Source organism: Passer domesticus, chromosome 36 (assembly GCF_036417665.1).
Source record: "Passer domesticus isolate bPasDom1 chromosome 36, bPasDom1.hap1, whole genome shotgun sequence".
Lineage (NCBI taxonomy): Eukaryota > Metazoa > Chordata > Aves > Passeriformes > Passeridae > Passer > Passer domesticus.
The window spans coordinates 376,949-516,425 of NC_087509.1; the positions used below are offsets into that span (position 1 = coordinate 376,949).

Consider the following 139,477-nt stretch of genomic DNA (forward strand, 5'->3'; position numbering starts at 1 on the left):
GCAGAAATAGGATCCGGAATCCTCGTCCTTGAGGTTGTTCATGGTCAGCGTCACCGAGCTCTGCCCGTTGTCCCTGGAGATCCTGACCCGGCCCTTGAACGATGGCGCGTACTGGGTGGTGCCACCACTGCTGGTGACAAGAGCGATCCACTCCAGCCCCTGCCCGGGTCTCTGTCGCACCCACTGCATGTCAAAACTGCCGAAATCGAACCCAGACCCTCGGCAGAGGAGGCGCAGGGACCCCCCGGGGGGCTGGAGGTCCCCCCCGGACTCCAGCAGGGTCACGGCCGCCCGGAGCCCTGCGGGAAAAGGGGAGATGGGGATGAGGGGATGGAAAGCTCAGGTGGAGGCGTCAAATTTATTAATGAGTGGAGTGAGGCTAATTGGAGGGTCTGGGGCACCTTAAGACACCAGAAACCTCTGGTGATGATTTGGGACCATATCAGGGCAATTTGGGGCAAAACCAGAGAAGGTTTGGAGATAGGGGAGCGGCCGTGACCCTGCTGGAGTCCGGGGGGGACCTCCAGCCCCCCGGGGGGTCCCTGCGCCTCCTCTGCCGAGGGTCTGGGTTCGATTTCGGGAACTTTGGGATGGGCTGGATGCGCCAGAGACCCGGGCAGGCGCTGGAATACGTCGCAAGTATCAACAGCAATGGTGGTTACACCGGCTACGCGCCCTCGGTCAAGGGCTGGTTCACGATCTCCAGGGACAACGGGCAGAGCTCGGTGACGCTGACCATGAACAACCTCAAGGACGAGGATTCCGGATCCTATTTCTGCGCCAAGGGTGCTGGTGCTGGTGCTGGTGGTGCTTATGCTAATTATGTTGACACAGCCGGTGGCGGCCCCACCCTAAATTCCATGCCTTCAAACATGTCAATATTCTAAAATTCTACCACCAAATCTTTACATGTGACACCAAATCTTGACGAGTTTTGTCTGTCAGCTGTTGCAGGGAAGGATCTGGGGAAAGGGGACAGGTGGGGACATGGGGACAGGGCTGAGGCCAATGGATTCCAGAGCACCATCAGCAATGTAAGCAGCAGACTCTTTGGCACAGAAATAGGATCCGGAATCCTCGTCCTTGAGGTTGTTCATGTCCAGCTCAGCCAATCAGGGCCCGGGGAGATGAGGGAGATTTGGGCTAAATGCTGAAAATAATGGTAAAGTCAAGAGTTGGGGCAACGGTGATGGAGTTTGGGTAAAAATGGCCAAGATTTGAGGGCAATGGATGGGATTTTGGGGAAGGATCAGAAAATTGTGGGAGATTTGAGAGCAAAGCGGTGGCAGCTCAGGAGCAAAACCAGCAGCAGCAGCAGCATTACCAAGAAAACAACCAGAATCAACACATCTGGCACAGAAATAGGATCCGGAATCCTCGTCCTTGAGGTTGTTCATGGTCAGCGTCACCGAGCTCTGCCCGTTGTCCCTGGAGATCGTGAACCGGCCCTTGACCGAATCAGCGTACCCGGTGCCACCATCAGTCCAGATCCCCGCGAGCCACTCCAGCGTCTGCCCGGGTCTCTGGCGCACCCAGAACATGGAGTGACTGCCAAAATCAAAGCCAGACCCTCGGCAGAGGAGGCGCAGGGACCCCCCGGGGGGCTGGAGGTCCCCCCCGGACTCCAGCAGGGTCACGGCCGCCCGGAGCCCTGTGGGAAAAAGGGGAGATGGGGATGGGAACAGCTCAAACATTGACCCAAATCCTGACTCCTGGCCCCAAATTGTGACCCTTGTATTTCTTCATCCTCTTCCTCCTGCTCCTGCTGGTTCTGCCAGGCGGGTCCCGACTCTCTCTGGATCTGACCACGCCCAGCACCAGCCACACCCTGATATGGTTCATCGTCTCATCTCCCCTTTTTCCCGCGGGGCTCCGGGCGGCCGTGACCCTGCTGGAGTCCAGGGGGGACCTCCAGCCCCCCGGGGGGTCCCTGCGCCTCCTCTGCCGAGGGTCCGGGTTCGATTTTGGGAAATTTTGGATGTTCTGGATCCGTCAGAGACCCGGGCAGGGGCTGGAATTTGTTGCCGGCATCAGCAAAAGTGGTGTCAACACCGACTATGCGGATTCAGTCAAGGGCCGGTTCAGGATCTCCAGGGACAACGGGCAGAGCTCGGTGACGCTGACCATGAACAACCTCAAGGACGAGGATTCCGGATCCTATTTCTGCGCCAAGGGTGCTGGTGCTGGTGGTTGGGCTGCTGCTTTTCGCATTGTTCATTCATCAGGTTTTGGGTTTTGTCCCCGATCCAATCCCTGCGTCTCCACTTCTCTGCATGCCCCAGGCACTTCCCTCCAAACTTTGACCCCGTTGTTGTCTCTTTGTCCCAACCTGGCGCTGTTTTGACCCGAAATCTCCTCTCCTGGCCCCAAATCTCATCTCCTGGCCCCAAATCTCATCTCCTGGCCCCAAATCTCATCTCCTGGCCCCAAATCTCCTCTCCTGGCCCCAAATCTCATCTCCTGGCCCCAAATCTCATCTCCTGGCCCCAAATCTAATTTTTGGCCCCAAATCTCATCTCCTCACCCCAAATCTCATCTCCTGGCCCCAAATCTCATCTCCTGGCCCCAAATCTCATCTCCTGGCCCCAGATCTCCTCTCCTGGCCCCAAATCCCATCTCCTGGCACTGGGGGCCAGGGCTGGGGTGTTGGGGTTGGGTTGGACTCGCTGATGAGCTTGGAGGTCTCATCCAACCCTGTGAATTCTGGGAATTTTGTGAATTCAGTGAATCCTGTGAGTTTTGTGGATTCTGCGATTTCTGTGAATTTTGTGGATTCTGTGAATTCAGCAAATTCTGCAAATTCTGTGCATTCCGTGAATTTAGAGACGTGGAATTGGAGACTGAGACAAAACCTGGAGGATTGGCTCAAGGGCGGAGCTTTGAAGGGAGGACCTGGGGAGGGGGGGACATGAGGGGTCCCAGCCATGGGGGCGGGGAACAAATATCATAAGCATTGGGATAACCAGCACCAGAACACTTCCCGCAGAAATAGGATCCGGAATCCTCATCCTTGAGGTTGTTCATGGTCAGCGTCACCGAGCTCTGCCCGTTGTCCCTGGCGATCGTGAACCGGCCCTTGACGGATGAGGCGTACACGGTGAAACCACCGGTGCTGTCGATGGCTGCGAGGTATTCCAGCCCCTGCCCGGGTCTCTGGGGCACCCAGCCCATCCCAAAGTTCCCGAAATCGAAGCCAGACCCTCGGCAGTGGAGGCGCAGGGACTCCCCGGGGGGCTGGAGGTCCCCCCCGGACTCCAGCAGGGTCACGGCCGCCCGGAGCCCTGCGGGGAAAAGGGGAGATGGGGATGAGGGGATGGAAAGCTCAGGAGGACTTCTCCAACTAATTAATGGGTGGAGCAAGATTAATTGAACGGTTTGAGGCACCTCTAAGATATGGAGATTTGGGGCCAGGAGAGGGGATCTGGGGCTAAAACAGTGCAAGGCTGGGACAAAGCGACAACAACGGGGTCAAAGTTTGTGGGGAAGTGTCTGGGGCATGCAGAGAAGTGGAGACGCAGGGATTGGATCAGGGAAAAACCCAAATCTGATGAATGAACAGTATCATAAGCAGCAGCCCAAGTACCAGCACCAGCATCCTTGGCACAGAAATAGGATCCGGAATCCTCGTCCTTGAGGTTGTTCATGGTCAGCGTCACCGAGCTCTGCCCGTTGTCCCTGCAGATCCTGACCCGGCCCTTGAACGATGGCGCGTAGCCGGTGTAACCACCATTGTTGTTGATACTTGCAACGAATTCCAGCCCCTGCCCGGGTCTCTGTCGAACCCAGTACATCCCATAATTCCCAAAATCGAACCCAGACCCTCGGCAGAGGAGGCGCAGGGACCCCCCGGGGGGCTGGAGGTCCCCCCCGGACTCCAGCAGGGTCACGGCCGCCTGGAGCCCTGCGGGGAAAAAGGGGAGATGGGGATGAGGGGATGGAAAGCTCAGGCTGAGGTGTCCAATTAATAAATGAGTGGATTGGGCCTAATTGCAGGGTTTAGAACGTTTTGTGACACTGGAAGGCTCCAGTAGAAATTGGGGTCCAGACAAAGAGAGTTTGGTACAAAACCAGAGAAGGCTTGGGGTGAGGGATTGGCCGTGACCCTGCTGGAGTCCGGGGGGGACCTCCAGCCCCCCGGGGGGTCCCTGCGCCTCCTCTGCCGAGGATCTGGGTTCAATTTCAGGAGCTACTCCATGAGCTGGATGCGCCAGAGACCTGGGCAGGGGCTGGAATATGTCGCGGGGATCTGGAGCAATGGTGCCAGCACCGCCTACACGCCATCAGTCAAGGGCCGGTTCACGATCTCCAGGGACAACGGGCAGAGCTCGGTGACGCTGACCATGAACAACCTCAAGGACGAGGATTCCGGATCCTATTTCTGTGCCAAAATACCTGATGGTTGTTGTACTGCTGGTGCTTATGCTGATGACGCCAGCAGCGGTGGAACCACCCCCATCTCAGTGTCCCCACCTGTCCCCAAAGCCCAGACCCTTCCTCCAAACCCCAGCCCTTGACCCTTTCCCCCAAGTCTCCCCCATTTCCATTAATGGTGATCCAAGACCCCAAACCCCTGCCTGGTTCTGCACAAAACCCAACTGCTTTGGCACCAAAACTCACCTGATTCTGCCCGAAATCGCCAGTTTGGCCTCCCAGTCGCAGCCGCTGACACAGATCCCCAATTCTGACCCAAATTGGGAAGTTAATCTAAAATCCCGACCTTCAGAGCAAGGTTTTAGGGAAGAAAGTGGAGATTTGGGGTCAGGAGTTGTGGTTTGGGGTCAGCGGGTGAGAACTGGGGCCAAGGCAGTGCCAGGCTGGGATCAATGGTCAAGAGCTGGGTCTGGGGCTGGGGTCTGGGGGAAGGGTCTGGGCTCTGGGGACGGGGGGACTCGGAGATGTGGTGAGGACACCATCCCCGTTGTCAACAAGACCAGCACCAGCAGTCCAACCAGCACCAGTGGATTTGGCACAGAAATAGGATCCGGAATCCTCGTCCTTGAGGTTGTTCATGGTCAGCGTCACCGAGCTCTGCCCGTTGTCCCTGGAGATCGTCACCCTGCCCTTGAACGATGACGGGTACCGGGTGTATCCATCGCTGTCAATCCCTGCAACGTATTCCAGCCCCTTCCCCTGCCCCTGGCGACTCCACATCAAACTGAATCGTCCGAAATCGAACCCGGACCCTCGGCAGAGGAGGCGCAGGGACCCCCCGGGGGGCTGGAGGTCCCCCCCGGACTCCAGCAGGGTCACGGCCGCCCGGAGCCCTGCGGGGAAAAGGGGAGATGGGGATGGGAACAGCTCAAACATTGACCCAAATCCCGACTCTTGGCCCCAAACTGTGACCCTTGGATTTCTTCATCCGCTTCCTCCTGCTCCTGCTGGTTCTGCCAGGTGGGTCCCGACACTCCCTGGATCTGACCACACCCAGCACCAGCCACACCCTGATATGGTTCATCGTCTCATCTCCCCTTTGTGCCGCAGGGCTCGGGGCGGCCGTGACCCTGCTGGAGTGCGGGGGGGACCTCCAGCCCCCCGGGGGGTCCCTGCGCCTCCTCTGCCGAGGCTCCGGGTTCGATTTCGGGAATTATGGCATGCAGTGGATCCGTCAGAGACCCGGGCAGGCGCTGGAGTGGCTCGCAGGGATCTACAGCAGTGGTGCTTACACCTACTACGCGCCCTCGGTGCAGGGCCAGTTCACGATCTCCAGGGACAACGGGCAGAGCTCGGTGACGCTGACCATGAACAACCTCAAGGACGAGGATTCCGGATCCTATTTCTGCGCCAAGGGTTTTCGTGCTGGTGCTGGTGCTAATGATGCCTATGGTATTGTCCCCTCTCCCATCGCTGTGTCCCCACCTGTCCCCAAACCCCAGCCCTGACCCCACTCCTGACCCTTTGTCCCAGCCCTGCACTGGCTCTGCCCCAAATGTCACCTCTGGGCCACACCCACTGCCCTCATTCCCCAAATTACATTGAATTGGTCAAGAATTGGGTCAGGGGTTGAGGTGAGTGATCAAGAATTCAAATTTTGGGCCAAAAGTCCCGATGTGAGGCCACTGGGCCGGGTTTGGGTGGGTAGCTGTGACTCGGTGCCAGCAGGGCAGATTTGGGGCAGAAGTGGCCAAGTCTGGGGACAGTGGTTGGGATTTGAGGGCCAAGGCTGAGCTGAGGGTGAAAGCGGCCCTGATTTGGGGCCAGGAGCTGAGATTTGGGGCCAGAGCAGATCCAGGGTGGGACAGAGGGTCAGGAATGGGGTCAGGGGCTGGGGGGAAGGGTCTGGGGCACGGGGACAGGGGGGACACGGTGACAAGGATGGGGTCAATCAGCACCACCCCAACCAGCACCAGCAGTTTTTGTGCAGAAATAGGATCCAGAATCCTCGTCCTTGAGGTTGTTCATGGTCAGCGTCACCGAGCTCTGCTCCTTGACCCTGGAGATCACGAACCGCCCATTGACCGACGGCGCGTAGCCGGTGCTGGAGGCGTCACTGTTGATCCCTGCCACCCACTCCAGCCCCTGCCCGGGTCTCTGGCGGATCCACACCATCCCAAAACTGCCAAAATTGAAGCCAGAGGTTTGGCAGAGGAGGCGCAGGGACCCCCCGGGGGGCTGGAGGTCCCCCCCGCACTCCAGCAGGGTCACGGCCGCCCGGAGCCATGCGGGAAAAATAAGAAGACATGAGAAAGGCAAAAGCCCAAACAGTGACAAAAATCCTGACTCTTAGCCCCAGACTGTGACCTTCGGACCTCCCAATTCTTCTGGTGCTGCTGGCACTCAATACCTGGGATCCACCCGCCTCCACAGCACCACGCCCACTCCAGCCCACGCCCTGATCCATCCCCTCATCCCCATCTCCCCTTTTCCCCGCAGGTCTCCGGGCGGCCGTGACCCTACTGGAGTCCGGGGGGGACCTCCAGCCCCCCGGGGGGTCCCTGCGCCTCCTCTGCCGAGGCTCCGGGTTCAGTTTTGGGAAGTTTGGCATCTTATGGATCCGCCAGAGACCCGGTCAGGCGCTGGAATACATCGCAGAAATCACTGATGATGGCAGCCCTAAATACGCCACATCGGTGCAGGGTCGGTTCAGGATCTCCAGGGACAACGGGCAGAGCTCGGTGACGCTGACCATGAACAACCTCAAGGACGAGGATTCCGGATCCTATTTCTGCGCCAGAAGTTTTTTTTGTGCTGGTTGCTGGGCTCTTGCTAGTCATGGTGACGACGCCCGTGATGGCGTCAGGCTCCTGGTTTCAGCTCTGCTCATTCATTGAGTCCCCAAAGCGCTGATTTTAAACCCAAACCTCACCCCTTGTCCCAGTTCCTGACCCTTTGTCCCAAGTCTCCCTCATCTGCACCAATGGTCAGCACTGACCCCAAACCCTCTCTGGTTTCTGCCCCAAAACTGAACCATTGGCCCCAAACCTTCACCCGTGGCCTCCAGTTCTGACCTCCACCCAATCAGGGCCCCGGGAGCTGGGGGAGCTTTGGGTGAAATGGGGAAAATGGGGGGAAAGTTGAGAATTGGGGCAAAGATGGTGGAGACTGGGGGAGATGTTCAAGGGGATCAAGGGCTGGGTTTGGGGAAATGATTTGGGGATCTGGGGACATTTGGGGACCCAGGGGTGGGGATTTTGAGCCACTACCAGCATCGTCACTATCACCAAGCGTAATGCCACTGTAACCACCACGGAAACTTCTGGCGCAGAAATAGGATCCGGAATCCTCGTCCTGGAGGTTGTTCATGGTCAGCGTCACCGAGCTCTGCCCGTTGTCCCTGCAGATCCTGACCCGGCCCCGCACCGAGGGCGCGCACGCGGAGCTCCAGCCTTCCTTCCGGACACTCCCGACCCACTCCAGCCCCTGCCCGGGTCTCTGGCGGATCCAGAACATGTCGTGATTGGCCAAAGTGAACCCGGAGGCGCGGCACAGCAAGGTCAGGGACCCCCCGGGGGGCTGGAGGTCCCCCCCGGACGCCAGCAGGGTCACGGCCGCCCGGAGCCCTGCGGGAAAAAGGGGAGATGGGGATGAGGGGATGGAAACATCAGGTGGAGGCGTCAAATTCATTAATGAGTGGGGTGAGGCTAATTGGAGGGTCTGGGGCACCTTAAGACACCAGTAACCTCTGGTGATGATTTGGGACCATATCAGGGCAATTTGGGGCAAAACCAGAGAAGGTTTGGAGATGGGGGAGCGGCCGTGACCCTGCTGGAGTCCGGGGGGGACCTCCAGCCCCCCGGGGGGTCCCTGCGCCTCCTCTGCCGAGGGTCTGGGTTCAATTTCGGCAGTTTTGGGATGGGCTGGATGCGCCAGAGACCCGGGCAGGGGCTGGAATGGGTCGCAGCGATCTGGAGCAATGGTGCCACCCAGTACGCGGATTCAGTCAAGGGCCGGTTCACGATCTCCAGGGACAACGGGCAGAGCTCGGTGACGCTGACCATGAACAACCTCAAGGACGAGGATTCCGGATCCTATTTCTGTGCCAAAGAGGCTGTTACTGGTGGTGATGGTGCTAATGCTAATTATGATGACACAGCCAGTGGCGGCCGCACCCTGGATGCTGTGATGCACCAATGGCGCGTAGTCGGTGCTGCCACCGCTGCTGATCCCTCCGAGGTGTTCCAGCCCCTGCCCGGGTCTCTGGCGCATCCAGCCCAGCCCAAAATTCCCAAAATCGAAGCTGGGGGTGTAGCAGAGGATGGGCAGGGACCCCTGGGACCATCCCTCTCCTCAAACTGCTCCTGCTGGCCCTCTCATGTTGGTCCCTCCCATCTCTGAATCTGGAGAAACCGAAACCTGGCCACTGCCGGAACGGGTGCCTGGTCCCCATCTCCCCTTTTTCCCGCAGGGCTCCGGGCGGCCGTGACCTTGAGGAGTCCAGGGGGGACCTCCAGCCCCCCGGGGGGTCCCTGCGCCTCCTCTGCCGAGGGTCTGGGTTTGATTTCGGGAGATTTGGCATGCACTGGGTGCGCCAGAGGCCCGGGCAGGGGCTGGAGTGGATCGCTCTTGTCACCAGCAGTGGTGGCACCACCCAGTACATGCCACCGTTCAAGGGCCGGGTCACGATCTCCAGGGACAACGGGCAGAGCTCGGTGACGCTGACCATGAACAACCTCAAGGACGAGGATTCTGGATCCTATTTCTGTGCCAAAAGTGCTTATAATAATTGGGCTACTGGTGCTGGTGTTGATGGTTTTGGTCCCATTCCTGTCACCGTGTCCCCCCTGTCCCCGTGCCCCAGACCCTTCCCTGCAGCCCTGACCCCACTCCTGACCCTCTGTCCCACCCTGGCTCTGCTCTGGCCCCAAATCTCAGCTCCTGGCCCCAAATCAGGGCCGCTTTCACCCTCAGCTCAGCCTTGGCCCTCAAATCCCGACCACTGCCCCCAGACTTGGCCACTTCTGCCCCAAATCTGCCCGGCTGGCACCGAGTCACAGCCACCGACCCAAACCTGGCCCAGTGGCCTCACATCGGCACTTTTGGCACAAAATTTGAATTTTTGACTCCTCACCTCAACCTTTTGCCCAAATCTTGACCAATTCAATGTAATTTGGGGAAGGAGGGCAGTGGGTGAGGCCCAGAGGTGACATTTGGGGCAGAGCCAGTGCAGGGCTGGGACAAAGGGTCACGAGTGGGGTCAGGGGCTGGGGTTTGGGGACAGGTGGGGACACAGCGATGGGGCCAATACCCGTCACAACCAACGTCACCACCATACCCAGCACTAGCACCACCATATCTGTCGTAATGTTTTCCGCAGAAATAGGATCCGGAATCCTCGTCCTTGAGGTTGTTCATGGTCAGCGTCACCGAGCTCTGCCCGTTGTCCCTGGAGATCGTGAACCGGCCCTGCACCGACGGCGCGTAGCCGATGTCGCCACCATTTCTGTTGATCGCTGCGAGGTATTCCAGCGCCTGCCCGGGTCTCTGGCGACACCAGCCCATCCCAAAACTCCCGAAATCAAATCCAGACCCTCGGCAGAGGAGGCGCAGGGACCCCCCGGGGGGCTGGAGGTCCCCCCCGGACTCCAGCAGGGTCACGGCCACTCTCCCATTCCCAAACCTTCTCTGGTTTTCCCCAAACTCCCCCGATTTTGTCCCAGATCTCCACCAGAGTTTTCCAGTATCACAAAATGTTTTAAACCCTGCAATTAGGCCACATCCACTCATTTATTATTTGGACACTTCTGCCTGAGTTTTCCATCCCCTCATCCCCATCTCCCCTTTTTCCCGCAGGGCTCCGGGCGGCCGTGACCCTGCTGGAGTCCGGGGGGGACCTCCAGCCCCCCGGGGGGTCCCTGCGCCTCCTCTGCCGAGGGTCTGGGTTCGATTTTGGGAGCTACGACATGTACTGGGTTCGTCAGAGACCCAGGCAGGGGATGGAACTCATCGCGTGGATCTACTACAATGGTCGCGGCACCTACTACGCGCCATCGGTGCAGGGCCGGTTCACGATGTCCAGGGACAACGGGCAGAGCTCGGTGACGCTGACCATGAACAACCTCAAGGACGAGGATTCCGGATCCTATTTCTGTGCCAAATGTTTTGATAGTGGTTATGCTTCTGCTGATGCTGCTGCTTTTGGCGACACTTCTGGCCCCATCCCCATGGTGGTCAACAAATGTCTCCAATCCCAGCCATTCTTTCCCCAATTCCCAGCTATTTTCTTCCAGTCTTGGTCGTTTTCCAAAAAACTCTCTCCTTCCTGGCCCAGCTCTTGACTTTTTCTTTCAGTTTTGACCATTTCTCCCCAGTCTCAGCCTTCCCCTCACCCTTGGGCCCTTTGCCCAGAACCGTCCCCCAAATCCCAGCCTTTCACCCCAGATTTCCGCTCCCTTCCCTTGTGGCCATCGGCCTGAAAATCCCTCTGGGGCAGCCCCAGATCTGCACCCCGGCACCAAACCCTGGCTGCTGCGGGCACCCAAACCTGAGGGTTTGCCCCAAAAATTGGCACCAGCGGTGAAGAGGTGGGGCTGAGAGCTGAGAATCTGGGGGAAAATGGGGGAGATTTGGGGCAGAACCAGTTCAGAGCTGGGACAGGGGACAGGAATGGGGTCAAGGGCTGGGGTTTGGGGGAAGCGTCTGGGGCACGGGGACAGGTGGGGACATGGAAGGGATCAAAATGTTCAACCACAGCAGCACCACCATAACCATCAGCATAAGCACGTTTGGCAGAGAAATAGGATCCGGAATCCTCATCCTTGAGGTTGTTCATGATCAGCGTCACCGAGCTCTGCCCGTTGTCACTCGTCATCGTGAACCGGCCCTGCACCGACGGCGCGTAGTACGTTTTTCCACTGTATCTGCTGATTGCTGCGACAAATTCCAGCCCCTGCCCGGGTCTCTGGCGGATCCAAAACATGGAGAAACTCCCAAAATCAAACCCGGAGCCTCGGCAGAGGAGGCGCAGGGACCCCCCGGGGGGCTGGAGGTCCCCCCCGGACTCCAGCAGGGTCACGGCCGCCCGGAGCCCTGCGGGGAAAAGGGGAGATGGGGATGAGGGGATGGAAAGCTCAGGCAGAGGTGTCCAATTCATTAATGAGTGGAGCGTGGCTAATTAAAGGGTCTGGGGCACCTTAGGATACCAGAAACCTCTGGTGATGATTTGGGACCATATCAGGGCAATTTGGGGCAAAACCAGAGAAGGTTTGGAGATGGGGGAGCGGCCGTGACCCTGCTGGAGTCCGGGGGGGACCTCCAGCCCCCCGGGGGGTCCCTGCGCCTCCTCTGCCGAGGGTCCGGGTTTGATTTCGGCAAAGTGAACATGTACTGGGTCCGCCAGAGACCCGGGCAGGGGCTGGACTTCGTGGCAGAGATCAGCTATGATGGTTCCAGAACCTTCTACCCACCATTGTTCAAGGGCCGGGTCAGGATCTCCAGGGACAACGGGCAGAGCTCGGTGACGCTGACCATGAACAACCTCAAGGACGAGGATTCCGGATCCTATTTCTGTGCCAGATGTGCCGGTGGTTTTGTTGACTGGGCTGGTGCTGCTGGTGGTTATGGTGGCCACCGTTGGTTTGGCCCCGCCCCCTCTCTCTTGGTCCCCAAGTGTCCCAAAACCCCAGACCTTTCCCCAAAATCTCACCCCTTGACCTCAATCTTGACCTCTGACCCTGCGTCTCCAGCCCTGGGCCAACGTTGAGATTTAGGGCAAAGGTTTTACAAACAAATTGGATATCAAGAGGCAAATGTTGAGCTTTGGGGTAAAACTGTTCAAAGATTTGGATAAATGATGAAGAGTTGGGTCTGGGGTTGGGGTTTGGGGGAGCGGAGTGGGGGCGTCAGGGCACTCGGGGTGGGGACGGAACCAGTGGCAGCACCAGCAGGAGCATAACCATTGTCACGTCTGGCACAGAAATAGGATCCGGAATCCTCGAGCTTGAGGTTGTTCATGGTCAGCGTCACCGAGCTCTGCCCGTTGTCCCTGGAGATCCTGACCCGGCCCTTGACTGAGGGCGCGTAGTAGATGCTGCCACCATTGTCGTTGATGCTTGCAACAAATTCCAGCGCCTGCCCGGGTCTCTGGCGCATCCAGCCCATCCCAAATCTGCCGAAACTGAACCCGGAGCCTCGGCAGAGGAGGCGCAGGGATCCCCCGGGGGGCTGGAGGTCCCCCCCGGACTCCAGCAGGGTCACGGCCGCCCGGAGCCCTGCGGCACAAAGGGGAGATGAGACGATGAACCATATCAGGGTGTGGCTGGTGCTGGGTGTGGTCAGATCCAGGGAGAGTCGGGACCCACCTGGCAGAACCAGCAGGAGCAGGAGGAAGAGGATGAAGAAATCCAAGGGTCTCAATTTGGGGCCAAGAGTCAGGATTTGGGTCAATGTTTGAGCTGTTCCCATCCCCATCTCCCCTTTTCCCCGCAGGGCTCCGGGCGGCCGTGACCCTGCTGGAGTCCGGGGGGCACCTCCAGCCCCACGGGGGGTCCCTGCGCCTCCTCTGCCGAGGCTCCGGCTTCGATTTTGGACGAACCAGTCTGATGTGGATTCGCCAAGGGCCTGGGAAGGGACTGGAATACGTGGCAGGGATGGACTACGATGATGGCACCACCAGATACGCGCCCTCAATCAGGGGCCGGTTCAGGATCTCCAGGGACAACGGGCAGAGCTCGGTGACGCTGACCATGAACAACCTCAAGGACGAGGATTCCGGATCCTATTTCTGCGCCAAATCTGCTGGTGCTAATAGTGGGTATGCTGCTGCTGATGGTGAAGATGCTCCTGGGAGAATCACCCACATCTCAGTGTCCCCACCTGTCCCCACATCCTGGATCGTTCCCCCAAACCTCAGCCCTTGACCCTTTGTCTCAGGTCTCCCCCATTTCCAACAATGGTGACCAAAGACCCCAAAACCCCTGCATGGTTCCACCCAAAACCGAACTGGTTTGGCCCCAAAACTCACCCTATTCAGCCCCAGTTCTCCACTTTGGGCTCCCAGGCACAGCCGCTGACACAAATCCCCCACCCTGACCCAAATCTGGGCCTGGGCCTGAAATCCCGACCATCAGAGCAAGGTTTTGGGGAAGAAAGTGGAGATTTGGGGTCAGGAGTTGTGGTTTGGGGTCAGCGGGTGAGAACTGGGGCCAAGGCAGTGCCAGGCTGGGATCAATGGTCAAGAGCTGGGTCTGGGGCTGGGGTCTGGGGGAAGGGTCTGGGCTCTGGGAACTGGGGGGGGACTCGGAGATGGCGGTGGGGACACCATGAGTCACGTCAACAAATCCAGCACTTTCAGCCCAAGCACTACTAGCACCCCCGGCACAGAAATAGGATCCGGAATCCTCGTCCTTGAGGTTGTTCATGGTCAGCGTCACCGAGCTCTGCCCGTTGTCCCTGGACATCGTGAACCGGCCCTGCACCGACGGCGCGTAGTACGTGCTGCCACCACCGCTGCTGATCCCTGCGATGTATTCCAGCGCCTGTCCGGGCCTCTGGCGGATCCAGTACATGTCAAAATTCCCAAAAGTGAACCCAGACCCTCGGCAGAGGAGGCGCAGGGACCCCCCGGGGGGCTGGAGGTCCCCCCCGGACTCCAGCAGGGTCACGGCCGCCCGGAGCCCTGCGGGAAAAAGGGGAGATGGGGAGGAGGGGATGGAAATCTCAAGCAGAAGTGTCTAATTAATAAATGAGTGGATTTGGGCTAATTGCAGGGTTTAAGGCCTTTTTTGATTCTGGAAAGTTGTGTTGGGGATTTGGGGCCAGGCGAAGGGAGTTTGGTACAAACCAGAGAAGGTTTGGGGATGGGGGAGCGGCCGTGGCCGTGCTGGGCAATTCAGGGCAGTGACACAAAGCTTTTTCTGCAGCTGACATTCTGCTGAGCCACTCAGGACCTGGACACGCCTCTGTGAACGCAGATGTTAAAGATGACACAAACCCAGAACTTTTTATTTTCCTGCCCCGGCCTGCCCGGGCCCCTGCAGCTGCCAGGAAGGAAGTGGGGGGAGGCTGCAGAGCCCCAAAATCTCGGCGTCTTCTCCTCCCTCCCCTCTGGGGCTTCACTGCCTTCTCCCCGGGCGCCGTGCCTTGGTGCTGCTCCTCGGTTTTGGGGTGAAATCCTCTTGGGAGCTCTGCAGAAATCACCCATTTTTCCCAAAACACGTGAACAGCCTCAAGGACGAGGATTCCGGATCCTATTTCTGTGCCAAATGTTCCAGCACTGGTTGTGGATCGACTTTCATCACTCTTTATGCTGCCAATGTGGGTGCACTTTGCCCCCAGAGACTCTGTCCACAAACATCCCAAAATTCCCACATTCTACACTCAAATCATTAGTCTTGGCATCAAATCTTGACCGTTTTCCTGCAAACTCCTCCATCATTGTCTCCACTCTCACATTTCTCTGGAGTTTTGATCATTTGACCCAAATCTCAAAGGTTCATCCCCAAAACTCTGCCTTTGGTGCCCCAGATCTCAGCGGGGTTCACTTGTGACCATTGGCACCAAACTCAGCTGGTTCTGCCACAAACCTCAGCTGTTGGCTCCAAACCTCAGCTGCTGGCTCCACGTCTCAACCAAGGTCCCCAAACCTTGGTGCAAATGGTCGAGATTTGGGGACAATGAGACAGATTTGGCTCCATGGGGGTCAACAATGGTGTCAGACCCTGGAAGGAAGGGTCCTGGCCATGGGGAGGGATGGGGACACGGTAACGGGGATGGGGTGAAACAACATTGCCCCAACCAGCACCAGCAGTTTTGGCGCAGAAATAGGATCCGGAATCCTCGTCCTGGAGGTTGTTCATGGTCAGCGTCACCGAGCTCTGCCCGTTGTCCCTGGAGATCGTGAACCGGCCCTTGACTGAGGGCGCGTAGAAGGTGCTGGCAGCGTTGTTCCTGATCCATGCGATCCACTCCAGCCCCTGCCCGGGTCTCTGGCGCACCCATTCCATGGCAAAACCCCCAAAATCAAACCCGGACCCTCAGCAGAGGAGGCGCAGGGAACCCCCGGGGGGCTGGAGGTCCCCCCCGGACTCCAGCAGGGTCACGGCCGCCCGGAGCCCTGCGGGAATAAAGGGGAGATGGGGTCGGCAAAAGCTCCACCACTGACCAAAATCTTGACTCTTGGCCCCAAATTGTGACATTTTCTTGTTATCCTGCTCGCCCTGCCAACCTCCCACGTGGGTCCACCCAATTTCTCTGGATCTGGCCACACTCACTCCGAGGCCTCGACCGACCCCGTTCCCATCCCCATCTCCCCTTTTTCCCGCAGGGCTCCGGGCGGCCGTGACCCTGCTGGAGTCCGGGGGGGACCTCCAGACCCCCGGGGGGTCCCTGCGCCTCCTCTGCCGAGGCTCCGGCTTTGATTTTGGACAATTTGTGATGGGCTGGCACAGGCAAAGACCCGGGCAGGGGCTGGAATTCGTCGCAAGTATCAATAATGGTGGCAGCACCGCCTACGCGCCCTCGGTGCAGGGCCGGTTCACGATCTCCAGGGACAACGGGCAGAGCTCGGTGACGCTGACCATGAACAACCTCAAGGACGAGGATTCCGGATCCTATTTCTGTGTGAAATCTCCTCATACTGGTAGCGCTGCTGCTGATGCTCAGATTGACCTTGCCGGGGTTGGCACCAGCCCTGCCTGAGCCACCCCTGCCCCACACCCCAGACCCTTCCCTCAAACCTCAAATCTTGAGCCCATTCTTGACCAATGGAACCAGATCTGCCCCATTTCCACCAACACCAACCACGGAGCCAACATCCCCAACAGGTTCTGCCCAAAACCCAAATGGTTTGGTAACAGAACTTGCCCCGTGTTTCCCCAAATCTTTATTTTGCCTTCCCAGCATCAGCCGCTGACACAAATCCCGCTCCCTGACCCAAATCTGGATTTGGCCTCAAATCCCGACCTTCAGAGCAAGGTTTTGGGGAAGAAAGTGGAGATTTGGGGTCAGGAGTTGTGGTTTGGGGTCAGCGGGTGAGAACTGGGGCCAAGGCAGTGCCAGGCTGGGATCAATGGTCAAGAGCTGGGTCTGGGGCTGGGGTCTGGGGGAAGGGTCTGGGCTCTGGGGAGGGGGGGGACTCGGAGATGGGAGTAGGGACACCACCACTGTCGTCAACAAGACCAGCACCAGCAGCACCCCAACTAGCATAAGCAGATTTGGCACAGAAATAGGATCCGGAATCCTCGTCCTTGAGATTGTTCATGGTCAGCGTCACCGAGCTCTGCCCGTTGTCCCTGGAGATCCTGACCCGACCCTCGACCGACGGCGCGTATCTGGTGTCGCCACCGCTGCTCTCGATGGCGGCCATGAATTCCAGAGCCTGCCCGGGTCTCTGGCGGATCCAGAACATGGTGTGGCTGCCGAAATCGAAGCCGGAGGCGCGGCACAGCAAGGTCAGGGACCCCCCGGGGGGCTGGAGGTCCCCCCCGCACTCCAGCAGGGTCACGGCCGCCCGGAGCCCTGCGGCACAAAGGGGAGATGGGGATGAGGGGATGGATTGGCTGTAGGGCCCTAAGTGGGTGTGGCCAGTTGGAAATATGTGCTGAACCCCCCCCGGGCTGGTCACCAGGATCAGTAGGATAACGAGAATCTGGCACAGTCTGGGGCCAAGAGTCAGGATTGGCGTCAATGTTTGAGCTGTTCCCATCCCCATCTCCCCTTTTTCAGGATCTCCAGGATCAGGATCAGGGGTCACGATCTCCAGGGACAACGGGCAGAGCTCGGTGACGCTGACCATGAACAACCTCAAGGACGAGGATTCTGCCGTCTATTTCTGTGCCAAAGCTCCTGGTGGTGGTGCTGCTCCTGGTGGTTATATTGTCGACCCCAGTGGTGTCCCCACCCCCATCCCCCAAGTTCCCCCAGTCCCCAGAGCCCAGACCCAGCTCTTGACCATTGATCCCAGCCTGGCACTGCCTTGGCCCCAGTTCTCACCCGCTGACCCCAACCACAACTCCTTACCCCAAATCTCCACTTTCTTCCCCAAAACTCTCCTCTGAATGTCGGGATGTGAGGCCATGGGTCTAGATTTGGGGTAAAACGTTGAGGATTTGTGTCAGCAGCTCTGGCTGGGAGCCCAAAGTGGAGATTTGGGGCAGAATCGGGTGAATTATGGTGCCAAAGCAGTTGGGTTTGGGGTCAGCGCTCAGCATTGGTGGAAATGGGGGAGATGTGAGACAAAGGGTCAAGGGCTGAGGTTTGGGGGAAGGGTCTGGGGTTTGGGGACAGGTGGGGACACTGAGATGGGGCCAGGGATGCACCACTGGCACCTTCAACATAAGCAGCAGCACCCCAAGTACCAGCATAAGCAGCTTTGGCACAGAAATAGGATCCGGAATCCTCGTCCTTGAGGTTGTTCATGGTCAGCGTCACCGAGCTCTGCCCGTTGTCCCCGGAGATCGTGAACCGGCCCTTGACCGACGGCGCGTAGTATGTGTAAGCACCAGTGTTCCTGATCCCTGCGAGCCATTCCAGCGCCTGCCCGGGTCTCTGGCGCACCCATTCCATGGCAAAACTCCCAAAATTGAACCCAGACGCTCGGCAGAGGAGGCGCAGGGACCCCCCGGGGGGCTGGAGGTCCCCCCCGGACTCCAGCAGGGTCACGGCCGCCCGGAGCCCTGCGGGAAAAGGGGAGATGGGGATGAGGGGATGGAAAGCTCAGGAGGACTTGTCCAGTTCATTAATGGGTGGAGCAAGATTAATTGAACAGTTTGAGGCACCCCAAAGATACAGGAAAGCTCTGGTGGAGATTTGGGGCCAGGAGATGAGATTTGGGGCCAGGAGATGAGATTTGGGGCCAGGAGATGAGATTTGGGGCCAGGAGATGAGATTTGGGGCCAGGAGAGGAGATTTGGGGCCAAAACAGTTCAAGGCTGGGACAAGAAGAAAACAACGGGGTCGAAGTTTGTGGGGAAGTGTCTGGGGCATGCAGAGAAGTGGAGACGCAGAGATTGGATTGGAGCAAAAACCCAAACCTGATGAATGAACAATGTGAAAAGCAGCAGCCCAACCACCAGCACCAGCACCAGCATCCTTGGCACAGAAATAGGATCCGGAATCCTCGTCCTTGAGGTTGTTCATGGTCAGCGTCACCGAGCTCTGCCCGTTGTCCCTGGAGATCGTGAACCGGCCCTTGAACGATGGCGCGTAGTCGGTGCCTCCACCACTGCTGATCCCTGCGATGTATTCCAGCGCCTGCCCGGCTCTCTGGCGGATCCATAACATGTCAAAACTCCCAAAATTGAACCCGGACCCTCGGCAGAGGAGGCGCAGGGAACCCCCGGGGGGCTGGAGGTCCCCCCCGGACTCCAGCAGGGTCACGGCCGCCCGGAGCCCTGCGGGAAAAAGGGGAGATGGGGATGAGGAGATGGAATCTCAAGTGGAAGTGTCCAATTCATTAATGCATGGAGTGAGGCTAATTGAAGAGATTGGGGCACCTTAGTATACAGGAAAGCTCTGGTTGAGATTTGGGACAAAATCAGGGGAGTTTGGGGAAAACCAGAGAAGGTTTGGGGATGGGAGAGCCGCTGTGACCCTGCTGGAGTCCGGGGGGGACCTCCAGCCCCCCGGGGGGTCCCTGCGCCTCCTCTGCCGAGGGTCCGGGTTTGATTTTGGCCAATTTGGGATGGGTTGGCATCATCAGACACCCGGGCAGGGGCTGGAATCTGTGGCGAGTATCAGCAAAGGTGGCAGCACCGACTACGTGCCGTCGGTGCAGGGCCGGGTCACGATCTGCAGGGACAACGGGCAGAGCTCGGTGACGCTGACCATGAACAACCTCAAGGACGAGGATTCCGGATCCTATTTCTGTGCCAGAGAGGCTGCCTCAAGTGCTGGTGCTGGTTTTGATGGTTTTGACCCTGCCCCTGTTCCTTGGTCCCCACCAGTCCCCCTTCCCCAGATCCTTCCCTCCAACCCCTCACCCCATTGTTGAACCCCACAGACCCAAATCCGGCCCATTGTCCCGGAATCTCGACCATTTGCACCAAGGTTTGGGCACCTTGGTTCAGACTTGGAGCCACCAGTGGAGATTTGGGGTGGAACCAGTTCGGGACTGGGACACAGGGACAGGAACGGGGTCAAGGGCTGGGGTTTGGGGAAGAGTCTGGGGACATGGGGACAGGTGGGGACACAGTAACGGGAACGGGGTCAAAACCATAGGCAACAGCCTCCCAACCAGTGCCAGCATCAGCAGTTTTGGCGCAGAAATAGGATCCGGAATCCTCGTCCTTGAGGTTGTTCATGGTCAGCGTCACCGAGCTCTGCCCGTTGTCCCTGGAGATCCTGACCCGGCCCTGCACCGACGGAGCATAGGCGGTGCTGCCACCCGTTTTCCTGATCCCCGCGATCCATTCCAGCGCCTGCCCGGGTCTCTGGCGCACCCAGAGCATGGCGTAATTCCCAAAATTGAAGCCGGAGCCTCGGCAGAGGAGGCGCAGGGACCCCCCGGGGGGCTGGAGGTCCCCCCCGGACTCCAGCAGGGTCACGGCCGCCCGGAGCCCTGCGGGGAAAAGGGGAGATGGGGATGAGGGGATGGAAACATCAGGCTGAGGTGTCTAATTAATAAAGGAGTGGATTGAGCCTAATTACAGGGTTTAGAACGTTTTGTGACACTGGAAGGCTCCAGTAGAAATTGGGGTCCAGACAAAGAGAGTTTGGTACAAAACCAGAGAAGGCTTGGGGGTGAGGGAGCGGCCGTGACCCTGCTGGAGTGCGGGGGGGACCTCCAGCCCCCCGGGGGGGCCCTGCGCCTCCTCTGCCGAGGGTCCGGGTTTGATTTTGGGAGCTACGACATGTTCTGGATCCGCCAGAGACCCGGGCAGGCGCTGGAATACGTCGCGTGGATCAGGAACGACGGTGCCAGCACCTACTACGCACCCTCAGTCAAGGGCCGGGTCAGGATCTCCAGGGACAACAGGCAGAGCTCGGTGACGCTGACCATGAACAACCTCAAGGACGAGGATTCCGGATCCTATTTCTGTGCCAAGTGTTACACCAGTGGTTGTGGTAACCCTGCTTATGCTTATGGTGGTGATACTGGCCGTGGTCCCAGGCCCTCTCCACCATGTTCCCAAATCTCCCAGAATTCTCTGATCCTACCCCAAAATCCCAGCCCTTCTCCTCATACCTTGACTGTTTTCCCACAAACTCCTCCCTTGCTGCCCCAATTCTCAATTTTTCCCCCCAGTTTTGACCATTTCTCCCCAATCTCAGCCTTCCCCTCGCCCTTGGGCCCTTTGCCCAGAACCGTCCCCCAAATCCCAGCCTTTCACCCCAGATTTCCGCTCCCTTCCCTGTTGACCATCGGCCTGAAAATCCCTCTGGGGCAGCCCCAGATCTGCACCCCTGGCACCAAACCCTGGCTGCTGCGGGCACCCAGGCCTGAGGGTTGGCCACAAAAATTGGCACCAGCGGTGAAGAGGTGGGGCTGAGAGCTGAGAATTTGGGGGAAAATGGGGGAGATTTGGGGCAGAACCAGTTCAGAGCTGGGACAGGAGACAGGAATGGGGTGAAGGGCTGGGGTTTGGGGGAAGCGTCTGGGGCACGGGGACAGGTGGGGACATGGAAGGGATCAAAATGTTCAACCACAGCAGCACCACCATAACCACCAGCACCAGCATATTTGGCGCAGAAATAGGATCCGGAATCCTCGTCCTTGAGGTTGTTCATGGTCAGCGTCACCGAGCTCTGCCCGTTGTCCCTGGAGATCGTGAACCGGCCCTGCACCGAGGGCGCGTAGTAGGTGCTGACACCAGTGTTGATCCCTGCGATCCACTCCAGCCCCTGCCCGGGTCTCTGACGGATCCAGAACATTCCAAAATTCCCAAAATTGAAGCCAGAGCCTCGGCAGAGGAGGCGCAGGGACCCCCCGGGGGGCTGGAGGTCCCCCCCGCACTCCAGCAGGGTCACGGCCGCCTGGAGCCCTGCGGAAAAAAGGGGAGATGGGGATGAGAAGATGGATCAGGGAGTGTCCAGCAATGGGTGTGGCCAGATCCAGAGATGGGCATGACCCACCTGGCAGGGCCAGCAAGAGCAGGAGGAGGAGAAGGATTTTCCCAGAATGTCCCTGCGCCTCCTTTACCGTGCCCTCAGTTTCAATTTTGGGAATTTTGGGCTGCGCTGGATGCGCCAGAGACCCGGGCAGGGGCTGGAACACGTTGGAGGGATCAACAGTGGTGGCAGCACCGACTACGCGCCATCATTCAGGGGCCATGTCAGGATCTCCAGGGACAACGGGCAGAGCTCGGTGACGCTGACCATGAACAACCTCAAGGACGAGGATTCCGGATCCTATTTCTGTGCCAAATGCATTGATGGTGGTTGTGCCAATCGTGCTGGCACTCTTGGTGTTGCATTTATTGCTGATTCTGGTCTTGGTCCCAAACCCCCGCCTCTTTGTACCCAAATGTCTCAGAATTCCCTCATCCTTCCCCCAAATCCCAGCCCTTCACCGCAAATCTCACCCATTTTTCCCCCAAACTCCACCCATGCTGCCCCAACTCTGGAGTTTCCCCCCAATTTTGACCATTTCATCTCAATCTTGGCCTTCCCCTCTGTCCTGGTTTGGAATGGGGGGTAATTCAGGGCAGTGACACAAAGCTTTTTCTGCAGCTGGCATTCTGCTGAGCCACTCAGGACCTGGACACGGCTCCGTGAAACGCAGATGTTAAAGATGACACAAACCCAGAACTTTTTATTTTCCCGCCCCGGCCTGCCCGGGCCCCTGCAGCTGCCAGGAAGGAAGTGGGGGGAGGCTGCAGAGCCCCAAAATCTCGGCGTCTTCTCCTCCCTCCCCTCTGGCACCTCACTGCTCCCTCCCCGGCCGCCGTGCCTTGGTGCTGCTCCTCGGTTTTGGGGTGAAATCGTCTCGTGAGCTCTGCAGAAATCACCCATTTTTCCCCAAACAGGTGAAACCGTGGGGAGATGGAAATGCCCAAACTGACCTCGAGCCGAGGCCGCCAGGCTGAGAGGAGCAGATGTTGGCACGGCCGTGATCCCGTGAGGAGTTTGGGCAGAGCAGGGCAGGCCTGGGCTTCCAGGAGAATTAGAAATAATAAAATATTTCTGTTCGCAGGGGTGAGGACGATTTTAGAGACAGGTAATGAGAATTCTGCCTTTGAACAGCTCGTCTTTAAATCAAGGCCCCAAAAGCCGCCCCGTGACAAGCTGTGGGAAGGCTGGTGACAGCGGGAAGGATTTCACCATGGCAGGGCTCCCGATGAAATCAAAAACCACCAAAAACGGGTTTTTCCTCTCATAAAGAAGCCTCCATCACCTTAACAAGAGGGAATTCTCTCCCAGGGAGCTGAGGAAAGACTGGTTTAGAGGTGGCAAACTGAGTGGAAATTTTGGGTTTTGTTTCATTGTCAGCGGGAAAGGAGAGTTTGAGGGAGGAGGAGAAGCGTTCGGAGGGGTTTGTTTGGATTCTTGGCTTTTTCTCTTCGTTACTTTTAATAAATGTCCTTTTGAAGGTTTTCAGCCTGCTTTGGCTTTCTCCCAATCCGGTCCCAGAGCAGGAAATGAGGGCACGGGTGATTGGCCAGCGCCGAGCCCAGCACACGCAGCAGCACGTTGGGTGGGAAATGTGAAAATTGGGGAAATGTGAAACCCGGGGAAATGTGAATTTGGGGAAATGTGAAAATTGGGGAAATGTGAAAATTGGGGAAATGTGAAAATTGGGGAAATCTGAAAATTAGGGAAATCTGAATTCGGGGAAATCTGAAAATTGGGGAAATGTGAAAATTGGGGAAATCTGAAAATTAGGGAAATCTGAATTCGGGGAAATCTGAAAATTGGGGAAATGTGAAAATTGGGGAAATCTGAAAATTGGGGAAATCTGAATTTGGGGATATCTGAAAATTGGGGAAATGTGAAAATTGGGGAAATCTGAAAATTGGGGAAATGTGAAAATTGGGGAAATGTGAAACCTGGGGAAATGTGAATTTGGGGAAATCTGAAAATTGGGGAAATCTGAAAACTGGGGACACCTGAAAACTGGGGAAATGTGAATTTGGGGAAATCTGAAAATTGGGGAAATGTGAATTTGGGGAAATGTGAAAATTTTCTGAAACAAAACCACAACATCTGGCGCCGGGCATCCCTGGAGAGATTGAGCAGCCCCGATGGGGCCAGAGGGGCCAGGGCTGGGCCAGGGGAGGGGTCTGGGGACAGCCGGGGACAGCCGGGGACACGGCCATGGGGCGGGGCCAAAACTGTCAGCAGTGTCAGCATTCCGGGAATAAACGTGTTTGGCACAGAAATAGGATCCGGAATCCTCGTCCTTGAGGTTGTTCATGGTCAGCGTCACCGAGCTCTGCCCGTTGTCCCTGGAGATCGTGACCCGGCCCTTGAACGACGGCGCGTAGTAGGTGTTGACACCATCATTGTTGATGCCTCCAATCCATTCCAGGGCCTGCCCGGGTCTCTGGCGGATCCAGTGCATGCCATAAGTCCCAAAACTGAACCCGGAGCCTCGGCAGAGGAGGCGCAGGGACCCCCCGGGGGGCTGGAGGTCCCCCCCGGACTCCAGCAGGGTCACGGCCGCCCGGAGCCCTGCGGGGAAAAGGGGAGATGGGGATGGGAACAGCTCAAACATTGACCCAAATACTGACTCTTGGCCCCAAATTGTGCCAGTTTATTGTCATCCTGCTGATCCTGGTGACCAGCCCCGGTGGGTTCAGCACATTTTTTCAACTGGCCACACCCACTTAGGGCCCTACAGCCAATCCATCCCCTCATCCCCATCTCCCCTTTTTCCCGCAGGGCTCCGGACGGCCGTGACCCTGCTGGAGTCCGGGGGGGACCTCCAGCCCCCCGGGGGGTCCCTGACCTTGCTGTGCCGCGCCTCCAGCTTCGATTTCTGCAGCCACACCATATTCTGGATCCGCCAGAGACCCGGGCTGGCTCTGGAATTCATGGCCGCCATCGAGAGCAGCGGTGGCGACACCAGATACGCGCCCTCGGTGCAGGGCCGGGTCAGGATCTGCAGGGACAACGGGCAGAGCTCGGTGACGCTGACCATGAACAACCTCAAGGACGAGGATTCCGGATCCTATTTCTGCGCCAAAGATTCTTTTGCTGCTTGGAATGCCGCCCATGATATTGGTTTAACTCCGTGTGGTTGGGTTGGCGTTTGGGGTTTCAACCCCATCCGTGTTCCCGGCTGTCCCCAGACCCTTCTCCCAACCCTCACTGCCCCAACCCTGACCCTTTGTCCCAAACCTCCCCCGTTTGCACCAACTTTGCCCACTGGCCCCAAACCCTCCCCTGGTTCTGGCCCCAAACTCCACTCTTGGCCCCAAATCTCAACCTCGTCCCCCAAAATTGCCCAAAGAGTCGAGATTTGGGAAAAAAGGGTGAGGTTTGGGTCAGCGGCTGTGCCTGGGAGACCAAAACGGAGGATTGGGGCAGAATCGGGTGAGTTTTGGGGCCAGTTGGGATTGATGCCAAAACCACCAAGTGAGGACTGGGGTTCAGTGGTCAGCATTGGTGCAAGTGCAGGAGACTTGAGATGAGGGACGAAGATCTGGGTGAAGGGATGAGGGTTTGGACAAAAATGTGTGCTTTTGGGCCAGGTGGGCTCCTGGTGACAAGCACGTGGCCAAAACCCGAAACACTAACTCATCGACCATAACCAGCAGCACCATCACCATAAGCACCGGCAGCTTTGGCGCAGAAATAGGATCCGGAATCCTCGTCCTTGAGGTTGTTCATGGTCAGCGTCACCGAGCTCTGCCCGTTGTCCCTGGAGATCCTGACCCGGCCCTTGACCGAGGGCGCGTAGTAGGTGCTGCCACTGGTGCTGAACCCTGCGAGCCACTCCAGCGCCTGCCTGGGTCTCTGGCGAACCCAGTACATGGTGGAACCCCCAAAATCGAACCCAGAGCCTCGGCAGAGGAGGCGCAGGGACCCCCCGGGGGGCTGGAGGTCCCCCCTGGACTCCAGCAGGGTCACGGCCGCCCGCAGCCCTGCAGGGAAAAGGGGAGATGGGGATGGGAACAGTTCAAACAGTGACACTAAATCCCAACTCTTGGCCCCAAATTGTGTCAGTTTGTTGTCATTTTTTTACTCCTGCTGGCCCTCTCAGATGGGATCAGTCCCTTTTTCCATCTGGACACACTCACTTCGGGCCCACAGCCAATCTGGTGCCTCATCCCCATCTCCCCTTTTCCCCGCAGGGCTCCGGGCGGCCGTGACCCTGCTGGAGTCCGGGGGGGACCTCCAGCCCCCCGGGGGGTCCCTGCGCCTCCTCTGCCGAGGGTCTGGCTTCAATTTTGGACAATTTGCGATGGGCTGGTATCGGCAGAGACCCGGGCAGGCGCTGGAGTATATCACAGACATCAGTAGCAGTGGCAGCGCCTACTACGCGCCATCGTTCAAGTGCCGGTTCACGATCTCCAGGGACAACGGGCAGAGCTCGGTGACGCTGACCATGAACAACCTCAAGGACGAGGATTCCGGATCCTATTTCTGCGCTAAATCTCCTTATACTGGTGGTGCTGGTGCTGGTTATGGTGATGACCCTGGTGGTTTCTCCACATCCACCCCCTGTCCCCAGAGCCCAGACCCTTCCCCCAGACCCCAAGCCCAGACCCAGCTCTTGACCATTGATCCCAGCCTGGCACTGCCTTGGCCCCAGTTCTCACCCGCTGACCCCAAACCACAACTCCTGACCCCAAAGCTCCACTTTCTTCCCCAAAACCTTACAATGAAGGTCGGGATTTGAGGTTAACGTCTCAATTTGGGTCAGAATAGCGCATGTGTGTCAGCGGCTGCGACTGGGAACCCAAACTGGAGATTCGGGACAGAATTGGGCGAGTTTTGGGACCAAAGCAGTTGGGTTTGGGACAGAACCAGTTGTGGGTTTTGGGTCTTTGGTCATCACTGGTAGAAATGGGGGAGACTTGAGACAAAGGGTCAAGGGCTGAGGTTTGGGGGAACGATCCAGGCTCTGGAGACAGGTGGGGACACTGAGATGTGGGTGGATCCACCGCCGCCGGCGCCTTCACGATAAGCAGCAGCAGCAGCACAACAATTATCAGCAGTTTTGGCGCAGAAATAGACGGCGGAATCCTCGTCCTTGAGGTTGTTCATGGTCAGCGTCACCGAGCTCTGCCCGTTGTCCCTGGAGATCCTGACCCGGCCCTTGACCGACGGCGCATAGTAGGTTCTGCCACCAGTGTTGCTGATGCTCCCGACCCACTCCAGCCCCTGCCCGGGTCTCTGGCGCACCCATTCCATCCCAAAACTGCCGAAATCAAACCCGGACCCTCGGCAGAGGAGGCGCAGGGACCCCCCGGGGGGGCTGGAGGTCCCCCCCGGACTCCAGCAGGGTCACGGCCGCTCCCCCACCCCCAAGCCTTCTCTGGTTTTGTACCAAACTCTCTCTGGACCCCAATTTCTACCGGAGCCTTCCAGTATCACAAAACGTTTTAAACCCTGCAATTAGGTTCAATCCAGTCATTTATTAATTGGACAGCTCAGCCTGACCTTTCCATCCCCTCATCCCCATCTCCCCTTTTTCCCGCAGGGCTCCGGGCGGCCGTGACCCTGCTGGAGTCCGGGGGGGACCTCCAGCCCCCCGGGGGGTCCCTGCGCCTCCTTTGCCGAGGGTCCGGCTTCGATTTCGGACGATTCAGTTTGATGTGGAGTCGCCAGGGGCAGGGGAAGGGGCTGGAATACGTTGCAGGGATTGACAGCGATGGATACACCCGGTACCCGTCATCGTTCAAGGGCAGGGTGACGATTTCCAGGGACAACGGGCAGAGCTCGGTGACGCTGACCATGAACAACCTCAAGGACGAGGATTCCGGATCCTATTTCTGTGCCAAATCCACTGGTGCTGGTTGGACTGCTGGTGCTGGTCTTGTTGACAACAGGGATGGTGTCCTCACCACATCTCCGAGTCCCCCCTGTCCCCAGAGCCCAGACCCTTCCCCCAGACCCCAGCCCCAGACCCAGCTCTTGACCATTGATCCCAGCCTGGCACTGCCTTGGCCCCAGTTCTCACCCGCTGACCCCAAACCACAACTCCTGACCCCAAAGCTCCACTTTCTTCCCCAAACCTTGCTCTGAATTTTCGCATTTGACGTTAAGGTCCCGATTTGGGTCAGAATTGGGGATCTGTGTCAGCGGCTGCGACTGGGAGGCCAAACTGGCGATTTCGGGCAGAATCAGGTGAGTTTTGGGGCCAAAGCAGTTGGGTTTTGTGCAGAACCAGGCAGGGGTTTGGGGTCTTGGATCACCATTAATGGAAATGGGGGAGACTTGGGGGAAAGGGTCAAGGGCTGGGGTTTGGGGGAAGGGTCTGGGCTTTGGGGACAGGTGGGGACACTGAGATGGGGGTGGTTCCACCGCTGCTGGCGTCTTCAGCATAAGCACCAGCAGTACAACAACCATCAGGTATTTTGGCACAGAAATAGGATCCGGAATCCTCGTCCTTGAGGTTGTTCATGGTCAGTGTCACCGAGCTCTGCCCGTTGTCCCTGGAGATCGTGAACCGGCCCTTGACTGATGGCGTGTAGGCGGTGCTGGCACCATTGCTCCAGATCCCCGCGACATATTCCAGCCCCTGCCCAGGTCTCTGGCGCATCCAGCTCATGGAGTAGCTCCTGAAATTGAACCCAGATCCTCGGCAGAGGAGGCGCAGGGACCCCCCGGGGGGCTGGAGGTCCCCCCCGCACTCCAGCAGGGTCACGGCCAATCCCTCACCCCAAGCCTTCTCTGGTTTTGTACCAAACTCTCTTTGTCTGGACCCCAATTTCTACTGGAGCCTTCCAGTGTCACAAAACGTTCTAAACCCTGCAATTAGGCCCAATCCACTCATTTATTAATTGGACACCTCAGCCTGAGCTTTCCATCCCCTCATCCCCATCTCCCCTTTTTCCCCGCAGGGCTCCAGGCGGCCGTGACCCTGCTGGAGTCCGGGGGGGACCTCCAGCCCCCCGGGGGGTCCCTGCGCCTCCTCTGCCGAGGGTCCGGGTTTGATTTTGGCAGTTTCTCCATGTTTTGGATCCGCCAGAGACCCGGGCAGGGGCTGGAATTCGTCGCAGCAATCAGCAGATACAGTGGAAAAACGTACTACGCGCCGTCGGTGCAGGGCCGGTTCACGATGACGAGTGACAACGGGCAGAGCTCGGTGACGCTGACCATGAACAACCTCAAGGACGAGGATTCCGGATCCTATTTCTGTGCCAAACAAGCTGGTAATGGTTGTTGTGGTGCTGGTGCTAATCTTGACTGATGTGATCCATTCACCCTGTCCCCCCTGTCCCCGTGCCCCAGACCCTTCCCCCAAACCCCAACCCCTGACCCCATTCCTGTCCCCCGTCCCAGCTCTGAACTGGTTCAGCCCCAAATCTCCCCCAGTTTCCCCCAAATTCTCAGCTCTCAGCCCCACCTCTTCACCGCTGGTGCCAATTTTTGTGGCAAACCCTCAGGACTGGGTGCCCGCAGCAGCCAGGGTTTGGTGCCAGGGGTGCAGATCTGGGGCTGCCCCAGAGGGATTTATCCCCGGCCGGGCTCTCTGTCCCCATCCCCGGCGGGACGGGGCTGCTGGGAACGCCTCTGGAGCTGTTTGGTTTTCCAGCACGGCTCTGGTCCCGCGGGTGTGGCACTGGGAAGGCGCCAGCAGCTCACGTGCCCGGCCGCAGACACAGAACTCGCTGTGACAACTGACCGCGAGAGATTTGGGACAAACCACGCAAAGAAAAATCAGATTTTCCTGCTGGCCTGAGATCTGGCTCATAGTCAGCAATTTTGGGGAACTTGGCTGAGACTTGGAGCCAGCAGGGGAGATTTGGGGCAGGACCAGTTCAGGGCTGGGACACGGGGACAGGAACGGGGTCAAGGGTTTGGGGGAAGGGTCTGGGGCATAGGGGACAGTGAGGACACGGTGAAGGGTACAGGGTCAAAACGATAAGCAGCAGCACCATAAGCGTAGTAACCAGCAGCAGCCTTGGCACAGAAATAGGATCCGGAATCCTCGTCCTTGAGGTTGTTCATGGTCAGCGTCACCGAGCTCTGCCCGTTGTCCCTGGAGATCCTGACCCGGCCCTGCACCGATGGTGCAGGGTAATAATTGTAACCAGTCTTGTTGACTTGTACAACGAATTCCAGCGCCTGCCCGGGCCTCTGGCGATACCAGCCAATCCAGAAATCACCAAAACTGAACCCAGACCCTCGACAGAGGAGGCGCAGGGACCCCCCGGGGGGCTGGAGGTCCCCCCCGGACTCCAGCAGGGTCACGGCCGCCCGGAGCCCTGCGGGGAAAAGGGGAGATGGGGATGAGGGGATGGAAAGCTCAAGTGGAAGTGTCCAATTCATTAATGCATGGAGTGAGGCTAATTGAAGAGTTTGGGGCACCTTAGGATACAGGAAAGCTCTGGTGGAGATTTGGGGCCAAACCAGGGGAGTTTGGGGCAAAACCAGTGAAGATTTGGGGATGTGGCAGTGGCCGTGACCCTGCTGGAGTCCGGGGGGACCTCCAGCCCCCCGGGGGGTCCCTGCGCCTCCTCTGCCGAGGGTCTGGGTTCAATTTTGGGAGCTATGACATGTTCTGGATCCGCCAGAGACCCGGGCAGGGGCTGGAATACGTCGCGTGGATCAGGAACGACGGTGCCAGCACCTACTACGCGCCCTCAGTCAAGGGCCGGTTCACGATCTCCAGGGACAACGGGCAGAGCTCGGTGACGCTGACCATGAACAACCTCAAGGACGAGGATTCCGGATCCTATTTCTGTGCCAAAGAGTCTGGTGCTTACATCGCTGACGGTGCTCTGGAATCTGTTGGCCTCAATCCTGTCCCCGTGTCCCCACCTGTCCTCATTCCCCAGAACCTTCCCTGCAACTCTAGACCCCACTGCTGGCCCTGACACACCCAAACCTGGCCAATTGTCCCCAGATCTCGACCATTTGCACCAAGGTTTGGGGACCTTGGTCGAGACTTGGAGCCAACAGCTGAGGTTTGGCGCCAACAGCTGAGATTTGGGGCAGAACCAGCTGAGTTTGGTGCCAATGGTCACAAGTGAACCCCGCTGAGGTCTGGGGCACCAAAGGCAGAGTTTGGGGGATGAACCTTTGAGATTTGGGTCAAATGATCAAAACTGCAGAGAAATGTGAGAGTGGAGAAAATGATGGCGGAGTTTGGGGGAAAACGGTCAAGATTTGATGCCAAGGGTAATGATTTGGGGGTAGAATGTGGGAATTTTGGGATGTTTGTGGACAGAGTGTCTCAGGGCCAAGTGCACCCATATCGGCAGCATAAAGAGTGAGAAACGCAGAACCACAACCAGTGCTGGAACATTTGGCACAGAAATAGGATCCGGAATCCTCGTCCTTGAGGCTGTTCACGTGTTTTAGGAAAAATGGGTGATTTCTGCAGAGCTCCCAAGAGGATTTCACCCCAAAACCGAGGAGCAGCACCAAGCACGGCGGCCGGGGAGGGAGCAGTGAAGCCCCAGAGGGGAGGGAGGAGAAGACGCCGAGATTTTGGGGCTCTGCAGCCTCCCCCCACTTCCTTCCTGGCAGCTGCAGGGGCCCGGGCAGGCCGGGGCAGGAAAACAAAAAGTTCTGGGTTTGTGTCATCTTTAACATCTGCGTTTCACAGAGGCGTGTCCAGGTCCTGAGTGGCTCAGCAGAATGCCAGCTGCAGAAAAAGGGGAGATGGGCTTTTCTGCAGATGGGAGATGGGAGATGAGGAGCCAGATTGGCTGTGGGGCTGAACTGGGAGGGCCAGATGGAAAAAGGGGCAGGACCCACCTGGGAGGACCAGGACAAGCAGCAATATGACAAGAAAGTGTCAAAATTTGGGGCCAAGAGTCAGGATTTGGGTCAATGTTTGAGCCGTTCCCATCCCCATATCCCCTTTTCCCTGCAGGGCTCCGGGCGGCCGTGACCCTGCTGGAGTCCGGGGGGGACCTCCAGCCCCCCGGGGGGTCCCTGCGCCTCCTCTGCCGAGGCTCCGGGTTCAATTTTGGGAGTTTTGACATGCACTGGATCCGCCAGAGACCCGGGCAGGGGCTGGAATACGTCGCGAGGATCTACTACAACGGTGCCAGCACCAACTACGCGCCGTCGTTCAAGGGCCGGTTCACGATCTCCAGGGACAACGGGCAGAGCTCGGTGACGCTGACCATGAACAACCTCAAGGACGAGGATTCCGCCATCTATTTCTGCGCCAAATGTTCCACCAGTGGTTGTGGTAATGCTGCTGATGCTTATGGTGGTGGTTCTGGCCTCTCTTGTGACCATCGGCCTGAAAATCCCTCTGGGGCAGCCCCAGATCTGCACCCCTGGCACCAAACCCTGGCTGCTGCGGGCACCCAGGCCTGAGGGCTTGCCACAAAAATTGGCACCAGCGGTGAAGAGGTGGGGCTGAGAGTTGAGAATTTGGGGGAAAATGGGGGAGATTTGGGGCAGAACCAGTTCAGAGCTGGGACAGGGGGACAGGAATGGGGTCAGGATTTGGGGTTTGGGGGAAGGGTCTGGGGCACAAGAACACGTACGGACATGGCGATGGGGATGAAGTTAAACCCAGCACAACCACCAGAAAGACCAATATCACTGGGGGCATCACAATTGGCACAAAAAGATTTGGCACAGAAATAGGATCCGGAATCCTCGTCCTTGAGGTTGTTCATGGTCAGCGTCACCGAGCTCTGCCCGTTGTCCCTGGAGATCCTGACCCGGCCCTTGACCGACGGCACGTACCAGGTGTTACCACCATCATTCCTGATCCAAGCGATGAGTTCCAGGTCCTGCCCGGGTCTCTGACGAACCCAGTCCATGTCGTAGCTCCCGAAATTGAACCCAGACCCTCGGCAGAGGAGGCGCAGGGACCCCCCGGGGGGCTGGAGGTCCCCCCCGGACTCCAGCAGGGTCACGGCCAATCCCTCACCCTCAAACCTTCACTGGTTTTGGCTCAAACTCCCCTTATTTGGTCCAAAATCTATACCAGAGCTTTCCTGTATCGTAAAGTGATATAACCCTGCAATTAACCCCCATCCAGGTGTTAATAAATTGGACATGTCTGCTTGAGCTTTCCATCCCCTCATCCCCATCTCCCCTTTTCCCTGCAGGGCTCCGGGAGGCCGTGACCCTGCTGGAGTCCGGGGGGGACCTCCAGCCCCCCGGGGGGTCCCTGCGCCTCCTCTGCCGAGGGTCTGGGTTCAATTTTGGACGAACCACTTTGGTGTGGATCCGTCAGGGGCCTAGGAAGGGACTGGAATACGTGGCAGGGATGGACTACGATGATGGCACCACCAGATACGCACCCTCGGTCAAGGGCCGGTTCACGATCTCCAGGGACAACGGGCAGAGCTCGGTGACGCTGACCATGAACAACCTCAAGGACGAGGATTCCGGATCCTATTTCTGTGCCAGATGTGTTGATTCTGGTTGTTTTCTTGGTAATGCTGCTGCTGCTGCTGGTTTTGCTCCTGAGCCGCCACCGCTTTGCTCTCAAATCTCCCACAATTTTCTGATCCTTCCCCAAAATCCCATCCATTGTCCTCAAATCTTGGCCATTTTTGCCCAAACTCCATCACCGTTGCCCCAACTCTTGACTTTATCATTATTTTCAGCATTTAGCCCAAATCTCCGTCATCTCCCCAGGCCCTGATTGGCTGAGCTGGACATTAAGAACCTCCAGGAAGTGGATTTGGGATCCTAATTCTGCGGGAAGTCTCCTGACGCTGGTGGCGCTCCTGGTGCTGATTGTATCGATGGTGCCATCCCCGGCCAGCATCAGGAGCAGCACCATAACCATCGCCATCCTTGGCACAGAAATAGGATCCGGAATCCTCGTCCTTGAGGTTGTTCATGGTCAGCGTCACCGAGCTCTGCCCGTTGTCCCTGGAGATCGTGAACCGGCCCTTGACCGAATCCGCATAGTGGGTGGCACCATTGCTCCAGATCGCTGCGACCCATTCCAGCCCCTGCCCGGGTCTCTGGCGCATCCAGCCCATCCCAAAACTGCCGAAATTGAACCCAGACCCTCGGCAGAGGAGGCGCAGGGACCCCCCGGGGGGCTGGAGGTCCCCCCCGGACTCCAGCAGGGTCACAGTGCACCCCCATCTCCAAACCTTCTCTGGTTTTGCCCCAAATTGCCCTGATATGGTCCCAAATCATCACCAGAGGTTTCTGGTGTCTTAAGGTGCCCCAGACCCTCCAATTAGCCTCACCCCACTCATTAATGAATTTGACGCCTCCACCTGAGCTTTCCATCCCCTCATCCCCATCTCCCCTTTTCCCCGCAGGGCTCCGGGCGGCCGTGACCCTGCTGGAGTCCGGGGGGGACCTCCAGCCCCCCGGGGGGTCCCTGACCTTGCTGTGCCGCGCCTCCGGGTTCACTTTGGCCGATCACGACATGTTCTGGATCCGCCAGAGACCCGGGCAGGGGCTGGAGTGGGTCGGGAGTGTCCGGAAGGAAGGCTGGAGCTCCGCGTGCGCGCCCTCGGTGCAGGGCCGGGTCAGGATCACCAGGGACAACGGGCAGAGCTCGGTGACGCTGACCATGAACAACCTCAAGGACGAGGATTCCGGATCCTATTTCTGCGCCAAATCTGCTTTTGGTGGTAACAGTGGTGTTGCTGTTGGTGATAGTGACGATACCAGTAATGCCCACCCCTGGGTCCCCAACTGTCCCCAAATCCCCAAATCCTTTCCCCAAACCCAGCCCTTGATCCCCTTGAACATCTCCCCCAGTCTCCACCATCTTTGCCCCAATTCTCAACTTTCCCCCAATTTTCCCCATTTCACCCAAATCTCCCCCAGCTCCCGGGGCCCTGATTGGGTGGAGGTCAGAACTGGGGGCCATGGATGAAGGTTTGGGGCCAATGGTTGAGTTTTGGGACTGAATCCGAAGGATTTTGGGTCAGTCCTCACGATTGGTACAAATGGGTGAGACTTGCAACAAAGAGCTGAGAGCTGAGGGCTGGGAGACGGGTCTGCCTTTGGGGACAGGGGGGACACTGAGACGGGGGTGGATCCACCACCGGCACCGTCACCATAGCCAGCCCAACAACAACCAGCACCAGAATGTTTGGCACAGAAATAGGATCCGGAATCCTCGTCCTTGAGGTTGTTCATGGTCAGCGTCACCGAGCTCTGCCCGTTGTCCCTGGAGATCGTGAACCGGCCCTTGACCGATGGCACGTACCAGTTGCTCCCATTAATGTTGATTCCTCCGATGAATTCCAGTCCCTGCCCGGGTCTTTGTCGAACCCAGTTCATTCCAAAACTGCCAAAATCAAACCCAGACCCTCGGCAGAGGAGGCGCAGGGACCCCCCGGGGGGCTGGAGGTCCCCCCCGGACTCCAGCAGGGTCACGGCCGCCCGGAGCCCTGCGGGACAAAGGGGAGATGGGGATGAGACCATGGAAACGTCAGGCTGAGGTGTCCAATTAATAAATGAGTGGATTTGGCCTAATTCCAGGGTTTAAAATGTTTTGTGACACTGGAAGGCTCCGGTAGAAATTGGGGTCCAGACAAAGGGAGTTTGGTACAAAACCAGAGAAGGCTTGGGGGTGAGGGATTTGCCGTGACCCTGCTGGAGTGCGGGGGGGACCTCCAGCCCCCCGGGGGGTCCCTGCGCCTCCTCTGCCGAGGGTCTGGCTTTGATTTTGGCAAAGTGAACATGTACTGGGTCCGCCAGAGACCTGGGCAGGGGCTGGACTTCGTGGCAGAGATCAGCTATGATGGTTCCAGAACCTTCTACCCACCATTGTTCAAGGGTCGGTTCACGATCTCCAGGGACAACGGGCAGAGCTCGGTGACGCTGACCATGAACAACCTCAAGGACGAGGATTCCGGATCCTATTTCTGTGCCAGATGTGCCGGTGGTTTTGATGACTGGGCTGGTGCTGCTGGTGGTTATGGTGACCATCGTTGGTTTGGCCCCGCCCCCTCTCTCTTGGTCCCCAAGTGTCCCAAAACCCCAGACCTTTCCACAAAATCTCACCCCTTGACCTCGATCTTGACCTCTGACCCTGCGTCTCCAGCCCTGGCCCAACGTTGAGATTTAGGGCAAAGGTTTTAGAAACAAAGTGGAGATCAAGAGGCAAATGTTGAGGTTTGGGGTAAAACTGGTCAAAGATTTGGATAAATGATGAAGAGTTGGGTCTGGGGTTGGGGTTTGGGGGAGCGGAGTGGGGGCATCAGGGCACTCGGGGTGGGGATGGAACCAGCGGCAGCACCAGCAGGAGCATAACCATTGTCACGTCTGGCACAGAAATAGGATCCGGAATCCTCGAGCTTGAGGTTGTTCATGGTCAGCGTCACCGAGCTCTGCCCGTTGTCCCTGGAGATCGTGAACCGGCCCTGCACTGAGGGCGTGTAGTAGATGCTGCCACCATTGTCGTTGATGCTTGCAACAAATTCCAGCCCCTGCCCGGGTCTCTGGCGCATCCAGCCCATGTTGAAATCCCCAAAATTGAACCCGGAGCCTCGGCAGAGGAGGCGCAGGGACCCCCCGGGGGGCTGGAGGACCCCCCCGCACTCCAGCAGGGTCACGGCCCGCCCGGAGCCCTGCGGGGAAAAGGGGAGATGGGGATGGGAACAGCTCAAACATTGACCCAAATACTGACTCTTGGCCCCAAATTGTGCCAGTTTCTTGTCATCCTGCTGATCCTGGTGACCAGTCCCGGTGGGTTCAGCACATATTTTCAACTGGTCACACCCACTTAGGGCCCTACAGCCAATCCATCTCCTCATCCCCATCTCCCCTTTTCCCCGCAGGGCTCCGGGCGGCCGTGACCCTGCTGGAGTCCGGGGGGGACCTCCATCCCCCCGGGGGTCCCTGCGCCTCCACTGCCGAGGGTCTGGGTTCAATTTCGGAAGCTATGACATGGACTGGGTTCGCCAGAGACCCGGGCAGGGGCTGGAACTCATCGCTTGGATCAGGAATGATGGTGGCAACACCTGGTACGCGCCGTCGGTGCAGGGCCGGTTCACGATCTCCAGGGACAACGGGCAGAGCTCGGTGACGCTGACCATGAACAACCTCAAGGATGAGGATTCTGGATCCTATTTCTGTGTGAAATCTTTTTGTACCAATTGTGATGCCCCCAGTGATATTGGTCTTTCTGGTGGTTGTGCTGGGTTTAACTTCATCCCCATTGCCATGTCCCCACCTGTCCCCGTGCCCCAGACCCTTCCCCCAAACCCCAGCACTTGACCCCATTCCTGTCCCCGTATTCCAGCTCTGAATTTATTCAGCCCCGAATCTCCACCATTTTACCCCAGATACTCAGTTCTTATCTCCACCACTGGTGCCAATTTTTGTGGCAAACCCTCAGGCCTGGGTGCCCGCAGCAGCCAGGGTTTGGTGCCAGGGGTGCAGATCTGGGGCTGCCCCAGAGGGATTTATCCCCGGCCGGGCTCTCTGTCCCCATCCCCGGCGGGACGGGGCTGCTGGGAACGCCTCTGGAGCTGTTTGGTTTTCCAGCACGGCTCTGGTCCCGCGGGTGTGGCACTGGGAAGGCGCCAGCAGCTCACGTGCCCGGCCGCAGACACAGAACTCACTGTGACAACTGACCGCGAGAGATTTGGGACAAACCACGCAAAGAAAAATCAGATTTTCCTGCTGGCCTGAGATCTGGCCCATCGTCAGCAATTTTGGGGAACTTGGCTGAGACTTGGAGCCATCAGTGGAGATTTGGGGCAGGACCAGTTCAGGGCTGGGACACGGGGACAGGAACGGGGTCAAGGGTTTGGGGGAACTGTGTGGGAAACAGGGACACGGTAACGGGGGCGGGGTCAAAACGATAAGCAGCAGCACGAGCGTAGTAACCAGCAGCAGCTCTGGCACAGAAATAGGATCCGGAATCCTCGTCCTTGAGGTTGTTCATGGTCAGCGTCACCGAGCTCTGCCCGTTGTCCCTGGAGATCCTGACCCGGCCCTTGAACGATGACGGGTATCTGGTTTCTCCATTGTAGTCAATCCCCGTGACGTATTCCAGCCCCTTCCCCTGCCCCTGGCGACTCCACATCAGACTGATTCGTCCGAAATCCAAGCCGGAGCCTTGGCAGAGGAGGCGCAGGGACCCCCCGGGGGGCTGGAGGTCCCCCCCCGGACTCCAGCAGGGTCACGGCCGCCCGGAGCCCTGCGGGGAAAAGGGGAGATGGGGATGAGGCCATGGATCCGGGTGTTCCCCATGCTGGGAGTGGTCATCAGACCCAGGACCTGGAGGATGGGAAGGTCCAAGAGTCAGAAATTGGAGCCAAGAGTCAGGATTTGGGTCAATGTTTGAGCTGTTCCCATCCCCATCTCCCCTTTTTCCCGCAGGGCTCCGGGCGGCCGTGACCCTGCTGGAGTCCGGGGGGGACCTCCAGCCCCCCGGGGGGTCCCTGCGCCTCCTCTGCCGAGGGTCCGGCTTCGATTTTGGGAATTTTGAAATGGATTGGGTTCGCCAGAGACCCGGGCAGGCGCTGGAGTGGGTCGGGAGCATCAACACTGGTGGCAGCACCTGGTACGCGCCCTCGGTGCAGGGCCGGTTCACGATCTCCAGGGACAACGGGCAGAGCTCGGTGACGCTGACCATGAACAACCTCAAGGACGAGGATTCCGCCATCTATTTCTGCGCCAAAACCACTGCTACTGGAAATGTTCATGCTGCTCATGGTTTTGGCCCCGTCCCTCTCCCCAGGTTCCCACCTCTCTCCATTTTCCCCAGACCCTTCCCCCAAAGCCCAGCCCTGACCCCACTCCTGACCCTTTGTCCCAGCCCTGCACTGGCTCTGCCCCAAATGTCACCTCTGGGCCTCACCCACTGCCCTCCTTCCCCAAATTACATTGAATTGGTCAAGATTTGGGTCAATGTTTGAGGAGAGGAGTCAAGAATTCAAATTTTAGGCCAAAAGTGCCGATGTGAGGCCACTGGGCCAGGTTTGGGTGGGTGGCTGTGACTCGGTGCCAGCCGGGCAGATTTGGGGCAGAAGTGGCCAAGTCTGGGGGCAGTGGTTGGGATTTGAGGGCCAAGGCTGAGCTGAGGGTGAAAGCGGCCCTGATTTGGGGCCAGGGGCTGAGATTTGGGGCCAGAGCAGAGCCAGGGTGGGACAGAGGGTCAGGAGTGGGGTCAGGGGCTGGGGGGAAGGGTCTGGGGCACGGGGACAGGGGGGACACGGTGACAGGGATGGGACCAAAACCATCAACACCAGCACCAGTAGCCCAGTTATTATAAGCACTTTTGGCGCAGAAATAGGATCCGGAATCCTCGTCCCTGAGGTTGTTCATGGTCAGCGTCACCGAGCTCTGCCCGTTGTCCCTGGAGATCGTGACCCGGCCCTTGAACGGTGGCGTGTACTGGGTGGTGCCACCATTGCTGGTGACAAGAGCGATCCACTCCAGCCCCTGCCCGGGCCTCTGGCGCACCCAGTGCATGCCAAATCTCCCGAAATCAAACCCAGACCCTCGGCAGAGGAGGCGCAGGGACCCCCCGGGGGGCTGGAGGTCCCCCCCGGACTCCAGCAGGGTCACGGCCGCCCGGAGCCCTGCGGCACAAAGGGGAGATGGGGATGGGGAACGGGGTTGGTCGAGGCCTCGGAGTGAGTGTGGCCAGATCCAGAGAAATGGGGTGGAGCCACGTGGGAGGTCGGCAGGGCGAGCAGGATGACAAGAAAATGCCACATTTTGGGGCCAAGAGTCAGGATGTGGCGCCAAGGGTTGAGCTGTTCCCAGCCAGAGCTGCTGACACAAATCCTCAACGTTTTTCCCCAGACCCACGGCCTCAAATCCCAACCTTCAGAGCAAGGTTTTGGGGAAGAAAGTGGAGCTTTGGGGTCAGGAGTTGTGGTTTGGGGTCAGCGGGTGAGAACTGGGGCCAAGGCAGTGCCAGGCTGGGATCAATGGTCAAGAGCTGGGTCTGGGGCTGGGGTTTGGGGGAAGGGTCTGGGCTCTGGGGACGGGGGGGGACTTGGGGGATGGGAGTAGGGACACCACCTGTGCCGACAATATAACCAGCAGCATAACCACCCGAAGCAGCACCACCCTCTTTGGCGCAGAAATAGGATCCGGAATCCTCGTCCTTGAGGTTGTTCATGGTCAGCGTCACCGAGCTCTGCTCGTTGTCCCTGGAGATCCTGACCCGGCCCTGCACCGATGGCAAGTAACCGATGTTGCCACCAGTGTTGCTCATCCCAGCCACAAACTCCAGCCCCTGCCCGGGTCTCTGGCGCATCCAGCCCATTCCAAAACTGCCGAAATTGAACCCGGACCCTCGGCAGAGGAGGCGCAGGGACCCCCCGGGGGGCTGGAGGTCCCCCCCGGACTCCAGCAGGGTCACGGCCGCTCCCCCCATCTCCAAACCTTCTCTGGTTTTGCCCCAAATTGCCCTGATATGGTCCCAAATCATCACCAGAGGTTTCTGGTGTCTTAAGGTGCCCCAGACCCTCCAATTAGCCTCACCCCACTCATTAATGAATTTGACGCCTCCACCTGAGCTTTCCATCCCCTCATCCCCATCTCCCCTTTTTCCCGCAGGGCTCCGGGCGGCCGTGACCCTGCTGGAGTCCGGGGGGGACCTCCAGCCCCCCGGGGGGTCCCTGCGCCTCCTCTGCCGAGGGTCCGGGTTCAATTTCGGGAGTTTTGAAATGGATTGGGTTCGCCAGAGACCCGGGCAGGTGCTGGAGTGGCTTGCGGGGATCTACAGCAATGGTGGCAGCACATACTACGCACCCTCGGTCAAGGGTCGGTTCACGATCTCCAGGGACAACGGGCAGAGCTTGGTGACGCTGACCATGAACAACCTCAAGGACGAGGATTCCGGATCCTATTTCTGTGCCAAGGGTGATCGTGGTGCTTGGGCTGAAAGTGCTGGATTTGTTGACGTGACTCATGGTGTCCCCATCCCCATCTCCGAGTCCCCCCTGTCCCCAGAGCCCAGACCCTTCCCCCAGACCCCAACCCCAGACCCAGCTCTTGACCATTGATCCCAGCCTGGCACTGCCTTGGCCCCAATTCTCACCCGCTGACCCCAAACCACAACTCCTGACCCCAAATCTCCACTTTCTTCCCCAAATCCTGGCTCTGAAGGTTGGGATTTGAGGCCGTGGGTCTGGATTTGGGGAAAAACGTTGAGGATTTGTGTCAGCAGCTCTGGCTGGGATCCCAAAGTGGAGATTTGGGGCAGAATTGGGCGAGTTTTGGGACCAAACCAGTTGGGTTTGGGGTCAGCGCTCAGCATTGGTGAAAATGGGGGAGACGTGAGACAAAGGGTCAAGGGCTGAGGTTTGGGGGAACGATCCAGGCTGTGGGGACAGGTGGGGACACTGAGATGGGGCCAGGGATGCACCACTGGCACCTTCAACATAAGCAGCAGCACCCAAGTACCAGCATAAGCACCCTTGGCGCAGAAATAGGATCCGGAATCCTCGTCCTTGAGGTTGTTCATGGTCAGCGTCACCGAGCTCTGCCCGTTGTCCCTGGAGATCGTGAACCGGCCCTTGACCGACGGCGCGTAGTAGGTGTAAGCTCCATTGTTCCTGATCCCTGCGATCCACTCCAGCGCCTGCCCGGGTCTCTGGCGAACCCAGTACATGGTGAAACTGCCAAAATCGAACCCGGACCCTCGGCAGAGGAGGCGCAGGGACCCCCCGGGGGGCTGGAGGTCCCCCCCGGACTCCAGCAGGGTCACGGCCGGAGCCCTGAGGGAAAAAGGGGAGATGGGAACGGCAAAAGCTCAAACACTGACCACAAATCCTCAATCCTGGCCTGAAATGGTGACACTTGGAGTTCATCATCCTCCTCCACCTGCTCCTGCTGACCCTCCCAGGTGGATCCCACACACCCGCCACGCCCAGATCCATCTCCTCATCCCCATCTCCCCTTTGTGCCGCAGGGCTCCGGGCGGCCGTGACCCTGCTGGAGTCCGGGGGGGACCTCCAGCCCCCCGGGGGGTCCCTGCACCTCCTCTGCCGAGGGTCCGGCTTTGATTTCGGCAGTTTTGGGATGGGCTGGATCCGCCAGAGACCCGGGCAGGGGCTGGAATGGGTCGGAGGCATCAACACAGGTGGCTACGCCGGGTACGCGCCGTCGGTGCAGGGCCGGTTCAGGATCTCCAGGGACAACGGGCAGAGCTCGGTGACGCTGACCATGAACAACCTCAAGGACGAGGATTCCGGATCCTATTTCTGCGCCAGATCTTTTTGTGCCAATTGTTGGGCTGCTGCGAATGGTGGTGACGACGCCCGTGATGGCGTCAGGCTCCTGGTTTCAGCTCTGCTCATTCATTGAGTCCCCAAAGCGCTGATTTTAAACCCAAACTTCACCCCTTCTCCCAGTTCCTGACTCTTTGTCCCCAGTCTCCCTCATCTGCACCAATGGTCAGCACTGACCCCAAACCCTCTCTGGTTTCTGCCCCAAAACTCAACCGTTGGCCCCAAACCTTCACCCGTGGCCTCCAGTTCTGACCTCCACCCAATCAGGGCCCCGGGACTGGGGGAGATTTGGGTGAAATGGGGAAAATGGGGGGGAAAGTTGAGAATTGGGGCAAAGATGGTGGAGACTGGGGGAGATGTTCAAGAGGATCAAGGGCTGGGTTTGGGGAAAGGATTTGGGGATTTGGGGACAGTTGGGGATCCAGGGGTGGGGATTTCAGGCATCGTCACTATCACCAACGGCAACACCACTGTTACCACCAAAAGCAGATTTGGCGCAGAAATAGGATCCGGAATCCTCGTCCTTGAGGTTGTTCATGGTCAGCGTCACCGAGCTCTGCCCGTTGTCCCTGCAGATCCTGACCCGGCCCCGCACCGAGGGCGTGCACGCGGAGCTCCAGCCTTCCTTCCGGACACTCCCGACCCACTCCAGCCCCTGCCCGGGTCTCTGGCGGATCCAGAACATGTCGTGATCGGCCAAAGTGGACCCGGAGGCGCGGCACAGCAAGGTCAGGGACCCCCCGGGGGGCTGGAGGTCCCCCCCGGACTCCAGCAGGGTCACAGCCGCCCGGAGCCCTGCGGGGAAAAGGGGAGATGGGGATGAGGAACGGGGTTGGTCGAGGCCTCGCAGTGGGTGTGGCCAGATCCGGAGAAATGGGGTGGACCCACGTGGGAGGTTGGCAGGGCGAGCAGGATAACGAGAAAATGTCACAATCTGGGGCCAAGTGTCAGGATTTATGGTCAGTGGTGGAGCTTTTGCCTTCCCCATCTCCCCTTTTCCCCGCAGGGCTCCGGGCGGCCGTGACCCTGCTGGAGTCCGGGGGGGACCTCCAGCCCCCCGGGGGGTCCCTGCGCCTCCTCTGCCGAGGGTCTGGGTTCAGTTTCGGCAGTTTTGGGGTGGGCTGGATCCGCCAGAGACCCGGGCAGGCGCTGGAATTTGTTGCAAGCATCAACGACAATGGTGCCAGCATCTACTACGCGCCCTCAGTCAAGGGCCGGTTCACGATCTCCAGGGACAACGGGCAGAGCTCGGTGACGCTGACCATGAACAACCTCAAGAACGAGGATTCCGGATCCTATTTCTGTGCCAGACGTGACAATGGTTATGCTCCTGCTGGTGCTGCCGCTGGTTCCGTCCCCACCCCGAGTGCCCTGTAGCCCCCACTCCGCTCCCCCAAACCCCAACCCCAGACCCAACTCTTCATCATTTATCCAAATCTTTGAACAGTTTTACCCCACACCTCAACATTTGCCTCTTGATCTCCAGTTTGTTTCTAAAACCTTTGCCCTAAATCTCAACGTTGGGCCAGGGCTGGAAACGCAGGGTCAGAGGTCAAGATTGAGGTCAAGGGGTGAGATTTTGGGGAAAGGTCTGGGGTTTTGGGACACTTGGGGACCACAAGAGAGGGGGCGGGGCCAAACCAACGGTGGCCACCATAACCACCAGCAGCACCAGCCCAGTCAACAAAACCACCGGCACATCTGGCACAGAAATAGGATCCGGAATCCTCGTCCTTGAGGCTGTTCATGGTCAGCGTCACCGAGCTCTGCCCGTTGTCCCTGGAGATCCTGAACCGACCCTTGAACAATGGTGGGTAGAAGGTTCTGGAACCATCATAGCTGATCTCTGCCACGAAGTCCAGCCCCTGCCCGGGTCTCTGGCGGACCCAGTACATGTTCACTTTGCCGAAATCAAACCCGGACCCTCGGCAGAGGAGGCGCAGGGACCCCCCGGGGGGCTGGAGGTCCCCCCCGGACTCCAGCAGGGTCACGGCCGCTCCCCCATCTCCAAACCTTCTCTGGTTTTGCCCCAAATTGCCCTGATATGGTCCCAAATCATCACCAGAGGTTTCTGGTATCCTAAGGTGCCCCAGACCCTTTAATTAGCCACGCTCCACTCATTAATGAATTGGACACCTCTGCCTGAGCTTTCCATCCCCTCATCCCCATCTCCCCTTTTCCCCGCAGGGCTCCGGGCGGCCGTGACCCTGCTGGAGTCCGGGGGGGACCTCCAGCCCCCCGGGGGGTCCCTGCGCCTCCTCTGCCGAGGGTCCGGGTTCGATTTTGGGAAATTTTGGATGTTCTGGATCCGTCAGAGACCCGGGCAGGGGCTGGAATTTGTTGCAGGCATCAGCAAAAGTGGTGTCAACACCGACTACGCGGATTCAGTCGAGGGCCGGGTCACGATCTCCAGGGACAACGGGCAGAGCTCGGTGACGCTGACCATGAACAACCTCAAGGACGAGGATTCCGGATCCTATTTCTGCGCCAAATGTGGTGCTGCTGGTTGGGGTCCTGCTGCTTGACCCCATCCCTGTCACCGTGTCCCCCCTGTCCCCGTGCCCCAGACCCTTCCCTGCAGCCCCTGACCCCACTCCTGACCCTCTGTCCCACCCTGGCTCTGCTCTGGCCCCAAATCTCAGCTCCTGGCCCCAAATCAGGGCCGCTTTCACCCTCAGCTCAGCCTTGGCCCTCAAATCCCAACCACTGCCCCCAGACTTGGCCACTTCTGCCCCAAATCTGCCCTGCTGGCACCGAGTCACAGCCACCCACCCAAACCTGGCCCAGTGGCCTCACATCGGGACTTTTGGCACAAAATTTGAATTCTTGATCTCTCACCTCAACCTTGGGCTGAATTCTTGACCAATTGAATGTAATTTGGGGTATAAGGGCAGTGGGTGAGGCCCAGAGGTGACATTTGGGGCAGAGCCAGTGCAGGGCTGGGACAAAGGGTCAGGAGTGGGGTCAGGGCTGGGGTTTGGGGTCAGGGTCTGGGGAAAATGGAGAGAGGTGGGAACCTGGGGAGAGGGACGGGGCCAAAACCATGAGCAGCATTAACATTTCCAGTAGCAGTGGTTTTGGCGCAGAAATAGACGGCGGAATCCTCGTCCTTGAGGTTGTTCATGGTCAGCGTCACCGAGCTCTGCCCGTTGTCCCTGGAGATCCTGACCCGGCCCTGCACCGACGGCGCGTAGTAGGTGCTGCCACGAGTGTTGATGCTCCCAACCCACTCCAGCGCCTGCCCGGGTCTCTGGCGAACCCAATCCATTTCAAAACTCCTGAAATTGAAGCCGGACCCTCGGCAGAGGAGGCGCAGGGACCCCCCGGGGGGCTGGAGGTCCCCCCCGGACTCCAGCAGGGTCGCGGCCGCCTGGAGCCCTGTGGGGAAAAGGGGAGATGGGGATGGGAACAGCTCAACGCTTGACCCCAAATCTTGACTTTTGGCCCCAAATTGTGACCATTGGACCTCCCCATCCTCTGGGTCCTGGGCCTGATGACCACGCCCAGCATGGGCCACACCCAGATACGGCGCCTCATCCCCTTTTCCCCTTTTCCCCGCAGGGCTCCGGGCGGCTGTGCCCCTGCTGGAGTCCGGGGGGGACCTCCAGCCCCCCGGGGGGTCCCTGCGCCTCTTCTGCCGAGGGTCCGGGTTCAGTTTTGGGAGTTTTGCCATGGAATGGGTGCGCCAGAGACCCGGGCAGGCGCTGGAGTGGCTCGCAGGGATCTACAGCACTGGTGCTTACACCTACTACGCGCCGTCGGTCAAGGGCCGGTTCACGATCTCCAGGGACAACGGGCAGAGCTCGGTGACGCTGACCATGAACAACCTCAAGGACGAGGATTCCGGATCCTATTTCTGTGCCAAAGCTGCTTATGCTGGTAATTGGGGTGCTGCTGCTTATGTTGAAGGTGCCAGTGGTGCATCCCTGGCCCCATCTCAGTGTCCCCACCTGTCCCCAAACCCCAGACCCTTCCCCCAAACCTCAGCCCTTGAGCCTTTGTCTCACATCTCCCCCATTTCCACCAATGCTGAGCACTGACCCCAAACCCAACTGGTTTGGCACCATAATTCACCCGATTCTGCCCCAAATCTCCACTTTGGGCTCCCAGCCAGAGCTGCTGACACAAATCCTCAACGTTTTACCCCAAATCCAGACCCACGGCCTCACATCCCGACATTCAGAGGAGAGTTTTGGGGAAGAAAGTGGAGATTTGGGGTCAGGAGTTGTGGTTTGGGGTCAGCGGGTGAGAACTGGGGCCAAGGCAGTGCCAGGCTGGGATCAATGGTCAAGAGCTGGGTCTGGGGCTGGGGTCTGGGGGAAGGGTCTGGGCTCTGGGGACAGGGGGAACTTGGGGGATGGGAGTGGGAACACCACTGGGGTCTACAATATAACCACCAGGAGCAGCACCACCACCAGGAGCTTTGGCACAGAAATAGACGGCAGAATCCTCGTCCTTGAGGTTGTTCATGGTCAGCGTCACCGAGCTCTGCCCGTTGTCCCTGGAGATCCTGACCCCTGATCCTGATCCTGGAGATCCTGAAAAAGGGGAGATGGGGATGGGAACAGCTCAAACATTGACCCCAATCCTGACTCTTGGCCCCAGACTGTGCCAGATTCTCGTTATCCTACTGATCCTGGTGACCAGCCCCGGTGGGTTCAGCACATATTTCCAACTGGCCACACCCACTTAGGGCCCTACAGCCAATCCATCCCCTCATCCCCATCTCCCCTTTGTGCCGCAGGGCTCCGGGCGGCCGTGACCCTGCTGGAGTCCGGGGGGGACCTCCAGCCCCCCGGGGGTTCCCTGCGCCTCCTCTGCCGAGGCTCTGGGTTCAATTTCGGCAGTTTTGGAATGGGCTGGATGCGCCAGAGACCCGGGCAGGCGCTGGAGTTTGTGGCTGGGATGAGCAACACTGGTGGCAACATCGGTTACTCGCCATCGGTGCAGGGCCGGGTCAGGATCTCCAGGGACAACGGGCAGAGCTCGGTGACGCTGACCATGAACAACCTCAAGGACGAGGATTCCGGATCCTATTTCTGTGCCAAATCTGCTGGTGCTAATAGTGGGAATGCTGCTGCTGATGGTGAAGTTGCTCCTGGGGGAATCACCCACATCTCAGTGTCCCCACCTGTCCCCACAGCCTGGATCGTTCCCCCAAACCTCACCCCTTGACCCTTTGTCTCAGGTCTCCCCCATTTCCAACAATTGTGACCACAGACCCCAAAACCCCTGCATGGTTCCACCCAAAACCCAACTGTTTTGGCCCCAAAACTCACCCAATTCTGTCCCAATTCTCCACTTTGGGCTCCCAGGAACAGCCGCTGACACAAATCCCCCACCCTGACCCAAATCTGGGCCTGGGCCTCAAATCCCAACCTTCAGAGCAAGGTTTTGGGGAAGAAAGTGGAGATTTGGGGTCAGGAGTTGTGGTTTGGGGTCAGCGGGTGAGAATTGGGGCCAAGGCAGTGCCAGGCTGGGATCAATGGTCAAGAGCTGGGTCTGGGGCTGGGGTCTGGGGGAAGGGTCTGGGCTCTGGGGACGGGGGGGACTCCAAGACAGTGGTGGCACTGTGACCAATACGAGCAGGACTAGCACCAGTGTTATAAGATTTGGCGCAGAAATAGGATCCGGAATCCTCGTCCTTGAGGTTGTTCATGGTCAGCGTCACCGAGCTCTGCCCGTTGTCCCTGGAGATCGTGACCCGGCCCTGCACCGAAGACGCGTACCAGGTGTTACCATTGCTATCGATTTCTGCGATGTATTCCATCGCATTCCCTGGTCGCTGGCGGATCCAAGCCATCCCAAAACTCCCAAAACTGAACCCAGACCCTCGGCAGAGGAGGCGCAGGGACCCCCCGGGGGGCTGGAGGTCCCCCCCGGACTCCAGCAGGGTCACGGCCGCCCGGAGCCCTGCGGGAAAAGGGGAGATGGGGATGAGGGGATGGAAACCTCAAGCAGAAGTGTCTAATTAAGAAATTAGTGGATTTGGGCTAATTGCAGGGTTTAAGGCCTTTTTTGATACTGGAAAGTTCTGTTGGAGATTTGGGGCCAGGCGAAGGGAGTTTGGTACAAACCAGAGAAGGTTTGGGGATGGGGGAGCGGCCGTGGCCGTGCTGGGCAATTCAGGGCAGTGACACAAAGCTTTTTCTGCAGCTGGCATTCTGCTGAGCCACTCAGGACCTGGACACGCCTCCGTGAAACGCAGATGTTAAAGATGACACAAACCCAGAACTTTTTATTTTCCTCCCCGGCCTGCCCCGGCCCCTGCAGCTGCCAGGAAGGAAGTGGGGGGAGGCTGCAGAGCCCCAAAATCTCGGCGTCTCCTCCTCCCTCCCCTCTGGCACCTCACTGCCCCCTCCCCGGCCACCGTGCCTTGGTGCTGCTCCTCGGTTTTGGGGTGAAATCCTCTCGTGAGCTCTGCAGAAATCACCCATTTTTCCCAAAACACGTGAACAGCCTCAAGGACGAGGATTCCGTATCCTATTTCTGTGCCAAATGTTCCAGCACTGGTTGTGGATCGACTTTCATCACTCTTTATGCTGCCGATGTGGGTGCACTTGGCCCTGAGACACGCTGTCCACAAACATCCCAAAATTCCCACATTCTACCCCCAAATCATTACCCTTGGCATCAAATCTTGATGTTTTCCCCCAAACTCCACCATCATTGTCTCCACCCTCACATTTCTCTGGAGTTTTGATCATTTGACCCAAATCTCAAAGGTTCATCCCCAAAACTCTGCCGTTGGTGCCCCAGATCTCAGCGGGGTTCACTTGTGACCATTGGCACCAAACTCAGCTGGTTCTGCCCCAAATCTCAGCTGTTGGCTCCAAACCTCAGCTGCTGGCTCCAAGTCTCGACCAAGGTCCCCAAACCTTGGTGCAAATGGTCGAGATTTGGGGACAATGAGACAAATTTGGGTCTGTAGGGGTCACCAATGGGGTCAAGCGTCAGAGGGAATAACCGGGGATTTGGGAACAGGTGGGGACACATTGATGTGGCCAGACTGGGAGGTGGGTGGGAAACACCTGGGAGGGCCAGCAGGAGCAGGTGAATGAGGATGAATGGGAGGTCCAAGGGTCAGGATTTGGGGCCAAGAGTCAAGATTTTGGTCAGTGGTGGAGCTTTTGCTGACCCCATCTCCCCTTTTTCCCGCAGGGCTCCGGGCGGCCGTGACCCTGCTGGAGTTCGGGGGGGACCTCCAGCCCCCCGGGGGTTCCCTGCGCCTCCTCTGCCGAGGGTCCGGCTTCAGTTTTGGGAATTATGAAATGGATTGGGTTCGCCAGAGACCTGGACAGGGGCTGGAGTGGGTCGGGAGCATCAACACTCGTGGCAGCACCTACCACGCGCCCTCAGTCAAGGGCCGGGTCACGATCTCCAGGGACAACGGGCAGAGCTCGGTGATGCTGACCATGAACAACCTCAAGGACGAGGATTCCGCCGTCTATTTCTGTGCCAAAGCTCCTGGTGGTGGTGGTGCTGCTCCTGCTGGTTAAATTGTCGACACAGGTGGTGTCCCCACCCCCATCCCTCAAATCCCCCCCTGTCCCCAGAGCCCAGACCCTTCCCCCAGACCCCAGCCCCAGACCCAGCTCTTGACCATTGATCCCAGCCTGGCACTGCCTTGGCCCCAATTCTCACCCGCTGACCCCAAACCACAACTCCTGACCCCAAATCTCCACTTTCTTCCCCAAAACTTAGGACTGACAGTGGAGATTTTAGGACGAGGATCAAGATTTGGGTCAACTTTGTGGCCAGGAGCTGAGAATTTGGGGCAGGACCTGTCCAGGGCTGGGACACAGGGACAAGGATGGGGTCAAGGGTTGGGGTTTGGGGGAAGGGTCTGGGCTTTGGGGACAGGGGGGACTCGGAGATGGGGGATGGAGCCAGCACCGCCACGTTCACTACGACCAGGATCAGCAGTGTAAGCCCCAGCAGATTTGGCGCAGAAATAGGATCCGGAATCTTCGTCCTTGAGGTTGTTCATGGTCAGCGTCACCGAGCTCTGCCCGTTGTCCCTGGAGATCGTGAAACGGCCCTGCACCGACGGCCCGTACTCGATGAAACCACCATTGCTGTGGATCCTTGCGATAAATTCCAGCCCCTGCCCGGGTCTCTGGCGATACCAGCCCATCCCAAAACTGCCGAAACTGAAGCCAGACCCTCGGCAGAGGAGGCGCAGGGACCCCCCAGGGGGCTGGAGGTCCCCCCCGGACTCCAGCAGGGTCACGGCCGCCCGGAGCCCTGCGGCACAAAGGGGAGATGGGGATGAGGAACGGGGTTGGTCGAGGCCTCGGAGTGAGTGTGGCCAGATCCAGAGAAATGGGTGTGAACCACTTGGGAAGTCAGCAGGATCAGCAGGATAACAAGAAAATGTCACAATTTGGGGCCAAGAGTCAGGATTTGGGGTCAGTGTTTGAGCTGTTCCCATCCCCATCTCCCCTTTGTGCCGCAGGGCTCCGGGCGGCCGTGACCCTGCTGGAGTCCGGGGGGGACCTCCAGCCCCCCGGGGGGTCCCTGCGCCTCCTCTGCCGAGGCTCCGGGTTCAATTTTGGCAGTTTTGGGATGGGCTGGATGCGCCAGAGACCCGGGCAGGGGCTGGAACACGTTGCAAGTATCACCAACAATGGTGGTTGGACCGGGTACGCGCCCTCGGTGCAGGGCCGGGTCACGATCTCCAGGGACAACGGGCAGAGCTCGGTGACGCTGACCATGAACAACCTCAAGGATGAGGATTCCGGATCCTATTTCTGCGGGAAGGGTTCTGGTGCTGGTTATCCCAATGCTTATGATATTTGTTCCCCGCCCCCATGGCTGGGACCCCTCCTGTCCCCCCCTCCCCAGGTCCTCCCTTCAAAGCTCCGCCCTTGAGCCAATCCTCCAGGTTTTGTCTCAGTCTCCAATTCCACGTCTCTAAATTCACGGAATGCACAGAATTTACAGAGTTCACGGAATTCACAGAATCCACAAAATTCACAGAATTCACTGAATTCACAAAATTCCCAGAATTCACTGAATTCACAAAGTTCCCAGAATTCACAGGGTTGGATGAGACCTCCAAGCTCATCATCGAGTCCAACCCACCCCCAACACCCCAGCCCTGGCCCCCAGTGCCAGGAGAGGAGATTTGGGGCCAGGAGATGAGATTTGGGGCCAGGAGAGGAGATTTGGGGCCAGGAGATGAGATTTGGGGCCAGGAGAGGAGATTTGGGGCCAGGAGATGAGATTTGGGGTGAGGAGATGAGATTTGGGGGCAGGAGAGGAGATTTGGGGCCAGGAGAGGAGATTTGGGGCTAGGAGAGGAGATTTGGGGCTAAAACAGTGCAAGGCTGGGACAAAGAGACAACAACAGGGTCAAAGTTTGGAGGGAAGTGCCTGGAACATGCAGAGAAGTGGAGACGCAGGGATTGGATCGGGGAAAAACCCAAAATCTGATGAATGAACAATGCGAAAAGCAGCAGCCCAACCACCAGCACCAGCAACTTTGGCACAGAAATAGGATCCGGAATCTTCGTCCTTGAGGTTGTTCATGGTCAGCGTCACCGAGCTCTGCCCGTTGTCCCTGGAGATCGTGAACCGGCCCTGCACCGACGGCGCGTAGCCGGTGCTGCCATCAGGGTAGATCCCTGCGATCCACTCCAGCGCCTGCCCGGGTCTCTGGCGGATCCAGCTCATGTAGGAGCTCCCGAAATCGAACCCAGACGCTCGGCAGAGGAGGCGCAGGGACCCCCCGGGGGGCTGGAGGTCCCCCCCAGACTCCAGCAGGGTCACGGCCGCCCGGAGCCCTGCGGGGAAAAGGGGAGATGGGGTCGGCAAAAGCTCCACCACTGACCAAAATCTTGACTCTTGGCCCCAAATCCTGACCCTTGGACCTCCATTCATCCTCATTCACCTGCTCCTGCTGGCCCTCCCAGGTGTTTCCCACCCACCTCCCAGTCTGGCCACATCAATGTGTCCCCACCTGTTCCCAAATCCCCGATTATTCCCTCTGACGCTTGACCCCATTGGTGACCCCTACAGACCCAAATCAGCCCCATTATTCCCCAATCTCAACCATTTGCACCAAGGTTTGGGGACCTTGGTTGAGACGTGGAGCCAGCAGCTGAGGTTTGGAGCCAGCAGCTGAGGTTTGGAGCCAGCAGCTGAGATTTGGGGCAGAACCAGCTGAGTTTGGTGCCAATGGTCACAAGTGAACCCCGCTGAGATCTGGGGCACCAAAGGCAGAGTTTGGGGGATGAACCTTTGAGATTTGGGTCAAATTTCCAAAAATCCAGAGAAATGTGAGAGTGGAGACAATGATGTCAGATTTTGGGGGGAAACGGTCAAGATTTGATGTCAAGTGTAATGATTTGGGGTTAGAATGCGGGAATTTTGGGATATTTGAGAAAACCGCCTCTGGGGGCAAAGGGCACCCGTACTGTCAGCACCAAGAGTGATAACCGTAGGACCACAATAAGTGCTGGAACATTTGGCGCAGAAATAGGATCCGGAATCCTCGTCCTTGAGGTTGTTCATGGTCAGCGTCACCGAGCTCTGCCCGTTGTCCCTGGAGATCGTGAACCGGCCCTTGAACGATGGCGCGTAGAGGGTGCTGCCACCAGTGTTGATCCCTGCGATCCACTCCAGCGCCTGCCCGGGTCCCTGGCGGATCCACTGCATGCCAAAACTGCTGAAATCAAACCCAGAGCCTCGGCAGAGGAGGCGCAGGGACCCCCCGGGGGGCTGGAGGTCCCCCCCGCACTCCAGCAGGGTCACGGCCGCCTGGAGCCCTGCGGGGAAAAGGGGAGATGGGGATGAGGGGATGGATCTGGGCGTGGCCCTCAGAGTGTTAGGATGAAGAGGAGGATGAGGCTGATCCCACTCCACTTCTTGCAGAATCTTTGAACTGCTCTGACTCTAAACTCAGCCCTTTCCCATTCATTGAACCCAAACTCTCAGAGCAGCCCCCACACACCTGGGGGTCCCTGCGCCTCCTCTGCCAATGGTCCGGGTTTGACTTTGGGCAATTCGCCATGGGCTGGGTGCGCCAGAGAGCGGGCAAGGGGCTGGAGGTGGTGGCTGGGATCACTAACCTCGGTGTCAGTGCCGAATACGCGCCGTTGGTGCAGGGCCGGTTCAGGATCTCCAGGGACAACGGGCAGAGCTCGGTGACGCTGACCATGAACAACCTCAAGGACGAGGATTCCGGATCCTATTTCTGCGCCAAAGCTGCCGGTGCTTATGGTGATGGTGCTGCTGGTTATGGTCGATGAGTTAGTGTTTTGGGTTTTGGCCACGTGCTTGTCACCAGGAGCCCACCTGGCCCAAAAGCACACATTTTTGTCCAAACCCTCATCCCTTCATCCAGATCTTCGTCCCTCATCTCAAGTCTCCCCCACTTGCACCAATGCTGACCACTGAACCCAATCCTCACTTGGTGGTTTTGGCATCAATCCCAGCTGGCCCAAAAACTCACCCAATTCTGCCCCAATCCTCCGTTTTGGTCTCCCAGCCACAGCCGCTGGCCCAAACCTCACCCTTTTTTCCCAAATCTCGACTCTTTGGGCAATTTTGGGGGGCAAGGTTGAGATTTGGGGGCAGGAATTGAGTTTGGGGACAGAACCAGGGGAGGGTTTGGGGCCAGTGGGCAAAGCTGGTGCAAACGGGGGAGGCTGGGGACAAAGGGTCAGGGTTGGGGCAGTGAGGGTTGGGAGAAGGGTCTGGGGACAGCTGGGGACACGGATGGGGGTGAAACCCCAAACCCCGACACAACCACACGGAGTTAAACCAATATCATGGGCGGCATTCCAAGCAGCAAAAGAATCTTTGGTGCAGAAATAGGATCCGGAATCCTCATCCTTGAGGTTGTTCATGGTCAGCGTCACCGAGCTCTGCCCGTTGGCCCTGGAGATCCTGAACCGACCCTGCACCGTTGATGCGTAGTGGGTGGTGCCACCAGTGTTGATCTGTGCAATGAACTCCAGCCCCTGCCCGGGTCTCTGGCGCATCCAGCCCATCCCAAAACTGCCAAAATCAAACCCAGAGCCTCGGCAGAGGAGGCGCAGGGACCACCCGGGGGGCTGGAGGTCCCCCCGGACTCCAGCAGGGTCACGGCCGCCCGGAGCCCTGCGGGGAAAAGGGGAGATGGGGATGAGGGGATGGAAAGCTCAGGAGGACTTGTCCAAGTCATTAATGGGTGGAGCAAGATTAATTGAACGGTTTGAGGCACCTCTAAGATACAGGAAAGCTCTGGTGGAGATTTGGGGCCAGGAGATGAGATTTGGGGCCAAGAGAGGAGATTTGGGGTCAGGAGATGAGATTTGGGGCCAGGGGAGGAGATTTGGGGCCAGGAGATGAGATTTGGGGCCAGGAGATGAGATTTGGGGCCAGGAGAGGAGATTTGGGGCCAGGAGATGAGATTTGGGGCCAGGAGATGAGATTTGGGGTCAGGAGAGGAGATTTGGGGCCAAGAGATGAGATTTGGGGCCAGGAGATGAGATTTGGGGCCAGGAGATGAGATTGGGGGTGAGGAGATGAGATTTGGGGCCAGGAGATGAGATTTGGGGCCAGGAGATAAGATTTGGGGTCAGGAGATGAGATTGGGGGTGAGGAGATGAGATTTGGGGCCAGGAGATGAGATTTGGTGCCAAGAGATGAGATTTGGGGCCAGGAGATGAGATTTGGGGCCAGGAGAGGAGATTTGGGGGCAGGAGATGAGATTTGGGGCCAGGAGATGAGATTTGGGGTCAAAACAGTGCAAGGCTGGGACAAGGAGACAACAACGGGGTCAAAGTTTGGAGGGAAGTGCCTGGGGCATGCAGAGAAGTGGAGACGCAGGGATTGGATCGGGGAAAAAACCCAAAACCTGATGAATTAACAATGCGAAAAGCAGCAGCCCAACCACCAGCACCAGCACCAGCATCCTTGGCACAGAAATAGGATCCGGAATCCTCGTCCTTGAGGTTGTTCATGGTCAGCGTCACCGAGCTCTGCCCGTTGTCCCTGGATATCGTGAACCGGCCCTCGACTGAATCCGCATAGTCGGTGTTGACACCACTTTTGCTGATGCCGGCAACAAATTCCAGCCCCTGCCCGGGTCTCTGACGGATCCAGAACATCCAAAATTTCCCAAAATCGAACCCGGACCCTCGGCAGAGGAGGCGCAGGGACCCCCCGGGGGGCTGGAGGTCCCCCCCGGACTCCAGCAGGGTCACGGCCGCCCGGAGCCCTGCGGGGAAAAGGGGAGATGAGACGATGAACCATATCAGGGTGTGGCTGCTGCTGGGTGTGGTCAGATCCAGGGAAAGTCGGGACCCGCCTGGCAGAACCAGCAGGAGCAGGAGGAAGAGGATGAAGAAATCCAAGGGTCACAATTTGGGGCCAGGAGTCAGGATTTGGGTCAATGTTTGAGCTGTTCCCATCCCCATCTCCCCTTTTTCCCGCAGGGCTCCGGGCGGCCGTGACCCTGCTGGAGTGCGGGGGGACCTCCAGCCCCCCGGGGGGTCCCTGCGCCTCCTCTGCCGAGGGTCCGGGTTCGATTTCGGGAGTTTTGGGATGTACTGGATTCGACAGAGACCCGGGCAGGGGCTGGAACGTGTCGCAGCAATCACCAAAAGTGGCAACACCGCATACGCGTCATCGGTCAAGGGCCGGTTCACGATCTCCAGGGACAACGGGCAGAGCTCGGTGTCGCTGACCATGAACAACCTCAAGGACGAGGATTCCGCCGTCTATTTCTGCAGGAAATGTGCTGATGCTAACGCTTATGCTGCTGTTTCTCATTTGGGTTTCGACCCCATCCCCAAATCCCAGACCCTTCCCTGCAGCCCCTGACCCCACTCCCGACCCTCTGTCCCTCCCTGGCTCTGCTCTGGCCCCAAATCTCAGCTCCTGGCCCCAAATCAGGGCTGCTTTCACCCTCACCTCAGCCTTGGCCCTCAAATCCCAACCACTGCCCCCAGACTTGGCCACTTCTGCCCCAATCTGCCCTGCTGGCACCGAGTCACAGCCACCCACCCAAACCTGGCCCAGTGGCCTCACATCGGCACTTTTGGCCCAAAATTTGAATTCTTGACTCCACACCTCAAACATTGACCTGAATCATGACCAATTCAATGTAAATTGGGGAATGAGGGCAGTGGGTGTGGCCCAGAGGTGACATTTGGGGCAGAGCCAGTGCAGGGCTGGGACAAAGGGTCAGGAGTGGGGTCAGGGCTGGGGTTTGGGGACAGGTGGGGACACAGCGATGGGGAGGGGACAATACCATAGGCATCATTAGCACCAGCACCAGCACGAAAACCCTTGGCACAGAAATAGGATCCGGAATCCTCGTCCTTGAGGTTGTTCATGGTCAGCGTCACCGAGCTCTGCCCGTTGTCCCTGGAGATCGTGACCCGGCCCTTGACCGACGGCGCGTAGTAGGTGTAAGCACCAGTGCTGTAGATCCCTGCGAGCCACTCCAGCGCCTGCCCGGGTCTCTGTCGAACCCAGTACATGTCAAAACTGCCAAAACTGAAGCCGGACCCTCGGCAGAGGAGGCGCAGGGACCCCCCGGGGGGCTGGAGGTCCCCCCCGGACTCCAGCAGGGTCACGGCCGCCCGGAGCCCTGCGGGGAAAAGGGAAGATGAGGGGATGGGAACAGCTCAAACATTGAGCCCAAATCCTGACTCTTGGCCCTAAATTGTGTCAGTTTCTTGTCATCCTGCTGCTCCTGCTGGCCCTCCCAGGTGGGTCCTGCCCCTTTTTCCAACAGGAAACACTCACTTCTGTCCACCAGCCAACCCCGCTCGTCATCCCCATCTCCCCTTTTCCCCGCAGGGCTCCGGGCGGCCGTGACCCTGCTGGAGTCCGGGGGGGACCTCCAGCCCCCCGGGGGGTCCCTGCGCCTCCTCTGCCGAGGGTCCGGCTTTGATTTTGGGGGTTTTGCCATGGAATGGGTGCGCCAGAGACCCGGGCAGGGACTGGAGTGGATCGCGTGGATCAGGAACGACGCTGCCAGCACCTTCTACGCGCCCTCAGTCAAGGGCCGGTTCACGATCTCCAGGGACAACGGGCAGAGCTCGGTGACGCTGACCATGAACAACCTCAAGGACGAGGATTCCGGATCCTATTTCTGCGCCAAAACTGCTGGTGCTGGTTGGGGCAATGCTGTTTCACCCCATCCCCGTTACCGCGTCCCCACCTGTCCCCATGACCAGGACACTTCCTTCCACCTCTTGACTCCATTTTTTACCCCCACACACCCAAATCTGTCTCATTGTCCCCAAATCTCGACCATTTGCACCAAGGTTTGGGGACCTTGGTTGAGACTTGGAGCCAGCAGCTGAGGTTTGGAGCCAGCAGCTGAGATTTGGGGCAGAACCAGCTGAGTTTGGGCCCAATGGTCACAAGTGAACCCCGCTGAGATCTGGGGCACCAAAGGCAGAGTTTTGGGGATGAACCTTTGAGATTTGGGTCAAATGATCAAAACTCCAGAGAAATGTGAGAGTGGAGACAATAATGGCGGATTTTGGGGGGAAACGGTCAAGATTTGATGTCAAGTGTAATGATTTGGGGTTAGAGTGTGGGAATTTTGGGATATTTGAGAACACAGCCTCTGGGGGCAAAGGGCACCCGTACTGTCAGCACCAAGAATGATAACCGTAGGACCACAATAAGTGCTGGAACATTTGGCACAGAAATAGGATCCGGAATCCTCGTCCTTGAGGTTGTTCATGGTCAGCGTCACCGAGCTCTGTCCGTTGTCCCTGCAGATCCTGAACCGGCCCTGCACCGATGGCGCGTACCTGGTGCTGGCACCGTCGTTCCTGATCCACGCGACGTATTCCAGCGCCTGCCCGGGTCTCTGGCGGATCCAGAACATGTCGTAGCTCCCGAAATCAAACCCGGACCCTCGGCAGAGGAGTCGCAGGGACCCCCCGGGGGGCTGGAGGTCCCCCCCGGACTCCAGCAGGGTCACGGCCGCCTGGAGCCCTGCGGCACAAAGGGGAGATGGGGATGAGGGGATGGAAAGCTCAAGCGCATGCGTCCAATTCATTAATCAGTGGAGTGAGTTTAATTGAAAGTTTTGGAGCACCTTAGGATACAGGAAACCTCTGGTGGAGATTTGGGACAAAATCCGGGGAGATTGGGGCAAAACAGAGAAGGTTTTGGGATAGGGGAGCGGCCGTGACCCTGCTGGAGTCCAGGGGGGACCTCCAGCCCCCCGGGGGGTCCCTGCGCCTCCTCTGCCGAGGGTCCGGCTTCAATTTTGGCAGTTTCGGGATGGGCTGGTATCGGCAGAGACCCGGGCAGGGGCTGGAATACGTCGCAAGTATCACCAACAATGGTGGTTACACCAACTACGCGCCGTCGTTCAAGGGCCGGTTCACGATCTCCAGGGACAACGGGCAGAGCTCGGTGACGCTGACCATGAACAACCTCAAGGACGAGGATTCCGGATCCTATTTCTGTGCCAAACATTTTGGTGCTTGGGCTGGTTATGGAGCTGATGGTTTTGTCCCCGAACCTATGGCTGAGACCCCACCTGTCCTTCGTTCTCAGGTCCCTCCTCCAGAGCCCTTGACCCAAATCTCCAGGTTTTGTATCAGTCTCCGATTCTGCACATCCAACTCTCAATGGTTTCCCCCAAATCTCAGCTCTTGGCCCCAAATCAGGGCCGCTTTCACCCTCAGCTCAGCCTTGGCCCTCAAATCCCAACCACTGCCCCCAGACTTGGCCACTTCTGCCCCAAATCTGCCCTGCTGGCACCGAGTCACAGCCACTGACCCAAACCTGCCCCAGTGGCCTCACATCGGGACTTTTGGCACAAAATTTGAATTCTTGATCTCTCACCTAAACCTTGACCTGAATCTTGACCAATTCAATGTAATTTGGGGTATAAGGGCAGTGGGTGAGGCCCAGAGGTGACATTTGGGGCAGAGCCAGTGCAGGGCTGGGACAAAGGGTCAGGAGTGCGGTCAGGGCTGGGGTTTGGGGGAAGGGTCTGGGGAAAATGGAGAGAGGTGGGAACGTGGGGAGAGGGACGGGGCCAAAACCATGAGCAGCATTAACATTTCCAGTAGCAGTGGTTTTGGCGCAGAAATAGACGGCGGAATCCTCGTCCTTGAGGTTGTTCATGGTCAGCGTCACCGAGCTCTGCCCGTTGTCCCTGGAGATCCTGAACCGGCCCTTGACCGACGGCACGTAGTAGGTGCTGCCACCAGTGTTGATGCTCCCGACCCACTCCAGCGCCTGCCCGGGTCTCTGGCGAACCCAATCCATTTCAAAACTCCCGAAATTGAACCCAGAGCCTCGGCAGAGGAGGCGCAGGGACCCCCCGGGGGCCTGGAGGTCCCCCCCGGACTCCAGCAGGGTCACGGCAGCCCGGAGCCCTGCGGCACAAAGGGGAGATGAGACGATGAACCATATCAGGTGTGGCTGGTGCTGGGTGTGGTCAGATCCAGGGAGAGTCGGGACCCACCTGGCAGAACCAGCAGGAGCAGGAGGAAGAGGATGAAGAAATCCAAGGGTCACAGTTTGGGGCCAAGAGTCAGGATTGGGGTCCATGTTTGAGCTGTTCCCATCCCCATCTCCCCTTTTTCCCGCAGGGCTCCGGGCGGCCGTGACCCTGCTGGAGTCCGGGGGGGACCTCCAGCCCCCCGGGGGGTCCCTGCGCCTCCTCTGCCGAGGGTCTGGCTTCGATTTCGGACGATTCAGTTTGATGTGGAGTCGCCAGGGGCAGGGGAAGGGGCTGGAATACGTTGCAGGGATTGACAGCGATGGATACACCCGGTACCCGCCATCGTTCAAGGGCCGGGTCAGGATCTCCAGGGACAACGGGCAGAGCTCGGTGACGCTGACCATGAACAACCTCAAGGACGAGGATTCCGGATCCTATTTCTGTGCCAAATCCACTGGTGCTGGTTGGACTGCTGGTGATGCTGGTCTTGTTGACAACGGGGATGGTGTCCTCACCACATCTCCGAGTCCCCCCGTCCCCAGAGCCCAGACCCTTCCCCCAGACCCCAACCCCAGACCCAGCTCTTGACCATTGATCCCAGCCTGGCACTGCCTTGGCCCCAATTCTCACCCGCTGACCCCAAACCACAACTCCTGACCCCAAATCTCCACTTTCTTCCCCAAAATTTGCTGTGAATTTTTGCATTTGACGTTAAGGTCCCGATTTGGGTCAGAATTGGGGATCTGTGTCAGCGGCTGCGACTGGGAGGCCAAACTGGCGATTTCGGGCAGAATCGGGCAAGTTTTGGGGCCAAAGCAGTTGGGTTTTGTGCAGAACCAGGCAGGGGTTTGGGGTCTTGGATCACCATTAATGGAATATGGGGGAGACTTGGGGGAAAGGGTCAAGGGCTGGGGTTTGGGGGAAGCGTCTGGGCTTTGGGGACAGGTGGGGACACTGAGATGGGGGTGGTTCCAACACTGCTGGCGTCTTCACTGGAATCAGATGGAGCCCAATCAGCAGCATAGACAGATCTGGCGCAGAAATAGGATCCGGAATCCTCGTCCTTGAGGTTGTTCATGGTCAGCGTCACCGAGCTCTGCCCGTTGTCCCTGGAGATCGTGAACCGGCCCTGCACCGAGGGCGCGTAGAGGGTGCTGCCACCAGTGTTGCTGATCCCCGCGAGCCACTCCAGCCCCTGCCCGGGGCTCTGGCGCACCCAGAACATGTTGTAGCTCCCAAAATCAAACCCGGACCCTCGGCAGAGGAGGCGCAGGGACCCCCCGGGGGGCTGGAGGTCCCCCCCGGACTCCAGCAGGGTCACGGCCGCCCGGAGCCCTGCGGGGAAAAGGGGAGATGGGGATGAGGGGATGGAAACCTCAAGCAGAAGTGTCTAATTAACAAATGAGTGGATTTGGGCTAATTGCAGGGTTTAAGGCCTTTTTTGATACTGGAAAGATCTGTTGGAGATTTGGGACCAGGCGAAGGGAGTTTGGTACAAACCAGAGAAGGTTTGGGGATGGGGGAGCGGCCGTGGCCGTGCTGGGCAATTCAGGGCAGTGACACAAAGCTTTTTCTGCAGCTGGCGTTCTGCTGAGCCGCTCAGGACCTGGACACGCCTCCGTGAAACGCAGATGTTAAAGATGACACAAACCCAGAACTTTTTATTTTCCTGCCCCGGCCTGCCCGGGCCCCTGCAGCTGCCAGGAAGGAAGTGGGGGGAGGCTGCAGAGCCCCAAAATCTCGGCGTCTTCTCCTCCCTCCCCTCTGGCACCTCACTGCTCCCTCCCCGGGTGCCGTGCCTTGGTGCTGCTCCTCGGTTTTGGGGTGAAATCCTCTTGTGAGCTCTGCAGAAATCACCCATTTTTCCCAAAACACGTGAACAGCCTCAAGGACGAGGATTCCGGATCCTATTTCTGTGCCAAATGTTCCAGCACTGGTTGTGGATTGACTTTCATCACTCTTTATGCTGACAATATGGGTGCACTTGGCCCTGAGACACGCTGTCCACAAACATCCCAAAATTCCCACATTCTACCCCCAAATCATTACCCTTGGCATCAAATCTTGACGTTTTCCCCCAAACTCCACCATCATTGTCTCCACCCTCACATTTCTCTGGAGTTTTGATCATTTGACCCAAATCTCAAAGGTTCATCCCCCAAACTCTGCCGTTGGTGCCCCAGATCTCAGCGGGGTTCACTTGTGACCATTGGGCCCAAACTCAGCTGGTTCTGCCCCAAATCTCAGCTGCTGGCACCAAACCTCAGCTGTTGGCTCCATGTCTCAACCAAGGTCCGCAAACCTTGGTGCAAATGGTCGAGATTTGGGGACAATGGGGCTGATTTCTGTTTGTGGGGGTCACCAATGGGGTCAAGCGTGAGAGGGAATAATCGGGGATTTGGGAACAGGTGGGGACACATTGATGGGGACAAGGCCAAAAAAAGAACCAGCATGAGCTTCCCAACCAGCACCATCATAAGCGTTTTTGGCACAGAAATAGGATCCGGAATCCTCGTCCTTGAGGTTGTTCATGGTCAGCGTCACCGAGCTCTGCCCGTTGTCCCTGGAGATCGTGAACCGGCCCTTGACCGAGGGTGCGTAGTCGGTGTTGCCACCATCGTTCCTGATCAAAGCGATGAGTTCCAGCCCCTGCCCCGGTCTTTTGTGGATCCAGAACATGTCATAGCTCCCAAAATTGAACCCAGACCCTCGGCAGAGGAGGCGCAGGGACCCCCCGGGGGGCTGGAGGTCCCCCCCGCACTCCAGCAGGGTCACGGCCGCCCGGAGCCCTGCGGGAAAAAGGGGAGATGGGGTCGGCAAAAGCTGCACCACTGACCACAAATCCTGACTCTTGGCCCCAAACTGTGACATTTTCTCGTTATCCTTCTCGCCCTGCCGACCTCCCACGTGGGTCCACCCCATTTCTCCAGATCTGGCCACACTCACTGCGAGGCCTCGACCGACCCCGTTCCTCATCCCCATCTCCCCTTTTTCCCGCAGGGCTCCGGGCGGCCGTGACCCTGCTGGAGTCCGGGGGGAACCTCCAGCCCCCCGGGGGGTCCCTGACCTTGCTGTGCCGCGCCTCCGGGTTCACTTTGGCCAATCACGACATGTTCTGGATCCGCCAGAGACCCGGGCAAGGGCTGGAGTTCATTGCCCACATCAGCTACGACAGCGGCACAACCATCTACGCGCCGTCGGTGCAGGGTCGGTTCAGGATCTGCAGGGACAACGGGCAGAGCTCGGTGACGCTGACCATGAACAACCTCAAGGACGAGGATTCCAGATCCTATTTCTGCGCCAGAAGTTTCCGTGGTGGTTACAGTGGCATTACGCTTGGTGATAGTGACGATGGTGGCGGTGGCTCAAAATCCCCACCCCTGGGTCCCCAACTGTCCCCAGATCCCCAAATCCTTTCCCCAAACCCAGCCCTTGATCCCCTTGAACATCTCCCCCAGTCTCCACCATCTTTGCCCCAATTCTCAACTTTCCCCCCCATTTTCCCCATTTCACCCAAAGCTCCCCCAGCTCCCCCGGCCCTGATTGGGTGGAGGTCAGAACTGGAGGCCACGGGTGAAGGTTTGGGGCCAATGGTTGAGTTTTGGGGCAGAAACCAGAGAGGGTTTGGGGTCAGTGCTGACCATTGGTGCAGATGAGGGAGACTGGGGACAAAGGGTCAGGAACTGGGACAAGGGGTGAGGTTTGAGTTTGAAATCAGCGCTTTGGGGACCCAAAGATGGGAGCAGAGCTGAAACCAGGAGCCTGAAGCCATCACGGGCGTCGTCACCATGATTAGCAGCAGCCCAACAATTGGCACAAAAAGATCTGGCACAGAAATAGGATCCGGAATCCTCGTCCTTGAGGTTGTTCATGGTCAGCGTCACCGAGCTCTGCCCGTTGTCCCTGGAGATCGTGAACCGGCCCTTGACTGAGGGCGCGTAGCTGATGTCGCCACCATTGCTGTAGATCCCTGCGATGTATTCCAGCCCCTGCCCGGGTCTCTGGCGCACCCATTCCTTGGCAAAACTGCCGAAATCAAAGCCAGACCCTCGGCAGAGGAGGCGCAGGGACCCCCCGGGGGGCTGGAGGTCCCCCCAGGACTCCAGCAGGGTCACGGCCGCCCGGAGCCCTGCGGGAAAAAGGGGAGATGGGGTCGCCAAAAGCTCCACCACTGACCAAAATCTTGACTCTTGGCCCCAGCTTGTGACATTTTCTTGTTATCCTGCTCGCCCTGCCAACCTCCCACGTGGGTCCCACCCCATTTCTGTGGATCTGGCCACACTCACTGCGAGGCCTCAACCAACCCCGTTCCTCATCCCCATCTCCCCTTTTTCCCGCAGGGCTCCGGGCGGCCGTGACCCTGCTGGAGTGCGGGGGGGACCTCCAGCCCCCCGGGGGGTCCCTGCGCCTCCTCTGCCGAGGGTCTGGCTTCGATTTCGGGAGTTTCACCATGTGCTGGGTGCGCCAGAGACCCGGGCAGGTGCTGGAGTGGCTCGCGGGGATCTACAGCAATGGTGGCAGCACATACTACGCACCCTCGGTCAAGGGTCGGTTCACGATCTCCAGGGACAACGGGCAGAGCTCGGTGACGCTGACCATGAACAACCTCAAGGACGAGGATTCCGGATCCTATTTCTGTGCCAGGACCTGTTCTAATAGTGCTGGTGCTAATGATGCCTGTGGCTTTGGCTCCAAGCCCAGTGCCGAGTCCCCCCAGTCCCCAGAGCCCAGACCCTTCCCCCTGTCCCCCAACCCCAGACCCAGCTCTTGACCATTGATCCCAGCCTGGCACTGCCTTGGCCCCAGTTCTCACCCGCTGACCCCAAACCACAACTCCTGACCCCAAATCTCCACTTTCTTCCCCAAATCCTGGCTCTGAAGGTTGGGATTTGAGGCCGTGGGTCTGGATTTGGGGAAAAACGTTGAGGATTTGTGTCAGCAGCTCTGGCTGGGATCCCAAAGTGGAGATTTGGGGCAGAATCGGGCAAGTTTGGTGCCAAAAAAGTTGGGTTTGGGGTCAGCGCTCAGCATTGGTGGAAATGGGGGAGACTTGACACAAAGGGTCAAGGGCTGAGGTTTGGGGGAATGATCCAGGCTATGGGGACAGGTGGGGACAGTGAGATGGGGCCAGGAATGCACCACTGGCACCTTCAACATAAGCAGCAGCACCCCAAGTACCAGCATAAGCACCCTTGGCACAGAAATAGGATCCGGAATCCTCGTCCTTGAGGTTGTTCATGGTCAGCGTCACCGAGCTCTGCCCGTTGTCCCTGGAGATCGTGAAGCGGCCCTGCACCGACGGCGCGTATCTGGTGGTGCCACCATTGTTACTGATGTACGCGATCCACTCCAGCCCCTGCCCGGGTCTCTGGCGCACCCATTCCATGTCAAAACCCCCAAAATCGAACCCAGACCCTCGGCAGAGGAGGCGCAGGGACTCCGCGGGGGGCTGGAGGTCCCCCCCGGACTCCAGCAGGGTCACGGCCGCCCGGAGCCCTGCGGGGAAAAGGGGAGATGGGGATGAGGAACGGGGTTGGTCGAGGCCTTGGAGTGAGTGTGGCCAGATCCGGAGAAATGCGGTGGACCCACATGGGAGGTCAGCAGGGCGAGCAGGATAACAAGAAAACGTCACAATTTGGGGTCAAGAGCCAAGATTTTTGGTCAGTGGTGGAGTTTTGCCGACTCCGGCGGCCGTGACCCTGCTGGAGTCCGGGGGGGACCTCTAGCCCCCCAGGAGGTCCCTGCGCCTCCTCTGCCGAGGGTCTGGGTTTGATTTCGGCAGTTTCGACATGGAATGGGTGCGGCAGAGACCCGGGCAGGGGCTGGAATTCGTCGCAGCGATCGACAGCAATGGCGGCACCTACTACGCTCCGTCACTGCGGGGCCGAGTCAGGATCTCCAGGGACAACGGGCCGAGCTCGGTGACGCTGACCATGAACAACCTCAAGGACGAGGATTCCGGATCCTATTTCTGTGCCAAAGAGGCTGGTGCTTACATCGCTGACGGTGCTCTTGAATCCGTTGGCCTCAATCCTGTCCCCGTGTCCCCACCTGTCCCCATTCCCCAGAACCTTCCCTGCAACTCTAGACCCCACTGCTGGCCCTGACACACCCAAACCTGGCCAATTGTCCCCAAATCTCAACCATCTGCTCCAAGGATTGGGGACCTTGGTTGAGACGTGGAGCCAACAGCTGAGGTTTGGCGCCAACAGCTGAGATTTGGGGCAGAACCAGCTGAGTTTGGTGCCAATGGTCACAAGTGAACCCCGCTGAGATCTGGGGCACCAACGGCAGAGTTTGGGGGATGAACCTTTGAGATTTGGGTCAAATGATCAAAACTGCAGAGAAATGTGAGACTGGAGACAATGATGGCGAAGTTTGGGGGAAAACGGTCAAGATTTGATGCCAAGAGTAATAATTTGGGGGTAGAATGTGGGAATTTTGGGATGTTTGTGGACAGCGTGTCTCAGGGCCAAGTGCACCCATATCGGCAGCATAAAGAGTGATGAAAGTCGATCCACAACCAGTGCTGGAACATTTGGCACAGAAATAGGATCCGGAATCCTCCTCCTTGAGGCTGTTCACGTGTTTTGGGAAAAATGGGTGATTCCTGCAGAGCTCACGAGAGGATTTCACCCCAAAACCGAGGAGCAGCACCAAGGCACGGCGCCCGGGGAGGGAGCAGTGAGGCGCCAGAGGGGAGGGAGGAGAAGACGCCGAGATTTTGGGGCTCTGCAGCCTCCCCCCACTTCCTTCCTGGCAGCTGCAGGGGCCCGGGCAGGCCGGGGCAGGAAAACAAAAAGTTCTGGGTTTGTGTCATCTTTAACACCTGCGTTTCACGGAGCCGTGTCCAGGTCCTGAGTGGCTCAGCAGAATGTCAGCTGCAGAAAAAGGGGAGATGGGGATGAGGAGCCAGATTGGCTGTGGGGCTGAACTGGGAGGGCCAGCTGGAAAAAGGGGCAGGACCCACCTGGGAGGACCAGGACAAGCAGCAATATGACAAGAAAGTGTCAAAATTTGGGGCCAAGAGTCAGGATTTGGGTCAATGTTTGAGCCGTTCCCATCCCCATCTCCCCTTTTCCCCGCAGGGCTCCGGGCGGCCGTGACCCTGCTGGAGTCCGGGGGGGACCTCCAGCCCCCCGGGGGGTCCCTGCGCCTCCTCTGCCGAGGCTCCGGGTTCAATTTTGGGAGTTTTGACATGTACTGGATCCGCCAGAGACCCGGGCAGGGGCTGGAATACGTCGCGAGGATCTACTACAACGGTGCCAGCACCAACTACGCGCCGTCGGTGCAGGGCCGGTTCACGATCTCCAGGGACAACGGGCAGAGCTCGGTGACGCTGACCATGAACAACCTCAAGGACGAGGATTCCGCCGTCTATTTCTGTGCCAAATGTTCCACCAGTGGTTGTGGTAATGCTGCTGATGCTTATGGTGGTGGTTCTGGCCTCTCTTGTGACCATCGGCCTGAAAATCCCTCTGGGGCAGCCCCAGATCTGCACCCCTGGCACCAAACCCTGGCTGCTGCGGGCACCCAGGCCTGAGGGCTTGCCACAAAAATTGGCACCAGCGGTGAAGAGGTGGGGCTGAGAGTTGAGAATTTGGGGGGAAATGGGGGAGATTTGGGGCAGAACCAGTTCAGAGCTGGGACAGGGGGACAAGAATGGGGTCAGGATTTGGGGTTTGGGGGAAGGGTCTGGGGCACAAGAACACGTACGGACATGGCGATGGGGATGAAGTTAAACCCAGCACAACCACCAGAAAGACCAATATCACTGGGGGCATCACAATTGGCACAAAAAGATTTGGCACAGAAATAGGATCCGGAATCCTCGTCCTTGAGGTTGTTCATGGTCAGCGTCACCGAGCTCTGCCCGTTGTCCCTGGAGATCCTGACCCGGCCCTTGACCGAGGGCGCGTACCAGGTGTTACCACCATCATTCCTGATCCAAGCGATGAGTTCCAGGTCCTGCCCGGGTCTCTGACGAACCCAGTCCATGTCGTAGCTCCCGAAATTGAACCCAGACCCTCGGCAGAGGAGGCGCAGGGACCCCCCGGGGGGCTGGAGGTCCCCCCCGGACTCCAGCAGGGTCACGGCCAATCCCTCACCCTCAAACCTTCACTGGTTTTGGCTCAAACTCCCCTTATTTGGTCCAAAATCTGTACCAGAGCTTTCCTGTATCGTAAAGTGATATAACCCTGCAATTAACCCCCATCCAGGTGTTAATAAATTGGACATGTCTGCTTGAGCTTTCCATCCCCTCATCCCCATCTCCCCTTTTCCCCGCAGGGCTCCGGGCGGCCGTGACCCTGCTGGAGTCCGGGGGGGACCTCCAGCCCCCCGGGGGGTCCCTGCGCCTCCTCTGCCGAGGGTCCGGGTTTGATTTTGGACGAACCACTTTGGTGTGGATCCGTCAGGGGCCTGGGAAGGGACTGGAATACGTGGCAGGGATGGACTACGATGATGGCACCACCAGATACGCACCCTCGGTCAAGGGCCAGGTCAGTATCTCCAGGGACAACGGGCAGAGCTCGGTGACGCTGACCATGAACAACCTCAAGGACGAGGATTCCGGATCCTATTTCTGTGCCAAACATTTTGGTGCTTGGGCTGGTTATGGTGCTGATGGTTTTGGCCTCGCCCCCATGGCTTGGACGCCACCTGTCCCGTGTTTCCAGGTCCCTCTTTCAAAGTTCCACCCTTGACCCAATCCTCCAGGATTTTTCTCATTCAGCTTCTCCAAATTGACTGAATTCACAGAATTCACAGATTTTACAGAATTCGCTGAATTCACGGAATTCACAGCATTCACAGCATTCACAGAACCCACAAAATTCACAGAATTCACAGGGTTGGAAGAGGCCTCCAAGCTCATCATCGAGTCCAGCCCAGCCTCAACACCCCAGCCCTGGCCCCCAGTGCCAGGAGATGAGATTTGGGGTGAGGAGATGAGATTTGGGGGCAGGAAATGGGATTTGGGGCCAAGAGATGAGATTTGGGGTGAGGAGATGAGATTTGGGGCCAGGAGATAAAATTTGGGGCCAGGAGATGAGATTTGGGGCTAAAACAGTTCAAGGCTGGGACAAAGAGACAACAACGGGGTCAAAATTTCTTTGGAAGTGTCTGGGATATGCAGAGAAGTGGAGACGCAGGGATTGGATCGGGGGAAAACCCAAATCTGATGAATGAACAATGCGAAAAGCAGCAGCCCAACCACCAGCACCAGCATATTTGGCACACAAATAGGATCCGGAATCCTCGTCCTTGAGGTTGTTCATGGTCAGCGTCACCGAGCTCTGCCCGTTGTCCCTGGAGATCCTGACCCGGCCCTTGACCGAGGGCGCGTACCAGGTGCTGCCACCACTGCTACTGATATATGCGATGAATTCCAGCGCACTCCCGGGTCTCTGACGTATCCAGTACATCCCATAATTCCCAAAACTGAACCCAGACCCTCGGCAGAGGAGGCGCAGGGACCCCCCGGGGGGCTGGAGGTCCCCCCCGGACTCCAGCAGGGTCACGGCCGCCCGGAGCCCTGTGGGGAAAGGGGAGATGGGGATGAGGAGATGGAAAGCTCAGGCGATGGTGTCCAATTCATTAATGAGTGGATTTGGGCTAATTGTATGGTTTAGGACATTTTACGATACTGGAAAGATCTGTTCGAGATTCAGGGCCAGACAAAGGGAGTTTGGTACAAAACCAGTGATGGTTTGGGGATGGGAGAATGGCCGTGACCCTGCTGGAGTCCGGGGGGGACCTCCAGCCCCCCGGGGGGTCCCTGCGCCTCCTCTGCCGAGCGTCCGGTTTTGATTTTGGCAGTTTTGGGATGGGCTGGTATCGCCAGAGACCCGGACAGGGGCTGGAATATGTAGCACGGATCAGTGACACTGGTGGCTACACCGAGTACGCGCCATCGTTCAAGGGCCGGTTCACGATCTCCAGGGACAACGGGCAGAGCTCGGTGACGCTGACCATGAACAACCTCAGGGACGAGGATTCCGGATCCTATTTCTGTGCCAAAGCTGCTGGTGCTGGTGGTGCTGCTCCTGCTGGTTAAATTGTCGACACGGGTGGTGTCCCTACTCCCATCCCTCAAATCTCCCCCTGTCCCCAGAGCCCAGACCCTTCCCCCAGACCCCAACCCCAGATCCAGCTCTTGACCATTGATCCCAGCCTGGCACTGCCTTGGCCCCAGTTCTCACCCGCTGACCCCAAACCACAACTCCTGACCCCAAATCTCCACTTTCTTCCCCAAAACCTTGCTCTGAAGGTCGGGATTTGAGGCCAAGGTCCAGATTTGGGTCAGGGTGGGGGATTTGTGTCAGCGGCTGATGCTGGGAAGGCAAAATAAAGATTTGGGGAAACCCGGGGCAAGTTCTGGCACCAAACCATTTGGGTTTTGGGCAGAACCTGTTGGGGATGTTGGCTCCGTGGTTGGTGTTGGTGGAAATGGGGCAGATCTGGTTCCATTGCTCAAGAATGGGCTCAAGATTTGAGGTTTGAGGGAAGGGTCTGGGGTGTGGGGCAGGGGGGGCTCAGGCAGGGCTGGTGCCAACCCCGGCAAGGTCAATCTGAGCATCAGCATCAGCGCTACCAGTATGAGGAGATTTCACGCAGAAATAGGATCCGGAATCCTCGTCCTTGAGGTTGTTCATGGTCAGCGTCACCGAGCTCTGCCCGTTGTCCCTGGAGATCGTGAACCGGCCCTCGACTGACGGTGCGTAGTAGGTGCTGCCACCTTTGCTGATACTCGCCACAGATTCCAGCCCCTGCCCGGGTCTCTGGCGATGCCAACCCATCCCAAATTGTCCGAAATCAAACCCGGAGCCTCGGCAGAGGAGGCGCAGGGACCCCCCGGGGGGCTGGAGGTCCCCCCCGCACTCCAGCAGGGTCACGGCCGCCCGGAGCCCTGCGGCACAAAGGGGAGATGAGACGATGAACCATATCAGGGTGTGGCTGGTGCTGGGCGTGGTCAGATCCAGGGAGAGTCGGGACCCACCTGGCAGAACCAGCAGGAGCAGGAGGAAGAGGATGAAGAAATACAAGGGTCACAATTTGGGGCCAAGAGTCAAGATTTGTGGTCAGTGTTTGAGCTGTTCCCATCCCCATCTCCCCTTTTCCCCGCAGGGCTCCGGGCGGCCGTGACCCTGCTGGAGTCCGGGGGGGACCTCCAGCCCCCCGGGGGGTCCCTGCGCCTCCTCTGCCGAGGGTCCGGGTTCGATTTTGGCAGTTTTGGAATGGGCTGGATGCGCCAGAGGCCCGGGCAGGTGCTGGAATTTGTTGCCGGCATCAGCAAAAGTGGTGTCGACATCAACTACGTGGATTCAGTCAAGGGCCGGTTCACGATCTCCAGGGACAACGGGCAGAGCTCGGTGATGCTGACCATGAACAACCTCAAGGACGAGGATTCCGGATCCTATTTCTGTGCCAAAAGTGCCCGCACTGGTGTTGCTGCTGCTAATAATGGTGACGATTCCGGTGGCAGCGCCACTGCAGACCCTGTGCCCAAAAACCTCCCTAAGTTCCCACAATCTGCCTTCAAATCTTTACCTTCGGCACCAAATCTTGACCGTTTTCCTGCAAAATCCGCCATAATTTTCTCCACTCTCATATTTCTCTGCAGTTTTGATCATTTGACCCAAATCTCAAAGGTTCATCCCCCAAACTCTGCCTTTGGTGGCCCAGATCTCAGCGGGGTTCACTTGTGACCATTGGCACCAAACTCAGCTGGTTCTGCCCCAAATCTCAGCTGCTGGCTCCAAACCTCAGCTGCTGGCTCCAAATCTTAACCACGGTGTTAAAACTTTGGTGAAAATGGTTGAGATTTGTGGACAATTGGCCAGATTTCTGTTTGTGGGGATCAACAATGGGGTCAAGGGTTAGAGGGAATAATCTGGGATTTGGGGTCAGGTGGGGACACATTGATGGGGACATGGCCCAAAAAAGAACCAGCATGAGCTTCCCAACCACCACCATCATAAGCATTTTTGGCACAGAAATAGGATCCGGAATCCTCGTCCTTGAGGTTGTTCATGGTCAGCGTCACCGAGCTCTGCCCGTTGTCCCTGGAGATCGTGAACCGGCCCTTGACTGAGGGCGCGTATCTGGAACCGCCACCATTGCTGTAGATCCCTGCGATGTATTCCAGCCCCTGCCCGGGTCTCTGGCGGATCCAGAACATGGTGTGGCTGCCGAAATCGAAGCCGGAGGCGCGGCACAGCAAGGTCAGGGACCCCCCGGGGGGCTGGAGGTCCCCCCCGGACTCCAGCAGGGTCACGGCCGCCCGGAGCCCTGCGGCACAAAGGGGAGATGGGGATGAGGAACGGGGTTGGTCGAGGCCTCGGAGTGAGTGTGGCCAGATCCAGAGAAATGGGGTGAACCACTTGGGAAGTCAGCAGGATCAGCAGGATAACAAGAAAATGTCACAATTTGGGGCCAAGAGTCAAGATTTGTGGTCAGTGTTTGAGCTGTTCCCATCCCCATCTCCCCTTTTCCCCGCAGGGCTCCGGGCGGCCGTGACCCTGCTGGAGTCCGGGGGGGACCTCCAGCCCCCCGGGGGGTCCCTGCGCCTCCTCTGCCGAGGCTCCGGGTTCGATTTCGGACAATTTGCGATGGGCTGGTATCGGCAGAGACCCGGGCAGGCACTGGAGTATATCGCAGACATCAGTAGCAGTGGCAGCACCGCCTACGCGCCCTCGGTGCAGGGCCGGGTCAGGATCTCCAGGGACAACGGGCAGAGCTCGGTGACGCTGACCATGAACAACCCCAAGGACGAGGATTCCGGTTCCTATTTCTGCGCCAAATGTGGTGCTGCTGGTTGGGGTCCTGCTGCTTGACCCCATCCCTGTCACCGTGTCCCCCCTGTCCCCGTGCCCCAGACCCTTCCCTGCATCCCCTGACCCCATTCCTGACCCTCTGTCCCACCCTGGCTCTGCTCTGGCCCCAAATCTCAGCTCCTGGCCCCAAATCAGGGCCGCTTTCACCCTCAGCTCAGCCTTGGCCCTCAAATCCCAACCACTGCCCCCAGACTTGGCCACTTCTGCCCCAAATCTGCCCTGCTGGCACCGAGTCACAGCCACCCACCCAAACCTGGCCCAGTGGCCTCACATCGGGACTTTTGGCACAAAATTTGAATTCTTGATCTCTCACCTAAACCTTGACCTGAATCTTGACCAATTCAATGTAATTTGGGGTATAAGGGCAGTGGGTGAGGCCCAGAGGTGACATTTGGGGCAGAGCCAGTGCAGGGCTGGGACAAAGGGTCAGGAGTGGGGTCAGGGGCTGGGGTTTGGGGTCAGGGTCTGGGGAAAATGGAGAGAGGTGGGAACCTGGGGAGAGGGACGGGGCCAAAACCATGAGCAGCATTAACATTTCCAGTAGCAGTGGTTTTGGCGCAGAAATAGACGGCGGAATCCTCGTCCTTGAGTTTGTTCATGGTCAGCGTCACCGAGCTCTGCCCGTTGTCCCTGGAGATCGTGACCCGGCCCTGCACTGACGGCGCGCAGTAGGTGCTGCCACGAGTGTTGATGCTCCCGACCCACTCCAGCCCCTGCCCGGGTCTCTGGCGCACCCATTCCATCCCAAATTTCCCAAAATCGAACCCGGACCCTCGGCAGAGGAGGCGCAGGGATCCCCCGGGGGGCTGGAGGTCCCCTCCGGACTCCAGCAGGGTCACGGCCGCCCGGAGCCCTGCGGGGAAAAGGGGAGATGGGGATGAGAGGATGGAAAGCTCAGGAGGACTTGGCCAATTAATTAATGGGTGGAGCAAGATTAATTGAACGGTTTGAGGCACCTCTAAGATACAGGAAAACTCTGGTGGAGATTTGGGGCCAGGAGATGAGATTTTGGGCCAAGAGAGGAGATTTCGGGTCAAGAGATGGGATTTGGGGCCAGGAGAGGGGATTTGGGGCTAAAACAGTGCAAGGCTGGGACAAAGAGACAACAACGGGGTCAAAGTTTGTTTGGAAGTTTCTGGGACATGCAGAGAAGTGGAGACGCAGAGATTGGATCAGGGAAAAAACCCAAATCTGATGAATGAACAATATCATAAGCAGCAGCCCAACCACCAGCACCAGCACGTTTGGCACAGAAATAGGATCCGGAATCCTCGTCCTTGAGGTTGTTCATGGTCAGCGTCACCGAGCTCTGCCCGTTGTCCCTGGAGATCCTGAACCGGCCCTGCACCGACGGCGCGTAGCCGGTGTAACCACCATTGTAGTTGATCCATGCGACGTATTCCAGCCCCTGCCCGGGTCTCTGGCGGATCCAGAACATGTCGTAGTTCCCGAAATCGAAGCCAGACCCTCGGCAGAGGAGGCGCAGGGACCCCCCGGGGGGCTGGAGGTCCCCCCCGGACTCCAGCAGGGTCACGGCCGCTCCCCTGTCCCAAAACCTTCCCTGTTTTGCCCCAAACTCCCCTGATTTTGTCCTAGATCTCCACCAGAGGTTTCCTGTATCCTAGTGGTGCCCCAAACCTTTCAATTAACCTCACTCCACCCATTAATTAATTGGACACCTCAGCCTGACCTTTCCATCCCTTCATCCCCATCTCCCCTTTTCCCCGCAGGGCTCCGGGCGGCCGTGACCCTGCTGGAGTCCGGGGGGGACCTCCAGCCCCCCGGGGGGTCCCTGCGCCTCCTCTGCCGAGGCTCCGGGTTCAATTTCGGGAGTTTTGGCATGCAGTGGATCCGCCAGAGACCCGGGCAGGGGCTGGAGTGGGTTGCAGGGATCTACAGCGGTGGTGGCAGCACCTACTACGCGCCCTCGGTGCAGGGCCGGCTCACGATCTCCAGGGACAACGGGCAGAGCTCGGTGACGCTGACCATGAACAACCTCAAGGACGAGGATTCCGGATCCTATTGCAGCGTGAAATCTCCTTATACTGGTGGTGCTGCTGGTGCTGGTTATGGTGACGACACTGGTGGTTTCTCCACACCCACGCCCCCAGTCCCCAGAGCCCAGACCCTTCCCCCAGACCCCAGCCCCAGACCCAGCTCTTGACCATTGATCCCAGCCTGGCACTGCCTTGGCCCCAGTTCTCACCCGCTGACCCCAAACCACAACTCCTGACCCCAAATCTCCACTTTCTTCCCCAAAACCTTGCTCTGAAGGTCGGGATTTTAGATTAACTTCCCAATTTGGGTCAGAATTGGGGATCTGTGTCAGTGGCTGCGACTGGGAGGCTAAACTGGCGATTTCGGGCAGAATCGGGCAAGTTTTGGGGCCAAAGCAGTTGGGTTTTGTGCAGAACCAGGCAGGGGTTTGGGGTCTTTGATCACCATTAATGGAATATGGGGGAGACTTGGAGGAAAGGGTCAAGGGCTGGGGTTTGGGGGAAGCGTCTGGGCTTTGGGGACAGGTGGGGACACTGAGATGGGGGTGGTTCCACCGCTGCTGGCGTCTTCACTGGAAGCAGATGGAGCCCAATCAGCAGCATAGACAGATCTGGCGCAGAAATAGGATCCGGAATCCTCGTCCTTGAGGTTGTTCATGGTCAGCGTCACCGAGCTCTGCCCGTTGTCCCTGGAGATCGTGACCCGGCCCTTGAACGATGGCACGTAGAGGGTGCTGCCACCAGTGTTGCTGATCCCCGCGAGCCACTCCAGCCCCTGCCCGGGGCTCTGGCGCACCCAGAACATGTTGTAGCTCCCAAAATCGAACCCGGACCCTCGGCAGAGGAGGCGCAGGGACCCCCCGGGGGGCTGGAGGTCCCCCCCGGACTCCAGCAGGGTCACGGCCGCCCGGAGCCTGCGGGGAAAAGGGGAGATGGGGATGAGGGGATGGATTGGCTGTAGGGCCCTAAGTGGGTGTGGCCAGTTGAAAAAATGTGCTGAACCCACCGGGACTGGTCACCGGGATCAGCAGGATGACAAGAAACTGGCAGAATGTGGGGCCAGGAGTCAGGATTTGGTGTCAATGTTTGAGCTGTTCCCATCCCCATCTCCCCTTTTCCCCGCAGGGCTCCGGGCGGCTGTGACCCTGCTGGAGTCCGGGGGGGACCTCCAGCCCCCCGGGGGGTCCCTGCGCCTCCTCTGCCGAGGCTCCGGGTTCAGTTTTGGCACTTATGGCATGCACTGGATCCGCCAGAGACCCGGGCAGGAGCTGGAATGGGTTGGAGGCATCAACAATGATGGTGTCAACACCCACTACGCGCCGTCGTTCAAGGGCCGGTTCACGATCTCCAGGGACAACGGGCAGAGCTCGGTGACGCTGACCATGAACAACCTCAAGGACGAGGATTCCGGATCCTATTTCTGTGCCAAACACGTTTATTCCCGGAATGCTGACACTGCTGACAGTTTTGGCCCCGCCCCATGGCCGTGTCCCCAGCTGTCCCCAGCTGTCCCCGGCTGTCCCCAGACCCCTCCCTGGCCCTGCCCTGGCCCCTCTGGCCCCATCGGGGCTGCTCAATCTCTCCAGGGATGCCCGGCGCCAGATGTTGTGGTTTTGTTTTGCCAAATTCAGATTTCCCCAAATTCAGATTTCCCCAATTTTCAGATTTCCCCAAATTCAGATTTCCCCAGTTTTCAGATTTCCCTAGTTTTCAGATTTCCCCAAATTCACATTTCCCCAATTTTCACATTTCCCTAATTTTCAGATTTCCCCAATTTTCAGATTTCCCCAGTTTTCAGATTTCCCCAAATTCACATTGTCCCAATTTTCAGATTTCCCCAAATTCACATTGTCCCAATTTTCAGATTTCCCCAAATTCAGATTTCCCCAGGTTTCACATTTCCCCAATTTTCACATTTCCCACCCAACGTGCTGCTGCGTGTGCTGGGCTCGGCGCTGGCCAATCACCCGTGCCCTCATTTCTTGCTCTGGGACAGGACTGGGAGAAAGCCAAAGCAGGCTGAAAACCTTCAAAAGGACATTTATTAAAAGTAACGAAGAGAAAAAGCCAAGAATCCAAACAAACCCCTGCGAACGCTTCTCCTCCTCCCTCAAACTCTCCTTTCCCGCTGACAATGAAACAAAACCCCAAATTTCCACTCAGTTTGCCACCTCTAAACCAGTCTTTCCTCAGCTCCCTGGGAGAGAGAATTCCCTCTTGTTAAGGTGATGGAGGATTCTTTATGAGAGGAAAAACCCGTTTTTGGTGGTTTTTGATTTCATCACGAGCTCTGCCATGGTGAAATCCCTCCCGTTGTCACCAGCCTTCCCACAGCTTGTCACGGGCCGGCTTTTGGGGCATTGATTTAAAGACGAGCTGTTCAAAGGCAGAATTCTCATTACCTGTCTCTAAAATCGTCCTCACCCCTGCAAACAGAAATATTTTATTATTTCTAATTCTCCTGGAAGGCCAGGCCTGCCCTGCTCTGCCCAAACTCCTCACGGGATCACGGCCGTGCCAACATCTGCTCCTCTCAGCCTGGCGGCCTCGGCTCGAGGTCAGTTTGGGCATTTCCATCTCCCCACGGTTTCACCTGTTTGGGGAAAAATGGGTGGTTTCTGCAGAGCTCACAAGAGGATTTCACCCCAAAACCGAGGAGCAGCACCAAGGCACGGCGGCCGGGGAGGGAGCAGTGAGGTGCCAGAGGGGAGGGAGGAGAAGACGCCGAGATTTTGGGGCTCTGCAGCCTCCCCCCACTTCCTTCCTGGCAGCTGCAGGGGCCCGGGCAGGCCGGGGCAGGAAAATAAAAAGTTCTGGGTTTGTGTCATCTTTAACATCTGCGTTTCACGGAGGCGTGTCCAGGTTCTGAGTGGCTCAGCAGAACGCCAGCTGCAGAAAAAGCTTTGTGTCACTGCCCTGAATTGCCCAGCACGGCCACGGCCGCTCCCCCATCCCCGAACCTTCTCTGGTTTGTACCAAACTCCCTTCGCCTGGCCCCAAATCCCCAACAGATCTTTCCAGTATCAAAAAAGGCCTTAAACCCTGCAATTAGCCCAAATCCACTCATTTGTTAATTAGACACTTCTGCTTGAGATTTCCATCCCCTCATCCCCATCTCCCCTTTTCCCCGCAGGGCTCCGGGCGGCCGTGACCCTGCTGGAGTGCGGGGGGGACCTCCAGCCCCCCGGGGGGTCCCTGCGCCTCCTCTGCCGAGGGTCCGGGTTTGATTTCGGGAATTTTGGGATGTTCTGGATCCGCCAGAGACCCGGGCAGGGACTGGAGGACATCGCAGAGATCAGTAGCAGTGGCAGCACCTGGTACGCGGATTCAGTCAAGGGCCGGGTCAGGATCTCCAGGGACAACGGGCAGAGCTCGGTGACGCTGACCATGAACAACCTCAAGGACGAGGATTCCGGATCCTATTTCTGTGCCAAATCTTACAACACTGGTGCTGGTACTGCTCGTATTGATGACGGTCCTACCCCAATCTCCGAGTCCCCCCCGTCCCCAGAGCCCAGACCCTTCCCCCAGACCCCAACCCCAGACCCAGATCTTGACCATTGATCCCAGCCTGGCACTGCCTTGGCCCCAGTTCTCACCCGCTGACCCCAAACCACAACTCCTGACCCCAAATCTCCACTTTCTTCCCCAAAACCTTGCTCTGAAGGTTGGGATTTGAGGTTAACGTCTCAGTTTGTGTCAGAATAGCGCATGTGTGTCAGCGGCTGCGACTGGGAACCCAAACTGGAGATTTGGGACAGAATCGGGCGAGTTTTGGGACCAAAGCAGTTGGGTTTGGGACAGAACCAGTTGTGGTTTTTGGGTCTTTGGTCATCACTGGTAGAAATGGGGGAGACTTGAGACAAAGGGTCAAGGGCTGAGGTTTGGGGGAACGATCCAGGCTTTGGGGACAGGTGGGGACACTGAGATGTGGGTGGATCCACCGCCGCCGGCGCCTTCACGATCAGCAGCAGCAGCAGCAGCAGCAGCACAACAATTATCAGCAGTTTTGGCGCAGAAATAGATGGCGGAATCCTCGTCCTTGAGGTTGTTCATGGTCAGCGTCACCGAGCTCTGCCCGTTGTCCCTGGAGATCGTGAACCGGCCCTTGACTGACGGCGCGTAGTAGGTGGTGCCACCATTGTTGCTGATGTATGCGATGAATTCCAGCCCCTGCCCGGGTCTCTGGCGCACCCAGCCCATCCCAAAACTGCCGAAATTGAAGCCGGACCCTCGGCAGAGGAGGCGCAGGGACCCCCCGGGGGCTGGAGGTCCCCCCCGGACTCCAGCAGGGTCACGGCCGCCGGGAGCCCTGCGGGGAAAAGGGGAAATGGGGATGGGAACAGCTCAAACACTGACCCCAAATCCTGACTCTTGGCCCCAAATTGTGACATTTTCTTGTTATCCTGCTGATCCTGCTGACTTCCCAAGTGGTTCACCCCATTTCTCCGGATCTGGCCACACTCACTCCGAGGCCTCGACCAACCCCGTTCCTCATCCCCATCTCCCCTTTTCCCCGCAGGGCTCCGGGCGGCCGTGACCCTGCTGGAGTCCGGGGGGGACCTCCAGCCCCCTGGGGGGTCCCTGCGCCTCCTCTGCCGAGGGTCTGGGTTCAGTTTCGGCAGTTTTGGGATGGCCTGGTATCGCCAGAGACCCGGGCAGGGGCTGGAATTCATCGCAAGGATCCACAGCAATGGTGGTTTCATCGAGTACGGGCCGTCGGTGCAGGGCCGGGTCACGATCTCCAGGGACAACGGGCAGAGCTCGGTGACGCTGACCATGAACAACCTCAAGGACGAGGATTCCGGATCCTATTTCTGCGCCAAATCTGCTGGGGCTTACACTGCTGATCCTGGTCGTAGTGAACGTGGCGGTGCTGGCTCCATCCCCCATCTCCGAGTCCCCCCTGTCCCCAAAGTCCAGACCCTTCCCCCAAACCCCAACCCTTGACCCCATCCTTGTCCCTGTGTCCCAGCCCTGGACAGGTCCTGCCCCAAATTCTCAGCTCCTGGCCACAAAGTTGACCCAAATCTTGATCCTCGTCCTAAAATCTCCACTTTCAGTCCTAGGTTTTGGGGAAGAAAGTGGAGATTTGGGGTCAGGAGTTGTGGTTTGGGGTCAGCGGGTGAGAACTGGGGCCAAGGCAGTGCCAGGCTGGGATCAATGGTCAAGAGCTGGGGCTGGGGCTGGGGTCTGGGGGAAGGTTCTGGGCTCTGGGGACGGGGGGGACTCGGAGATTGGGGATGGGGACACCATGGGTCACGTCAACAAATCCAGCACTTTCAGCCCAAGCACTACTAGCACCCTTGGCACAGAAATAGGATCCGTAATCCTCGTCCTTGAGGTTGTTCATGGTCAGCGTCACCGAGCTCTGCCCGTTGTCCCTGGAGATCCTGAACCGGCCCTGCACCGAGGGCGCGTAGTAGGTGCTGCCACCACCGCTGCTGATCCCTGCGATGTATTCCAGCGCCAGTCCGGGCCTCTGGCGGATCCAGTACATGTCAAAATTCCCAAAAGTGAACCCAGACCCTCGGCAGAGGAGGCGCAGGGACCCCCCGGGGGGCTGGAGGTCCCCCCCGGACTCCAGCAGGGTCACGGCCGCCCGGAGCCCTGCGGCACAAAGGGGAGATGAGACGATGAACCATATCAGGGCGTGGCTGGTGCTGGGTGTGGTCAGATCCAGGGAGAGTCGGGACCCACCTGGCAGAACCAGCGGGAGCAGGAGGAAGAGGATGAAGAAATACAAGGGTCACAGTTTGGGGCCAGGAGTCAGGATTTGGGTCAATGTTTGAGCTGTTCCCATCCCCATCTCCCCTTTTCCCCGCAGGGCTCCGGGCGGCCGTGACCCTGCTGGAGTCCGGGGGGGACCTCCAGCCCCCCGGGGGGTCCCTGCGCCTCCTCTGCCGAGCGTCCGGGTTCAGTTTCGGCAGTTTTGGGATGGGCTGGATGCGCCAGAGACCCGGGCAGGGGCTGGAATGGGTCGCAGGGGTCAACACTGGTGGCTACACCGAGTACGCACCATCGGTCAAGGGTTGGTTCACGATCTCCAGGGACAACGGGCAGAGCTCGGTGACGCTGACAATGAACAACCTCAAGGACGAGGATTCCGCCACCTATTTCTGTGCCAAAGCTCCTGGTGGTGGCGCTGCTCCTGCTGGTTATATTGTCGACATGGGTGGTGTCCCCACACCCATCTCCAAGTCCCCCCATCCCCAGAGCCCAGACCCTTCCCCCAGACCCCAACCCCAGACCCAGCTCTTGACCATTGATCCCAGCCTGGCACTGCCTTGGCCCCAGTTCTCACCCGCTGACCCCAAACCACAACTCCTGACCCCAAAGCTCCACTTCCTTCCCCAAACTTTGCTCTGAATTTTCGCATTTGACGTTAAGGTCCCGATTTGGGTCAGAATTGGGGATCTGTGTCAGCGGCTGCGACTGGGAGGCCAAACTGGCGATTTCGGGCAGAATCGGGCAAGTTTTGGGGCCAAAGCAGTTGGGTTTTGTGCAGAACCAGGCAGGGGTTTGGGGTCTTTGATCACCATTAATGGAATATGGGGGAGACTTGGAGGAAAGGGTCAAGGGCTGGGGTTTGGGGGAAGGGTCTGGGCTTTGGGGACAGGTGGGGACACTGAGATGGGGGTGGTTCCACCGCTGCTGGCATCTTCACTGGAAGCAGATGGAGCCCAATCAGCAGCATAGACAGATCTGGCGCAGAAATAGGATCCGGAATCCTCGTCCTTGAGGTTGTTCATGGTCAGCGTCACCGAGCTCTGCCCGTTGTCCCTGGAGATCGTGACCCGGCCCTTGAACGATGGCGCGTAGAGGGTGCTGCCACCAGTGTTGCTGATCCCTGCGAGCCACTCCAGCCCCTGCCCGGGGCTCTGGCGCACCCAGAACATGTTGTAGCTCCCAAAATCGAACCCGGACCCTCGGCAGAGGAGGCGCAGGGACCCCCTGGGGGGCTGGAGGTCCCCCCCGGACTCCAGCAGGGTCACGGCCGCCCGGAGCCCTGCGGGGAAAAGGGGAGATGGGGATGAGGGGATGGATTGGCTGTAGGGCCCTAAGTGGGTGTGGCCAGTTGAAAAAATGTGCTGAACCCACCGGGACTGGTCACCGGGATCAGCAGGATGACAAGAAACTGGCAGAATGTGGGGCCAGGAGTCAGGATTTGGTGTCAATGTTTGAGCTGTTCCCATCCCCATCTCCCCTTTTCCCCGCAGGGCTCCGGGCGGCCGTGACCCTGCTGGAGTCCGGGGGGGACCTCCAGCCCCCCGGGGGGTCCCTGCGCCTCCTCTGCCGAGGGTCCGGCTTTGATTTCGGCAGTTTTGCCATGGAATGGGTGCGCCAGAGACCCGGGAATGCGCTGGAATACATCGCAGGGATCAATAACAATGGTGGCGGTACCAGATACGCGCCCTCAGTCAAGGGCCGGTTCACGATCTCCAGGGACAACGGGCAGAGCTCGGTGACGCTGACCATGAACAACCTCAAGCTCGAGGATTCCGCCGTCTATTTCTGCACCAAAAACGCTTATGCTGGTGGTTATGATGGTGCTGCTGTGGTTGAACATTTTGATCCCATCCCCGTCCCGGTCCCTGTGTCCCCCCTGTCCCCGTGCCCCAGACCCTTCCCCCAAACCCCAGCCCCTGACCCCATTCCTGTCCCCTGTCCCAGCTCTGAACTGGTTCTGCCCCAAATCTCCGCCATTTCCCCCCAAATTCTCAGCTCTCAGCCCCTCCTCTTCACCGCTGGTGCCAATTTTTGGGGCAAACCCTCAGGCCTGGGTGCCCGCAGCAGCCAGGGTTTGGTGCCAGGGGTGCAGATCTGGGGCTGCCCCAGAGGGATTTTCAGGCCAATGGTCACCAGGGAAGGGAGCGGAAATCTGGGGTGAAAGGCTGGGATTTGGGGGACGGTTCTGGGCAAAGGGCCCAAGGGCAAGGGGAAGGCTGAGATTTGGGAGAAATGGTCAAAACTGAAAGAAAAAGTCAAGAGCTGGGCCAGGAAGGAGAGAGTTTGTTGGAAAATGACCAAGACTGGAAGAAAATAGCTGGGAATTGGGGAAAGAATGGCTGGGATTGGAAACATTTGTTGACCACCATGGAGGTGGGGCCAGAAGTGTCGCCAAAAGCAGCAGCATCAGCAGCAGCATAACCACTATCAAAAGATTTGGCACAGAAATAGGATCCGGAATCCTCGTCCTTGAGGTTGTTCATGGTCAGCGTCACCGAGCTCTGCCCGTTGTCCCTGGAGATCGTGAACCGGCCCTTGAACGATGGCGCGTAGAAGGTGCTGCCACCATTGTAGTAGATCCACGCGATGAATTCCAGCCCCTGCCCGGGTCTCTGACGAACCCAGCCCACGTCGTAGCTTCCAAAATCGAACCCGGACCCTCGGCAGAGGAGGCGCAGGGACCCCCCGGGGGGCTGGAGGTCCCCCCCGGACTCCAGCAGGGTCACGGCCGCCCGGAGCCCTGCGGCACAAAGGGGAGATGAGACGATGAACCATATCAGGGTGTGGCTGGTGCTGGGTGTGGTCAGATCCAGGGAGAGTCGGGACCCACCTGGCAGAACCAGCAGGAGCAGGAGGAAGAGGATGAAGAAATCCAAGGGTCACAATTTGGGGCCAGGAGTCAGGATTTCGGTCAATGTTTGAGCTGTTCCCATCCCCATCTCCCCTTTTCCCCGCAGGGCTCCGGGCGGCCGTGACCCTGCTGGAGTCCGGGGGGGACCTCCAGCCCCCCGGGGGGTCCCTGCGCCTCCTCTGCCGAGGGTCCGGGTTCAGTTTCGGCAGTTTTGATGTCCAATGGGTGCGACAGAGGCCCGGGCAGGGGCTGGAGTGGATCGCTCTTGTCACCAGCAGTGGTGGCACCACCCAGTACGCGCCATCGTTCAAGGGCCGGGTCACGATCTCCAGGGACAACGGGCAGAGCTCGGTGACGCTGACCATGAACAACCCCAAGGACGAGGATTCCGGATCCTATTTCTGTGCCAAATGTGGTGCTGCTGGTTGGGGTCCTGCTGATTGACCCCATTCCCGTCACTCTGTCCCCCCCTGTCCCCGTGCCCCAGACCCTTCCCTGCAGCCCCTGACCCCACTCCTGACCCTCTGTCCCACCCTGGCTCTGCTCTGGCCCCAAATCTCAGCTCCTGGCCCCAAATCAGGGCCGCTTTCACCCTCAGCTCAGCCTTGGCCCTCAAATCCCAACCACTGCCCCCAGACTTGGCCACTTCTGCCCCAAATCTGCCCGGCTGGCACCGAGTCACAGCCACCGACCCAAACCCGGCCCAGTGGCCTCACATCGGGACTTTTGGCACAAAATTTGGTATCTTGGCTCCTCGCCTGAAATCCTGACCCAAATCTTGACCAATTCAATGTAATTTGGGGAAGGAGGGCAGTGGGTGTGGCCCAGAGGTGACATTTGGGGCAGAGCCAGTGCAGGGCTGGGACAAAGGGTCAGGAGTGGGGTCAGGGGCTGGGGTTTGGGGTCAGGGGCTGGGGTTTGGGGTCAGGGGCTGGGGTTTGGGGACAGGTGGGGACACAGCGATGGGAGAGGGGACAATACCATAGGCATCATTAGCACCAGCACCAGTATTGACATATTTGTGGCAGAAATAGACGGCAGAATCCTCGTCCTTGAGGTTGTTCATGGTCAGCGTCACCGAGCTCTGCCCGTTGTCCCTGGAGATCGTGAACCAGCCCTTGAACGATGGCGCGTAGTAGGTGCTGCCACCAGTGTTGATCCCTGCGAGCCACTCCAGCGCCTGCCCGGGTCTCTGGGGGATCCACTGCATGCCAAGACTGCTGAAATCGAACCCGGAGCCTCGGCAGAGGAGGCGCAGGGACCCCCCGGGGGGCTGGAGGTCCCCCCCGCACTCCAGCAGGGTCACGGCCGCCCGGAGCCCTGCGGGAAAAAGGGGAGATGGGGATGAGGAGATGGAAAGGTCAGGCGGAGTTGTCCAATTAATTAATGGGTGGAGCAAGATTAATTGAACGGTTTGAGGCACCTCTAAGATACAGGAAAGCTCGGGTGGAGATCTGGGACAAAATCAGGGGAGTTTGGGGCAAAACAGAGAAGGTTTTGGGACAGGGGAGCGGCCGTGACCCTGCTGGAGTCCGGGGGGGACCTCCAGCCCCCCGGGGGTCCCTGCGCCTCCTCTGCCAAGGGTCTGGCTTCAATTTCGGCAGTTTTGGAATGGGCTGGATGCGCCAGAGACCCGGGCAGGCGCTGGAGTTTGTGGCTGGGATGAGCAACACTGGTGGCAACATCGGTTACTCGCCATCGGTGCAGGGCCGGGTCAGGATCTCCAGGGACAACGGGCAGAGCTCGGTGACGCTGACCATGAACAACCTCAAGGACGAGGATTCCGGATCCTATTTCTGTGCCAAATCTGCTGGTGCTAATAGTGGGAATGCTGCTGCTGATGGTGAAGTTGCTCCTGGGGGAATCACCCACATCTCAGTGTCCCCACCTGTCCCCACAGCCTGGATCGTTCCCCCAAACCTCACCCCTTGACCCTTTGTCTCAGGTCTCCCCCATTTCCAACAATTGTGACCACAGACCCCAAAACCCCTGCATGGTTCCACCCAAAACCCAACTGTTTTGGCCCCAAAACTCACCCAATTCTGTCCCAATTCTCCACTTTGGGCTCCCAGGAACAGCCGCTGACACAAATCCCCCACCCTGACCCAAATCTGGGCCTGGGCCTCAAATCCCAACCTTCAGAGGAAGGTTTTGGGGAAGAAAGTGGAGATTTGGGGTCAGGAGTTGTGGTTTGGGGTCAGCGGGTGAGAATTGGGGCCAAGGCAGTGCCAGGCTGGGATCAATGGTCAAGAGCTGGGTCTGGTCTTGGGGTCTGGGGGAAGGGTCTGGGCTCTGGGGACGGGGGGGACTCCAAGACAGTGGTGGCACTGTGACCAATACGAGCAGGACTAGCACCAGTGTTATAAGATTTGGCGCAGAAATAGGATCCGGAATCCTCGTCCTTGAGGTTGTTCATGGTCAGCGTCACCGAGCTCTGCCCGTTGTCCCTGGAGATCGTGACCCGGCCCTGCACCGAAGACGCGTACCAGGTGTTACCATTGCTATCGATTTCTGCGATGTATTCCATCGCATTCCCTGGTCGCTGGCGGATCCAAGCCATCCCAAAACTCCCAAAACTGAACCCAGACCCTCGGCAGAGGAGGCGCAGGGACCCCCCGGGGGGCTGGAGGTCCCCCCCGGACTCCAGCAGGGTCACGGCCGCCCGGAGCCCTGCGGGAAAAGGGGAGATGGGGATGAGGGGATGGAAACCTCAAGCAGAAGTGTCTAATTAACAAATGAGTGGATTTGGGCTAATTGCAGGGTTTAAGGCCTTTTTTGATACTGGAAAGATCTGTTGGGGATTTGGGGCCAGGCGAAGGGAGTTTGGTACAAACCAGAGAAGGTTTGGGGATGGGGGAGCGGCCGTGGCCGTGCTGGGCAATTCAGGGCAGTGACACAAAGCTTTTTCTGCAGCTGGCATTCTGCTGAGCCACTCAGGACCTGGACACGCCTCCGTGAAACGCAGATGTTAAAGATGACACAAACCCAGAACTTTTTGTTTTCCTGCCCCGGCCTGCCCGGGCCCCTGCAGCTGCCAGGAAGGAAGTGGGGGGAGGCTGCAGAGCCCCAAAATCTCGGCGTCTTCTCCTCCCTCCCCTCTGGCACCTCACTGCTCCCTCCCCGGCCGCCGTGCTTGGTGCTGCTCCTCGGTTTTGGGGTGAAATCCTCTTGTGAGCTCTGCAGAAATCACCCATTTTTCCTAAAAGACGTGAACAGCCTCAAGGACGAGGATTCCGGATCCTATTTCTGTGCCAAATGTTCCAGCACTGGTTGTGGATCGACTTTCTTCACTCTTTATGCTGACAATGTGGGTGCACTTGGCCCCCAGAGACTCTGTCCACAAACATCCCAAAATTCCCACATTCTACACTCAAATCATTACCCTTGGCATCAAATCTTGACCGTTTTCCCCCAAACTCCACCATCATTTTCTCCACTCTCACATTTCTCTGCAGTTTTGATCATTTGACCCAAATCTCAAAGGTTCATCCCCAAAACTCTGCCTTTGGTGCCCCAGATCTCAGCGGGGTTCACTTGTGACCATTGGGCCCAAACTCAGCTGGTTCTGCCCCAAATCTCAGCTGTTGGCTCCAAACCTCAGCTGTTGGCTCCATGTCTCAACCAAGGTCCGCAAACCTTGGTGCAAATGGTCGAGATTTGGGGACAATGAGAGAGATTTGGGTCCATGGAGGTAAAAAATGGAGTCAAGAGGTGGAAGGAAGTGTCCTGGGCATGGGGACAAGTGGGGACACGGTAACGGGGATGGGGTGAAACAGCATTGCCCCAGCCAGCACCAGCAGTTTTGGCACAGAAATAGGATCCGGAATCCTCGTCCTGGAGGTTGTTCATGGTCAGCGTCACCGAGCTCTGCCCGTTGTCCCTGGAGATCGTGAACCGGCCCTTGACTGAGGGCGCGTAGAAGGTGCTGGCAGCGTCGTTCCTGATCCACGCGATCCACTCCAGCGCCTGCCCGGGTCTCTGGCGCACCCATTCCATGGCAAAACCCCCGAAATCAAACCCGGACCCTCGGCAGAGGAGGCGCAGGGACCCCCCGGGGGGCTGGAGGTCCCCCCCGGACTCCAGCAGGGTCACGGCCGCCCGGAGCCCTGCGGGAAAAAGGGGAGATGGGGTCGCCAAAAGCTCCAACACTGACCAAAATCTTGACTCTTGGCCCCAAATTGTGACATTTTCCTGTGATCCTGCTCGCCCTGCCAACCTCCCACGTGGGTCCACCCCATTTCTCTGGATCTGGCCACACTCACTCCGAGGCCTCAACCAACCCCGTTCCCCATCCCCATCTCCCCTTTTCCCCGCAGGGCTCCGGGCGGTCGTGACCCTGCTGGAGTCCGGGGGGGACCTCCAGCCCCCCGGGGGGTCCCTGTGCCTCCTCTGCCGAGGGTCCGGCTTCAATTTCGGGAGTTACGGAATGTTCTGGATCCGCCAGAGACCCGGGCAGGCACTGGAATGGGTTGGAGGCATCAACAATGATGGTGTCAACACCTACTACGCGCCGTCGGTCAAGGGCCGGTTCACGATCTCCAGGGACAACGGGCAGAGCTCGGTGACGCTGACCATGAACAACCTCCAGGACGAGGATTCCGGCTCCTATTTCTGTGCCAAATGTGCTGGTGCTAGTTGTACTTATGCTGTTGCTGCATCTGCTGCGGTTTCTCCTCTTTCTGATTTTGGTCCTGTGTCCCCAAACACCCCAGCATTCTCTGATCCTTCTCCCAAATCCCAACCACTGCCCTCAAATCTCGGCCATGTTCCCAAAACTCTCTCACCGCTTCCCAATGGGAGTTTCTCCCCAGGTTTGAACATTTTTCCCAAATCTCGGCCTTTCCCTAACCTTGGACTGTTTCCCCAGAACCGTCCCGCAATACTCGACCTTTGTCCCCAAATCTGGACCCTTGGCCTCAATTCCCGACCTTCAGAGCAAGGTTTTGGGGAAGAAAGTGGAGATTTGGGGTCAGGAGTTGTGGTTTGGGGTCAGCGGGTGAGAATTGGGGCCAAGGCAGTGCCAGGCTGGGATCAATGGTCAAGAGCTGGGTCTGGGGTTGGGGTTTGGGGGAAGGGTCTGGGGTCTGGGGACGGGGGGGACTCGGAGATTGGGGATGGGGACACCATGAGTCACGTCAACAAATCCAGCACTTTCAGCCCAAGCACTACTAGCACCCCTGGCACAGAAATAGGATCCGTAATCCTCGTCCTTGAGGTTGTTCATGGTCAGCGTCACCGAGCTCTGCCCGTTGTCCCTGGAGATCGTGAACCGGCCCTGCACCGACGGTGCGTACCAGGTGCTGCCACCACTGCTGCTGATCCCTGCGATGTATTCCAGCGCCAGTCCGGGCCTCTGGCGGATCCAGTACATGTCAAAATTCCCAAAAGTGAACCCAGACCCTCGGCAGAGGAGGCGCAGGGACCCCCCGGGGGGCTGGAGGTCCCCCCCGGACTCCAGCAGGGTCACGGCCGCCCGGAGCCCTGCGGGGAAAAGGGGAGATGAGACGATGAACCATATCAGGGTGTGGCTGGTGCTGGGCGTGGTCAGATCCAGGGAGAGTCGGGACCCACCTGGCAGAACCAGCAGGAGCAGGAGGAAGAGGATGAAGAAATCCAAGGGTCACAGTTTGGGGCCAAGAGTCAGGATTTTGGGTCAATGTTTGAGCTGTTCCCATCCCCATCTCCCCTTTTCCCCGCAGGGCTCCGGGCGGCCGTGACCCTGCTGGAGTCCGGGGGGACCTCCAGCCCCCCGGGGGGTCCCTGCGCCTCCTCTGCCGAGGGTCTGGCTTCGATTTCGGTCGATTCAGTTTGATGTGGAGTCGCCAGGGGCAGGGGAAGAGGCTGGAATACGTTGCAGGGATTGACAGCGATGGATACACCCGGTACCCCTCATCGTTCAAGGGCAGGGTGACGATCTCCAGGGACAACGGGCAGAGCTCGGTGACGCTGACCATGAACAACCTCAAGGACGAGGATTCCGGATCCTATTTCTGTGCCAAATCCACTGGTGCTGGTTGGACTGCTGGTGCTGGTCTTGTTGACAACGGGGATGGTGTCCCCATCCCCATCTCCGACTCCCCCCCTGTCCCCAGAGCCCAGACCCTTCCCCCAGACCCCAGCCCCAGACCCAGCTCTTGACCATTGATCCCAGCCTGGCACTGCCTTGGCCCCAGTTCTCACCCGCTGACCCCAAACCACAACTCCTGACCCCAAATCTCCACTTTCTTCCCCAAAACTTAGGACTGAAAGTGGAGATTTTAGGACGAGGATCAAGATTTGGGTCAACTTTGTGGCCAGGAGCTGAGAATTTGGGGCAGGACCTGTCCAGGGCTGGGACACAGGGACAAGGATGGGGTCAAGGGTTGGGGTTTGGGGGAAGGGTCTGGGCTCTGGGGACAGGGGGGACTCGGAGATGGGGGATGGAGCCAGCACCGCCACGTTCACTACGACCAGGATCAGCAGTGTAAGCCCCAGCAGATTTGGCGCAGAAATAGGATCCGGAATCCTCGTCCTTGAGGTTGTTCATGGTCAGCGTCACCGAGCTCTGCCCGTTGTCCCTGGAGATCAGGAACCGGCCCTTGACTGAGGGCGCGTAGAAGGTGCTGGCACCGTCGTTCCTGATCCATGCGATCCACTCCAGCCCCTGCCCGGGTCTCTGCCGCACCCATTCCATGGCAAAACCCCCAAAATCAAACCCAGACGCTCGGCAGAGGAGGCGCAGGGACCCCCCGGGGGGCTGGAGGTCCCCCCCCGACTCCAGCAGGGTCACGGCCGCCCGGAGCCCTGCGGGGAAAAGGGGAGATGGGGATGGGGAGATCGAAAGCTCAGGCAGAGCTGTACAATTCAGTAATGAGTGGAGCAAGACTAATTGAGGGGTTTGAGGCACCTTAGGACACAGGAAACCTCTGGTGGACATCTGGGACAAAATCAGGGGAGTTTGGGCTAAAACCAGTGAGGGTTTGGGGATGGGGGAGTGACTGTAACCCTGCTGGAGTCCGGGGGGGACCTCCAGCCCCCCGGGGGGTCCCTGCGCCTCCTCTGCCGAGGCTCCGGGTTTGATTTTGGGAATTACGCCATGCTCTGGGTCCGCCAGAGACCCGGGAAGGGGCTGGAATGGATCGCAGGGATCAGGAAAACGGGGGGCAGCACCGCCTACGCGCCATCGTTCAAGGGCCGGTTCACGATCTCGAGGGACAACGGGCAGAGCTCGGTGACGCTGACCATGAACAACCTCAAGGACGAGGATTCCGGATCCTATTTCTGCACCAAATCTGCTGATGCTGGCACTGGTTGGGAGGCTGTTGCCTATGATTTTGACCCCGTTCCCGTTACCGTGTCCCCACCTGTCCCCATGTCCCCAGACTCTTCCCCAAACCCCAGCCCTTGACCCCGTTCCTGTCCCCGTGTCCCAGTCCCGAACTGGTTCCGCCCCAAATCTCCACTGGCGGCTCCAAGTCTCCACCCAGGGCACCAAACCTTGGTGCAAATGGTCGAGATTTGGGAATAATGGGGCTGATTTGGGTCTGTAGGGGTCAACAATGGGGTCAAGCTTAGAGGGAATAATCGGGGATTTGGGGACAGGTGGGGACAAATTGATGGGGACATGGCCCAAAAAAGAACCAGCATGAGATTCCCAACCACCACCAGCATAAGCGTTTTTGGCGCAGAAATAGGATCCGGAATCCTCGTCCTTGAGGTTGTTCATGGTCAGCGTCACCGAGCTCTGCCCGTTGTCCCTGGAGATCGTGAACCGGCCCTTGACCGAGGGTGCGTAGTCGGTGTTGCCACCATCGTTCCTGATCAAAGCGATGAGTTCCAGCCCCTGCCCCGGTCTTTTGTGGATCCAGAACATGTCATAGCTCCCAAAATTGAACCCAGACCCTCGGCAGAGGAGGCGCAGGGACCCCCCGGGGGGCTGGAGGTCCCCCCCGGACTCCAGCAGGGTTACGGCCGCCCGGAGCCCTGCAGGGAAAAGGGGAGATGGGGATGGGAACAGCTCAAACATTGACCCAAATCCTGACTCTGGGGCCCAAATTGTGACCCTTGGATTTCTTCATCCTCTTCCTCCTGCTCCCGCTGGTTCTGCCAGGTGGGTCCCGACTCTCCCTGGATCTGACCACACCCAGCACCAGCCACACCCTGATGTGGTTCATCGTCTCATCTCCCCTTTGTGCCGCAGGGCTCCGGGCGGCCGTGACCCTGCTGGAGTCCGGGGGGCACCTCCAGCCCCCCGGGGGGTCCCTGCGCCTCCTCTGCCGAGGCTCCGGGTTCACTTTCGGCAGTTTCACCATGTACTGGGTTCGCCAGAGGCCCGGGCAGGCTCTGGAGTGGCTCGCGGGGATCAACACTGGTGGCACCACCTGGTACGCGCCATCGTTCAAGGGCCGGGTCACGATCTCCAGGGACAACGGGCAGAGCTCGGTGACGCTGACCATGAACAACCTCAAGGACGAGGATTCCGCCGTCTATTTCTGTGCCAAAAATGCTGATAATAGTTGGAATGCTGTTTATAATATTGGTTTTTCTGCTGGTTGGGGTGGGTTTTCACCCAGTCCCCATCACTATGTCCCAGCTGTCCCTGTATCCCAGACCCTTCCCCTAAACCGCAACTCATGACCCCACTCCTGACCCTTTGTCCCACCCAAGCACTCAGTCTGCCCCAAATGTCACCTCTGGGCCTCACCCACTGCCCTCATTCCTGAAATGTCACAAAAATTTCAGGATTTGGACCCAATGTTGAAGCCAGGGGTCCAGAACTCAAATTTTAGGCCAAAAGTCCCGATGTGAGGCCACTGGGCCAGGTTTGGGTCGGTGGCTGTGACTCGGTGCCAGCAGGGCAGATTTGGGGCAGAAGTGGCCAAGTCTGGGGGCAGTGGTTGGGATTTGAGGGCCAAGGCTGAGCTGAGGGTGAAAGCGGCCCTGATTTGGGGCCAGGAGCTGAGATTTGGGGCCAGAGCAGAGCCAGGGTGGGACAGAGGGTCAGGAATGGGGTCAGGGGCTGGGGGGAAGGGTCTGGGGCACGGGGACAGGGGGGACACGGTGACAGGGATGGGGTCAAGCAGCAGCACCCCAACCAGCAGCACCACATTTGGCGCAGAAATAGGATCCGGAATCCTCGTCCTTGAGGTTGTTCATGGTCAGCGTCACTGAGCTCTGCCCGTTGTCACTCGTCATCGTGAACCGGCCCTTGACCGAATCAGCGTAGAAAGTTTTGCCACTTTTTCTACTGATCCCTGCAACGAACTCCAGCCCCTGCCCGGGTCTCTGGCGCATCCAGCCCATCCCAAAAGTGCCGAAACTGAAGCCGGACGTTCGGCAGAGGAGGCGCAGGGACCCCCCGGGGGGATGGAGGTCCCCCCCGGACTCCAGCAGGGTCACGGCCGCCAGGAGCCCTGCGGGGAAAAGGGGAGATGGGGATGAGGGGATGGAAAGCTCAGGAGGACTTGTCCAGTTCATTAATGGGTGGAGCAAGATTAATTGAACAGTTTGAGGCACCCCAAAGATACAGGAAAGCTCTGGTGGAGATTTGGGGCCAGGAGATGAGATTTGGGGCAAGGAGAGGAGATTTGGGGGCAGGAGATGAGATTTGGTGCCAAGAGATGGGATTTGGGGCCAGGAGAGGAGATTTGGGGCCAAAACAGTTCAAGGCTGGGACAAGAAGAAAACAACGGGGTCGAAGTTTGTGGGGAAGTGTCTGGGGCATGCAGAGAAGTGGAGACGCAGAGATTGGATTGGGGCAAAAACCCAAACCTGATGAATGAACAATGTGAAAAGCAGCAGCCCAACCACCAGCACCAGCACCAGCATCCTTGGCACAGAAATAGGATCTGGAATCCTCGTCCTTGAGGTTGTTCATGGTCAGCGTCACTGAGCTCTGCCCGTTGTCCCGGGAGATCGTGAACCGGCCCTTGAACGATGGCGCGTAGTCGGTGCCTCCACCACTGCTGATCCCTGCGATGTATTCCAGCGCCTGCCCGGGTCTCTGGCGGATCCATAACATGTCAAAACTGCCAAAATCAAACCCGGACCCTCGGCAGAGGAGGCGCAGGGACCCCCCGGGGGGCTGGAGGTCCCCCCCGGACTCCAGCAGGGTCACGGCCGCCCGGGGCCCTGCGGGAAAAAGGGGAGATGGGGATGAGGGGATGGAATCTCAAGTGGAAGTGTCCAATTCATTAATGCATGGAGTGAGGCTAATTGAAGAGATTGGGGCACCTTAGTATACAGGAAAGCTCTGGTTGAGATTTGGGACAAAATCAGGGGAGTTTGGGGAAAACCAGAGAAGGTTTGGGGATGGGAGAGCCGCTGTGACCCTGCTGGAGTCCGGGGGGGACCTCCAGCCCCCCGGGGGGTCCCTGCGCCTCCTCTGCCGAGGGTCCGGGTTTGATTTTGGCCAATTTGGGATGGGTTGGCATCATCAGACACCCGGGCAGGGGCTGGAATCTGTGGCGAGTATCAGCAAAGGTGGCAGCACCTACTACGCACCCTCAGTCAAGGGCCGGGTCAGGATCTCCAGGGACAACGGGCAGAGCTCGGTGACGCTGACCATGAACAACCTCAAGGACGAGGATTCCGGATCCTATTTCTGTGCCAAAGCTGCTCGTGGTTACTATGCTAATCCTGCTGCTGAGAGTTTTGAGCCCATCCCCATCCATGTGTCGCCACCTGTCCCTGTGCCCCAGACCCTTTCCCCAAACCCCAGCCCTTGACCCCATTCCTGTCCCCTGTCCCAGCTCTGAACTGGTTCTGCCCCAAATTTCCCCCATTTTCCCCCAAATTCTCAGCTCTCAGCCCCACCTCTTCACCGCTGGTGCCAATTTTTGGGGCAAACCCTCAGGCCTGGGTGCCCGCAGCAGCCAGGGTTTGGTGCCAGGGGTGCAGATCTGGGGCTGCCCCAGAGGGATTTTCAGGCCGATGGTCACAAGAGCGGCCAGAACCACCACCATAAGCATCAGCAGCATTACCACAACCACTGGTGGAACATTTGGCGCAGAAATAGACGGCGGAATCCTCGTCTTTGAGGTTGTTCATGGTCAGCGTCACCGAGCTCTGCCCGTTGTCCCTGGAGATCGTGAACCGGCCCTGCACCGAGGGCGCGTAGTTGGTGCTGGCACCGTTGTAGTAGATCCTCGCGACCCACTCCAGCCCCTGCCCGGGTCTCTGGCGGATCCAGTACATGTCAAAACTCCCGAAATCGAACCCAGAGCCTCTGCAGAGGAGGCGCAGGGACCCCCCGGGGGGCTGGAGGTCCCCCCCGCACTCCAGCAGGGTCACGGCCGCCCGGAGCCCTGCGGGAAATAGGGGAGATGGGGATGGGAAGAGCTCAAACATTGACCCAAATCCTCAATCCTGGCCCTAAATTTTGCCCGTTTCTTGTCATCCTGCTGATCCTGCTGGCCCTCCCAGGTGTGTCCTGCCCCTTTTTCCAACAGGAAACACTCACTTCTGTCCTCCAGCCAACCCCGCTCCTCATCCCCATCTCCCCTTTTCCCCGCAGGGCTCCGGGCGGCCGTGACCCTGCTGGAGTGCGGGGGGGACCTCCAGCCCCCCGGGGGGTCCCTGCGCCTCCTCTGCCGAGGGTCCGGGTTCAGTTTCGGCAGTTTTGGGATGGGCTGGATGCGCCAGAGACCCGGGCAGGGGCTGGAATGGGTCGCAGGGGCCAACACTGGTGGCTACACCGAGTACGCGCCGTCGGTGCAGGGCCGGGTCACGATCTCCAGGGACAACGGGCAGAGCTCGGTGACGCTGACCATGAACAACCTCAAGGACGAGGATTCCGGATCCTATTTCTGTGCCAGAGCTGCTGCTGGTTACTACGCTTATGGTGCTGCTGCTTATCGTTTTGACCCTGTACCCTTCACCGTGTCCTCACTGTCCCCTATGCCCCAGACCCTTCCCCCAAACCCTTGACCCCGTTCCTGTCCCCGTGTCCCAGCCCTGAACTGGTCCTGCCCCAAATCTCCCCTGCTGGCTCCAAGTCTCAGCCAAGTTCCCCAAAATTGCTGACGATGGGCCAGATCTCAGGCCAGCAGGAAAATCTGATTTTTCTCTGAGTGGTTTGTCCCAAATCTCTCGCGATCAGTTGTCACAGCGAGTTCTGTGTCTGCGGCCGGGCACGTGAGCTGCTGGCGCCTTCCCAGTGCCACACCCGCGGGACCAGAGCCGTGCTGGAAAACCAAACAGCTCCAGAGGCGTTCCCAGCAGCCCCGTCCCGCCGGGGATGGGGACAGAGAGCCCGGCCGGGGATAAATCCCTCTGGGGCAGCCCCAGATCTGCACCCCTGGCACCAAACCCTGGCTGCTGCGGGCACCCAGTCTGAGGGTTTGCCACAAAAATTGGCACCAGCGGTGAAGAGGTGGGGCTGAGAGCTGAGAATTTGGGGGAAAATGGGGGAGATTTGGGGCAGAACCAGTACAGAGCTGGGACAGGGGACAGGAGTGGGGTCAAGGGCTGGGGTTTGGGGGAAGGGTCTGGGGCACGGGGACAGGGGGGACACAGGGACCGGGACGGGGATGGGATCAAAATGTTCAACCACAGCAGCACTATCATAACCACCAGCATAAGCGTTTTTGGTGCAGAAATAGACAGCGGAATCCTCGTCCTTGAGGTTGTTCATGGTCAGCGTCACCGACCTCTGCCCGTTGTCCCTGGAGATCGTGAACCGGCCCTTGACCGACGGCGCGTACCAGGTACCGCCACCATTGTTATTGATCCCTGCGATGTATTCCAGCCCCTGCCCGGGTCTCTGTCGCACCCATAACATGGCAAAACTCCCAAAATCAAAGCCGGAGCCTCGGCAGAGGAGGCGCAGGGACCCCCCGGGGGGCTGGAGGTCCCCCCCGGACTCCAGCAGGGTCACGGCCGCCTGGAGCCCTGCGGGGAAAAGGGGAGATGGGGATGAGGGGATGGAAAGCTCAGGCAGAAGTGTCTAATTAATAAATGAGTGGATTTGGCCTAATTGCAGGGTTTAGAATGTTTTGTGATACTGGAAAGCTCCGGTAGAAATTGGGGTCCAGACAAAGAGAGTTTGGTACAAAACCAGAGAAGGCTTGGGGGTGAGGGATTGGCCGTGACCCTGCTGGAGTCCGGGGGGGACCTCCAGCCCCCCGGGGGGTCCCTGCGCCTCCTCTGCCGAGGCTCCGGGTTCACTTTCGGCAGGTATGACCTGCACTGGATGCGCCAGAGACCCGGGCAGGGGCTGGAATTCGTCGCAGCATTCGACAGCAATGGTGGCACCTACTACGCTCCGTCACTGCGGGGCCGGTTCACGATCTCCAGGGCCAACGGGCAGAGCTCGGTGACGCTGACCATGAACAACCTCAAGGACGAGGATTCCGGATCCTATTTCTGTGCCAAAGAGGCTGCTGCTTACATTGCTGACGGCGCTCTTGAATCTGTTGGCCTCAATCCTGTCCCCGTGTCCCCACCTGTCCCCATTCCCCAGATCCTTCCCTGCAACACTTGACAAAAAAAAATTCGTCAAGATTTGGTGTCACGTGTAAAGATTTGCTGGTAGAATTTTAGAATATTGACATGTTTGAAGGCATGGAATTTAGGGTGGGGCCGCCACCGGCTGTGTCAACATAATTAGCATAAGCACCACCAGCACCAGCACCCTTGGCACAGAAATAGGATCCGGAATCCTCGTCCTTGAGGTTGTTCATGGTCAGCGTCACCGAGCTCTGCCCGTTGTCCCTGGAGATCGTGAACCAGCCCTGCACCGACGGCGCGTAGGCGGTGCCTCCACCAGTGTTGATCCCTGCGATGTATTCCAGCGCCTGCCCGGGCCTCTGGCGGACCCATAACATGTCAAAACTCCCAAAACTGAACCCGGAGCCTCGGCAGAGGAGGCGCAGGGACCCCCCGGGGGGCTGGAGGTCCCCCCCGGACTCCAGCAGGGTCACGGCCGCCCGGAGCCCTGCGGGGAAAAGGGGAGATGGGGATGAGGGGATAGAAATCTCAAGCAGAAGTGTCTAATTAACAAATGAGTGGATTTGGGCTAATTGCAGGGTTTAAGGCCTTTTTTGATACTGGAAAGTTCTGTTGGAGATTTGGGGCCAGGCGAAGGGAGTTTGGTACAAACCAGAGAAGGTTTGGGGATGGGGGAGCGGCCGTGGCCGTGCTGGGCAATTCAGGGCAGTGACACAAAGCTTTTTCTGCAGCTGGCATTCTGCTGAGCCACTCAGGACCTGGACACGCCTCCGTGAAACGCAGATGTTAAAGATGACAGAAACCCAGAACTTTTTATTTTCCTGCCCCGGCCTGCCCGGGCCCCTGCAGCTGCCAGGAAGGAAGTGGGGGGAGGCTGCAGAGCCCCAAAATCTCGGCGTCTTCTCCTCCCTCCCCTCTGGCACCTCACTGCTCCCTCCCCGGGTGCCGTGCCTTGGTGCTGCTCCTCGGTTTTGGGGTGAAATCCTCTTGTGAGCTCTGCAGAAATCACCCATTTTTCCTAAAACACGTGAACAGCCTCAAGGACGAGGATTCCGGATCCTATTTCTGTGCCAAATGTTCCAGCACTGGTTGTGGATCGACTTTCATCACTCTTTATGCTGCCAATGTGGGTGCACTTGGACCCCAGACACTCTGTCCACAAACATCCCAAAATTCCCACATTCTACCCCCAAATCATTAGTCTTGGCATCAAATCTTGACCGTTTCCCCCCAAAATCTGACATCATTGTCTCCAGTCTCACATTTCTCTGGAGTTTTGATCATTTGACCCAAATCTCAAAGGTTCATCCCCAAAACTCTGCCTTTGGTGCCCCAGATCTCAGCGGGGTTCACTTGTGACCATTGGGCCCAAACTCAGCTGGTTCTGCCCCAAACCTCAGCTGTTGGCACCAAACCTCAGCTGCTGGCTCCAAGTCACAACCAAGGTCCCCAAACCTTGGTGCAAATGGTCGAGATTTGGGAATAATGGGGCTGATTTGGGTCTGTAGGGGTCACCAATGGGGTCAAGCGTCAGAGGGAATAATCGGGGATTTGGGAACAGGTGGGGACACATTGATGTGGCCAGACTGGGAGGTGGGTGGGAAACACCTGGGATGGCCAGCAGGAGCAGGTGAATGAGGATGAATGGGAGGTCCAAGGGTCAGGATTTGGGGCCAAGAGTCAGGATTTGTGGTCAGTGGTGGAGCTTTTGCCGACCCCATCTCCCCTTTTCCCCGCAGGGCTCCGGGCGGCCGTGACCCTGCTGGAGTGCGGGGGGGACCTCCAGCCCCCCGGGGGGTCCCTGCGCCTCCTCTGCCGAGGGTCCGGCTTCAGTTTTGGGAATTATGAAATGGATTGGGTTCGCCAGAGACCTGGACAGGGGCTGGAGTGGCTCGCAGGGATCTACAGCAATGGTGCTTACATCTACTACGCGCCGTCGGTCAAGGGCCGTTTCACGATCTCCAGGGACAACAGGCAGAGCTCGGTGACGCTGACCATGAACAACCTCAAGGACGAGGATTCCGGATCCTATTTCTGTGCCAAGGGTGATCGTGGTGCTTGGGCTGAAAGTGCTGGATTTGTTGACGTGACTCATGGTGTCTCCATCCCCATCTCCGAGTCCCCCCCGTCCCCAGAGCCCAGACCCTTCCCCCAGACCCCAGCCCCAGACCCAGCTCTTGACCATTGATCCCAGCCTGGCACTGCCTTGGCCCCAGTTCTCACCCGCTGACCCCAAACCACAACTCCTGACCCCAAATCTCCACTTTCTTCCCCAAAACTTAGGACTGAAAGTGGAGATTTTAGGACGAGGATCAAGATTTGGGTCAACTTTGTGGCCAGGAGCTGAGAATTTGGGGCAGGACCTGTCCAGGGCTGGGACACAGGGACAAGGATGGGGTCAAGGGTTGGGGTTTGGGGGAAGGGTCTGGGCTTTGGGGACAGGGGGGACTCGGAGATTGGGGATGGAGCCAGCACCGCCACGTTCACTACGACCAGGATCAGCAGTGTAAGCCCCAGCAGCATTGGCACAGAAATAGGATCCGGAATCCTCGTCCTTGAGGTTGTTCATGGTCAGCGTCACCGAGCTCTGCCCGTTGTCCCTGGAGATCGTGAACCGGCCCTGCACCGACGGCCCGTACTCAATGAAACCACCATTGCTGTGGATCCTTGCGATAAATTCCAGCCCCTGCCCGGGTCTCTGGCGATACCAGCCCATCCCAAAACTGCCAAAACTGAACCCGGACCCTCGGCAGAGGAGGCGCAGGGACCCCCCGGGGGGCTGGAGGTCCCCCCCGGACTCCAGCAGGGTCACGGCCGCCCGGAGCCCTGCGGGGAAAAGGGGAGATGGGGATGAGGGGATGGATCAGGGCGTGGGCTGGAGTGGGCGTGGTGCTGTGGAGGTGGGTGGATCCCAGCTATTGAGTGCCAGCAGCACCAGAAGAATTGGGAGGTCCAAAGGTCACAGTCTGGGGCTAAGAGTCAGGATTTTTGTCACTGTTTGGGCTTTTGCCTTCCTCATGTCTTCTTATTTTTCCCGCAGGGCTCCGGGCGGCCGTGACCCTGCTGGAGTCCGGGGGTACAGCAAGGTCAGGGACCCCCCGGGGGGCTGGAGGTCCCCCCCGGACTCCAGCAGGGTCACGGCCGCCCGGAGCCCTGCGGGGAAAAGGGGAGATGGGGATGGGAACGGCTCAAACATTGACCCAAAATCCTGACTCTTGGCCCCAAATTGAGACCCTTGTATTTCTTCATCCGCTTCCTCCTGCTCCCGCTGGTTCTGCCAGGTGGGTCCCGACTCTCCCTGGATCTGACCACGCCCAGCACCAGCCACACCCTGATATGGTTCATCGTCTCATCTCCCCTTTGTGCCGCAGGGCTCCGGGCGGCCGTGACCCTGCTGGAGTCCGGGGGGGACCTCCAGCCCCCCGGGGGGTCCCTGACCTTGCTGTGCCGCGCCTCCGGGTTCCCTTTGGCCGATCACGACATGTTCTGGATCCGCCAGAGACCCGGGCAGGGGCTGGAGTGGGTCGGGAGTGTCCGGACGGAAGGCTGGAGCTCCGCGTGCGCGCCCTCGGTGCGGGGCCGGTTCAGGATCTCCAGGGACAACGGGCAGAGCTCGGTGACGCTGACCATGAACAACCTCAAGGACGAGGATTCCGGATCCTATTTCTGCGCCAGAAGTTTCCGTGGTGGTTACAGTGGCATTACGCTTGGTGATAGTGACGATGGTGGCGGTGGCTCAAAATCCCCACCCCTGGGTCCCCAACTGTCCCCAGATCCCCAAATCATTTCCCCAAACTCAGCCCTTGATCCTCTTGAACATCTCCCCCAGTCTCCACCATCTTTGCCCCAATTCTCAACTTTCCCCCAATTTTCCCCATTTCACCCAAATCTCCCCCAGCTCCCCGGGCCCTGATTGGGTGGAGGTCAGAACTGGGGGACACGGGTGAAGGTTTGGGGCCAATGGTTGAGTGTTGGGGCAGAAGCCAGAGAGGGTTTGGGGTCAGTGCTGACCATTGGTGCAGATGGGGGAGACTGGGGACAAAGGGTCAGGAACTGGGACAAGGGGTGAGGTTTGGGTTTGAAATCAGCGCTTTGGGGACTCAATGAATGAGCAGAGCTGAAACCAGGAGCCTGACGCCATCACGGGGATCGTCACCATGACTAGCAAGAGCCCAGCAACCAGCACAAAAAAAACTTCTGGCGCAGAAATAGGATCCGGAATCCTCGTCCTTGAGGTTGTTCATGGTCAGCGTCACCGAGCTCTGCCCGTTGTCCCTGGAGATCCTGACCCGGCCCTGCACCGATGTGGCGTATTTAGTGCTGCCATCATCAGTGATTTCTGCGATGTATTCCAGCGCCTGCCCGCATCTCTGGCGGATCCATAAGATGCCAAACTTCCCAAAATCAAAGCCAGAGCCTCGGCAGAGGAGGCGCAGGGACCCCCCCGGGGGGCTGGAGGTCCCCCCCGCACTCCAGCAGGGTCACGGCCGCCCGGAGCCCTGCGGGGAAAAGGGGAGATGGGGATGAGGGCATGGATCAGGGCGTGGGCTGGAGTGGGCGTGGTGCTGTGGAGGTGGGTGGATCCCAGGTATTGAGTGCCAGCAGCGCCAGGAGAATTGGGAGGTCCAAAGGTCACAGTCTGGGGCTAAGAGTCAGGATTTTTGTCACTGTTTGGGCTTTTGCCTTTCTCATGTCTTCTTATTTTTCCCGCAGGGCTCCGGGCGGCCGTGACCCTGCTGGAGTCCAGGGGGGACCTCCAGCCCCCCGGGGGGTCCCTGCGCCTCCTCTGCCAAACCTCTGGCTTCAATTTTGGCAGTTTTGGGATGGTGTGGATCCGCCAGAGACCCGGGCAGGGGCTGGAGTGGGTGGCAGGGATCAACAGTGACGCTTCCAGCACCGGCTACGCGCCGTCGGTCAATGGGCGGTTCGTGATCTCCAGGGTCAAGGAGCAGAGCTCGGTGACGCTGACCATGAACAACCTCAGGGACGAGGATTCCGGATCCTATTTCTGCACAAAAACTGCTGGTGCTGGTTGGGGTGGTGCTGATTGACCCCATTCCTGTCACTCTGTCCCCCCCCTCTCCCCGTGCCCCAGACCCTTCCCCCCAGCCCCTGACCCCACTCCTGACCCTCTGTCCCACCCTGGCTCTGCTCTGGCCCCAAATCTCAGCTCCTGGCCCCAAATCAGGGCCGCTTTCACCCTCAGCTCAGCCTTGGCCCTCAAATCCCAACCACTGCCCCCAGACTTGGCCACTTCTGCCCCAAATCTGCCCGGCTGGCACCGAGTCACAGCCACCGACCCAAACCTGGCCCAGTGGCCTCACATCGGCACTTTTGACCTAAAATTTGAATTCTTGAACCCTGAGCTCAACCTTGGGGTCAATTCTTGACCAATTCAATGTAATTTGGGGAAGGAGGGCAGTGGGAGTGGCCCAGAGGTGACGTTTGGGGCAGAGCCAGTGCAGGGCTGGGACAAAGGGTCAGGAGTGGGGTCAGGGGCTGGGGTTTGGGGACAGGTGGGGACACAGCGATGGGGCCAACACCCGTCACAACCAACGTCACCACCATACCCAGCACTAGCACCACCATAACTGTCGTAATGTTTTCCGCAGAAATAGGATCCGGAATCCTCGTCCTTGAGGTTGTTCATGGTCAGTGTCACCGAGCTCTGCCCGTTGTCCCTGGAGATCGTGAACCGGCCCTGCACCGATGGCGCATAGCTGATGTCGCCACCATTTTTGTTGATCGCTGCGACGTATTCCAGCGCCTGCCCGGGTCTCTGGAGATACCAGCCCATCCCAAAACTCCCAAAATTGAAGCCGGACCCTCGGCAGAGGAGGCGCAGGGACCCCCCGGGGGGCTGGAGGTCCCCCCCGGACTCCAGCAGGGTCACGGCCGCCCGGAGCCCTGCGGGAAAAGGGGAGATGGGGATGAGGGGATGGAAACCTCAAGCAGAAGTGTCTAATTAACAAATGAGTGGATTTGGGCTAATTGCAGGGTTTAAGGCCTTTTTTGATACTGGAAAGTTCTGTTGGAGATTTGGGGCCAGGCGAAGGGAGTTTGGTACAAACCAGAGAAGGTTTGGGGATGGGGGAGCGGCCGTGACCGTGCTGGGCAATTCAGGGCAGTGACACAAAGCTTTTTCTGCAGCTGGCATTCTGCTGAGCCACTCAGGACCTGGACACGCCTCTGTGAAACGCAGATGTTAAAGATGACACAAACCCAGAACTTTTTATTTTCCTGCCCCGGCCTGCCCGGGCCCCTGCAGCTGCCAGGAAGGAAGTGGGGGGAGGCTGCAGAGCCCCAAAATCTCGGCGTCTTCTCCTCCCTCCCCTCTGGCACCTCACTGCTCCCTCCCCGGGTGCCGTGCCTTGGTGCTGCTCCTCGGTTTTGGGGTGAAATCCTCTTGTGAGCTCTGCAGAAATCACCCATTTTTCCCAAAACACGTGAACAGCCTCAAGGACGAGGATTCCGGATCCTATTTCTGTGCCAAATGTTGCAGCTCTGGTTGTGGATCGACTTTCATCACTCTTTATGCTGCCGATATGGGTGCACTTGGCCCTGAGACACGCTGTCCACAAACATCCCAAAATTCCCACATTCTCCCCCCAAATCATTAGTCTTGGCATCAAATCTTGATCGTTTTCCCCCCAAACTCCACCATCATTTTCTCCACTCTCACATTTCTCTGCAGTTTTGATCATTTGACCCAAATCTCAAAGGTTCATCCCCAAAACTCTGCCTTTGGTGCCCCAGATCTCAGCGGGGTTCACTTGTGACCATTGGCACCAAACTCAGCTGGTTCTGCCCCAAATCTCAGCTGTTGGCTCCAAACCTCAGCTGTTGGCTCCATGTCTCAACCAAGGTCCGCAAACCTTGGTGCAAATGGTCGAGATTTGGGGACAATGAGAGAGATTTGGGTCCATGGAGGTAAAAAATGGAGTCAAGAGGTGGAAGGAAGTGTCCTGGGCATGGGGACAAGTGGGGACACGGTAACGGGGATGGGGTCAAACAGCATTGCCCCAACCAGCACCAGCAGTTTTGGCACAGAAATAGGATCCGGAATCCTCGTCCTGGAGGTTGTTCATGGTCAGCGTCACCGAGCTCTGCCCGTTGTCCCTGGAGATCGTGAACCGGCCCTTGACTGAGGGCGCGTAGAAGGTGCTGGCAGCGTCGTTCCTGATCCACGCGATCCACTCCAGCGCCTGCCCGGGTCTCTGGCGCACCCATTCCATGGCAAAACCCCCAAAATCAAACCCGGACCCTCGGCAGAGGAGGCGCAGGGACCCCCCGGGGGGCTGGAGGTCCCCCCAGGACTCCAGCAGGGTCACGGCCGCCCGGAGCCCTGCGGGAAAAAGGGGAGATGGGGTCGCCAAAAGCTCCAACACTGACCAAAATCTTGACTCTTGGCCCCAAATTGTGACATTTTCCTGTGATCCTGCTCGCCCTGCCAACCTCCCACGTGGGTCCACCCCATTTCTCTGGATCTGGCCACACTCACTCCGAGGCCTCAACCAACCCCGTTCCCCATCCCCATCTCCCCTTTTCCCCGCAGGGCTCCGGGCGGCCGTGACCCTGCTGGAGTCCGGGGGGGACCTCCAGCCCCCCGGGGGGTCCCTGTGCCTCCTCTGCCGAGGGTCCGGCTTCAATTTCGGGAGTTACGGAATGTTCTGGATCCGCCAGAGACCCGGGCAGGCACTGGAATGGGTTGGAGGCATCAACAATGATGGTGTCAACACCTACTACGCGCCGTCGGTCAAGGGCCGGTTCACGATCTCCAGGGACAACGGGCAGAGCTCGGTGACGCTGACCATGAACAACCTCAAGGACGAGGATTCCGGCTCCTATTTCTGTGCCAAATGTGCTGGTGCTAGTTGTACTTATGCTGTTGCTGCATCTGCTGCGGTTTCTCCTCTTTCTGATTTTGGTCCTGTGTCCCCAAACACCCCAGCATTCTCTGATCCTTCTCCCAAATCCCAACCACTGCCCTCAAATCTCGGCCATGTTCCCAAAACTCTCTCACCGCTTCCCAATGGGAGTTTCTCCCCAGGTTTGAACATTTTTCCCTAATCTCGGCCTTTCCCTAACCTTGGACTGTTTCCACAGGACCGTCCCGCAATACTCGACCTTTGTCCCCAAATCTGGACCCTTGGCCTAAATTCCCGACCTTCAGAGCAAGGTTTTGGGGAAGAAAGTGGAGATTTGGGGTCAGGAGTTGTGGTTTGGGGTCAGCGGGTGAGAACTGGGGCCAAGGCAGTGCCAGGCTGGGATCAATGGTCAAGAGCTGGGCCTGGGGCTGGGGTCTGGGGGAAGGGTCTGGGCTCTGGGGACGGGGGGGACTCGGAGATTGGGGATGGGGACACCATGAGTCATGTCAACAAATCCAGCACTTTCAGCCCAAGCACTACTAGCACCCCCGGCACAGAAATAGGATCCGGAATCCTCGTCCTTGAGGTTGTTCATGGTCAGCGTCACCGAGCTCTGCCCGTTGTCCCTGGAGATCGTGAACCGGCCCTGCACCGAGGGCGCGTACCAGGTGCTGCCACCACTGCTGCTGATCCCTGCGATGTATTCCAGCGCCTGTCCGGGCCTCTGGCGGATCCAGTACATGTCAAAATTCCCAAAAGTGAACCCAGACCCTCGGCAGAGGAGGCGCAGGGACCCCCCGGGGGGCTGGAGGTCCCCCCCGCACTCCAGCAGGGTCACGGCCGCCCGGAGCCCTGCGGCACAAAGGGGAGATGAGACGATGAACCATATCAGGGTGTGGCTGGTGCTGGGCGTGGTCAGATCCAGGGAGAGTCGGGACCCACCTGGCAGAACCAGCAGGAGCAGGAGGAAGAGGATGAAGAAATCCAAGGGTCACAGTTTGGGGCCAAGAGTCAGGATTTTGGGTCAATGTTTGAGCTGTTCCCATCCCCATCTCCCTTTTTCCCCGCAGGGCTCCGGGCGGCCGTGACCCTGCTGGAGTCCGGGGGGACCTCCAGCCCCCCGGGGGGTCCCTGCGCCTCCTCTGCCGAGGGTCTGGCTTCGATTTCGGTCGATTCAGTTTGATGTGGAGTCGCCAGGGGCAGGGGAAGGGGCTGGAATACGTTGCAGGGATTGACAGCGATGGATACACCCGGTACCCGTCATCGTTCAAGGGCAGGGTGACGATCTCCAGGGACAACGGGCAGAGCTCGGTGACGCTGACCATGAACAACCTCAAGGACGAGGATTCCGGATCCTATTTCTGTGCCAAATCCACTGGTGCTGGTTGGACTGCTGGTGCTGGTCTTGTTGACAACGGGGATGGTGTCCCCATCCCCATCTCCGACTCCCCCCCTGTCCCCAGAGCCCAGACCCTTCCCCCAGACCCCAGCCCCAGACCCAGCTCTTGACCATTGATCCCAGCCTGGCACTGCCTTGGCCCCAGTTCTCACCCGCTGACCCCAAACCACAACTCCTGACCCCAAATCTCCACTTTCTTCCCCAAAACTTAGGACTGAAAGTGGAGATTTTAGGACGAGGATCAAGATTTGGGTCAACTTTGTGGCCAGGAGCTGAGAATTTGGGGCAGGACCTGTCCAGGGCTGGGACACAGGGACAAGGATGGGGTCAAGGGTTGGGGTTTGGGGGAAGGGTCTGGGCTCTGGGGACAGGGGGGACTCGGAGATGGGGGATGGAGCCAGCACCGCCACGTTCACTACGACCAGGATCAGCAGTGTAAGCCCCAGCAGATTTGGCGCAGAAATAGGATCCGGTATCCTCGTCCTTGAGGTTGTTCATGGTCAGCGTCACCGAGCTCTGCCCGTTGTCCCTGGAGATCGTGAACCGGCCCTGCACCGACGGCCCGTACTCAATGAAACCACCATCCCTGTGGATCCTTGCGATAAATTCCAGCCCCTGCCCGGGTCTCTGGCGATGCCAACCCATCCCAAATTGTCCGAAATCAAACCCGGAGCCTCGGCAGAGGAGGCGCAGGGACCCCCCGGGGGGCTGGAGGTCCCCCCCGGACTCCAGCAGGGTCACGGCCGCCCGGAGCCCTGCGGGGAAAAGGGGAGATGGGGATGAGGAACGGGGTTGGTCAAGGCCTCGGAGTGAGTGTGGCCAGATCCGGAGAAATGGGGTGAACCAGTTGGGAAGTCAGCAGGATCAGCAGGATAACAAGAAAATGTCACAATTTGGGGCCAAGAGACAGGATTTGGGGTCACTGTTTGAGCTGTTCCCATCCCCATCTCCCCTTTTCCCCGCAGGGCTCCGGGTGGCCGTGACCCTGCTGGAGTCCGGGGGGGACCTCCAGCCCCCCGGAGGGTCCCTGCGCCTCCTCTGCCGAGGGTCCGGGTTCAATTTTGGAAGCTACGACATGTACTGGGTTCGTCAGAGACCCGGGCAAGCGCTGGAATTCATCGCGTGGATCTACTACAATGGTGGCAGCACCTACTACGCGCCCTCGGTGCAGGGCCGGTTCACGATCTCCAGGGACAACGGGCAGAGCTCGGTGACGCTGACCATGAACAACCTCAAGGACGAGGATTCCGGATCCTATTTCTGTGCCAAACAAGCTGGTAATGGTTGTTGTGGTGCTGGTGCTAATCTTGACTGATGTGATCCATTCACCATGTCCCCCCTGTCCCCGTGCCCCAGACCCTTCCCCCAAACCCCAGCCCCTGACCCCATTCCTGTTCCCCTGTCCCAGCTCTGAACTGGTTCTGCCCCAAATCTCCACCATTTTCCCCCAAATTCTCAACTCTCAGCCCCACCTCTTCACCGCTGGTGCCAATTTTTGGGGCAAACCCTCAGGCCTGGGTGCCCGCAGCAGCCAGGGTTTGGTGCCAGGGGTGCAGATCTGGGGCTGCCCCAGAGGGATTTTCAGGCCGATGGTCACCAGGGAAGGGAGCGGAAATCTGGGGTGAAAGGCTGGGATTTGGGGGACGGTTCTGGGCAAACGGCCCAAGGGCGAGGGGAAGGCTGAGATTGGGGAGAAATGGTCAAAACTGGGATAAAAAGTCAAGAGCTGGGCCCGGAAGGAGAGAGTTTGTTGGAAAACGGCCAAGACTGAAAGAAAATAGCTGGGAATTGGGGAAAGAATGGCTGGGATTGGAAACATTTGGGGACCACCATGGAGGTGGGGCCAGAATTGTTGCGAAAAATAGCAGCAACAGCCGTGCCAGCATAACCATCAACACGTTTGGCGCAGAAATAGGATCCGGAATCCTCGTCCTTGAGGTTGTTCATGGTCAACGTCACCGAGCTCTGCCCGTTGTCCCTGGAGATCGTGAACCGACCCTTGACGAAATCCATGTACCAGGTGCTGCCACTGCTGCTGATTTCCGCGATGTTTTCCATCGCCTTCCCAGGTCGCTGGCGGATCCAGGCCATCCCAAAACTCCCGAAACTGAACCCAGACCCTCGGCAGAGGAGGAGCAGGGACCCCCCGGGGGGCTGGAGGTCCCCCCCGCACTCCAGCAGGGTCACGGCCGCCCGGAGCCCTGCGGGAAAAAGGGGAGATGGGGATGGGAACAGCTCAAACACTGCCCCAAATCCTGAGTCTTGGCCCCAATATGCGACACATTCTTGTTTTCTCGCTCCTTCTGGCCCTCCCAGTGTTGGTCCCACCAGTTTTTCATCTGACCATCCCAACCCCAGGCCTACAGCCAACCCCGTTCCTCATCCCCATCTCCCCTTTTTCCCGCAGGGCTCCGGGCGGCCGTGACCCTGCTGGAGTCCGGGGGGGACCTCCAGCCCCCCGGGGGGTCCCTGCGCCTCCTCTGCCGAGGGTCCGGGTTCGATTTCGGGAGCTACAACATGTACTGGATCCGCCAGAGACCCGGGCAGGCGCTGGAGTGGCTCGCAGGGATCAACAATGGTGGCACCACCAGATACGCGCCGTCGGTGCAGGGCCGGTTCACGATCTCCAGGGACAACGGGCAGAGCTCGGTGACGCTGACCATGAACAACCTCAAGGACAAGGATTCCGGATCCTATTTCTGTGCCAAACATTTTGGTGCTTGGGCTGGTTATGGAGCTGATGGTTTTGGCCCCGGCCCCATGGCTTGGACGCCACCTGTCCCGTGTTTCTAGGTCCCTCTTTCAAAGTTCCACCCTTGACCCAATCCTCCAGGATTTTTCTCATTCAGCTTCTCCAAATTGACTGAATTCACAGAATTCACAGATTTTACAGAATTCGCTGAATTAACGGAATTCACAGCATTCACAGCATTCACAGAACCCACAAAATTCACAAAATTCACAGAATTCACAGGTTTGGAAGAGGCCTCCAAGCTCATCATCGAGTCCAGCCCAGCCTCAACACCCCAGCCCTGGCCCCCAGTGCCAGGAGATGAGATTTGGGGTGAGGAGATGAGATTTGGGGGCAGGAAATGGGATTTGGGACCAAGAGATGAGATTTGGGGTGAGGAGATGAGATTTGGGGCCAGGAGATGAGATTTGGGGCCAGGAGATGAGATTTGGGGCTAAAACAGTTCAAGGCTGGGACAAAGAGACAACAACGGGGTCAAAATTTCTTTGGAAGTGTCTGGGATATGCAGAGAAGTGGAGACGCAGGGATTGGATCGGGGGAAAACCCAAATCTGATGAATGAACAATGCGAAAAGCAGCAGCCCAACCACCAGCACCAGCATATTTGGCACAGAAATAGGATCCGGAATCCTCGTCCTTGAGGTTGTTCATGGTCAGCGTCACCGAGCTCTGCCCGTTGTCCCTGGAGATCGTGACCCGGCCCTTGAACGATGGCGCGTAGGCGGTGCTGCCACCGCTGCTACTGATATATGCGATGAATTCCAGAGCCTGCCCGGGTCTCTGACGGATCCACTGCATGCCATAATTCCCAAAATTGAACCCAGAGCCTCGGCAGAGGAGGCGCAGGGACCCCCCGGGGGGCTGGAGGTCCCCCCCGGACTCCAGCAGGGTCACGGCCGCCCGGAGCCCTGTGGGGAAAGGGGAGATGGGGATGAGGGGATGGAAAGCTCAGGCGATGGTGTCCAATTCATTAATGAGTGGATTTGGGCTAATTGTATGGTTTAGGACATTTTACGATACTGGAAAGATCTGTTCGAGATTCAGGGCCAGACAAAGGGAGTTTGGTACAAAACCAGTGATGGTTTGGGGATGGGAGAATGGCCGTGACCCTGCTGGAGTCCGGGGGGGACCTCCAGCCCCCCGGGGGGTCCCTGCGCCTCCTCTGCCGAGCGTCCGGTTTTGATTTTGGCAGTTTTGGGATGGGCTGGTATCGCCAGAGACCCGGACAGGGGCTGGAATATGTAGCACGGATCAGTGACACTGGTGGCTACACCGAGTACGCGCCATCGTTCAAGGGCCGGTTCACGATCTCCAGGGACAACGGGCAGAGCTCGGTGACGCTGACCATGAACAACCTCAGGGACGAGGATTCCGGATCCTATTTCTGTGCCAAAGCTGCTGGTGCTGGTGGTGCTGCTCCTGCTGGTTAAATTGTCGACACGGGTGGTGTCCCTACTCCCATCTGCCAATTCTCCCCCTGTCCCCAGAGCCCAGACCCTTCCCCCAGACCCCAACCCCAGACCCAGCTCTTGACCATTGATCCCAGCCTGGCACTGCCTTGGCCCCAGTTCTCACCCGCTGACCCCAAACCACAACTCCTGACCCCAAATCTCCACTTCCTTCCCCAAAACCTTGCTCTGAAGGTCGGGATTTGAGGCCAAGGTCCAGATTTGGGTCAGGGTGGGGGATTTGTGTCAGCGGCTGATGCTGGGAAGGCAAAATAAAGATTTGGGGAAACCCGGGGCAAGTTCTGGCACCAAACCATTTGGGTTTTGGGCAGAACCTGTTGGGGATGTTGGCTCCGTGGTTGGTGTTGGTGGAAATGGGGCAGATCTGGTTCCATTGGTCAAGAATGAGCTCAAGATTTGAGGTTTGAGGGAAGGGTCTGGGGTGTGGGGCAGGGGGGGCTCAGGCAGGGCTGGTGCCAACCCCGGCAAGGTCAATCTGAGCATCAGCATCAGCGCTACCAGTATGAGGAGATTTCACGCAGAAATAGGATCCGGAATCCTCGTCCTTGAGGTTGTTCATGGTCAGCGTCACCGAGCTCTGCCCGTTGTCCCTGGAGATCGTGAACCGGCCCTCGACTGACGGCGCGTAGTAGGTGCTGCCACCTTTGCTGATACTCGCGACAGATTCCAGCCCCTGCCCGGGTCTCTGGCGATGCCAACCCATCCCAAATTGTCCGAAATCAAACCCGGAGCCTCGGCAGAGGAGGCGCAGGGACCCCCCGGGGGGCTGGAGGTCCCCCCCGGACTCCAGCAGGGTCACGGCCGCCCGGAGCCCTGCGGGGAAAAGGGGAGATGAGACGATGAACCATATAAGGGTGTGGCTGGTGCTGGGTGTGGTCAGATCCAGGGAGAGTCGGGACCCACCTGGCAGAACCAGCAGGAGCAGAAGGAGGAGGATGAAGAAATCCAAGGGTCACAGTTTGGGGCCAAGAGTCAGGAGTGGGGTCCATGTTTGAGCTGTTCCCATCCCCATCTCCCCTTTTCCCCGCAGGGCTCCGGGCGGCCGTGACCCTGCTGGAGTCCGGGGGGGACCTCCAGCCCCCCGGGGGGTCCCTGCGCCTCCTCTGCCGAGGGTCTGGGTTTGATTTCGGCAGTCACTCCATGTTCTGGATCCGCCAGAGACCCGGGCAAGCGCTGGAGTGGCTCGCGGGCATCTGGACCGATGGTGGCACCGGGTACGCTGATTCAGTCAAGGGTTGGGTCAGGATCTCCAGGGACAACGGGCAGAGCTCGGTGACGCTGACCATGAACAACCTCAAGGACGAGGATTCCGGATCCTATTTCTGTGCCAGATGCGTTGATTCTGGTTGTTATCTTGGTAATGCTGCTGCTGCTGCTGGTTGTGCTCCTGAGTTGCCACCGCTTTGCTCTCAAATCTCCCACAGTTTTCTGATCCTTCCCCAAAATCCCATCCATTGTATTCAAATCTTGGACATTTTTACCCAAACTCCATCACCGTTGCCCCAACTCTTGACTTTACCATTATTTTCAGCATTTAGTCCAAATCTCCCTCATCTCCCCGGGCTCTGATTGGCTGAGCTGGACATGAACAACCTCAAGGACGAGGATTCCGGATCCTATTTCTGTGCCAAAGAGGCTGCTGCTTACATTGCTGATTGTGCTCTGGAATCCGTTGGCCTCAGCCCTGTCCCCATGTCCCCACCTGTCCCCATTCCCCAGATCCTTCCCTGCAACAGCTGACAGACAAAACTCGTCAAGATTTGGAGTCAAGAGTAAAGATTTGGTGGTAGAATTTTAGAATATTGACATGTTTGAAGGCATGGAATTTAGGGTGGGGCCGCCACCGGCTGTGTCAACATAATTAGCATAAGCACCACCAGCACCAGCACCAGCACGTCTGGCACAGAAATAGGATCCGGAATCCTCGTCCCTGAGGTTGTTCATGGTCAGTGTCACCGAGCTCTGCCCGTCGTCCCTGGAGATCGTGAACCGGCCCCGCACCGACGGCGCATAGGCGGTGCTGGCACCACTGCTGTAGATCCCTGCGAGCCACTCCAGGGCCTGCCCGGGTCTCTGCCGCACCCAGTACATGGTGGAACTGCCGAAAGTGAACCCGGAGCCTCGGCAGAGGAGGCGCAGGGACCCCCCGGGGGGCTGGAGGTCCCCCCCGGACTCCAGCAGGGTCACGGCCGCCCGGAGCCCTGCGGGAAAAAGGGGAGATGGGGATGGGAACAGCTCAAAACAACCCAAATCCTGACTCTGGGGCCCAAATTGTGACCCTTGTATTTCTTCATCCTCTTCCTCCTGCTCCTGCTGGTTCTGCCAGGTGGGTCCCGACTCTCCCTGGATCTGACCACGCCCAGCACCAGCCACACCCTGATATGGTTCATCGTCTCATCTCCCCTTTGTGCCGCAGGGCTCCGGGCGGCCGTGACCCTGCTGGAGTCCGGGGGGGACCTCCAGCCCCCCGGGGGGTCCCTGACCTTGCTGTGCCGCGCCTCCGGGTTCACTTTGGCCAATCACGACATGTTCTGGATCCGCCAGAGACCCGGGCAGGGGCTGGAGTGGGTCGGGAGTGTCCGGAAGGAAGGCTGGAGCTCCGCGTGCGCACCCTCGGTGCGGGGCCGGGTCAGGATCTGCAGGGACAACGGGCAGAGCTCGGTGACGCTGACCATGAACAGCCTCAAGGACGAGGATTCCGGATCCTATTTCTGTGCCAAATCTGCTTTTGGTGGTAACAGTGGTGTTGCTGTTAGTAATAGTGACGATGCCTGAAATCCCCACCCCTGGGTCCCCAACTGTCCCCAGATCCCCAAATCCTTTCCCCAAACCCAGCCCTTGATCCCCTTGGACATCTCCCCCAGTCTCCACCATCTTTGCCCCAATTCTCAACTTTCCCCCAATTTTCCCCATTTCACCCAAAGCTCCCCCAGCTCCCGGGGCCCTGATTGGGTGGAGGTCAGAACTGGGGGATACGGGTGAAGGTTTGGGGCCAACGGTTCAGTTTTGGGGCAGAAGCCGGCGAGGGTTTCGGGTCTGTGTACCATTGGTGCAAAAGGGGAAGACCTGGGGACAAAGGGTCAGGAACTGGGACAAGGGGTGAGGTTTGGGTTTAGAATCAGCGCTTTGGGGACTCACTGGATGAGCAGAGCTCGGTGACACTGACCATGAACAACCTCAAGGACGAGGATTCCGGATCCTATTTCTGTGCCAAGGGTGCTGATGGATACCGTGTTGCTGCTGCTGCTGGTTTTGGTGATTTTGCCCATTTTGGCATCAAACTCCTGATTCCTTCTCCTCTCCCATTGCTGGGTCCCCAAAGGCCCAGTTTCCATCCCAAACTGCACGTCCTGACTCAGAACTTGTCCCTTTGACCCCATTTGCACCAATGGTGGCCACTGACCCCAAATCCTCCCAATCCAGTCCCGGAAGCTGGGGGAGATTCGGGTGAAATGGGTAAAATTGAGGGAAAGTGGAAGCTGGGGCAAAAATGGCGGAGTTTGGGAGAGAAGCTCAAGAATGGGGAAAAGGGATGGGATTTGAGGGAAGGATTGGGGGATTTTGGGACATTTGGGGACCCAGCAGTGGGGCTTGTGGCCAGGATGAGGATCGTCACCATAACCAACAACAGCTCCATTCCAACCACCATGGTGACATCGGGCACAGAAATAGGATCCGGAATCCTCGTCCTTGAGGTTGTTCATGGTCAGCGTCACCGAGCTCTGCCCGTTGTCCCTGGAGATCGTCACACGGCCCCTAAATGATGGCGTGTAGTCGGTGCTGCCACCGCTGTTGATCCCTCCGAGGTGTTCCAGCCCCTGCCCGGGTCTCTGGCGGATCCAGCCCATCCCAAAACTGCCAAAACTGAACCCAGAGCCTCGGCAGAGGAGGCGCAGGGACCCCCCGGGGGGCTGGAGGTCCCCCCCGGACTCCAGCAGGGTCATGGCTGCTCCCACATCCCCAAACCTTCTCTGGTTTTGGCCCAGACTCCCCTGATTTTGTCTCAAATATCCTGCAGAGGTTTCCTGTATCGTAAAGTGATTTCAACCCTGCAATTATCCCCGATCCAGGCGTTAATAAATTGTACACCTCCGTCTCACCTTTCCATCCCCTCATCCCCATCTCCCCTTTGTGCCGCAGGGCTCCGGGCGGCCGTGACCCTGCTGGAGTGCGGGGGGGACCTCCAGCCCCCCGGGGGGTCCCTGCGCCTCCTCTGCCGAGGGTCCGGGTTCACTTTTGGCAGTTTTGGGATGGGCTGGATGCGCCAGAGACCCGGACAGGCGCTGGAATGGGTCGCTGCGATCCACAGCAATGGTGGCACCCACTACGCGGATTCAGTCAGGAGACGATGAACCACATCAGGGTGTGGCTGGTGCTGGGCGTGGTCAGATCCAGAGAGAGTCGCGACCCACCTGGCAGAACCCGCAGGAGCAGGAGGAAGAGGATGAAGAAATACAAGGGTCACAATTTGGGCCCCAGAGTCAGGATTTGGGTTGTTTTGAGCTGTTCCCATCCCCATCTCCCCTTTTTCCCGCAGGGCTCCGGGCGGCCGTGACCCTGCTGGAGTCCGGGGGGGACCTCCAGCCCCCCGGGGGGTCCCTGCGCCTCCTCTGCCGAGGGTCCGGGTTTGATTTCGGCAGTCACTCCATGTTCTGGATGCGCCACAGACCCGGGCAGACGCTGGAGTGGCTCGCGGGCATCTGGACTGATGGTGGCACCGGGTACGCGGATTCAGTCAAGGGCCGGTTCACGATCTCCAGGGACAACGGGCAGAGCTCGGTGACGCTGACCATGAACAACCTCAAGGACGAGGATTCCGGATCCTATTTCTGTGCCAAATCCACTGGTGCTGGTGCTGCTGGTGGTAATTATGTTGACACTGCCGGTAGTGGCTCCATCCTCAATGCTGTGCCAACAAACATGCCAATTTTCCCACATTCTACCTCCTAATCTTTACACTTGACACCAAATCTTGATGAATTTTGTCTGTCAAGTGTTGCAGGGAAGGATCTGTGGAACGGGGACAGGTGGGGACACGGGGACAGGGATGAGGCCAACGGATTCCAGAGCTCCATCAGCAATGTAAGCACCAGACTCTTTGGCACAGAAATAGGATCCGGAATCCTCGTCCTTGAGGTTCCTCTTGTCCAGCTCAGGCAATCAGGGCCTGGAGAGGGGAGGGAGATTTGGGCTAAAAGTTGAAAATAATGATAAAGTCAAGAGTTGGGGCAACAGTGATGGAGTTTGGGCAAAAATGGCCAAGATTTGAGGACAATGGATGGGATTTTGGGGAAGGATCAGAAAATTGTGGGGGATTTGAGAGCAAAGCAGTGGCGGCTCAGGAGCAAAACCAGCAGCAGCAGCAGCATTACCAAGATAACAACCAGAATCAATGCATCTGGCACAGAAATAGGATCCGGAATCCTCGTCCTTGAGGCTGTTCAAGGTCAGCGTCACCGAGCTCTGCCCGTTGTCCCTGGAGATCGTGAACCGGCCCTTGACTGAATCCGCGTACCCGGTGCCACCATCAGTCCAGATGCCCGCGAGCCACTCCAGCGTCTGCCCGGGTCTGTGGCGCATCCAGAACATGGAGTGACTGCCGAAATCAAACCCGGACCCTCGGCAGAGGAGGCGCAGGGACCCCCCGGGGGGCTGGAGGTCTCCCCCGGACTCCAGCAGGGTCACGGCCGCCCGGAGCCCTGCGGGAAAAAGGGGAGATGGGGATGGGAACAGCTCAAAACAACCCAAATCCTGACTCTGGGGCCCAAATTGTGACCCTTGTATTTCTTCATCCTCTTCCTCCTGCTCCTGCGGGTTCTGCCAGGTGGGTCGCGACTCTCTCTGGATCTGACCACGCCCAGCACCAGCCACACCCTGATGTGGTTCATCGTCTCCTGACTGAATCCGCGTAGTGGGTGCCACCATTGCTGTGGATCGCAGCGACCCATTCCAGCGCCTGTCCGGGTCTCTGGCGCATCCAGCCCATCCCAAAACTGCCAAAAGTGAACCCGGACCCTCGGCAGAGGAGGCGCAGGGACCCCCCGGGGGGCTGGAGGTCCCCCCCGCACTCCAGCAGGGTCACGGCCGCCCGGAGCCCTGCGGGGAAAAGGGGAGATGAGACGATGAACCATATCAGGGTGTGGCTGGTGCTGGGCGTGGTCAGATCCAGGGAGAGTCGGGACCCACCTGGCAGAACCAGCAGGAGCAGGAGGAAGAGGATGAAGAAATCCAAGGGTCACAATCTGGGGCCAGGAGTCAGGATTTGGGTCAATGTTTGAGCTGTTCCCATCCCCATCTCCCCTTTTTCCCGCAGGGCTCCGGGCGGCCGTGACCCTGCTGGAGTCCGGGGGGGAACTCCAGCCCCTCGGGGGGTCCCTGCGCCTCCTCTGCCGAGGGTCCGGGTTCGATTTTGGCAGTTTTGGAATGGGCTGGATGCGCCAGAGGCCCGGGCAGGGGCTGGAATTTGTTGCCGGCATCAGCAAAAGTGGTGTCAACATCAACTACGTGGATTCAGTCAAGGGCCGGTTCACGATCTCCAGGGACAACGGGCAGAGCTCGGTGACGCTGACCATGAACAACCTCAAGGACGAGGATTCCGGATCCTATTTCTGTGCCAAACGTGCCCGCACTGGTGTTGCTGCTGCTAATAATGGTGACGATTCCGGTGGAAGCCCCACTGCAGACCCTGTGCCCAAAAACCTCCCTAAGTTCCCACAATCTGCCTTCAAATCTTTACCTTCGGCACCAAATCTTGACCGTTTTCCTGCAAAATCCGCCATCATTTTCTCCACTCTCATATTTCTCTGCAGTTTTGATCATTTGACCCAAATCTCAAAGGTTCATCCCCCAAACTCTGCCTTTGGTGGCCCAGATCTCAGCGGGGTTCACTTGTGACCATTGGCACCAAACTCAGCTGGTTCTGCCCCAAATCTCAGCTGCTGGCTCCAAACCTCAGCTGCTGGCTCCAAATCTTAACCACGGTGTTAAAACTTTGGTGAAAATGGTTGAGATTTGTGGACAATTGGCCAGATTTCTGTTTGTGGGGATCAACAATGGGGTCAAGGGTTAGAGGGAATAATCTGGGATTTGGGGTCAGGTGGGGACACATTGATGGGGACATGGCCCAAAAAAGAACCAGCATGAGCTTCCCAACCACCACCATCATAAGCATTTTTGGCACAGAAATAGGATCCGGAATCCTCGTCCTTGAGGTTGTTCATGGTCAGCGTCACCGAGCTCTGCCCGTTGTCCCTGGAGATCGTGAACCGGCCCTTGACTGAGGGCGCGTATCTGGAACCGCCACCATTGCTGTAGATCCCTGCGATGTATTCCAGCCCCTGCCCGGGTCTCTGGCGGATCCAGAACATGGTGTGGCTGCCGAAATCGAAGCCGGAGGCGCGGCACAGCAAGGTCAGGGACCCCCCGGGGGGCTGGAGGTCCCCCCCGGACTCCAGCAGGGTCACGGCCGCCCGGAGCCCTGCGGGAAAAAGGGGAGATGGGGATGAGGAACGGGGTTGGTCAAGGCCTCGGAGTGAGTGTGGCCAGATCCAGAGAAATGGGGTGAACCACTTGGGAAGTCAGCAGGATCAGCAGGATAACAAGAAAATGTCACAATTTGGGGCCAAGAGTCAAGATTTGTGGTCAGTGTTTGAGCTGTTCCCATCCCCATCTCCCCTTTTCCCCGCAGGGCTCCGGGCGGCCGTGACCCTGCTGGAGTCCGGGGGGACCTCCAGCCCCCCGGGGGGTCCCTGCGCCTCCTCTGCCGAGGGTCCGGCTTCGATTTCGGACAATTTGCGATGGGCTGGTATCGGCAGAGACCCGGGCAGGCACTGGAGTATATCGCAGACATCAGTAGCAGTGGCAGCACCGCCTACGCGCCCTCGGTGCAGGGCCGGGTCACGATCTCCAGGGACAACGGGCAGAGCTCGGTGACGCTGACCATGAACAACCTCAAGGACGAGGATTCCGGATCCTATTTCTGCGTGAAATCTCCTTATACTGGTGGTGCTGCTGGTGCTGGTTATGGTGACGACACTGGTGGTTTCTCCACATCCACCCCCCTGTCCCCAGAGCCCAGACCATTCCCCCAGACCCCAAGCCCAGACCCAGCTCTTGACCATTGATCCCAGCCTGGCACTGCCTTGGCCCCAGTTCTCACCCGCTGACCCCAAACCACAACTCCTGACCCCAAATCTCCACTTTCTTCCCCAAAATCTTGCTCTGAGGGTTGGGATTTGAGGCCAAGGGTCCAGATTTGGGGACAAAGGTCGAGTATTGCGGGACGGTTCTGGGGAAACAGTCCAAGGTTAGGGAAAGGCCGAGATTTGGGAAAAATGTTCAAACCTGGGGAGAAACTCCCATTGGGAAGCGGTGAGAGAGTTTTGGGTACATGGCCGAGATTTGAGGGCAGTGGTTGGGATTTGGGAGAAGGATCAGAGAATGCTGGGGTGTTTGGGGACACAGTGGTGGGTGTCTGGAACCAGGACCACAGTCAGAAAGAGGAGAAACCGCAGCAGATGCAGCAACAGCATAAGTACCACCAGCACCAGCACATCTGGCACAGAAATAGGATCCGGAATCCTCGTCCTTGAGGTTCCTCATGGCCAATGAGAGGCCAGAAAGCTGAGGGGGATTTGGGGCAAATGGTCAAAATGGAGACGAAGTCGAACACTGGAGCAATCATGGTGGAGTTTGGCCATGAAATAGCCAAGATTTGAGGACGATATAAGGAATTTTGTGAAAGGAACAGAAAATTCTGGGAGTTTGAGGGCTCAGGGCTGGCAGCTCAGGACAATGACCAGGAGCAGCAACATAAGCAACATAAACAACACCACCAGCACTGACACCACAACCAGAATCAACGCATTTGGCACAGAAATAGGGTCCGGAATCCTCGTCCTTGAGGTTGCTCATGGTCAGCGTCACCGAGCTCTGCCCGTTGTCCCTGGAGATCCTGACCCGGCCCCTGACCGAATCCGCGTAGCCGATGTTTCCACCGTCGTTCCTGATCCCCGCGACATATTCCAGCCCCTGCCCGGGTCTCTGGCGGATCCAGAACATGGAGAAACTCCCGAAATCGAACCCGGAGCCTCGGCAGAGGAGGCGCAGGGACCCCCCGGGGGGCTGGAGGTCCCCCCCGGACTCCAGCAGGGTCACGGCCGCCCGGAGCCCTGCGGGGAAAAGGGGAGATGGGGATGGGGAGATGGAAAGCTCAGGCAGAGCTGTACAATTCAGTAATGAGTGGAGCAAGACTAATTGAGGGGTTTGAGGCACCTTAGGACACAGGAAACCTCTGGTGGACATCTGGGACAAAATCAGGGGAGTTTGGGCTAAAACCAGTGAGGGTTTGGGGATGGGGGAGTGACTGTAACCCTGCTGGAGTCCGGGGGGGGACCTCCAGCCCCCCGGGGGGTCCCTGCGCCTCCTCTGCCGAGGGTCCGGGTTTGATTTTGGGAATTACGCCATGCTCTGGGTCCGCCAGAGACCCGGGCAGGGGCTGGAATGGATCGCAGGGATCAGGAAAACGGGGGGCAGCACCGCCTACGCGCCATCGTTCAAGGGCCGGGTCACGATCTCGAGGGACAACGGGCAGAGCTCGGTGACGCTGACCATGAACAACCTCAAGGACGAGGATTCTGGATCCTATTTCTGCGCCAAAAGTGCTGATGCTGGCACTGGTTGGGAGGCTGTTGCCTATGGTTTTGACCCCATTCCTGTTACCGTGTCCCCACCTCTCCCCATGTCCCCAGACTTCCCCAAACCCCAGCCCTTGTCCCCGTTCCTGTCCCCGTGTCCCAGTCCCGAACTGGTTCCACCCCAAATCTCCACTGGCGGCTCCAAGTCTCCACCCAGGCCTCCAAACCTTGGTGCAAATGGTCGAGATTTGGGAATAATGGGGCAGATTTGGGTCTGTAGGGGTCAACAATGGGGTCAAGCTTAGAGGGAATAATCGGGTTTTGGGAACAGGTGGGGACACATTGATGGGGACATGGCCAAAAAAAGAACCAGCATGAGCTTCCCAACCACCACCAGCATAAGCGTTTTTGGCGCAGAAATAGGATCCGGAATCCTCGTCCTTGAGGTTGTTCATGGTCAGCGTCACCGAGCTCTGCCCGTTGTCCCTGGAGATCGTGAACCGACCCTTGACTGAGGGCGCGTAGCTGATGTCGCCACCATTGCTATTGATCCCCGCGATGTATTCCAGCCCCTGCCCGGGTCTCTGGCGGGTCCAGAACATGGTGGAACCCCCGAAATCAAACCCGGACCCTCGGCAGAGGAGGCGCAGGGACCCCCCGGGGGGCTGGAGGTCCCCCCCGGACTCCAGCAGGGTCACGGCCGCTCCCTCACCCCCAAACCTTCTCTGGTTTTGTACCAAACTCTCTTTGCCTGGACCCCAATTTCTATCATAGCTTTCCATTATCACAAAACATTCTAAACCCTGCAATTAGGCCAAATCCATTCATTTATTAATTGGACACCTCAGCCTGACGTTTCCATCCCCTCATCCCCATCTCCCCTTTTCCCCCCAGGGCTCCGGGCGGCCGTGACCCTGCTGGAGTCCGGGGGGGACCTCCAGCCCCCCGGGGGGTCCCTGCGCCTCCTCTGCCGAGGGTCTGGGTTCAATTTTGGGGATTTCAACATGGGCTGGATGCGCCAGAGACCCGGGCAGGGGCTGGAGTTCGTGGCTGGGATCAGCAACAACGGGGGCAACATCGGCTACGCGCCATCGGTGCAGGGCCGGGTCAGGATCTCCAGGGACAACGGGCAGAGCTCGGTGACGCTGACCATGAACACCCTCAAGGACGAGGATTCCGCTGTCTATTTCTGCACCAAGGGTGTTTACAGTTTTTGTGCCACTTCTGCTCCTGATGTTGGGCGTGGTGCTCTTGGTCCTGTCCCCATCGCTGTGTCCCCAGCTGTCCCCGTGTCCCCAGTCCCCAGCCCCTGACCCCACCCCTGACCCTGTGTCCCAGCCCTGCCCCAAATTCTCAGCTCCTGGCCCCAAACCTCAGCTCGGGGCCCTCTCGGGGCCATTTTGGCTCCTGAGCTGGACCCGGCCCCTCTGCCGGGATCCCCGGCCTGGAACTCGACCAACTCTACCCCAATCTGTGGGGTCGGCCCAAAGCAGCCACCACTGACACAAATCCCCAGTTCTGACCCAAATCTGGGCCTGGGCCTCAAATCCCGACCTTCAGAGCAAGGTTTTGGGGAAGAAAGTGGAGATTTGGGGTCAGGAGTTGTGGTTGGGGTCAGCGGGTGAGAACTGGGGCCAAGGCAGTGCCAGGCTGGGATCAATGGTCAAGAGCTGGGTCTGGGGCTGGGGTCTGGGGGAAGGGTCTGGGCTCTGGGGACTGGGGGTGGATGTGGAGAAACCACCAGGGTCATCACCATGACCAGCACCAGCACCACCAGTATAAGGAGACTTAGCGCAGAAATAGGATCCGGAATCCTCGTCCTTGAGGTTGTTCATGGTCAGCGTCACCGAGCTCTGCCCGTTGTCCCTGCAGATCCTGACCCGACCCTGCACCGAGGGTGCGTAGTAGGTGCTGCCACTGCTACTGATGTCTGCGATATACTCCAGCGCCTGCCCGGGTCTCTGCCGATACCAGCCCATCGCAAATTGTCTGAAATCAAACCCAGACCCTCGGCAGAGGAGGCGCAGGGACCCCCCGGGGGGCTGGAGGTCCCCCCCGGACTCCAGCAGGGTCACGGCCGCCCGGAGCCCTGCGGCACAAAGGGGAGATGGGGATGAGGGGTTGGAAATTTCAGGAGGACTTGTCCAATAAATTAATGGGTGGAGCAAGATTAATTGAACAGTTTGAGGCACCCCAAAGATACAGGAAAGCTCTGGTGGAGATTTGGGGCCAGGAGATGAGATTTGGGGCCAGGAGAGGAGATTTGGGGGCAGGAGATGAGATTTGGTGCCAAGAGATGGGATTTGGGGCCAGGAGAGGAGATTTGGGGCCAAAACAGTTCAAGGCTGGGACAAGAAGAAAACAACGGGGTCGAAGTTTGTGGGGAAGTGTCTGGGGCATGCAGAGAAGTGGAGACGCAGGGATTGGATCGGGGCAAAAACCCAAACCTGATGAATGAACAATGTGAAAAGCAGCAGCCCAACCACCAGCACCAGCATATTTGGCGCAGAAATAGGATCCGGAATCCTCGTCCTTGAGGTTGTTCATGGTCAGCGTCACTGAGCTCTGCCCGTTGTCCCTGGAGATCGTGAACCGGCCCTTGAACGATGGCGCGTAGTCGGTGCCTCCACCACTGCTGATCCCTGCGATGTATTCCAGCGCCTGCCCGGGTCTCTGGCGGATCCATAACATGTCAAAACTGCCAAAATCAAACCCGGACCCTCGGCAGAGGAGGCGCAGGGACCCCCCGGGGGGCTGGAGGTCCCCCCCGGACTCCAGCAGGGTCACGGCCGCCCGGAGCCCTGCGGGAAAAAGGGGAGATGGGGATGAGGGGATGGAATCTCAAGTGGAAGTGTCCAATTCATTAATGCATGGAGTGAGGCTAATTGAAGAGATTGGGGCACCTTAGTATACAGGAAAGCTCTGGTTGAGATTTGGGACAAAATCAGGGGAGTTTGGGGAAAACCAGAGAAGGTTTGGGGATGGGAGAGCCGCTGTGACCCTGCTGGAGTCCGGGGGGGACCTCCAGCCCCCCGGGGGGTCCCTGCGCCTCCTCTGCCGAGGCTCCGGGTTTGATTTTGGCCAATTTGGGATGGGTTGGCATCATCAGACACCCGGGCAGGGGCTGGAATCTGTGGCGAGTATCAGCAAAGGTGGCAGCACCAGATACGCGCCGTCAGTGCAGGGCCGGTTCACGATCTGCAGGGACAACGGGCAGAGCTCGGTGACGCTGACCATGAACAACCTCAAGGACGAGGATTCCGGATCCTATTTCTGTGCCAAAGCTGCTCGTGGTTACTATGCTAATCCTGCTGCTGAGAGTTTTGAGCCCATCCCTGTCCATGTGTCCCCCCCTGTCCCCGTGCCCCAGACCCTTCCCCCAAACCCCAGCCCTTGACCCCACTCCTGTCCCCTGTCCCAGTTCTGAACTGGTTCTGCCCCAAATCTCCGCCATTTCCCCCCAAATTCTCAGCTCTCAGCCCCACCTCTTCACCGCTGGTGCCAATTTTTGGGGCAAACCCTCAGGTTTGGGTGCCCGCAGCAGCCAGGGTTTGGTGCCAGGGGTGCAGATCTGGGGCTGCCCCAGAGGGATTTTCAGGCCCATGGTCACAAGGGAAGGGAGCGGAAATCTGGGGTGAAAGGCCGGGATTTGGGGGACGGTTCTGGGCAAAGGGCCCAAGGGCGAGGGGAAGGCTGAGATTTGGGAGAAATGGTCCAAATTGGGGGGAAAAATTGAGAATTGGGGCAGCAAGGGAGGAGTTTGTGGGAAAACGGTCAAGGTATGAGGAGAAGGGCTGGGATTTTGGGGTAGGATCAGAGAATTCTGGGACATTTGGGAACATGGAGGAGAGGGCCTGGGACCACGGCAAGTATCACCACCATAAGCATAAGCAGGGTTACCACAACCACTGCTGTAACACTTGGCACAGAAATAGGATCCGGAATCCTCGTCCTTGAGGTTGTTCATGGTCAGCGTCACCGAGCTCTGCCCGTTGTCCCTGGAGATCGTGAACCGGCCCTTGAACGGTGGCGCGTAGTGGGTGGTGCCACCACTGCTGGTGACAAGAGCGATCCACGCCAGCGCCTGCCCGGGTCTCTGTCGCACCCATTGGACATCAAAACTCCCGAAATTGAACCCGGACCCTCGGCAGAGGAGGCGCAGGGACCCCCCGGGGGGCTGGAGGTCCCCCCCGGACTCCAGCAGGGTCACGGCCGCCCGGAGCCCTGCGGGGAAAAGGGGAGATGGGGATGGGAACAGCTCAAACATTGACCCAAATCCTGACTCTTGGCCCCAAATTGTGCCAGTTTCTTGTCATCCTGCTGATCCTGGTGACCAGTCCCAGTGGGTTCAGCACATATTTTCAACTGGTCACACCCACTTAGGGCCCTACAGCCAATCCATCTCCCCATCCCCATCTCCCCTTTTCCCCGCAGGGCTCCGGGCGGCCGTGACCCTGCTGGAGTCCGGGGGGGACCTCCAGCCCCCCGGGGGGTCCCTGCGCCTCCTCTGCCGAGGATCTGGGTTCAGTTTTTGGAATTATGGGATGTACTGGATACGTCAGAGACCCGGGCAGGCGCTGGAATTCATCGCATATATCAGTAGCAATGGTGGCAGCACCGCCTACGCGCCATCATTCAAGGGCCGGTTCACGATCTCCAGGGACAACGGGCAGAGCTCGGTGACGCTGACCATGAACAACCTCAAGGACGAGGATTCCGGATCCTATTTCTGTGCCAAACGTGCTGGTGCTGGTGGTTGGGCTGCTGCTTTTCGCATTGTTCATTCATCAGGTTTTGGGTTTTTCCCCCGATCCAATCCCTGCGTCTCCACTTCTCTGCATGTTCCAGGCACTTCCAAACAATCTTTGACCCCGTTGTTGTCTCCTTGTCCCAACCTTGCACTGTTTTGGCCCCAAATCTCATCTCCTGGCCCCAAATCTCATCTCCTGGCCCCAAATCTCATCTCCTGGCCCCAAATCTCATCTCCTCACCCCAAATCTCATCTCCTGGCCCCAAATCTCCTCTCCTGTTCCCAAATCTCCTCTCCTGGCCCCAAATCTCATCTCCTGGCCCCAAATCTCATCTCCTCACCCCAAATCTCATCTCCTGGCCCCAAATCTCCTCTCCTGTTCCCAAATCTCCTCTCCTGGCCCCAAATCTCATCTCTTGGCCCCAAATCTCATCTCCTGGCCCCAAATCTCATCTCCTCACCCCCAATCTCATCTCCTGGCCCCAAATCCTGGCCCCAAATCTCATCTCCTGGCCCCAAATCTCCTCTCCTGGCACTGGGGGCCAGGGCTGGGGTGTTGGGGTGGGCTGGACTCGATGATGAGCTTGGAGGCCTCTTCCAACCCTGTGAATTCTGGGAACTTTGTGAATTTTGTGGGTTCTGTGAATGCTGTGAATGCTGTGAATTCCGTTAATTCAGCGAATTCTGTAAAATCTGTGAATTCAACGAATTCTCTGAATTCAGTGAATTTTTAGAAGTGGAATAAGAAAAATCCTGGAGGATTGGGTCAAGGGTGGAGCTTTGAAAGAGGGACCTGGAAACACGGGACAGGTGGCGTCCAAGCCATGGGGGCGGGGCCAAAACCATCAGCTCCATAACCAGCCCAAGCACCAAAATGTTTGGCACAGAAATAGGATCCGGAATCCTCGTCCTTGAGGTTGTTCATCGTCAGCGTCACCGAGCTCTGCCCGTTGTCCCTGGAGATCGTGAACCGGCCCTGCACCGATGGCGCGTAGGCGGTGCTGCCACCAGTGTTGATACTTGCGACACATTCCAGTCCCTGCCCAGGTCTCTGCCCGTACCAGCCCATCACAAATTGTCCAAAACTGAACCCAGATCCTCGGCAGAGGAGGCGCAGGGACCCCCCGGGGGGCTGGAGGTCCCCCCCGGACTCCAGCAGGGTCACGGCCGCCCGGAGCCCTGCGGCACAAAGGGGAGATGGGAATGAGGGGATGGAAAGCTCAGGTGGAGGCGTCAAATTCATTAATGAGTGGGGTGACGCTAATTGGAGGGTCTGGGGCACCTTAAGACACCAGAAACCTCTGGTGATGATTTGGGACCATATCAGGGCAATTTGGGGCAAAACCAGAGAAGGTTTGGAGATGGGGGAGCGGCCGTGACCCTGCTGGAGTCCAGGGGGGACCTCCAGCCCCCCGGGGGGTCCCTGCGCCTCCTCTGCCGAGGGTCTGGGTTCAATTTCGGCAGTTTTGGGATGGGCTGGATGCGCCAGAGACCCGGGCAGGGGCTGGAGTGGCTCGCAGGGATCAGCAGCGTTGGTGGCGACACCAGATACGCACCGTCGGTGCAGGGCCGGGTCAGGATCTCCAGGGACAACGGCCAGAGCTCGGTGACGCTGACCATGAACAACCTCAAGGACGAGGATTCCGGATCCTATTTCTGTGCCAAATCTGTTGATTCTGATGCTTATCTTTATGCTGCTCATGGCTGTCGTTTCGGCCCCGTCGCTGCCACCGTGTCCCCCCTCTCCCCGTGTCCCAGACCCTTCCCTGCAGCCCCTGACCCCATTCCTGACCCTCTGTCCCACCCTGGCTCTGCTCTGGCCCCAAATCTCAGCTCCTGGCCCCAAATCAGGGCCGCTTTCACCCTCAGCTCAGCCTTGGCCCTCAAATCCCAACCACTGCCCCCAGACTTGGCCACTTCTGCCCCAATCTGCCCGGCTGGCACCGAGTCACAGCCACTGACCCAAACCCGGCCCAGTGGCCTCACATCGGGACTTTTGGCACAAAATTTGAGTTCTGGACCCCTCACCTCAAACCTTGACCCAAATCTTGACCAATTCAATGTAATTTGGGGAATGAGGGCAGTGGGAGTGGCCCAGAGGTGACATTTGGGGCAGAGCCAGTGCAGGGCTGGGACAAAGGGTCAGGAGTGGGGTCAAGAGATGACATTAGGTGAAGAATTTCTAGTTTGGTGACAGGGGTGGGGACAAAACCGTAGGCATCATTAGCATAAGCGCTATTACCATCACTCCTGGCACAGAAATAGGATCCGGAATCCTCGTCCTTGAGGTTGTTCATGGTCAGCGTCACCGAGCTCTGCCCGTTGTCCCTGGAGATCGTGAACCGGCCCTGCACCGACGGCGCGTTGTAGGTGTAAGCACCAGTGCTGTAGATCCCTGCGAGCCACTCCAGGGCCTGCCCGGGTCTCTGGCAGATCCAGAACATTTCGAAATTGGCCAAAATCAAACCCAGAGCCTCGGCAGAGGAGGCGCAGGGACCCCCCAGGGGGCTGGAGTTCCCCCCCGGATTCCAGCAGGGTCACGGCGGCTCCCCCCATCCCCTAACCTTCACTGCTTTTCCCCAAACTCCCCTGATTTTGTCCCAAATCTCAACCAGAGCTTTCCTGTATCCTAAGGTGCCCCAATCTCTTCAATTAACCTCACTCCACGCATTAATGAATTGGACACCTCCACTTGAGATTCCATCCCCTCATCCCCATCTCCCCTTTGTGCCGCAGGGCTCCTGGCGGCCGTGACCCTGCTGGAGTCCAGGGGGGACCTCCAGCCCCCGGGGGGTCCCTGCGCCTCCTCTGCCGAGGGTCTGGGTACAATTTTGGGAGTTTTGGCATGCAGTGGATCCGCCAGGGACCCGGGCAGGCGCTGGAGTGGATCGCAGGGATCTACCCTGATGGCAGCACCAGGTACGCGCCCTCGGTGCAGGGCCGGGTCACGATCTCCAGGGACAACGGGCAGAGCTCGGTGACGCTGACCATGAACAACCTCAAGGACGAGGATTCCGGATCCTATTTCTGTGCCAAGGATGCTGGTGCTGGTAATTGGGCTGCTGCTTTTCACATTGTTCATTCATCAGATTTGGGATTTTTCCCCGATCCAATCCCTGCGTCTCCACTTCTCTGCATGCCCCAGACACTTCCCCACAAACTTTGACCCCGTTGTTGCCTCCTTGTCCCAGCCTTGCACTGTTTTAGCCCCAAATCTCATCTCCTGGCCCCAAATCTCATCTCCTGGCCCCAAATCTCATCTCTGGCCCCAAATCTCCACCAGAGCTTTCCTGTATCTTAGAGGTGCCTCAAACCATTCAATTAGTCTTGCTCCACCCATTAATTAATTGGACAAGTCCTCCTGAGCTTTCCATCCCCTCATCCCCATCTCCCCTTTTTCCCGCAGGGCTCCGGGCGGCCGTGACCCTGCTGGAGTCCGGGGGGGACCTCCAGCCCCCCGGGGGGTCCCTGCGCCTCCTCTGCCGAGGGTCTGGCTTCGATTTCGGGAGCTACTCCATGAACTGGGTGCGCCAGAGCCCCAGGCAGGGGCTGGAGTGGCTCGCAGGGATCCACAGCAGTGGTTCTGATGCCAGATACGCGCCATCGGTCAAGGGCCGGTTCACGATCTCCAGGGACAACGGGCAGAGCTCGGTGACGCTGACCATGAACAACCTCAAGGACGAGGACTCCGCCATCTATTTCTGTACCAAAAATGCTTATACTGTTTGGTATGATGGTGCTGCTGGTTTTGAACATTTTGATCCCATCCCCGTCCCCGTGCCGTGTCCCCACCTGTCCCCATCCCCAGTCGCTTCCCCCAGACCCCAGCCCCTGACCCCATTCCTGTCCCCTGTCCCAGCTCTGAACTGGTTCTGCCCCAAATCTCCCCCATTTCCCCCCAGATTCTCAACTCTCAGCCCCTCCTCTTCACCGCTGGTGCCAATTTTTGGGGCAAGCCCTCAGGACTGGGTGCCCGCAGCAGCCAGGGTTTGGTGCCAAGGGTGCAGATCTGGGGCTGCCCCAGAGGGATTTTCAGGCCGATGGTCACAAGGGAAGGGAGCGGAAATCTGGGGTGAAAGGCTGGGATTTGGGGGACGGTTCTGGGGAAAACGGCCCAAGGGCGAGGGGAAGGCTGAGATTGGGGAGAAATGGTCAAAACTGAAAGAAAAAGTCAAGAGCTGGGCGAGGAAGGAGAGAGTTTGTTGGAAAACGACCAAGACTGGAAGAAAATAGCTGGCAATTGGGGAAAGAATGGCTGGGATTGGAAACATTTGTTGACCACCATGGAGGTGGGGCCAGAAGTGTCGCCAAAAGCAGCAGCATCAGCAGCAGCATAACCACTATCAAAAGATTTGGCACAGAAATAGGATCCGGAATCCTCGTCCTTGAGGTTGTTCATGGTCAGCGTCACCGAGCTCTGCCCGTTGTCCCTGGAGATCGTGAACCGGCCCTTGAACGATGGCGCGTAGAAGGTGCTGCCACCATTGTAGTAGATCCACGCGATGAATTCCAGCCCCTGCCCGGGTCTCTGACGAACCCAGCCCATGTCGTAGCTTCCAAAATTGAACCCGGACCCTCGGCAGAGGAGGCGCAGGGACCCCCCGGGGGGCTGGAGGTCCCCCCCGGACTCCAGCAGGGTCACGGCCGCCCGGAGCCCTGCGGCACAAAGGGGAGATGAGACGATGAACCATATCAGGGTGTGGCTGGTGCTGGGCGTGGTCAGATCCAGGGAGAGTCGGGACCCACCTGGCAGAACCAGCAGGAGCAGGAGGAAGAGGATGAAGATATCCAAGGGTCACAGTTTGGGGCCAAGAGTCAGGATTTGGGTCAATGTTTGAGCTGTTCCCATCCCCATCTCCCCTTTTCCCCGCAGGGCTCTGTGCGGCCGTGACCCTGCTGGAGTCCGGGGGGGACCTCCAGCCCCCCGGGGGGTGCCTGACCTTGCTGTACCGCGCCTCCGGCTTTGATTTCGGGAGTTACGGAATGATCTGGATCCGTCAGAGACCCGGGAAGGAGCTGGAATACGTCGCAAGTATCAGCAGCAATGGTGCTGACACCGGCTACGCGGATTCGGTCAAGGGCCTGGTCAGGATCTCCAGGGACAACGGGCAGAGCTCGGTGACGCTGACCATGAACAACCTCAAGGACGAGGATTCCGCCGTCTATTTCTGCACCAAACGTTCTACTGGTAGTTATGGTAGTGATAGTGCTGCTCGTATTGGGCACAGTGCCGTCAGTGTTCCCACTCCCATGATTTTCACTGAATATCTGCAGTCTCCAGTGATCCTTTCCACAAATCCCAGCTTTTGTCCTCAAATCTTTGCTGATTTCCTGCAGTCCACAATGGAACGTTCCAGGTGAATCCACCCTTAGATCCATCCCAACGCATTCCTGGGGCTCTGGCACACCCAACTAGTGTCAAAATTCCCAAAATCCAATACAGAGGTTCAGAACCCCCTGGGGGTCTCCCCATCCCATTCCTGCCCCTGCTGGGGACGCAGCGTTTGGGGTTTGGGACCAGCCCCGGCATCGCCACCACAACCGGCGCCGCCAGGAGCAGCGTTGATGGACCAGCCGCTGGTGAAACGCCTGGCGCAGAAATAGGATCCGGAATCCTCGTCCTTGAGGTTGTTCATGGTCAGCGTCACCGAGCTCTGCCCGTTGTCCCTGGAGATCCTGAACCGACCCTCGACCGACGGCGCGTATCTGGTGTCGCTACCGCTGCTCTCGATGGCGGCCACGAATTCCAGCGCCTGCCCGGGTCTCTGGCGGATCCAGAACATGGTGTGGCTGCCGAAATCAAACCCGGACCCTCGGCAGAGGAGGCGCAGGGACCCCCCGGGGGGCTGGAGGTCCCCCCCGGACTCCAGCAGGGTCACGGCCGCCCGGAGCCCTGCGGGGAAAAGGGGATGAGGGGATGGAATCTCAAGTGGAAGTGTCCAATTCCTTAATGCATGGAGTGAGGCTAATTGAAGGGTTTGGGGCACCTTAGGATACAGGAAAGCTCTGGTGGAGATTTGGAGCCAAACCAGGGGAGTTTGGGGCAAAACCAGTGAAGATTTGGGGATGTGGCAGTGGCCGTGACCCTGCTGGAGTCCGGGGGGGACCTCCAGCCCCCCGGGGGGTCCCTGCGCCTCCTCTGCCGAGGGTCTGGGTTCAATTTTGGGAGCTACGACATGTTCTGGGTGCGCCAGAGACCCGGGCAGTCACTGGAATACGTCGCGTGGATCAGGAACGACGGTGCCAGCACCTACTACGCGCCCTCAGTCAAGGGCCGGTTCACGATCTCCAGGGACAACGGGCAGAGCTCAGTGACGCTGACCATGAACAACCTCAAGGACGAGGATTCCGCCGTCTATTTCTGTGCCAAATGTTCCACCAGTGGTTGTGGTAATGCTGCTGATGCTTATGGTGGTGGTTCTGGCCTCTCTTGTGACCATCGGCCTGAAAATCCCTCTGGGGCAGCCCCAGATCTGCACCCCTGGCACCAAACCCTGGCTGCTGCGGGCACCCAGGCCTGAGGGCTTGCCACAAAAATTGGCACCAGCGGTGAAGAGGTGGGGCTGAGAGTTGAGAATTTGGGGGGAAATGGGGGAGATTTGGGGCAGAACCAGTTCAGAGCTGGGACAGGGGGACAGGAATGGGGTCAGGATTTGGGGTTTGGGGGAAGGGTCTGGGGCACAAGAACACGTACGGACATGGCGATGGGGATGAAGTTAAACCCAGCACAACCACCAGAAAGACCAATATCACTGGGGGCATCACAATTGGCACAAAAAGATTTGGCACAGAAATAGGATCCGGAATCCTCGTCCTTGAGGTTGTTCATGGTCAGCGTCACCGAGCTCTGCCCGTTGTCCCTGGAGATCCTGACCCGGCCCTTGACCGAGGGCGCGTACCAGGTGTTGCCACCATCATTCCTGATCCAAGCGATGAGTTCCAGGTCCTGCCCGGGTCTCTGACGAACCCAGTCCATGTCGTAGCTCCCGAAATTGAACCCAGACCCTCGGCAGAGGAGGCGCAGGGACCCCCCCGGGGGGCTGGAGGTCCCCCCCGGACTCCAGCAGGGTCACGGCCAATCCCTCACCCTCAAACCTTCACTGGTTTTGGCTCAAACTCCCCTTATTTGGTCCAAAATCTGTACCAGAGCTTTCCTGTATCGTAAAGTGATATAACCCTGCAATTAACCCCCATCCAGGTGTTAATAAATTGGACATGTCTGCTTGAGCTTTCCATCCCCTCATCCCCATCTCCCCTTTTCCCCGCAGGGCTCCGGGCGGCCGTGACCCTGCTGGAGTCCGGGGGGGACCTCCAGCCCCCCGGGGGGTCCCTGCGCCTCCTCTGCCGAGGCTCCGGGTTTGATTTTGGACGAACCACTTTGGTGTGGATCCGTCAGGGGCCTGGGAAGGGACTGGAATACGTGGCAGGGATGGACTACGATGATGGCACCACCAGATACGCGCCATCGGTCAAGGGCCGGGTCAGGATCTCCAGGGACAACGGGCAGAGCTCGGTGACGCTGACCATGAACAACCTCAAGGACGAGGATTCCGGATCCTATTTCTGCGCCAAACATTTTGGTGCTTGGGCTGGTTATGGTGCTGATGGTTTTGGCCTCGCCCCCATGGCTTGGACGCCACCTGTCCCGTGTTTCCAGGTCCCTCTTTCAAAGTTCCACCCTTGACCCAATCCTCCAGGATTTTTCTCATTCAGCTTCTCCAAATTGACTGAATTCACAGAATTCACAGATTTTACAGAATTCGCTGAATTCACGGAATTCACAGCATTCACAGCATTCACAGAACCCACAAAATTCACAGAATTCACAGGGTTGGAAGAGGCCTCCAAGCTCATCATCGAGTCCAGCCCAGCCTCAACACCCCAGCCCTGGCCCCCAGTGCCAGGAGATGAGATTTGGGGTGAGGAGATGAGATTTGGGGGCAGGAAATGGGATTTGGGGCCAAGAGATGAGATTTGGGGTGAGGAGATGAGATTTGGGGCCAGGAGATAAAATTTGGGGCCAGGAGATGAGATTTGGGGCTAAAACAGTTCAAGGCTGGGACAAAGAGACAACAACGGGGTCAAAATTTCTTTGGAAGTGTCTGGGATATGCAGAGAAGTGGAGACGCAGGGATTGGATCGGGGGAAAACCCAAATCTGATGAATGAACAATGCGAAAAGCAGCAGCCCAACCACCAGCACCAGCATATTTGGCACAGAAATAGGATCCGGAATCCTCGTCCTTGAGGTTGTTCATGGTCAGCGTCACCGAGCTCTGCCCGTTGTCCCTGGAGATCGTGACCCGGCCCTCGACCGATGGCGCGTAGGCGGTGCTGCCACCATTGCTACTGATATATGCGATGAATTCCAGCGCACTCCCGGGTCTCTGACGTATCCAGTACATCCCATAATTCCCAAAACTGAACCCAGACCCTCGGCAGAGGAGGCGCAGGGACCCCCCGGGGGGCTGGAGGTCCCCCCCGGACTCCAGCAGGGTCACGGCCGCCCGGAGCCCTGTGGGGAAAGGGGAGATGGGGATGAGGGGATGGAAAGCTCAGGCGATGGTGTCCAATTCATTAATGAGTGGATTTGGGCTAATTGTATGGTTTAGGACATTTTACGATACTGGAAAGATCTGTTCGAGATTCAGGGCCAGACAAAGGGAGTTTGGTACAAAACCAGTGATGGTTTGGGGATGGGAGAATGGCCGTGACCCTGCTGGAGTCCGGGGGGGACCTCCAGCCCCCCGGGGGGTCCCTGCGCCTCCTCTGCCGAGCGTCCGGTTTTGATTTTGGCAGTTTTGGGATGGGCTGGTATCGCCAGAGACCCGGACAGGGGCTGGAATATGTAGCACGGATCAGTGACACTGGTGGCTACACCGAGTACGCGCCATCGTTCAAGGGCCGGTTCACGATCTCCAGGGACAACGGGCAGAGCTCGGTGACGCTGACCATGAACAACCTCAGGGACGAGGATTCCGGATCCTATTTCTGTGCCAAAGCTGCTGGTGCTGGTGGTGCTGCTCCTGCTGGTTAAATTGTCGACACGGGTGGTGTCCCTACTCCCATCTGCCAATTCTCCCCCTGTCCCCAGAGCCCAGACCCTTCCCCCAGACCCCAACCCCAGACCCAGCTCTTGACCATTGATCCCAGCCTGGCACTGCCTTGGCCCCAGTTCTCACCCGCTGACCCCAAACCACAACTCCTGACCCCAAATCTCCACTTCCTTCCCCAAAACCTTGCTCTGAAGGTCGGGATTTGAGGCCAAGGTCCAGATTTGGGTCAGGGTGGGGGATTTGTGTCAGCGGCTGATGCTGGGAAGGCAAAATAAAGATTTGGGGAAACCCGGGGCAAGTTCTGGCACCAAACCATTTGGGTTTTGGGCAGAACCTGTTGGGGATGTTGGCTCCGTGGTTGGTGTTGGTGGAAATGGGGCAGATCTGGTTCCATTGGTCAAGAATGAGCTCAAGATTTGAGGTTTGAGGGAAGGGTCTGGGGTGTGGGGCAGGGGGGGCTCAGGCAGGGCTGGTGCCAACCCCGGCAAGGTCAATCTGAGCATCAGCATCAGCGCTACCAGTATGAGGAGATTTCACGCAGAAATAGGATCCGGAATCCTCGTCCTTGAGGTTGTTCATGGTCAGCGTCACCGAGCTCTGCCCGTTGTCCCTGGAGATCGTGAACCGGCCCTCGACTGACGGCGCGTAGTAGGTGCTGCCACCTTTGCTGATACTCGCGACAGATTCCAGCCCCTGCCCGGGTCTCTGGCGATGCCAACCCATCCCAAATTGTCCGAAATCAAACCCGGAGCCTCGGCAGAGGAGGCGCAGGGACCCCCCGGGGGGCTGGAGGTCCCCCCCGGACTCCAGCAGGGTCACGGCCGCCCGGAGCCCTGCGGCACAAAGGGGAGATGAGACGATGAACCATATCAGGGTGTGGCTGGTGCTGGGTGTGGTCAGATCCAGGGAGAGTCGGGACCCACCTGGCAGAACCAGCAGGAGCAGAAGGAGGAGGATGAAGAAATCCAAGGGTCACAGTTTGGGGCCAAGAGTCAGGATTGGGGTCCATGTTTGAGCTGTTCCCATCCCCATCTCCCCTTTTCCCCGCAGGGCTCCGGGCGGCCGTGACCCTGCTGGAGTCCAGGGGGGACCTCCAGCCCCCCGGGGGGTCCCTGCGCCTCCTCTGCCGAGGGTCCGGCTTCGATTTCGGACGATTCAGTTTGATGTGGAGTCGCCAGGGGCAGGGGAAGGGGCTGGAATACGTTGCAGGGATTGACAGCGATGGATACACCCGGTACCCGTCATCGTTTAAGGGCCGGGTCAGGATCTCCAGGGACAACGGGCAGAGCTCGGTGACGCTGACCATGAACAACCTCAAGGACGAGGATTCCGGATCCTATTTCTGTGCCAAATCCACTGGTGCTGGTTGGACTGCTGGTGATGCTGGTCTTGTTGACAACGGGGATGGTGTCCTCACCACATCTCCGAGTCCCCCCGTCCCCAGAGCCCAGACCCTTCCCCCAGACCCCAACCCCAGACCCAGCTCTTGACCATTGATCCCAGCCTGGCACTGCCTTGGCCCCAATTCTCACCCGCTGACCCCAAACCACAACTCCTGACCCCAAAGCTCCACTTCCTTCCCCAAACTTTGCTCTGAATTTTCGCATTTGACGTTAAGGTCCCGATTTGGGTCAGAATTGGGGATCTGTGTCAGCGGCTGGACTGGGAGGCCAAACTGGCGATTTCGGGCAGAATCGGGCGAGTTTTGGGGCCAAAGCAGTTGGGTTTTGTGCAGAACCAGGCAGGGGTTTGGGGTCTTTGATCACCATTAATGGAAATGGGGGAGACTTGGGGGAAAGGGTCAAGGGCTGGGGTTTGGGGGAAGGGTCTGGGCTTTGGGGACAGGTGGGGACACTGAGATGGGGGTGGTTCCACCGCTGCTGGCGTCTTCACTGGAAGCAGATGGAGCCCAATCAGCAGCATAGACAGATCTGGCGCAGAAATAGGATCCGGAATCCTCGTCCTTGAGGTTGTTCATGGTCAGCGTCACCGAGCTCTGCCCGTTGTCCCTGGAGATCGTGACCCGGCCCTTGAACGATGGCGCGTAGAGGGTGCTGCCATCAGTGTTGCTGATCCCCGCGAGCCACTCCAGCCCCTGCCCGGGGCTCTGGCGCACCCAGAACATGTTGTAGCTCCCAAAATCGAACCCGGACCCTCGGCAGAGGAGGCGCAGGGACCCCCCGGGGGGCTGGAGGTCCCCCCCGGACTCCAGCAGGGTCACGGCCGCCCGGAGCCTGCGGGGAAAAGGGGAGATGGGGATGAGGGGATGGATTGGCTGTAGGGCCCTAAGTGGGTGTGGCCAGTTGAAAAAATGTGCTGAACCCACTGGGGCTGGTCACCGGGATCAGCAGGATGACAAGAAACTGGCAGAATGTGGGGCCAGGAGTCAGGATTTGGTGTCAATGTTTGAGCTGTTCCCATCCCCATCTCCCCTTTTCCCCGCAGGGCTCCGGGCGGCCGTGACCCTGCTGGAGTCCGGGGGGGACCTCCAGCCCCCCGGGGGGTCCCTGCGCCTCCTCTGCCGAGGCTCCGGGTTCAGTTTTGGCACTTATGGCATGCACTGGATCCGCCAGAGACCCGGGCAGGAGCTGGAATGGGTTGGAGGCATCAACAATGATGGTGTCAACACCTACTACGCGCCGTCGTTCAAGGGCCGGTTCACGATCTCCAGGGACAACGGGCAGAGCTCGGTGACGCTGACCATGAACAACCTCAAGGACGAGGATTCCGGATCCTATTTCTGTGCCAAACACGTTTATTCCCGGAATGCTGACACTGCTGACAGTTTTGGCCCCGCCCCATGGCTGTGTCCCCAGCTGTCCCCAGCTGTCCCCGGCTGTCCCCAGACCCCTCCCTGGCCCTGCCCTGGCCCCTCTGGCCCCATCGGGGCTGCTCAATCTCTCCAGGGATGCCCGGCGCCAGATGTTGTGGTTTTGTTTTGCCAAATTCAGATTTCCCCAAATTCAGATTTCCCCAATTTTCAGATTTCCCCAAATTCAGATTTCCCCAGTTTTCAGATTTCCCTAGTTTTCAGATTTCCCCAAATTCACATTTCCCCAATTTTCACATTTCCCTAATTTTCAGATTTCCCCAATTTTCAGATTTCCCCAGTTTTCAGATTTCCCCAGTTTTCAGATTTCCCCAAATTCACATTGTCCCAATTTTCAGATTTCCCCAAATTCACATTGTCCCAATTTTCAGATTTCCCCAAATTCAGATTTCCCCAGGTTTCACATTTCCCCAATTTTCACATTTCCCACCCAACGTGCTGCTGCGTGTGCTGGGCTCGGCGCTGGCCAATCACCCGTGCCCTCATTTCCTGCTCTGGGACAGGACTGGGAGAAAGCCAAAGCAGGCTGAAAACCTTCAAAAGGACATTTATTAAAAGTAACGAAGAGAAAAAGCCAAGAATCCAAACAAACCCCTCCGAACGCTTCTCCTCCTCCCTCAAACTCTCCTTTCCCGCTGACAATGAAACAAAACCCAAAATTTCCACTCAGTTTGCCACCTCTAAACCAGTCTTTCCTCAGCTCCCTGGGAGAGAATTCCCTCTAGTTAAGGTGATGGAGGCTTCTTTACGAGAGGAAAAACCCGTTTTTGGTGGTTTTTGATTTCATCGGGAGCCCTGCCATGGTGAAATCCTTCCCGTTGTCACCAGCCTTCCCACAGCTTGTCACGGGCCGGCTTTTGGGGCATTGATTTAAAGACGAGCTGTTCAAAGGCAGAATTCTCATTACCTGTCTCTAAAATCGTCCTCACCCCTGCGAACAGAAATATTTTATTATTTTTAATTCTCCTGGAAGCCCAGGACTGCCCTGCTCTGCCCAAACTCCTCACGGGATCACGGCCGTGCCAACATCTGCTCCTCTCAGCCTGGCGGCCTCGGCTCGAGGTCAGTTTGGGCATTTCCATCTCCCCACGGTTTCACCTGTTTGGGGAAAAATGGGTGGTTTCTGCAGAGCTCACGAGAGGATTTCACCCCAAAACCGAGGAGCAGCACCAAGGCACGGCGGCCGGGGAGGGAGCAGTGAAGTGCCAGAGGGGAGGGAGGAGGAGACGCCGAGATTTTGGGGCTCTGCAGCCTCCCCCCACTTCCTTCCTGGCAGCTGCAGGGGCCCGGGCAGGCCGGGGCGGGAAAATAAAAAGTTCTGGGTTTGTGTCATCTTTAACATCTGCGTTTCACGGAGGCGTGTCCAGGTCCTGAGTGGCTCAGCAGAACGCCAGCTGCAGAAAAAGCTTTGTGTCACTGCCCTGAATTGCCCAGCACGGTCACGGCCGCTCCCCCATCCCCAAACCTTCTCTGGTTTGTACCAAACTCCCTTCGCCTGGCCCCAAATCTCCAACAGAACTTTCCAGTATCAAAAAAGGCCTTAAACCCTGCAATTAGCCCAAATCCACTCATTTATTAATTAGACACTTCTGCTTGAGATTTCCATCCCCTCATCCCCATCTCCCCTTTTTCCCGCATGGCTCCGGGCGGCCGTGACCCTGCTGGAGTGCGGGGGGGACCTCCAGCCCCCCGGGGGGTCCCTGCGCCTCCTCTGCCGAGGCTCCGGGTTCAATTTCGGGAGCTCCTACATGAGCTGGATCCGCCAGAGACCCGGGCAGGCGCTGGAGTGGATCGCAGGGATCTACCCTGATGGCAGCACCAGGTACGCGCCCTCGGTGCAGGGCCGGTTCACGATCTCCAGGGACAACGGGCAGAGCTCGGTGACGCTGACCATGAACAACCTCAAGGACGAGGATTCCGGATCCTATTTCTGCGCCAAGGATGCTGGTGCTGGTGGTTGGGCTGCTGCTTATCACATTGTTCATTCATCAGATTTTGGGTTTTTCCCCGATCCAATCCCTGCGTCTCCACTTCTCTGCATGCCCCAGACACTTCCCTCCAAACTTTGACCCCGTTGTTGTCTCCTTGTCCCAACCTGGCGCTGTTTTGACCCGAAATCTCCCCTCTTGGCCCCAAATCTCATCTCTTGGCCCCAAATCTCATCTCCTGGCCCTAAATCTCATCTCCTGGCCCCAAATCTCATCTCCTGGCCCCAAATCTCATCTCCTGGCCCCAAATCTCCTCTCCTGGCCCCAAATCTCATCTCTTGGCCCCAAATCTCATCTCCTGGCCCCAAATCTCATCTCCTGGCCCCAGATCTCCTCTCCTGGCCCCAAATCTCATCTCCTCACCCCAAATCTCATCTCCTCACCCCAAATCTCGTCTCCTCACCCCAAATCTCATCTCTTGGCCCCAAATCTCACCTCCTGGCCCCAAATCCTGGCCCCAAATCTCATCTCCTGGCCCCAAATCTCATCTCCTGGCCCCAAATCTCATCTCCTGGCACTGGGGGCCAGGGCTGGGGTGTTTGGGGTGGGTTGGACTCGATGAGCTTGGAGGTCTCATCCAACCCTGTGAATTCTGGGAATTTTGTGAATTCAGTGAATTCTGTGAGATTTGTGAATTCTGCTATTTCTGTGAATTTTGTGAATTCTGTGAATTCAGCAAATTCTGTAAATTCTGTGCATTCCGTGAATTTAGAGACGTGGAATTGGAGACTGAGACAAAACCTGGAGGATTGGGTCAAGGGCGGAGCTTTGAAGGGAGGACCTGGGGAGGGGGGGACAGGAGGGCTCCCAGCCATGGGGGCGGGGAACAAATATCATAAGCATTGGGATAACCAGCACCAGAACACTTCCCGCAGAAATAGGATCCGGAATCCTCGTGCTGGAGGTTGTTCATGGTCAGCGTCACCGAGCTCTGCCCGTTGTCCCTGCAGATCCTGACCCGGCCCCTGACGGATGAGGCGTACACGGTGAAACCACCGGTGCTGTCGATGGCTGCGAGGTATTCCAGCCCCTGCCCGGGTCTCTGGCGCATCCAGCCCATCCCAAAGTTCCCGAAATCGAACCCGGACCCTCGGCAGAGGAGGCGCAGGGACCCCCCGGGGGGCTGGAGGTCCCCCCCGGACTCCAGCAGGGTCACGGCCGCCCGGAGCCCCGCGGGGAAAAGGGGAGATGGGGATGAGGGGATGGAAAGGTCAGGAGGACTTGTCCAATTAATTAATGGGTGGAGCAAGATTAATTGAACGGTTTGAGGCACCCCTAAGATACAGGAAAGCTCTGGTGGAGATTTGGGGCCAGGAGATGAGATTTGGGGCTAGGAGATGAGATTTGGGGCCAAAACAGTGCAAGGCTGGGACAAGGAGACAACAACAGGGTCGAAGTTTGTAGGGAAGTGTCTGGGGCATGCAGAGAAGTCTAGACGCAGGGATTGGATCGGGGAAAAACCCAAAATCTGATGAATTAACAATGCGAAAAGCAGCAGCCCAACCACCAGCACCAGCACCCTTGGCACAGAAATAGGATCCGGAATCCTCGTCCTTGAGGTTGTTCATGGTCAGCGTCACCGAGCTCTGCCCGTTGTCCCTGGAGATCGTGAACCGGCCCTTGAACGATGGCGCGTACCAGGTGCTGCCACCACTGCTACTGATACTTGCGACGAATTCCAGCCCCTGCCCGCGTCTCTGGCGGATCCAGCTCATGTAGGAGCTCCCGAAACTGAACCCGGAGCCTCGGCAGAGGAGGCGCAGGGACCCCCCGGGGGGCTGGAGGTCCCCCTCGGACTCCAGCAGGGTCACGGCCGCCCGGAGCCCTGCGGGAAAAAGGGGAGATGGGGATGAGGAACGGGGTCGGTCGAGGCCTCGCAGTGAGTG

At 58.4% G+C, this 139,477-nt stretch overlaps 17 gene segments (V, D, J or C); 9 read left to right on the top strand and 8 right to left on the bottom strand.

The window, feature by feature from the left end:
* Nucleotides 1-12,670: 12,670 nt before the first annotated feature.
* LOC135288838 (immunoglobulin heavy variable 3-23-like) lies at nt 12,671-13,292 on the top strand. The segment is given in 2 exon segments: nt 12,671-12,701; nt 12,862-13,292. Coding segments are annotated over 2 exon segments (462 nt in total).
* Nucleotides 13,293-15,506: 2,214 nt separating this feature from the next.
* LOC135288839 (Ig heavy chain V region 914-like) lies at nt 15,507-16,071 on the top strand. The segment is given in 2 exon segments: nt 15,507-15,552; nt 15,698-16,071. Coding segments are annotated over 2 exon segments (420 nt in total).
* An 8,979-nt stretch (nt 16,072-25,050) lies between these two features.
* LOC135288840 (Ig heavy chain V region 914-like) lies at nt 25,051-25,589 on the bottom strand. The segment is given in 2 exon segments: nt 25,051-25,397; nt 25,550-25,589. Coding segments are annotated over 2 exon segments (387 nt in total).
* Nucleotides 25,590-29,274: 3,685 nt separating this feature from the next.
* Nucleotides 29,275-29,754, bottom strand: LOC135288841 (Ig heavy chain V region 6.96-like). The segment is given in 1 exon segment: nt 29,275-29,754. A coding segment is annotated over 1 exon segment (480 nt).
* A 7,581-nt stretch (nt 29,755-37,335) lies between these two features.
* LOC135288842 (Ig heavy chain V region 914-like) lies at nt 37,336-38,127 on the top strand. The segment is given in 3 exon segments: nt 37,336-37,342; nt 37,714-38,049; nt 38,102-38,127. Coding segments are annotated over 3 exon segments (369 nt in total).
* Nucleotides 38,128-40,595: 2,468 nt separating this feature from the next.
* LOC135288843 (Ig heavy chain V region 6.96-like) lies at nt 40,596-41,245 on the bottom strand. The segment is given in 3 exon segments: nt 40,596-40,673; nt 40,727-41,069; nt 41,190-41,245. Coding segments are annotated over 3 exon segments (477 nt in total).
* A 1,210-nt stretch (nt 41,246-42,455) lies between these two features.
* On the top strand, nt 42,456-42,959 carry LOC135288844 (Ig heavy chain V region 914-like). The segment is given in 2 exon segments: nt 42,456-42,477; nt 42,589-42,959. Coding segments are annotated over 2 exon segments (393 nt in total).
* Nucleotides 42,960-44,565: 1,606 nt separating this feature from the next.
* Nucleotides 44,566-45,119, bottom strand: LOC135288845 (Ig heavy chain V region 914-like). The segment is given in 2 exon segments: nt 44,566-44,960; nt 45,041-45,119. Coding segments are annotated over 2 exon segments (474 nt in total).
* Nucleotides 45,120-48,645: 3,526 nt separating this feature from the next.
* Nucleotides 48,646-49,081, top strand: LOC135288846 (Ig heavy chain V region 914-like). The segment is given in 2 exon segments: nt 48,646-48,664; nt 48,744-49,081. Coding segments are annotated over 2 exon segments (357 nt in total).
* An 8,746-nt stretch (nt 49,082-57,827) lies between these two features.
* Nucleotides 57,828-59,592, top strand: LOC135288847 (Ig heavy chain Mem5-like). The segment is given in 2 exon segments: nt 57,828-58,029; nt 59,153-59,592. Coding segments are annotated over 2 exon segments (642 nt in total).
* Nucleotides 59,593-62,114: 2,522 nt separating this feature from the next.
* On the top strand, nt 62,115-63,775 carry LOC135288849 (Ig heavy chain V region M603-like). The segment is given in 2 exon segments: nt 62,115-62,343; nt 63,345-63,775. Coding segments are annotated over 2 exon segments (660 nt in total).
* A 324-nt stretch (nt 63,776-64,099) lies between these two features.
* Nucleotides 64,100-64,795, bottom strand: LOC135288850 (immunoglobulin heavy variable 3-48-like). The segment is given in 2 exon segments: nt 64,100-64,500; nt 64,732-64,795. Coding segments are annotated over 2 exon segments (465 nt in total).
* Nucleotides 64,796-73,276: 8,481 nt separating this feature from the next.
* Nucleotides 73,277-74,004, top strand: LOC135288851 (Ig heavy chain V region 914-like). The segment is given in 3 exon segments: nt 73,277-73,281; nt 73,437-73,456; nt 73,571-74,004. Coding segments are annotated over 3 exon segments (459 nt in total).
* Nucleotides 74,005-95,935: 21,931 nt separating this feature from the next.
* On the bottom strand, nt 95,936-97,479 carry LOC135288852 (Ig heavy chain V region 914-like; the record flags this gene model as incomplete). The annotated part of the segment is given in 2 exon segments: nt 95,936-96,333; nt 97,455-97,479. Coding segments are annotated over 2 exon segments (423 nt in total), but the record flags the coding sequence as incomplete, so codon positions are not given.
* Nucleotides 97,480-97,486: 7 nt separating this feature from the next.
* Nucleotides 97,487-98,034, top strand: LOC135288853 (immunoglobulin heavy variable 3-21-like). The segment is given in 2 exon segments: nt 97,487-97,505; nt 97,586-98,034. Coding segments are annotated over 2 exon segments (468 nt in total).
* Nucleotides 98,035-129,165: 31,131 nt separating this feature from the next.
* On the bottom strand, nt 129,166-129,896 carry LOC135288854 (Ig heavy chain V region 6.96-like). The segment is given in 2 exon segments: nt 129,166-129,664; nt 129,892-129,896. Coding segments are annotated over 2 exon segments (504 nt in total).
* A 3,336-nt stretch (nt 129,897-133,232) lies between these two features.
* Nucleotides 133,233-134,018, bottom strand: LOC135288856 (Ig heavy chain V region 914-like). The segment is given in 2 exon segments: nt 133,233-133,606; nt 134,012-134,018. Coding segments are annotated over 2 exon segments (381 nt in total).
* Between the last annotated feature and the right edge of the window lie 5,459 nt (nt 134,019-139,477).